Source organism: Hippocampus bargibanti, linkage group LG09 (assembly GCF_051943395.1).
Source record: "Hippocampus bargibanti isolate YZ-2025 linkage group LG09, ASM5194339v1, whole genome shotgun sequence".
Taxonomy (NCBI): domain Eukaryota; kingdom Metazoa; phylum Chordata; class Actinopteri; order Syngnathiformes; family Syngnathidae; genus Hippocampus; species Hippocampus bargibanti.
The window spans coordinates 7,843,633-7,982,500 of NC_142742.1; the positions used below are offsets into that span (position 1 = coordinate 7,843,633).

At 39.7% G+C, this 138,868-nt stretch overlaps 5 protein-coding genes, 1 long non-coding RNA gene and 1 other non-coding gene across 12 annotated transcripts; 5 read left to right on the forward strand and 2 right to left on the reverse strand.

Moving 5' to 3' along the window:
* Positions 1 to 4,465: 4,465 nt before the first annotated feature.
* On the reverse strand, positions 4,466 to 24,583 carry ccdc9b (coiled-coil domain containing 9B). Of its 2 annotated transcripts, none has more exons than XM_089004715.1 (13): positions 24,417 to 24,583; positions 20,183 to 20,290; positions 19,919 to 20,023; positions 19,671 to 19,835; positions 18,354 to 18,512; positions 12,156 to 12,322; positions 9,500 to 9,549; positions 9,376 to 9,426; positions 8,281 to 8,377; positions 7,748 to 7,781; positions 7,112 to 7,670; positions 6,090 to 6,172; positions 4,466 to 5,339 (listed from the first exon to the last, which is right to left on the reverse strand). In XM_089004715.1, the coding sequence occupies exons 1-13, from the start codon at positions 24,426 to 24,428 to the stop codon at positions 5,313 to 5,315; spliced, it is 1,617 nt and encodes a 538-aa protein (XP_088860841.1). In that variant the 5' UTR covers positions 24,429 to 24,583; the 3' UTR covers positions 4,466 to 5,312. The 2 variants fall into 2 exon arrangements, with proteins under 2 accessions (XP_088860841.1, XP_088860842.1); XM_089004716.1 differs by having other exon boundaries at positions 19,919 to 20,050; positions 24,417 to 24,435.
* Positions 24,408 to 30,008, forward strand: cln8 (CLN8 transmembrane ER and ERGIC protein). Of its 2 annotated transcripts, none has more exons than XM_089004718.1 (3): positions 24,408 to 24,546; positions 28,095 to 28,701; positions 29,065 to 30,008. In XM_089004718.1, exons 2-3 carry the CDS (start codon positions 28,153 to 28,155, stop codon positions 29,389 to 29,391), a joined length of 876 nt encoding a protein of 291 aa, XP_088860844.1. In that variant the 5' UTR covers positions 24,408 to 24,546; positions 28,095 to 28,152; the 3' UTR covers positions 29,392 to 30,008. The 2 variants fall into 2 exon arrangements, with proteins under 2 accessions (XP_088860844.1, XP_088860843.1); XM_089004717.1 differs by lacking the exon at positions 24,408 to 24,546 and adding an exon at positions 26,730 to 26,780.
* A 3,965-nt stretch (positions 30,009 to 33,973) lies between these two features.
* Positions 33,974 to 36,713, forward strand: LOC148893528 (protein CLN8-like). 2 transcript variants are annotated; one of them, XM_089004519.1, is made up of 2 exons: positions 33,974 to 34,604; positions 35,962 to 36,713. In XM_089004519.1, the coding sequence occupies exons 1-2, from the start codon at positions 34,068 to 34,070 to the stop codon at positions 36,283 to 36,285; spliced, it is 861 nt and encodes a 286-aa protein (XP_088860645.1). In that variant the 5' UTR covers positions 33,974 to 34,067; the 3' UTR covers positions 36,286 to 36,713. The 2 variants fall into 2 exon arrangements, 1 of the variants encoding a protein (XP_088860645.1); XR_016115999.1 differs by lacking the exon at positions 33,974 to 34,604 and adding an exon at positions 34,621 to 34,906 and having other exon boundaries at positions 35,962 to 36,099.
* Positions 36,714 to 38,920: 2,207 nt separating this feature from the next.
* arhgef10 (Rho guanine nucleotide exchange factor 10) lies at positions 38,921 to 91,985 on the forward strand. Of its 3 annotated transcripts, XM_089004805.1 has the most exons (29): positions 38,921 to 39,063; positions 47,041 to 47,152; positions 50,354 to 50,674; positions 54,094 to 54,390; positions 56,893 to 56,929; positions 57,040 to 57,128; positions 57,340 to 57,396; positions 58,584 to 58,762; positions 59,828 to 59,920; positions 60,784 to 60,895; positions 61,391 to 61,503; positions 61,582 to 61,659; positions 61,739 to 61,918; positions 62,166 to 62,282; positions 62,864 to 62,956; positions 63,190 to 63,360; positions 64,031 to 64,176; positions 64,853 to 65,031; positions 68,662 to 68,777; positions 69,442 to 69,569; positions 70,634 to 70,734; positions 70,845 to 70,966; positions 71,202 to 71,288; positions 72,591 to 72,820; positions 74,188 to 74,345; positions 77,429 to 77,571; positions 79,933 to 80,107; positions 88,934 to 89,056; positions 90,269 to 91,985. In XM_089004805.1, the coding sequence occupies exons 2-29, from the start codon at positions 47,116 to 47,118 to the stop codon at positions 90,775 to 90,777; spliced, it is 4,191 nt and encodes a 1,396-aa protein (XP_088860931.1). In that variant the 5' UTR covers positions 38,921 to 39,063; positions 47,041 to 47,115; the 3' UTR covers positions 90,778 to 91,985. The 3 variants fall into 3 exon arrangements, with proteins under 3 accessions (XP_088860931.1, XP_088860932.1, XP_088860933.1); XM_089004806.1 differs by lacking the exon at positions 59,828 to 59,920; XM_089004807.1 differs by lacking the exon at positions 54,094 to 54,390.
* trnai-aau (transfer RNA isoleucine (anticodon AAU)) lies at positions 47,208 to 47,281 on the forward strand. The gene has a single exon. It is a non-coding gene; the product is annotated as a tRNA-Ile (tRNA).
* A 2,880-nt stretch (positions 91,986 to 94,865) lies between the features above and the next one.
* Positions 94,866 to 100,357, forward strand: kbtbd11 (kelch repeat and BTB (POZ) domain containing 11). The gene is made up of 2 exons (XM_089005012.1): positions 94,866 to 95,408; positions 96,814 to 100,357. The coding sequence occupies exon 2, from the start codon at positions 96,894 to 96,896 to the stop codon at positions 98,670 to 98,672; it is 1,779 nt and encodes a 592-aa protein (XP_088861138.1). The 5' UTR covers positions 94,866 to 95,408; positions 96,814 to 96,893; the 3' UTR covers positions 98,673 to 100,357.
* Positions 100,358 to 108,109: 7,752 nt separating this feature from the next.
* On the reverse strand, positions 108,110 to 133,147 carry LOC148893532 (uncharacterized). The gene is made up of 3 exons (XR_016116093.1): positions 133,025 to 133,147; positions 124,210 to 124,405; positions 108,110 to 108,678 (listed from the first exon to the last, which is right to left on the reverse strand). It is a non-coding gene; the product is annotated as an uncharacterized LOC148893532 (long non-coding RNA).
* Between the last annotated feature and the right edge of the window lie 5,721 nt (positions 133,148 to 138,868).

Sequence of the window (138,868 nt, forward strand, 5' to 3'; positions counted from 1 at the left end):
ACTACAAAAGCCCTGTCAATACTCTGGCTTCTCTACTCACATGCAACAATCGACAGATGTGTTTCTAGTACCTTGTGATTTATGAAAGAATCAATGACCCACCTATTGATTGAAGCGGGTTCATCCGTTATTACTGCAAGTTACGACTTTTGACCTTTTTGACACTTTCCACCCCGGAGGAGAATGATCCTTTTGGATATGAAATTACTCAGGGGTTATACTACTACTACTACTACTAATAATAATAATAATAATAATAATAATAACAACAAAAACTACTACTACTACTACTCCTACTACTGCTACTACTACTACAAATAATGATAATAATAATATATTTTATTTATAAGCGCCTTTCACGACCCTCATGGACACTACAGTCACAGGATTATACTTGAGAAAGTAAAAGCTAAGCAGAGTAATTCCCGTGGCAGTTTTCTGTATTCATGGTGTTAATGCAGCATAATTAATCAGTGTTTATACTATAGACTTTATTTATATGTGATATTTTATAGTTTAAAGGGTATACTACAGAAGTCCAAGATGCCGCCCAAGTAGGCACGACCCTTGCATGTTTTTTTTTTTTTTTTTTTTTTTTTTTGTCCTTGTGTTTTCTTTTTTCACTGTGTGTTATTCTGCGTCATGCATCAAGAAGGCGACTCCTTTTCGACAGCACAAATATGCCAGCACTGTTTTTGATTGGGAGGAATGTCATTGCTGGACAGCGCTGGGGCGATTGTGCTTTTTTTGCGCCTGTAAATGAGAAGAAAGGAGCATCAGCGTAGAGCTCCGATGCGTATGTGGAACTGTCGCAGCTAGGAATTGAAGCGGATTTACATAGGATAAGAGATGTGAGATAGTGTCTTTTCATCAATGGATGCTACAGCTTCGTGTTTGCTTTCAACATTTAGCTTGTAGCAGATGTGCACATTTCACCATGACGTCCTTGATCCACCGGTGAAAAGGATGCTTTGATCCTCTCCTCCATCGAGAATTGCTTCAGATGACAAAGAAGGAGCAGAAAGTGCTCAGGATTGAATGACTGTCTGCATCATTTTGTTTTCATATTATTTTTTATTTTGTTTTTTTGTTCTTTTACTTTAAGATGGCGCCATGAGTGGCTGCCTTTACAGCAGGTCCTGTATTTTGTTTTTCTACTTCTTTTTCTCCCCTCTTTCTTTCATCACTTTGCTGATATGAGATGTAAATTACTCCAGCGTGAGACTAATAAAGGCTAATCTTGTCTAATCAAATATAAAACATGTATAATCAAGACATAAACGCACACCCGTGCACGATACAGCTAATTGCAGGATTGCTGCTCACAATCACACCTAGGGACAATTTTAAGTGTTTAATCAGCCGAACTAGTTGACTGTTGTGGCCCCTAAATTAAGATAATTAATTTAGAAATGCCATGTGACTATGAGTATGTTTGACCATGTTTTACTGTGGCACACTGCCAAAATTATGACTATTATGATTATTATGATTATTATTATTATTATTATTATTATTATTATCCTCGTTTGAATGGACTTTAAGTTAATTTCATGAAATGAGTCCAACGGCAAGCCAAAAACTAGATTTTCGAAAAAGTTAGCTCGCGAGAGTTTGCTTGTGTTAGCTCACGAAGCTAAAGGGCTAACCAGTTAAAGTAGATTTCCCCGCCCCCATTTTAATCCACTTTAAGGAAGCCCAAGCACCCTGAAAAATGTTAATCGTAGTTTGAATTGTACTTAATTTTTGTTTTTTTATAGTGGATCCATTTTTTGTACCATTCGTTTTTATTGTTTACACATGTCTGGCAGTGAATGAGTTAATAGCGCCTAAAGATTTTAACACACTACACTCTCTAATCTAAAAGATGTTAACTGGGATTCAGAGATGAATAAGGAAGATTTGCAAACGGGAATTTCAAGAGTAACAATGTCATTTAAAAAGGCAAAAACAGTTATGTAATAAAAAGCTAAATCAGATCCAAAGAAACGTTTGCGGATGAAGCTGAAATGCTCCAGCAGAGACATTTTCGCAGCAAATGAGAACGGATTTCATTCGATCGATATAGATGACTTCCTCATTCTTGTTTTGAAGCATTAAATGGGATGAAAAATCAATAAATAATAAATCCAAGGGCTAAGCATTAGTCTCAAAAATTTGATTTGAGTGCTGTGTTAGGTGCTTAAGAAATAGACTTGAAATGAGGAGTGTAAATCTATGCAAAACAAATGTGACGTTTACCACATACATTTTTTTTTATTATTACGACGCTCATAGGTTCTTTTCCCAGCTGTGATAAAATGTCTAACAACAGTATTTCAGCATCATTATTGAACCCTAAAGAAGTATAAAACGAAACCAACAGACCAAAACGTGCGCAATTCAGTCGTATGTCAAAAAGGATTTTAAAATTTATTGCGCCACTTCACAATCATTTCGTTTCGCCTCGGGGCTTCACTCAATGACCCAGAGGTCTTGTTGTTAACATCCCGTCGGGGATCAGGAGATGACGCACACGCTCGGTGGGAATCGCCAGGCTGCCTTTGAGATTCTGGCAGGTTCAACACGGTACTTGAATCCTCTTAAGCGGATTGTAATGAAACAACTCGAGAGCCCCCCAAACTGATGTGACCGACGCTTGATATTTTTTGAATAAACAGTCTTGCTGTTTGAATACTATTTTTTTTCTGTGCTGTGGATTGCCACAAACGTAATCCTACACTGCACTCGAGTCCTCAAACAGCCTACGGGACTTATTTCTATGATATTAACAGCCCCACTGCAGTGCATTACGTCATACCATGGGAAATATTGGCTACCTTTGCACAGAAGTGCAATCGGACTATGGCAACCATGCAAATCTGCTTTGTTGTTTGAAGAGAAAGAACACTTGACATTGACAGAAAGTAAACTCGGAACGCGTGTTGTCCCTTAGAGACAGAAAGGCTACTATGGTGACCGCCAATGGAGGAGATAATTAAAATACTGTAGAAGCACATAAGGGAGGGGAGGTCTCACCTGTAAGGCAAACAGGGAGCAGTTTTCAATTTGATACTTCTGCAGAGAGCTTATGAGATGTTAATCAAATGTAACATAAAAGCAAATTCGGCGGGCTATGGTTGATATGCGTGGACAGTCCTTGCATGTGTGTCACATTTTCTGCGAGTCTACTAGTATATTATGATTTTTTTGGTATGTGTGGTAACTCAGCCAAGTAGGAAAGAATGAGAACTTTTGATTTGATCCTATGCAAATTTATGTAAAATCTACACAACTGAAAATAAATGTGCAAGTGCATTAATTTTTAGTTTTAACCCTTGTCTCCTTGAAAACAGCCCTCTTGATATATGTCATATCCATTCGAATAACAAGAGTAAAAAATAAATAAATAAAAAGGGACACAGCTGCGGAGCCACGACCATCTTTTTAGTGTGCCATTTGAGGCGTGACAAGTGACATTGGAATACAAATGACGTGGAACGACTTGCTAAAAATAAATATTGTAAACTTTTAGACTCCCAAAGGGGATTTTAAAATAAGGTCAACGGCACTCTCGAGCAAATTGGAACAAGACAGACTTTTTTTTTTCATAATGGTTTCAAAAGCCTTAATCATGTTCTTCCCCAGTACATTTCTGCCCGTAACCTGACATTTTGAAATGACAGGTTTGAAATGTATTATTATTATTATTATTATTATTATTATTATTATTATTATTAACTCATTCACTGCCATTCCCAAATTTATTCAGGAATTGAAAATATGACGTAGAGTGCCATTCCCAAATTTGTTCTGGTTTTGTTTTTTCATGCTTGGGTGCCGATAAAGCGCTGGCCATGGTCTCTGGCAATGCCTTTTATTTTCCACGAAGGGGCAGCATTTCCCTATTTTCCATGTTAGTGCTTTGTTCCAGCTTCAGCTGTTGTTAAAGCGCTATATAAACAAATACACACGTATATGTATTGTATTGTGGACAGCTGCCCCCATTTTAAGGTCATAACTCCAGACCCATCTAATTTAGGAATTAACTATTTTTTTCTGATGAAAGAAGAGAGTCTAAGGTTTCCTACGCTGCATTTAATGTTTATGTAGTCCTAAAACTCAATATTAGGTGTGTCCTGGAATTTGAGCGACAATGACAAAACCCCTGGCACTGGAGTGAACACATGATCACATATCTAGCAGTGAATGAGTTAATGCAACTACAGTAAAAACCATAAGAAGCTTGTGACGGGTTTAACCACTGCATGTCTGGTTATGTAACATAACTACATTACAAGATCAGATTTGGACAAAAGATAAGGCTGACCGGCGTTTTGTTGACTCAGTTGAATGGAAACACATTTAAAAAAACACTTCGGTGAAGAAGCGTGATAAACAAGTAAACGTGTGCGTTGGTGAATACACAACGTCAATTATATTTGACAAAGCGAAAAAACAAGGCATGACAACATTCGCAGAATGCTTTATCAACCCCTTGATAAAAAAGAAAAAAAAAACAGCGTGAAATGGCAACTGCGGTTGAATTTGTGTTACTCACAAACCGTCATGGCCGTGCTTGATTTATTTCAACATTTCAAGCGATTCCCTCAAGGCCTCGCTGGATACATTTTGTTGTCAATTTAAACGACGTAAAAACAAGTGCATTTTTTTTGTTTTGAAGGCATGACTAGTAGATTTCATATCCCTGCTGTCAAACCGACAAACGTGCAAAACTTCTATTTTTCTCTCAAGTGCATAAAATATTATGGTCAGGTAGTTCTTCCTAGATTTTCACCCCATTCTGTTCTTGACAATTAATTGCCACTTATTGCTTCCATTTGAAACGTAGAAACATTTCAAACATGTAAAGAGGAGCTAGTCGTGTTAAAATCAGGCGTGCGTATCTCTATCGTATGTGCAGATAGACACGGTATGAGACGATCATTTTAAAGATGTATGTCCAAGTACTCCTGGCAAAATGCTTTCTATGTATACTGTCAAAAGAATACAGGTTGAATATCAGTTGTTTAGTTTATAAATCAACTTGTTTGTTTAAAAAATAAAATCTGTACTTAGTCATGAATGTCTATGAAGTTCCAAAAGGCCACCGACTGATGCTGGACAGAGTTGCTAACAAAGTAGCTCTGTATGCTAAACGAACATACCTTACAGCCCGCATACGACAACACGTCAACAGTCAGCTGCATTGCACTCAAATGCAAACACAGGAAATCATGCTCGCATCCTTGGGTACAGGAATACTCTGAAAGGTCAGGAAGCCACACCTCCATTGAGCATCTGCGTCTTTCAGTATTTGCATCCCGGATAAGTTAAACAATCCTGGCGTGCTCCCTTGCCTGAAAAAAAGAGAGTGGAAACTGTGCTTACTTTTCCATTCATTACATAGGTCATATACAGGGATGCATATGGGAAATGAAAAAAGGGGGCCAACTGGCCACTTTATGTCTGAAAAGGGAGTCAGATTCTAAAATTGATGGAGCCCGATTGAACTAACCTGTGAAGTAAAAAACGAAATATATTTTTATACTAATTGAATGTATAAATAAACAATTAAAGCATTTTTGTGTTTTACTTACTTCTAATTTACACTTTTGAAACACTCACATTATTTTAACACGCACCACAGAGTCGCAAAGTATGAAAATCTCCCGATTTCTGAAACTTAACATGTATGAAATGACGCAGGGGCACGGCCCAGATACATAAATACAATACATATTGATTTATATAGCGCTTTAACAACAGCTGAAGCTGCAACAAAGCGCTTAACAAGGACATGTATCATATACAGGAAATAAAGCAGTCACATATACATATTACTCTGCACGCTTGAAGATGGAGATGTATTTCGCTCGTGGATGAAATGAAGGCTATTTCTGCCTTACTATACCTAGTGCCGGATACTGAAACAGAAATTGGATATTACACAGAAGCCGTTAACACATGCAGGTGGTTTCTTCTCTCTGTCTCTCTCTCCCTCTCTCTCTCTCCATCCATTTAACGTCATCACCTATTTGCACTTTCCCTCAATCGATTTACACAGTTATCGATTGGACGCGGCCCTTCTGCTTTTCCTTCACACTGACCTTGTCGGCGCAGCTAAAGTGTTGCGGGTGTGACGTCCCCGATTCCAAGCTGGAGACGCATACATGTGAGTCAGGAGCTTCTTCTGTGGAATAAAAACAAGGTTTAATGTTGCACTGTTGGGTAACTCAGTGGCCACTTTGTTTGTTCAAACTGTATAATGCTTTGTGCCTCGTGTAGGGATGCATATTTTTTATTATTACAGTGATACTTACGAACGTTTTAGCTGTTGCAATGTTTTGCCTTACGAAAATTAAATTTGCGAGAATATAATCTTGACATACGAACTAGTTTTCGGCGGACGAACCAAACCACATGGCGCCACGGTGGCTGGCGGACTAGTTTTCGGCGGGTGAACACCAAACCACGCGGTCGAAAAGCGCCACGGTGGCTGGCTGACTAGTTTTCCACAACCCCCTTTGAGTGCTGACGTTGTTTGCTATCTAGTGGAGTACTTTTGCTATTATCGGACCGAAAGAGACCCCACCACAGGCTAGTGTTAAGCCGAAGAGGACACAAAATAAAATTATGGTCGAGCAGAAGAAGGAGATAATCGAAAAACACGAACGAGGTGTGTGTTTGTGTGACTTAGCGTCCCAGTACCAGGATGCTAAATCGACCATTGCTACGTGTGGCTTAGGGTGTTTCTGTGTTGTCTAAGAAACTGTCACAGGCAATAGAAGAGGTTGAAAAACTTCTGTTGATTTGGATTTAACTCGGATATCATCAAGAGGCAACTACATCAACGACCATCACAGAGGTAAATAAAACGAGATATATATATATATATATATATATATATATATCTATGCAAGACGTATTGGCGTGACGTCACGAAAGGGGGCGGGATGCTATAAGAGATGCTATAAAACGTTTCTCTGGTGTCAGTTAAAAAAACAAAAAAGTGAAGTCGGTTGTCCTTTAAGTGTGAAGCAGGATTTTTACGGCAAAAAACAATGATTGCATTTGGCTTAATATTGTGCCGGTGTCTAATGTTGTAACTCGTGAGTGCAGAGTAGCCCACCCGCGTTTGCGTTGGACTTGCTGAGCTGCATGGGCTGGACGTAGCTTTCCAGTTGAGAAGCGCAGGCCTTGTCAGCGGGGGGGCAGCGAGTCGCTGTGGGGGTACCAATGTCTTTTTTTGAACATTCACTTTGAGAAACCTGCTCCTGGCAATGACTCTCTTCATCCTTGGCACTTTCCAGGTGCTGCTGAGGCTCTTTGTGCCAGATTTTTTTCTGTGAGGAAGCTTTTAAAAAGAATGTTGGACCCGATTCAGAGTTGGAGGAATCCTGAAAGCCTGTGACTTGCTTTGTTTGAGCCCCCTGGATGAACTCCTGTGAGAATCGTACTTTCTTCTCTGAAGCCCGAGGGGGCGAGGCATCTGCTTTCTTCCGCGCAGAGGTGTCTGCTCTCAAGGTAGCCAAAGATCCTTTGGATTCACTCGCTTCCTCACAGGCGTTTAAAATATCTGGACTCTGTGACGATTTTGTTTTTGAGTCCAGCTCTCTTTGCTCTTGTACCTCATCGTCTGTCGGCGTATTAAGCTCCTCCAGGAATTCTTCCAATGGTGAATCTGAAGTCTATGAACGAGGCATTCAGACAGATGTATGAAGCTTTTTTTCTGGGAAGTTGAAATTACCAAAATAATTGACCTCACCTGTAGGTTACAGTCTTCTTCTTGATCTTGCCACCTAAAATAAATAAAGAAAGAGCCAAATAAATAGGGAAAATACATGAATAAATAAACAACCAAATAAATAATAAGGAAAATAAAGAGAAATAAAGAAAAAGCTTCAGCTGTTCTTAAACCACTATATAAACCAATATGTATATGTATTGCATTGTATTTTGGACAGCCGCCCTCATTTTAAGCTCATATGTTTATGTAGTCCTAAAACTCAATATTCTGTGAGTCCCGGAATTCGAGTGACAATGACAAAAACCTTGGCCCTGAGGTGGACACATTTTTTGCACGTCTGGCAGTGAATGAGTTAATCAGCTGCCACAACTTCCAGTTCAACTATCAAGACATCCTTGGGAATTTATGTTTTAGCGCACAGTGCGGAAAATCGAATCTTCCCAGGCGGTGTGAGACATCCCATATCCCAACGGTTGAATTAACTTATTCATCCGAGTGTTGTTTGCGTGCAAGCGGGCTGTAAAAGTAGATGTCAGAGCTGTTGTACTGACCTTCTGGCCCTGCCGGTCAGACGATCTTTGCCTTTTGCGTTGCTGCCCATTACTTGTACGTTTTTAGTTGAATTGTCTTTGCCTCGTTTCTCCTGACCTACAAATGAAAAGTCACGGTCAAGGGCGCAGCTGAGATCCAAACCCCCCAAAAAACACCTCAGAACTGTGAGACAGATGTGCTACCTTCTCAATGACCGCACTGCCAATGAGCTACCATTTAACTCATTCACAGCCATTCCAGAATGTATTCGGGAATTGAAAATATGGAACGCCATCCCCAAATTGGTTTTACTTGCGGGGGTGGGGGGCTTTGCTGATAAAGCGCTGGCCAGACTTCTGGCAATGTTTTTAGCTCCCAAGAGGGGGCAGCATTTGACTTTTGTGCATGTTAGCGCTTTGTTCCAGCTTCACCTGTTGTTAAAGCGCAGTATAAACCAATATGTATGCATTTCATTGTATTTTGAACAGCTGCCCCCATTTGAAGCTCAGATAACTCCAGAACCATATAATTTAGGAATTAACTTTTTTTTACTCTGAATTGAATGTTTATGTATTCCTAAAACTCAATATTCTGCGGGTCCTGGAATTTAAGTTTAAATGACAAAAACCCTGGCACTGGCGTGGGCAAATTTTTGCACGTCTGGCAGTGAATGAGTTAAAAATAAAAACAGGCTCCAAATTTTCCCTACACAACATAGTATTTCAGTGTTCATTTTTTTTTTGTGTCAACGTTAAAGCTTAAATGGCTGTTTCATCTTTAACAACGCCTTAAACTGTTTTTTTCCAGGTTGTTCAAGACCAAGTTGTCATACATAATTCATTGCTCGCCCTCACTTAGATTAAATTGATTATTTATTCATAACAGATCCACCTCCTGCCGGGTAGTACATTTATAAAATCTCCAGAACCTCCTGAACCCCACTATTTAATATTTGATGACTCTCATATTAATCAACAGATTTTAAAACCGGTGCCATATTTCAAGTTTGACTCAATGAGTCACTTCATCCAATGTTTTCTTTGCCTTTAAACAAGCACTGTAGTATATGTTCACATTTAAAAGCAATACTTCGTCAAATATAGGGCAACTGTCACCTCGTCTGTCGGCACCAGACCGATGCTGTCCTCTTCTAGTGCTTCGTCCTCCTGGTAACATAAAACATTGGGATAAATGTAAAAACTATTGCAACACAACATAATTTGGTGGGAACCATCTCACCTCGACTTGCACGCACCCAATCTTTGTCCGGCAGGGGTTTGTCTAAAAACCTAAAGGCAAAAATTATCTTTAGTCTATGAGTTTAAAAGCGACAAGTAATTCTGCTTAGTTCAATATTCAAAAATTACTCTTTATCCATATATGCCACGGGTCTTCAAAACGTCGATCGCGATTGACCAGTCAATCTCCAAGGTACTACAGACGCTCCCCTACTTACGAACATTCGAGTTACGAATGACGGTACATACAAACATTTTTGTAGTAGTAACATGGAGTATTCTCTCCAGTTCTACATGTACATATATTTTATTAAATGTTTATTTTTCAATACAAACTAATACAGGCTGCTTATAAAAGCCTTAGACATACATATATAAACCTAAACATACTTATATAAGCCTTTAACATACATTCCAAACAAGCACTGAAGCAACTTATGAACAAATTCACCTTAAGAACGACCGTATCGCAATCCGGAAGTTGGGGAGCGTCTGTATTGGTGGATCGCATGACAAGGTGATGTGACATTGTCTTGAACTGATGCTATACAAATAAAGTTGAGTTGTTAAAACAATACATGACATCAGCCTATCAGCCATCCCTTCACTTGCTTGATACTCCGGAAAACTAATCAGGTGACATGTTATTTATTAGGTACACTGTGCATGCTCAAACAATGCCCCTTGAGCGTTGCAAAGTTAACTCATTCACGAATTTATTCAGGAATTGAAAATATGATGTAGAGCGCCGTTCCCGAATTTGTTCAGGTTTTGTTTTTTCTTGTTTGGGTGCCGATAAGGCGCTGGCCATGGCCTGTGGCATTTTTTCCTTCTATTTGTGGGAAGCATTTCCCTTTTTTCCATTTTAGCGCTTTGTTTCAGCTTCAGCTGTTGTGAAAGCGCTCTGTAAACCAATTTGTATGTATTGCATTGTATTTTGGACAGCCGCCCTCATTTCAAGCTCATATAACTCAAGACCAATATAATTTAGGAATTAACTCATTTTTTTCTGATGAAAGAAAATAGTCTCAGGTTTCTTATGCTGCATTAAATGTTTATGTTGTTCTATAACTCAATAAATATTGTGTGGGTCCTGGAACTTGAGTGACAAGGACAAAAAACACTGGCACAGGAGTGGACACCTTTTTGCACGTCTGGCAGTGAATTAGTTAACAAGCTAGTTGTTAGTTACATCCTCATTTTTCTTTCTTTTTTCCTCTTAAACGTAAGATATGGTATAAAATTGAGTGGGGGAGCTGGACCAAGTAAGAAGAAAAATGTCTCACTTTTATACGGAATGGGAGTGATTCTTTTTTCACAATGACATTTTCAAAGTGTGTTTGTCTCGTCTGCTAGTTATAAGAGGGAACTCAGGTAATGGCAAAACATGTACAGAATTATGTTGTGTTGTGCAACATAAGTGGTTATACATCAACATAAGAATCATCTACAGTATATATTTCACAATAAATATAATGGGGAGATCATTTTGACTTGGTCATTTCAAATGTAGCTCCCATGCTGAAAAAGTGTGAGCACCCCTGATCTACACCATTGTATCTCTCTCTCATCTCTGAGCAGTCAAGTCAATTGCAATTGTGCTTCTGATGCAAAAAAAAAAAAATAAATAATCAAGAAATGAAGTTATGCTTTGTCAGCTCACAGCTCACGAATACCATCTCAGCAACTGGTGAATCAGACACAAATGTTCTGTTCTTCCCGGTGGTCCTTGTTTATACCCTCACCAAATAAGGCAAGGTATTCCATCAGGGGATGAGTCCCATCTTATAATAGTCGCTCTTCTCTTGTCTTTTTATGTTTTGATGCTTCCCTAAACAGTACATTCATTTACTCTGCCAAGTCTTCTTACAAATGTGTTCTCCTTCATGCCTGAAGTGACATGAATAATGCACAGTCAGATTGCTTGAGTTTAAAAACATTGACTCGTTTTTAAAATCACAACAAATTTCAACTAAAACACATTTTGTAGCAAACACAGTGACATAATTACAAGGCTGCCTGCCATAAATTATCAACATCACAAAAAAAAGGGTTTGGGGACTCTCTGTTTCATTGAGCTTTCAGTGTTTTCATTAAAAATTTGGGAATTTTAAACTACCGTTTTATTCGGTGTATAAGGCGCGCCCCAAAGCCTTAATTTTTTTCAAAAGATGACCCAGCGCCTTATACGCAGGTGCGTCTCACAACGACTGTCAGCAACCACCATCTCCATTTCCACCTGTAGAAGAAGTCATGTGTAACCCCAGCCTCACTTTATAATGTGGTGTGCCTTATATTTGGAAAACCTTTGTCATTCATTGAAGGTGCACCTCATAGTCCAGTGCACCTTATATATGGAAAAGGTTTGAAAACACACCATTCATTGGGGTGTGTGCTTTATACTCCAGTGCGCCTTATACACCGGAAAATTGACCTTTTTATGTTGGAAGTGAAATTAATCAAGTATAGCATACAAACGAATGCTGTACAACTAAATATATATTGAATGCGAGAAGAAGACACAAGAACATTATTTTACTGCTGAAAAAAGAAGATAATGAAAAAAGTGACGCTCAGGCATAATTTAAACCACTGTCACGTACAACAGCAGCAACAAGCGTAAGAAAAAAAAGAGGTAAGAAAAAAAAAAGTCTTACATGTTCTCTGATTTGTCTATGTCCCACGCCCGCCTCCACTGTCCCTTGGCGTTCTTGTGACGCGCCACTCTCTCCTTGTCAATCTTTTCGCGCTCCTTTTTCCACTGCAGGTACTCCTCTTGTTCCTCCTTCGATGTGGGGACGTTGAGATCTGTGATTTTCAGTTCCTTGACGCAGAAAAAAAAAGCCGATTGCATTTGCGAGACTTAAAAAAAAATTACCCTGGTGGTTTTGACTGCAATATTGTGGAAACATTTGCTTCTAAAGTCGTGTTGGATCTGGCATTATCCCTGACGTCATTCAAGATTTTGGCACATCTCATTAGATTGTACAAACGCCAATTATCGGGGTACTCTGTTGAAAATCAATTGCAAATCAAATTTTGTCCATTTTTCTAAAACACAACAAAGGCAAGATTATTGCATGTGTTACTTTCGCGTGAATTCACTGTATAAAAAAAGCACTAAACTGGTCTACCATCAGTCCAGACCCGTCTCCCTTTCAAAATGAAAATGGGGTTGGGCTTCATTGTCCTGTCTGCTCAATTTACTCTTACTAGACCGAGTACAGTAAAAGTTAACTCACTCTTACATTTCAAAAAACGCATTTCCATTTGCGCATTTACAATACAATTCAATACCTATATTGATTTATATAGCGCTTTAACAACAGCCGAAGCCTGAGTCTCCATTTAGTTTTTGGCACATCTGGTCTGGTCCGTAGACCTGAGGCGCCGTGTAGGTGTGTAGAGGTGGATGAGCTTGAAGGGATGAGGGAAGGAGTCACGAGGCAATTGAAAGATTTGAAGACAAATAAGAAGATCTTGAAAAGAACACTAAAATGTATAGGGAGCCAGTGAAGGGATGCCAGAGTAGTTATGTGCTTCCTCTTACGAGTACCAGTCAAGAGGCAAGCAGCAGCATTCTGGACCAGCTGGAAACGCTTCATGGAGGATTGGATGACTCAAAAGTAAAGCGCATACCAGTAATCGAGCCAAGATGTGACAAAGGCAAGGCATTAATTACTGCTTCCAGGAATTACTGCTTTTGTCACCAATACACTGACTATACATTATATATTGCTTGTCAAATAATTAAGTGTTTATGGTAGTGACTTTCTCAATTTCCTACGGCAGAATACATTCTAAATCTGAACACATTTGAAAGAAAATCCTAAAAGGTTCAGATGTACATTGATGTTGATTAAAATCATGGCATTGCTGACTTGCAATACAGCATCAGCTAAAGAGCAGCATAAACACAGATGCCATTTAGCTTTTATTGAGAATACATTTGAAGCATTCCTCCCACTAATACGCACTAAAAAGTGCAGTGGAGTGGAAGAAAACAATCTCATGAAAGATAGGTCGACAAAAACAAGAAGTGAATCTCGTTTCCATTTTCGCTCGTTAATCGTCCAACGCGGCAGCAACAATGATGTAGGGTGGTGTTGAAAAAGAAGTAATAACACCATTTTATTATTATGATGAACTGTATCTATACATCAGTACTGTCTCGCTGTGAGATTAGTTCCTCCCATGGATGCCAATGTCGTCCCTTTTGGGTTGAACGGATGACAAAAAAAGCTGCGTGTTTGTTTGTCATGATTACTGAGAGTCCACACAATAGGATACACTGTCATAATAGACCAGGAAAAGCAGAGTGTACAGTAAATGCAATTATGTCCCTTCCCTTCATTCTGCTCTTAACCTGTTTATTGATTACAGTGATGGGAGCAGAAATGGATTGCGTGCGATACTAAAAGGAGATGCGATGAAGGCTTTTTAACACATCAAAGAGGACTGAGGCTGTGTTTTTTTTTTTTTTTTTACAAAAGCCCTGGAATGAACCGGGACTACTGTGGGAAATCATGTAAAAGGTATCTGGGAGAAAGAGCTCTTTTTTATTTTGAGAAAGTAGGCAGTGAAAAGACTACTTCTGCCGTTTCGAGAACTTTAAAATGTCGCCATGCCGGTCGGGGAAGGAGTAAACTCAACATGCATTAATTCTTATGGCAAAAAAAAAAAAAAAAAAAAAAAAACAATATAAAAGGGAGAAGAGCAGAGTGAGGGTGATGTTTTCCCACTTGTGTTTGTACCAATCACAGCCAAGTAAACATGTTGCCCTCCTGGAACATCAAAATGGCGTGTACTCATCTTAACTGTTTTTCCATTCTCCTCTCCTCCTCCCTTTCTTTCTCTGGACCCCGAAGGAGACCGGGCACCACTAGGGAAGTTACTACATACATGTTCCAACAGGCCTGTTTGCTGCTATCCAACCAGGCCACCCTGCTAAATATTCCTCATCCAAAGGGCTGCCTTCATGAAGGGCAATGTGGTGACAAGTCGAGACACCCAAGAGTTTTGTCATGTATGTCGTTATAGATTGATTTGTTAAAACATAACTTCATCTTGTGATGTTTATGGTTCAAACAACTTATTGTCATTTCATTTTTTCCCCAGATATTTTTTTTTGCTCAATGGTGTTACCAGAATAGATGTAGTTTGGATTGGATTAGTCTCGCAGTGGAGAGATTCACATTTCACAGCAGCAAAGTTATGGAAGGAAGAGGAAAGGAAAGGAAGAAGTAGAAAAACAAAATACAGGAACTGCTGGAAAGCCAGCCAGTCTCGCGGCGCCATGTTGAAATCAAAAGAACAAAATAACAAAATAATCAGACTCAGATAACCTTTATTTGTCCCACAATGGAACAAATACATAAATAAATACATAAATCCATAAATTAATATGACAACAGAGACAGTCATTCAATCTTAAGAACGTTCTGCATCCCCTTTGAAGCAGTTCTAGATGAAAGAGGATCACAGCGTCCTTTTCACTAGTGGATCAGAGACATCATGGTGGAATGTTCACGTCTGCTACAGGCTAAATGTTGAAATACAACACAAAGCTGTAGCATCTATTGACGAAAAGAGATTGTCTCACATCTCCTGCCCAACGTAAATCCACTTCAATTCCAAGCGGTGACATTTGAGAATCAGGACATACCAAAATCATCTATTTATTTATTATCTGAAACGCTTTTATCCTCCTTGGGCTACAACACTGGTGAAAAGCCCATTGCAGGTCACACATAGACAATAAATAAAAAATAAAGTGAATGTTTTTTCCACACTCACAATCACACTAAAGGACAGTTTACACTGTAAGAATCAAGACACGAGCGCGGAAAATCCTCTTAAACCCTCCGCACCCTGCCCACCACCTTTTCCAGCGACTCCCCTCAGCCAGGCGCTACTGTAGTTGCCTCTTTGCAATTTTGTACAACCCTGTGGAATAGCATCCCATTATAATCATTGTAGATCCAGCTCTGCACTCACTTGACCCACAGTCTGCTTGATACTTTGCACATTATCTCACAGTTGTTCCTGAGAGTCTTACATTCAGGAATTGGATTAGATTAGATTAGCTTTAATTAGTGTCTTCCATACTTATTTGTCATGTTTTTATGATACTAGTGCAGCATGTTCTCCCGGAGACAAATTATTTGTGTGTTCTACATATTTGGCCAATAAAGATGATTCTGATTCTGATTTAGCACGTTCAATTAACATAGCACACATGATAACCCTTTCCTCTTACTTTCATAACTTTGCTGCTGTGAAATGGAAATTTCATCACTGTGAGACTATTTAATAAAGGCTAATCCAATCTAATTAGATTTATTTTTTGCGGTACATGGAAACATGTATAAATCAATCTATCTGTCATCATGGTGCCATCTCATCGTGCCCATTGAACATGAATGAAAAGAGTCTCATCAATGCAGCCCATCGACTGCAATCATATCGAGGAGCGTGAAAATTCTGAGCCAACAACGCACCCAAGTGGATCAATAGCGTCATCGCACGGAAGACATGATGGTAAATTTCCACTGCAACTATGTCATCACAACAGACACTTCAGGAAAAGAGGAGGAAATTTGTATTAGGATTATTACACGTTTTGGTGCAAATATGACAGGTGCTCTAATGAAGTCTATGAATAGTGGTCTCACGTGTCCATGCACATTTTCTTCACTTTGCTCTCATCAAATATCAACTGACAGAAATACAAAAAATACCCTTCCACCTTTCTTCTTTGTTATCCATCCTGTCTCACACTCCTTCCTTTCTGACCCTTTCCTGGCACCTTTCCAGGCGTCTCATTTCGATTGCATAATGAGCCTTTTCATGGTGAGAAAGCAGTTGAATGTTAATTAGATTAAATCAGCCTTTTCAAAGCGGGTGATGAAAAATGCAACACAATCATGCTGGAGGAGGAGAGCAGACCACTTCAGGATGGAGAAATAAGAGCCTGGGTGCAGACATACTTTCTAACCTCGATTGTCAGTATTTTGTGTGTGTGAACAGACAGCAGTTGCCTGCATCAAGCAATTACAGACTGCCAGATAGCCACGCCCCTTTCTCGGTCAATGTTCATTTCGAAGTGGGATCAACACTGTCATTAATCATCTTCATGCAGTCTATTCACACAAGAAAGAAGAGTCCTATTATTCCTCACGTGTAACTGCAGCATTTTTCTTTGTGCAGTACATTACTCTGCGAGGAACTGGTTAAGAAACAGGAGATTTGGAGTCACGGATGACTAGTGCGCTGGAGCCAAGGCTATTATTCAAGTGCAGACTCAGTGCAGGAGATACATAAAGGGCCAGAAAAGAGAACAGTGTGTTCAGCACACTGATTTAGTGAGCGTCAATTTGCACTTTACCGATTTTTGTGCGAATTCTCGTCGCTGTCGATGCTAAACGGCAATGAGGATCAGTGCCTGTCATCTTATAGACGATTCGGCGTTTGCAAGCGTACGTGAGACGGAACAGCTGTCTCAATGCTTTTTCCCACCCCACATTCGGGGTGGCATAAGGTCATTGATACTGTGGCATTTCACACCCCAGCTGAAGCGGTACTTGATGCGCATGTGTGCCTGAGCCCATTAATGTTAAACATGTGCTGGAGAGGAAAACAAATAGAATCTGATGTGACATCTCAAAATTTCAACTGATCAATAAAAAGGCCTTGCATGGGATTAATCCCAAGGCTTTGGCTGAATCTCAAAACGTGCTCCAGATTGGATTTCACTGAAATTGTACATTGAGTAGAGTGATACCTTGGCTTACGAACTTAATTGGTTCCCAGACAGTGTGTAAGGCGAAAAGTGTGTCTCCCAAACATTAATTTCCCATAGGAAACCATTAAAATGAGAATAATCCGTTCCCAAGTCTCCATTCCCGATTTTATTCAGGAATGAAAATATGACGTAGACCACCATTTCTGAATTTGCTCATGTTTTGTTTTTTCTTGTTTGAGTGCAGATAAAGCGCTGGCCATGGCCTCTGGCAATGTTTTTCCCTTCCACAAAGGGGCAGCATTTCCCTTTTTTCCATGTTAGTGCTTTGTTCCGGGTTCAGCTGTTGTTAAATTGCCATATAAACCAATATGTATGTATTGCATTGTATTTTGGACAGCCGCCCTCATTTCAAGCTCATATAACTTAAGACCAATATAATTTAGGAATTAACTCATTTTTTTTCCGATGAAAGAAAATAGTCTAAGGTTTCTTACGCTGCATTCAATGTTTATATAGTCCTAAAACTCAATATTATGTGGGTCTTGGAATTTGAGTGACAATGACAAAAACCCTGGCACTGGAGTGGACACATTTTTGCACGTCTGGCAGTGAATGAGTTGAAATTTTACTTCTGTTAAAAATATGAAAGGAAACTCGGTAGTCAAATGGTTCGCAGGTCGACTTCACAGTGTATAGTGGGTTCAATCCCAGCTCATTTCAATTCCAGGAGTTCAAGTATGACTCAAACAGTAACCGTCAAGTGAATTTTTCCAATTTAATGAATTTTCCTTCTGAACTGCTTCACAAAATTTCATGGAAATGCCTATGTATTTTTTGGGCATTTGTAATTATGTCATGTAGAGTACATAGATTAAGATTTAAGAGGACAGCAGCTGTATTAATAGCCACACTGTCATGATCCCATGCCAGTAACAGCCTTGATAAACCCCCTGTCAACCAGCCTTTGTGCGCCATTGCTGCAGGGGTGTGGCCAGTCTGGCATCTATGTAAAACAGCTCGGTGATGCATGAGAGGGGACCCAGATGGGGCATGAGAGTAGGAGATGCCTTTGAAATTGCTATTCAGCAAATAGTTCAAGTCGGCAACAAACCTCTGCTGTAAAGTCCATCTTGGTCATGTGACATGGTTGTTTTCCGATCCCTACCGCTTGCACATTGCCAGCTTGGAGCTCATCAACTGGGCTCTTGACATCTGACAAACACGGGGGGTCTGGTCTCTTTTCAGGCTCCTCACACACCACTCTCTTACCCTGAAAACGGTTTATGTTGGCATAAGTGTGGCAAGATTATGAGGTACACCTGCACTGAGATCCCAATGCTGCCCATTGTCGCAACATTTCTAACTTCATAAATATTAATCAGGTTTGTGTACACATTTGATTGACAATGCCATAAAATGAATGAAAAAAATATGATTTTGCATCAACCGTAAAGTATGACCACGTTTGTTTATGATGTTGTATTTTACATTTATGTTGAACTGCTAGAATCATACTGCTAGGGTTGTGTCAAACCTTGAAATATGTAGCGCTGGCAGGGACCTTTGGCAATATTTTTTTTCTTTCCACAAGGGGGTAGCATTTCCATTTTTTTTTTTCATGTTAGTACTTTGTCCTAGCTTCAGCTGTTGTTAATGCACTATGTAAACCAATGCTGTATGTTTGTGTAGCATTGTATTTTGGACAGCCACCCTCATTTCAAGCTCATATAACTCCCGACCCATGTAATTTAGGAATTAACTCTTTTTTTCTGATGAAATAGGAGAGTCTAAGATTTCTAACGCTGCATTGCATGTTTATGTACTCGTAAAACTCAATACAGTATTCAATGAATGAGTTAATTAATATTAGAAACACTTTTCAGTCTGATGCCATAAGTTCCTTTAATTCATTCACCGCCAGACGTGCAGAAATGTGTCCAGCCAGTGCCAGGGTTTTTATCATTTTGACTCAAATTCCAGGACCCACGGAATATTGACTTTTATGACTACAGAAACAGTCAATGCAGCGTAAGAAACCTTACACTCTCTTCTTTCATCAGAAAAAAAGAGTTAATTCCCAAGTTATATGGGTCTGGAGTTATCAGAGCTTGAAATGGGTGCGGCTGTACAAAAGGCAGATGTTACCCCCTCATAGAAGGGGAAAAAAAACATTGCCAGAGGTGTGACCAGCGCTTTATCGGCACTTCCCGCAAGAAAAACAATACCGAAACAAATTTGGGAATGGCGCTCCACGTCATATTTTCAATTCCCAAATAAATTTGGGAATGTCAGTGAATGAGTTAAACTGGAAATATAGAATTTTTTATCACTTTTTGTACAGGCGCTCAATAGATTCTGCAGGTGTATCTTATGAAGTGTGAGTTACAGTGAAGTGACTCGACACACTCAAAAATAATTCAGAACTCACATTTTTTCCTGCCATGGTGACAATGAGCTGCTTCCTGTGCCCTCTCCCGACATTGCCGGCAGGCTGCACAGAAATGCCCTCCCCTCGGCCTGCTGCTACTTCCTCTCGTCTTTTCCCAGCAGGTGAGTCACTGTTAAAGGACTTGGTCACCACCACACGACTGTCCTGTTTCACGTTATGGAAAACAAGCCAGTAAAATAATTTTGAAGCTTCAATATGGTAATGCTTCAAGTACTGTCAGAACTCACACAAGTCGACTTGTTCACTGTGATCGTGAGATCATCAGCTTTGCCCTTACGGCTCTGCAAAGCCATTCCTTCTTCTTCTGCTCTTTTCTTGTCCTCTTCCACCTCCTAAAGGCAACTCGACCAAATAGATAACTAATCAGGAAGCATATAAGAGAACAAACACTTTCAACAAATTTCAGAGCCTTTCAGTTTAACGCCTTATTACGACAAGTGAACATATTCAATGACATGCAGTTCTCTACACCTGGATGCACTTGTCCTCACCTTGTATCTCTTCATGAGGGCCTCATTCTTTCTTCTGAGAGCCTCAATCTTTTTGTCCAGTTCCAAGTCCCTCTCATGATCCTTTCTAAGTGCCGGGTCACAGCGTGTCTGGAAAGACACACATTTTTCATCAGCAATAACAATCAAATGTAAATCAATATTTAGCATATCCATCCTTATTTGAGCTGCTATGGCTGAAAAAGGCAAAAAACTGCACAGAAGTGCTCATGCTCGACAAGCAAAGTGACATCACCTTAAAACGGAATTTTTATTTCATGACCACCATGACATGCCAGGACTCTTCAAAAAAGAATTCCGTTCATTTAGCCGAGTTGTAAAATGAGGAATCCACTGTTTTTACATGCAAATAAAAGAATAAATGAACATATAAATAAATACAGAAATAATGTAAATTAAAACAGTGAAATTATACACAATTATATAAAATAAATGAATACATACATAAGTAAATAAATACATAAATGGATACATAAATACCAGAAATTAATTAATGGATACATTTTTACATTTTTAGTTTAGAGTTTTATGAATTCATACATTAATACATTTATTTTTAAAAAATGACAATTTGAACAGCTTTTATTCTGCTCTATGAGAATACGGTGACATTTTCCCATCCACTACAGTAGGGGGCAGTCGTGCTCTCACTGGAGGTATTAGCACAAAGGTGTATTATTTATTTAGTTAGTTACAGTGAGACCTCAACTTACAAACACCTCAACTTACAAACTTTTTGTCTTACAAACGTCAAATTTATGAAAATTAAACCTTATAATAAGCACTATTTTCATAATACACACCCACCACGGCTGGCGGAGTGATCTTCGGCGGAAGCACACGACCGAACAGCACCAGAGGTTAAGTTACCAACAGTCCTTATGGAAGGTGACTCTCCTTCCATAAGCCATCAACGACCATCAAAAAGGTAAATAAAACTTTATTTTACAGCACAGTTTATTTCTTTAATTACAGTCCTCATGTAATGCGCCTCTCTTTCCAAACATCAATTCCCTTTGAACTTCGACCTCCAACGCCATTGCATCAAGCCATAAATGACCATCACAAATGTAAATAAAGTGACTTTATGGTACAATGCAGTGTATTTCTTTCATTACAATACAATAGCACATTTATTATACATGGAATAAGGTATGTTGTGTGTAGTTTTAAGGCTTATTTAGTTGAAAAGTATATTTTATGGAAACCCGAGAACGGATTATTCCCATTTTAATGGTTTCCTATGGGAAATCTTTTTTTGAGATACACACTTTTCGCCTTACACACTCTGTCTGGGAACCAATGAAGTTCGTAAGTTGAGGTCTCACTGTATTTAGTAGTGTGTGTGTGTGTGTGTGTGTGTGTGTGTGTGTGTGTGTGTGTGTGTGTGTGTGTGTGTGTGTGTGTGTGTGTGTGTGTGTGTGTGTGTGTGTGTGTGTGTGTGTGTGTGCGTGCGTTACTTTGGGGTTTAGTGAACGCTGGCGCGTCTGGCTGCCTCTGCTCACCTTCAGAAAAACATTTTTGTTTCAAACTGTAAAGTGCCCTTGAGAGTTTTGAAAGGCGCTTATAAATTCAATGTATGATTATTAATATCATCTTGGCAAAACAAGAAAAGGCCTTAAACATCTGATCAATAGAACCTGACATCTATCACATCAGACGGCACCTCAGTCCAGGCTGTTAAAAAAAGCCCCAGAGACGGCAGGGTGTAAGATGCTGGCCGACAAGGCAAAATACCGGAACATCTATACCAAATATGGACAAGAATCTTCAGTATTGAAATGTCAGATTCCTCCAAAAGGTAGTTGACAAAAACCAGGCCAAGATCCTGTGGGTCTGTTGTAACCAGAGTGACACACCGGTGATAGCCAACTGGAGTATGACTTTGTGGAGGTGGATAAACATGAGAAGAATCCAGTCTTAAAAACAGAAAGCTAGAGAAATACCAAAGTTTGAAGGAAGAACAAGAAAAAACGTGGAGAGTAATGGCTGTTCCTACAGGTGACATTGTAAGTATATATATATATATATATATATATCGGTATATACCTCAGCTTACCCAATGTGCATTGCTTGGCTTGCTGTGGTGGCACAAAGTCCCATTCCCAAGAAGCCAGAGTCAGAGTTCATAATGCAGCTCTATTACAGAGCGGGGAGTGTATATGAAGGACATCCCAAACATCTCAATGCGACGAGTAAGGTATGCATTCTTGCTCATTAGCCAAAGATTCCATCAGCAATTACAGCTGATGTTGAGTTAGGCCCAGAAATATTTGCTCAATGGAAGGATAAAATTTGGACAAATTAATACAACCAAATATAATGCTCTTCGAAAACAACTGGCTTCACGCATTCAGCGATTGTTTCAAAAGAATTCATCAATTAGATTAACTCATTCACTGCCAGACGATGTGCACAAATGTGTTCACTCCAGTGCCAGGGTGTTTGTCCTTTTCACTCAAATTCCAGAACGCACAGAATATTGCGTTTTAGAACTACATACACATTCAATGCAGCGTAGGAAACCTTCTACTTTCTCCTTTAATCAAAAAAAAGTTAATAATTTAAAAGATATATGGCTTTGGAGTTATGAGTTTCAAAAGGGGGCGGCTGTACAAAAGGCAAATGCCTCCCCCTCATGGAAGGGAGAAAACATTGCCAGAAGTCGGACCAGCGCTTTATTGTCACCCCAGCCGGAAGAAAAACTAAAATCCAAACAAATTCGGGAATGGCGCTCCACGTCATATGTTCTATTACCGAATAAATTCGGGAATGGCAGTTAATGAGTTAATTCGATGAATTAGATTAATCAACCAATCTGCCGCTTGTAATAGATGTGTTGATGGTATTTGCTGAAAATGGGAGAAGAGTAGGCCTTTTACTTCACAGCGATTTAATTCATTTAATAGTCAATGTCCTTGTTTATTTTTATATTTATTTTAGCTGCTTTGCCTTCTCTTTGAATGGCTTCATCTCCTTCTTCACAAGTCACCCCTCCTCCACTATAAAATAAGTTGAGAACTTGAGTAATGAGTAACTGTATTGGAATGTACCGTATTTATAGGTGTATATGGCACACCGGATTATAAGGCGCACCCCCAATGAATGGTGTATTTACAAACGTTTTTCTATATATTGTATAAGGCGCACTTTCAATGAATGAAAAAAAAATCCAAATATAATATATAAATATATATCAGTTTTCAAAATATAAGGTACACCACATTATAAGGCGCTACAGTAGAAGCTGGGGTTTACCCACGACTTATTCTACAGGTGGAAATGGAGTCGTGGCTACTGGCACTATCGTTTCAAGACCTGTTACGGCTCAATATTACTTCACATATAAAGTGCACCTGTGTATAAGGCGCAGGGTCGTCTTTTGAAGAAAATTAAGGCTTTTGGGTGCACCTTATACACCGGAAAATACGGTACTTTGAAAGTAACCGGAATTAAAAGTTAGTCCACTAGTAGTGCAGCAGTGATGACAGTGTTGAGGTAGCTGCTTCTGGGTAATGTTACACGCAAGCGCAGACACCATCACATTGCAAAGATCCCATGTTTTTCCCATGAGGCCTCTCTTCTATGGAATCAAAAACACAGGGTTATAACCTGAAACCTCTACCTATCAAACTCTCTCCCTTAAGTCCTCGAAAACTCCCTTGAACTGCAAAGATATTACAAGCATGAGAAAAAGTTAGGACTCACTCTGCTTGCCGCAGTGCCATTTCAGCGCACCGCTTTGAGTTGTCAGGGAATCCAAACACAACAGATCAAGAGGACATACCACCAAGAATAGTCGCAAGGGAGAGTGACACACAACCGTGTCTGAATCTCACAAAGTCTCGTGTTAAGCGGTTGTCACTGACACCAGCCGCACACTCTGTAGGGATGCTATGTTTTGGGGTTTCTTCTTTGAAAGGGTGACGTAAATGTCTGAAAACGATAGCAAACCCTGAAATATGCATGGTAGTGACGCGGGTGGACGGCATCTGTGCCCGGAAAGACAGGCCAAGGAACAAGGGTGAAAGAGAAAGTTGTTAAGGTGCCCCCCCCGAATAACCAAGGTCCTCCCATCTATAGGAGCTCCGTGAAGACAGTCGAGATAGTCAAACACAAGTCAAACGCTTGCATGCAGCCACCAGCTGAATCTGCGACAGAGCATACGGCAACACCAGGCAGTGGAAGACAGCGGGGAGGGAGAGAAGGCACTCACAGGTCTTTCCATGTCAGCGCTGATAGCGAAGCTGGGTCCAGACGCACGGCAGCCTCGGCGTCGGCGAGGGCTGCCTGGAGTCCACGATCATGCCTTGATCACAATGAGCCAAGTTGGGCAAGCAGCCAAGGTAGCTAGCAAACACACAGAGCTCCCCTGTTAACAGATTTCACAGCACCCACCCGCTTGTCCTCCCCTCTCCCCTCTTATCCCTTTCTCCAACCCTCCCACCCTGCGTTACATATGCTCTCAGCCTTTTTTAAATCACTCGTTCTTTCCCCTCTTCAGCTACTGTATAATATATTCAATGGCGGATGCAAGCACTTTCTTCACAGGGTTGAAAAAAAATCATAGCTCTATCAAATCATGTAAAATGAAATAGCATTTGTGTTCACTTTGACATTCAATTCTATATTTCAAGTCCTTGTGAAATGAATTTGAGGATTTGTTTCTGAAGACCTCATTTGTTCATCATAATCATGGCCTAGCAATCTGGAGGATAACATGTGAAGGCGGCACTCGAACTGTTGTGAAGCCAACCCCTATTTAGCATATTTGTTATTCATTATTGGGGCCCAAATGTTGGTCCAATAATTGCTGAAAAACAGAGACTATTGACAACATTTATTGAATTGTGGAGCCGTAACGCCAGTAGCGGGCTGTGGATTTCATCGCTAGGCCTTCAGTAGTGCTAGATCTGAATCAATCCAAACTGAAAAAAACAGTGGTGTGATTTACGAGAAGTCCACAAGAGGGTGCCATAAGCCAGGAAATAACTGACGGACCTTTCTTAATTATGTCCATTTTTTTCTTGAAAAGTCTGTCTTGAAAACTGCTGTATCGGTAAATCTCCAACCAAATCCATTACTTCTCATCCTCCACATTTAGGTATCTGGTAAGTTTGTTTCCTTTTGTTATTATGACAATGCTCATTTGTGCCACTGCAGCTAGCTAGCTATGCCGACTACCAGAATGTGTATCGTACCTGTATGGCGTGATATACAGACGAACTTGGCGTTATTTAAATTCCTAATGCCCATCATCGGACGTCAGGTGAGATGTACTCCAGCTCATTATTACCCTAAACAAGACACATGTTTATGTATAGATAGAAAGATGCCACTGGCAAACGCTGACAGCAAGTCGTCAAGCTCAGCAAATTCCACAACGCATTATGTAAACAAACATAACCTTGTAAATTACCCGTCTGAACAGACTACAAGGAATAAGCCCGTTAATAGGAAAGCTATATGAACAAATATGGCTTTTAAAGCGTTTTAATTCCTTGATGATAAAAACAAAATGAGTTTTAATTGAACATAATTTCGAGAGATCTTGTACGTTTAAAACAAAAAAACGCGGATAAAGAAAGTGCAGACATGAGTCAAAAACGTAGGTATTTGGGGACAATACGGTATTTAGATGAAGAATGAAAACTATCATGAGGCAATCGGTTCTAATGATCAACCAAATTAAATTCAGTTTTCCGAAATTAATTAAATTTATTCGGTCGACTCACCAGCATTATGAGCGACGAGTGTCAGTTAGACAAACTTTGTTAAGTTATACAATAGTAGCCCGAGACTTTTCGTCACCGACACAGTTTGATGTAGTAATTTGTAACCTTCTATTGACAAAATGTTCATAAATGATGATGACGCAGAAAGAAACTGCAGTGACACGAATATACCACCAGGTGGGTATGCTTCACGTAATTTGGTTGACAGTGTTGCGTTTTGAACACTGTCAATTGTAATTCTGTCGAGGAAATCGGATTAATAACATTTTATTGAACTTTATTTTGCCACCTACAGAATTGATTGCGCATACTACCATGACTTGAACTAGGAAAAGAAATATTTTACTATATATTTACCCATTCGTGATTGAGGCTCTGGTATGGACTTGAAACAAGGGGATGTACAGCGTTCTCCTCCTTTCAGCTTTTCACTTCCGGGGTCGCCATAGTGCATCGAACCTTCATTAAACTGTTCGTGCATCTCCTTCCTTTGTACCCGCAACTTTTAACACGGATGTTTTTTATTCATATTCACACAGTCAAACATAAACTTGGGGATCGGAGGTGAATGATATGACGTACCGACATTTTGTCCAAAGTCAAATTAATATGCATTATTGTCATTGATGTTGATATTTTTTGGGCTACAACTCTCCAGTCTGCTAGAGGGCGGTAATGCTCCGAAAGTTCAGTTGCCCATCGCCAAATAAAATTCATAAAGCGAATTTATCCAATTGGTTGGCTCCAAAACACCGGAGTAGGCGTGACTTCCGGTGTGTGGGTCACATGACTAAATTGGAGTCGTGTGACCATATGCACCGACCGATGAGAATATCATAGTTCATGTAAGTTGCTGAATATTTTAACTTCAATTTTGGGTTTCGTTTGGTGAAACGAGTTTGTAAAGATGTTGTCTTCTATACATGTTTTCAACGCGACTAGCTAGATGCTCCGTTTAAACTGCCTTGGAGTTTTTTGATTGACTAGTTTATTTTGTTGATCACTTTTCATAACAATTGTTATAATTTGTAGCGAGAAAGAATGTAAACAGGCTACATGCAGCGTTATACAAACGTCTCTTCCCTGCGAAGACGTTTCATAATGGGATTCTCACATCACATTAGACGTTTGATATTTGATTCTGTAGATCAATCTAATTTGCTAATCAAGGGTGTACACTTGGATTAACACGTGCCCAATGAATAGCATAGAATAAGTAGAACAACGAAATCTAGGTGATGTTTTAAAGGCAGTCGCTTTTGCGGCACCATCTTGAAGTCAAAAGAAGTCAAAAGAACAAAAACAAAACAAAATTATATTTCTATACAAAAGACAGTTATTCAACTGGAGGCAGTTTTCTGCACCCTCTTTGTTGTATAAAGCAGTTTAAGATGAAAGAGGAGAGGATCAAACCATCAATTTCACCAGTGGATCAGGGATGTCACTCTGCACTCATCTGTTACAAATTAAATGCTGAAAGCAAACACAAAGCTGTAGCATCCATGATGAAAAGAGATTGATGTGATTGATTCACATCTCCTGTCCCTCGTAATCCGCTTCAATTCCAAACTGCGCCTCGCAGTTCCACATATGCATTGGATTAATCAGAATCAGAATCATCTTTATTGCCAAGTATGTAGAACACACAAGGAATTTGTTTCCGGTAGAACACGCTGCACTAGTATCGTCGGATTTACTTTTATTAGTCTTGCAGTGGAGCATTTCACAGCTTGCGGCGCCATCTTGAAGTCAAAAGAACAAAAAACTAAATAAGAATATGACAACACAAAGACACAGAAAGTCATTCATTCTTAAACACTTTCTGTACCCTCTTTGTTACATTAAGCAGTTATAGATGAAAAAGGAGAGGATCAACGCGTCCTTTTCACCAGTGGATGAGGGACATAATGGTGGAATATGCACGTCTACTACAATACTTCTACATTCCTCCCATTCAAAAACAGTGCTGGGCACATATTCGTGCTGCCGAAAAGGCGCAACCGCTTACTTAGCACATTTTCCTCAATGAATGTCATGGCCAAAAATGATGGAAAAACAATCCACATCCAGTCCATATACAACTGGACAGATAAATACAATACAACAATTAAAACCTTTTGTAGAAAATCAAATTCATTTTGCTTTCTCTTACCTTGTAGGTGTCTGGCGCAGCATGTCTCTTTGAAGCTGCTGAGCTAATAGTTTTTCTCCCCAATCATGGATCATGGACAGCAGCTTCCTCCATCTGATGCAACTGACCAGGTCCTTGCAGAACACTTTCCATGGGCTCTTCGATTCCAACTTGTTGGCCTGGGTTTTGCCTTCTATTCATTAATTTTCCTCTTCGCTCACCTCCTGTCTTCATCACTATGCCACACATACAACTGCCTGCAACCAAAAGAGAAGGTTTTCTGGAACCTTGCAGCTGCTCGCGCAGTATTTGGTATCCAGAGTTCAGTCGCTGGCCTCAGGGCACTTACTATGGACTCAAGTTTGAGTGGCTACATTGTGAGATGGCAAGAAGACTGGTCATGGTTTACTATACTTACAGCCACAGGGTTTTTTATCTTTGAGAATGGAGCATTTCATGTCTACAGTTTGGTGTTTCGGTCATTTGACCCCGCCCTGGCAGCGCACCATTTTTTTGCTCTGACAGGATACGGTGGTGCGGCGATGTCAGATTCCATGGGCCACTTTGTGCCAATGGTGGTGCTGCTGCTAGAAATGAGCACACCTTTCACCTGCATATCCTGGATGCTTCTGAAGGTAACACAATATTGCATTGCTTTAATTGTATTTATTTGTTTGTTTGTTTGTTTATTTGCGCAGAACGGTAGTCGAGTGTTGAGCACGCCGACTGCACCGCGCAGGGGTCGTAAGTTCAAGACCTGGTCCGGCTTCCCTGTATGGAGTTTGCATGTTCTCCCGGGCCCGCGTGGGTTTTCTCCGGGCCTTCCGGTTTCCTCCCACATTCCCACACACAACAGACAGATAGCTAATAGCTAGATAGCTAGCTAGCTTGCTTGCTAGATAGATAGACAGACAGACAGATAGCAAATGGAGAGTTTATGTTTATATAATTATATTATTATTTAGACCTCTCACACTCTCACTCTCTCTCCATGCTAGGCCGGATGGGCCAGAAGTCTGTTTTGGAAAGCCAACCAATGGGTGATGATCCACATGTTCCATTGTCGCATTGTCCTCACCTACTATCTTTGGTGGGTCAGCTTTAACCACTGGGAAGTGATAAACAACAATTTCCCACTGGCCTTGCGCTTCATTTTCTATATCGGCCTGATGCTGCTCACCGTTATCATGAATCCATTTTGGACCTACAAGAAGACCATGCAGTTATTCAACCCTGTCGACTGGAACTTTGACAATAAGCCAGTACCTGGTTACACCCGCGCAAAGGATTCAGCTGATTCTCCCATCAAGCCACATGCAAGCTGAGAGGTGACAAGGAAGTTGGTTACTTGGCAACTTTGTATTTTTAAAATGACTTCTTCTTTCATCCAACTGAAACTACCGGTAACTACTTTCGTCAGACTATGCACTTGACATTGACTTTTCAAAGTATATGTAGTTGTCATTAACTTGTAAGACACGTTTACAGTGTACGTATATTGTAAATCAACACAAATACACAAATGGGCTTGATGCCTCAGGTCCTGATTTTCAGATTAGCCTGGCGGAGGGACAATTTGGTGACGGAAAGTCCACCTTATGTTCCCCCCGTTCTAACCACATCAAAATACAGTGATACCTCGGTTTACGAACCCCTTGACTTACGAACCTTTTGGTTTACGAACGTTACATTTCTGAAAATTTTACCTTGGCATACAAACTATTTTTCGGGATACACACAGAGCTGCCACAATGAGTGATGTGTCGTTCGCGAACGAGACAGTTCACCTAACAACAAAATGGTGGCAGACCCCAGTCTTCGGTTAAAGCCACGTGATTGGTCAAGAACGCAGCAGTGAGGGGGTGGGGGTTACAGACAGAGAGAGAGTGAGGCCGTTCTCCCAAAAACACAATGGCGTCTTTGTAAAAGCCACGTGATTGGTCACGCAGCAGTGGGGGGGGGGGGTAAACATTAAAGAGACAGGCAGATGACAGAGAGAGAGTGAGAAAAAAACACACACACACACACACACACACACACACACACACACACACACACACAAGGGAGACGACAGAGCTTGAAACAAAAACAACAAAAGTGAAAAAAAACAAAAGTGAAATGGTGAAAAAATGCTAAAACCCAGCTAAACAGAAGACAATTGATGAGGAACTAGGTAAAATTATCGCAGAGAAAGCACCTACAAGCGATCATTCCTCAAGATGGTGAAAGAAGAAGGCTACGTTCCTCATCAAGTGTTTAATGCTGATGAAACCGGCCACTCCATTCCATCCAGCCATCAATGACCATCACAAAGGTAAATAAAATGACTTTATTCTACTGTACAGTTTATTTATTTAATTATAATACCATAGCACATTTATTGTACATAAAATTAGCTATATTTTGTGTAGTTTTAATGCTTAGAAAATTAGAAAGTAGAAAATTGTGTTTTATGGGGACCTGGGAACGAATTATTCTCATTTTAATGGTTTCCTATGAGGAATTATTTTTTTGGGATACACCCTTTTCGCTTTACACACTGTGTGAACCAATTAAGTTCGTAAGCCACTGTACTCTTATAAAACACATTGAATGGGTAATGTACCCAATCATGTTTTTAACGGGTGGATATTTTGGGGTATCAATTGATAAAAAAACAGTATTTTCACAGTATTAATGTTAAGTATATACCTAATATATTTATTTTCCGGTTTATAAGGCACACCCAAAAGCCTTAATTTTCTTCAAAAAAATGACCCTTTGGGGTCTCTTGAAAAACAAACAAACAGTATTTTCACAGTATTAATGTCAAGTATATACCTAATATATTTATTTTCCGGTTTATAAGGCACACCCAAAAGCCTTAATTTTCTTCAAAAAATGACCCTTTATGTGAAGTCATATTGAGCCATAACAGGTCTCACAACTACTGTCAGCAGCCACCGACTCAATTTTCCCCTGTAAAAGAACTTGTGCGTAATTCCAACCTCCGCAGTAGCACCTTATAATGTGGTTTACCTTATATATGGAAATCTTTTATATACGGTATATATTAGATTTGGAAAAAAATGGAAATTCATTGAAGGTGCGCCTTATAGTCCGGTGCGCTTTATATATGGGGGAAAAAATGAAAATACACCATTCATTGGGGGTGCGCCTTATACACCTGAAAATATTACATATGACTTGAGTCACTGAGGCACCACTTGGCTGATGCTTTTGTGATCAACTTTAGTGTGTCGATGAAAAGGTTTCTTCAGCCGTCATCTGTACTTTTTTTGAAGGTGTCGGACGTTTCGCCTCCTATCCAAGAGGCTTCGTCAGCGAACTAAAGTCTGACTGGTCGTATCGGCCCTATTTATATATCCCTAATGATCCCTAATATATCCCCAATTAGGGATATATAAATAGGGCCGATACGACCAGTCAGACTTTAGTTTGCTGACGAAGCCTCTTGGATAGGAGGCGAAACGTCCGACACCTTCAAAAAAGTACAGATGACGGCTGAAGAAACCTTCTCATCGATGGACCACTCCTGTACGACTGAGAGCTTACACAGACGAATTGCTGCCAACTTTAGTGTGTTAAAAAAAACGGATCACCACTGATTACTTTGGTTGTTTTACAGTATGAGTGATTGTGGCATGAAATGTTCATAACTGCATGAGATTGTTGTATCGGTGGAGGATTTTTTTTATTGTCAAGCTGTGTAATGCAACAAAGCTGAACTGAACTCATTTCAAAATTACCTAAAAGGTTTTCTTTTGCCAACAAGTTCAATTGTAGGTCAATGCCCATATTTATTATAATGTTTTCATCATTTTCAAAGTATGCCTCAGTGTACAAAATAGATTTATGCGAATGTGTTACTTAATCCCCCACACACTAACAATACTTATGTATCATTTATCTATTTTAATGTTTCCGGTCACCCAGATCTCATAAGATATGCAAACCCCATGTATGGATTTTTTTGGCCTACCATGAGTATTATTCATACAATTCATTATCATCACTGATCTGTGGAACATTGTATACACCACACCAAGCATCATCTCCACTTTGACTTTCAGTAAATGACAGAGTATCTAAATTATATATTAAGAGTATATAAGTATTGACCCCTTACCAAAAAAATATATTTACACCAAATAATGGAAAGAACCTCCTATGTTTTTCATATAACAGAAATCAAAGTTCGGAAATTGTATTATATTCTAGAGTCCGTGCCTCCACCTCCTTACATAGACAAATTGAGAAAAAAAAAGTCATACCTGGTATATTTTCAGATGTGTGTTTGTGTCCTTGAGTGTGATGGGTCCGGGTAACATGAAGCACTTTAGGCTATCTTTCTGTATAAATGTTCTTTTTGAACTACCATTTAAAGGACAACCGACGCCTCCGGACAAGTTGTGTCCATAATTTGTAAAATCACTTCAAACAGTCTCCCAGGACATGAAGTGGGAGGTCAACACCAACTCTATCCTGAAAAAGGCCCAACAATGAATGTACTTCTTGAGGCTGCTAAAGAAGCATGGCCTGCCACAGGAGGTGTTGCAACATTTCTACACGGCTGTCATTGAATCCATCCTGTGTTCTTCCATCACCGTTTGGTTCGGGGCCGCCACAAAAATGGACAAAATCCGACATCAACGGACAGTTCGGACGGCGGAAAAAATCATTGGTACCGTCCTACCCACTCTCGAGGACTTGCACACTGCAAGAATCCAAACTAGGGTGCGGAAAATCATACTGGACCCTCCGCACCCTGCCCACCACTTTTTCCAGCTACTCCCCTCAGGCAGGCGCTACCGATCCATGCGCACCAAATCCAGCAGACATTTAAACAGCTTCTTCCCCCAAGCCATTAACTCTTTGAACAGTAGCCCAAATTGAACTGTATAGTGCCGCTTTGCAATTTTTTGATGATGATACTAGTGCAGCGTGTTCGACCGGAAACAAATTCCTTGTGTGTTCTACATACTTGGCAATAAAGATGATTCTGATTCTGAAATGACTTCTACTGAGCGTATTTTACAAAGATTCCACGGCGATATTTTACGTTTTAAGACTCGCACTGAATATTCAGGAAGTCTTGTTTTCGAGTTGATGACGATGCCTGACGTGACGTCACGTCTGGAACGCCCCTGATCGACAAAGCGACACACAATGCATTATGGGTACTTCATTTGGTCTCAAAACTTCGTGTTGATCCGTTTTGATAGTGAAATTAGAAGGAAAACACAGAAATAGTGACACAAATTCCCAGCAGACAAATCCGCCCATTTCCAACAGAGCTTGGGCGCCATCTTGTACATTTTCTGGGATGCTACATCGAATTGATGCAGAAGGACTTTTTTAATCGATTGCAAACATGTATGCTTTCGTCTTCAAAACTATTTGAATCATAACTGGATGAGTAACAAGAAAGCATCTTCTCCTAATCTGAAGCCATTGTTTTGATTCAAGAGCAAGGCAAATATGTCCTTATGTGACGTCACGAACAAGGGGGTGGGACCTACTCAAACTCGCCATTTCCGGTGTCATTTTGAAGTAGTTTTGGGACACTTTACCTCATTTTTATTGGTATTTTGCATTTGACTAAAAATATCAGCCTGCGAATTTTGGGTATTTTCAATGCTATTAAACGTTTTCCTGATGTCAATTAGGAAACAAAAAAATGGTGCCGGTTGTCCTTTAAAAAAGACTCTTTGATGCAATGTTTTAGTTTGAACCGGAATGATAATAAAATATCTGTTGACAACAGAACTGGTCCCACTGGATTTGATGCCTTTGATGAGATTCTGTGTGCCAGTTCTTCCGTCGGCTATTGACATACACTTCAAAAACAGAAGCCTTTCCCTCACCCTGAGGTGAGGGACCTTGATATGCACTTATCTGTCCAATTCCTTCCATTCTTTTCTCCACAGCTTGCCTCACTCATCACATCTCCTCAAACCTTGTAGGCGACTGGAACCTCATTTCTATCAAGTCTCTGACAATGGATCTTGGGCAGAAGCTGCTTTTGTTGAATTCCACCTCCCAGGCCATGATAGAATTTCGATTCCAACTTATTGGCCTTGGTTTTGGCTTTTATGCATCTGTCTTGCTCTTCTTTCACCTCCTGTCTTCAGCATTGTCACACGTCTACAACTCTTTACAAGCTAAACAGAAATTCTACTGGAGCCATATAGCTACCCGTTCAGTGTTCGGCATCCAGAGTTTAGTCACTGGTTTGACAGCACTCATTTGGGATTCGGAGTTGAGCAGAGACATCATTAGGGGACAGGAGAACTGGTCGTGGTTCACCCTCTTCATCACCACAGGATATTTTCTCTTTGAGAATGTAGCATTTCATACCTATAATTTGGTGTTTCGGTCATTTGACCTTTCCCTGGCAATTCATCATGTATTCGCGTTGGGAGCATCCGGTTGCATGGCATTGATATCGGATTCCAGTGGCCACTTTTTTGCAGTCGTGGCTCTCCTGCTGGAGATCACCACACCATTCGCCTGCATATCCTGGATACTTCCGAAGGTAAAGTAATTGTAAATGCAGCTGATGCATTTGTTTATAACTGCTGTTCCGTAGTTGACCAGCAGATGGCTATCCTTTATTTTCTTGACACGCTGAATATTCCGGAAGTCTCTTTTCGAGTTAATGACGATCCCCCACGTCAGTGTTCCCCAACCTTTTTTTGCGCCACGGACCGGTTTAATGTCAGACATTTCAAACGGACCAGCGGATAAATACATCGAAATAAGATGTTTGTTTTTACTCATTTTGCTAGTTTACAGTGGGCTAATTTTAGCGGTATGTATCACGTGACCTAGACAAGAGTAAGTCAGAGACGAATGCAATCTGGTAATTTTTCATTTTATGTAAATTATTTATTCTTGACATCACGGAAGGTGCGCCCGTGACCGAGAAAGCGAAACACAATGCATATTGGGTACTTTGTTTGGTCTGAAAACATCGTGTTGATCCGTGTTGATGGCGAAATTAAAAGGAAAACGACATAAATAACGCAATAGTGAATAATTGTGTGTCGCAGCCAATTGCGTTAACACGCATAAAGAATGTGTAAGTTTACACAAATTCCCAGCGGACAAACTAGCCATTTCCAACGGAGCTTGTGCGCTATCTTGTGCATTTTCTGGGCGCTACAGTGGAGTCCAGACGGCTCGACTTGATCCGGAAGGACTTTTTTAATCGATTGCAAACATTTATGCTTTCCTCTTCAGAACTATTTGAATCATTCATAACTGGAGTAACAATAAAGCATCTCCGAAACTGAACTCTCTGAAGCCATTGTTTGGATTTTGGAGCAAGGCAGTGTGTGACCAATAGTGACGTCACGAACAAGGGGGCGAGACTTTCTGAATCTGCCCAGTTCCGAGCTCGTTTTGTGACAGTTTTGGGACACATTTTTATTGGTGTTTTGCATTTGACTAAAAATATCAGCCAGCGTGTTTTAGATATTTTAGATGCTATAAAACGTTTTTCTGATGTCAGTTCGGAAAAAAATGGTGTCGATTGTCCTTTAAATAATAATAACCCACGTGATAAGACAGAGGTCGGTGCTGCTCGGGGCTGAGAAGATGCACAGCCAATCCACTCGACTGTTAACCATGAGGTATCAGCTGTCATTGGATGACGTCAGCGCTGGGAACAAATCAAGCTCCAGCCATGTACAAAACCTCTGAATAAAGCACTGGATATCCTTTTTCATTTCTTCCAAACAGTTCAAAAATATCCCAATGGGATAGAAAATATGTTGTCTCTCTTTTCAAGTATGTTTATAACATAAAACGGAAAAATGACCCACAACCTAATCAATGTAATTTCTTCAAAACAATATGAGGATGAAAAAATATGATCTTTTCATGGCTAGGTCGGATGGGGCAAGAGTCAACTTTGGATAGTCAACCAATGGGTGATGATCCACACGTTGCATGTTCGCATGGTCGTCAGCTACTACATGTGGTGCGTATGCTTCAAGCACTGGGCAGTGATCAAAGACAACTTTCCCCTGGCCCTACGCCTCATCTCCTGTATCGGCATGACCATACTCATTGTTATTCTGAATCCATTTTGGACCTACAAGAAGACTATGCAACTGTTCAAACATCTTGCCTTGAACTTTGACTATAAAATGGAACCTATAAACATTGAAGGGGATCAAACCGATGTTGCAGTCAAACCCCATGCAAGTTGAGGAGAAGCAAAGACGTTGCTTGCCTCATTTTATAACTGGTTTCCTTACACTTTAAGTTTACTCCAACTATAAAAAAAGCAATGCTTTTTATTTTGTACAAACTGCTTGTGTTGCGCTCTCCACTCTGGTAATCGGGGGGATGTGGTGTTGTGGGATTCAGAAAAAAAAACACAAGACAAGCGGTGTACGTCATGACTCAACCGTGGTTTACTTCGAGTGCCCAGAGGTAGTAATACAAAACGTATGCGCACAACAACTTCCTGTCTAACAAGGTAAATCGGTCCGACACGAAACACTAAACAAAGCAGGTGTTCCTTGTTTAAATAAACATTTTAGAAAATTTAGATGTAGACCATTTGTAAATTAATGTAACTATGCGATTTGATTTACCTGTAACCAAATACTAAATAAGGTACTTTTTAACCTGTCACACTTGTTGTATTGCCCTGTTTTTTTAATGACATGTCATGCACAAATGCTTCCCCCACTCACATTGCTCAGGAAATACTTCCACAAAAGCCTTGGAAGAAATATCTTGTCAAAATTCTTTTAATTTCAAGTCATAGTTTCATATTATCTGCGCATTCAGTTGAATAGAATAACTGCTGTATTTTCGGGTGTATAAAGCGCAACCATAAGCCTTATTTTTCTTCAAAATATGCCGGTGCACCTTATATGTGAAGTAATATTGCACCGCAACAAGTCTTGCAACTACTGTCAGCAGCCCCGACTCCATTGCCCCCTGTAGAAGAAGTCGAGTGTAACCCCAGCCTCTACTGTAGCACCTTATAATGTGGATGAGAAGGTTTCTTCAGCCGTCATCTGTACAAAAGTGACGGCTGAAGAAACCTTCTCATCGATGGACCACTCCTGTACGACTGAGAGCTTACACAGACCTTATAATGTGGTGTGCCTTATATTTGGAAAACTTTTATATATTTACATATTACATTTGAAAAACTGTTGTCATTCATTGATAGTGCTCCTTATACTCTGATGCGCCTTATATATGGAAAAAGTTTGACAATCCACCATTCATTGGGGGTGTGCCTTATTCTCCGGCGCTGCTTATACACCGGAAAATACAGTACTAATATTTGCGCATGTACACAAATAACAGTAACGATGATCAATTTGCATTAAAAAAAAGGTTACCTCTACCATTTATTGTGGAGAATATAATGTACAATTGCACTTTATTCTGGTATGGCAAAAAAACAATGTTTGGGAAAGACTGGTTTATATGCCAACACATTGTGGATTCCAGACAGTCCTGCTGAACATTTACAAAATGACACCGTTTTAGCCCTTGCTTCATTCAACGTGATTTTTAACAGTATTTGTTTCAGAATGGATTTTTTTTTTAATTACAAATAAAGTTTCCTCTGAAGGACATCCGGATCCCCCCTTGAGAGATACGGTAAGCAATGCGGCCATCTGGAAGGGATTCAGAATAAAGCCACCAAACAAAAATGTCACTAATATTGTTCAATGTGTACCACATGCTGGAAACGGTCTTGTCGAAAATTAAGTCACAAAATTAATTACGTGTGAAACTTGTTCAGTTAAATGCAAAAGTTTTCTATGTTGAATGGTAATAGGTTACATGGACTGCCCTTAACCGGCGCTGGAGGGTGCTGTAGCTTCGTCAAAAAATTATGTAGCTCCGAAAAAGTCCCTCCAGCATTGTCGTTTATAATTCTAAATATTTTATTAATTTGAATCATTTTAATTTGGCAAACATGCTTGTTCTGTGTACCATACTCTTAGTGAGGAGAAAAATAATAATAATAATAATATCAAAAGCTCATGTTGTAATAAACAATTACCCCTGTATTTTATTAAGACCCTCACATACTAGTGACGAGTATGTTTGACAAGTAACCAATTAAATTTCGGTCAATTAATGCCCATTGACGAGAAAAGGCACCGGTCTGACGTCGAATGGAAGTTAAGCTCGTGGTGCTGCCTGTAACTTCAGCTCACTGACTCAACGGCATACTTAAATGAATACACTTTTGGTCGTAAAAACAAATGCATTTAGAATGAATAGAATTTAAATGGACAATTTCACAGCATCCACTTGATGATCACAGTGTTTGAGTGTTTGATACATTCAAAATTGCAGGTCAACACTCCAACGTACTTAATGGCTTGCTTTCAACATGAGTGACAACATATTTCAAAACATCCATTTTATTATGAAGCACCTCAAATGCGTGACCTATAACAACAATAACATATTGTTAAATACTATGTTATTGTTGTTGTAGCGCCATAGTGTAAATGACACGCATTTTTATTGAATCTCATCAGTGTGTGGGCGTGAAATTAAAATTACTTAACTTACTGAAATTAAAATTAATAATTGCTTATTAATCATGAACATTAAAAAATGGAAACAAAGCTATTATAAAGCAAGCGTGCAACTTTAGAAGATTCCAAACCTCTGGACAGCTGTGCAGTAGGTAGCCTCTTCACAAGTCACGTGATCACATTCCATTCCTCCTGGAGAGGAAGACGTTAACAAATTGATTGACGCGTTAATTCCGCCAATAGGCGCCTTCTTAGCTCGGCCATTGACCAATCAAATGGTAGGCCATGTATACGAGGGTTTTCCCAGGATGGAGCCAGTTTGCATCGAAGTGATTCTTGTTTAGGAGGACACCGGGTTAAACTGTTTTGATATCTTTTCGGTAATGCACAATATTCATTTTTAACGGGTACAGGATTAAACCAAATGGATCAACTGTAACACTTGTTGGAAGTCGTGAAATGGTGAGTTGAGAACGTGTTTTGTTTTTTATTTTTATTTTTGTGATAAAGTTGCACACAGTCCGCCCAAAACACAAGAGGTGTTTTGCAAACTTTTAATGTAAGAGCTCCAAAGTGTGCTAAAGTTTGCAGCGCGCAGTTTTGGTGTTCCAAGTCGACGTGTTGGCTCACGCCTTTAACGTGGCGCCAAAGGTTGTCAAGATGCCAGAGCTGACCAAAAACATTACTCAGTGTCAACGTGTCCGACTTTAGACACTTGTGTTTTTTTTTCAACGGCAAGTGTTTCATTAACTACGCTGTCCCAAATATCACAATGGCCGTAGAAAAAAAAATCAAAATAATTCATTAACCACAGTGTCTGGAATAAAACAGTAACAGGAGAAACGAGGAAATGACGTGTTATTATCTGTCATTTTAAATAGTTTTCCTGTTCTAAAAATACAGCATTTTCGTCAAGCTTGACCTCTCAAATGTTGCATTTGAGCACACCCGTATGTAATCCAACTTCAAATTCCAACTGGATTTATAGCATTTTACGTCCACCGTTTAACTTAACAAAACATAGCCAGTTTGGATAGCACATTAATCCCTCGTCTTTCACGGTTAATGCGGACCGGGACCACCCGTGATAGATGAAAAACCGCGATGTAGCGAACCCTACATGGATTGGTAAAATTTCCTGTGTATGATTGAAAAAAAAAATATTTATAACGCGAAATTTAGCTGTAACACACATGCATAAAGAAGCACATTAAATGTTTGTAGTATGGTACAAAACTCTAATGCAATAAACAGTCCACTATCAAAATATATACATCTGTGTAAGCTCTCAGTCGTACAGGAGTGGTCCATCGATGAGAAGGTTTCTTCAGCCGTCATCTGTACAAAAGTGAAGGTTTCGGACGTTTCGCCTCCTATCCAAGAGGCTTCGTCAGCGAACTAAAGTCTGACTGGTCGTATCGGCCCCATTTATATATCCCTAATGTCCAGACCTGGTGGCGCCGGACACAGCTATGATAGGTCCCTACTCTCAGGTTGGGGGGGCGCGGGACCCCCCCCTTTTGTGGCCCCACTGATTGTTCCTACATTCCTGACTAACGATTGGCCTATTACACCCACTCCCCCCGGTATCACCTCATCAGCATAACGACCCTCATCAGCATTGCGAAAGTTGCCTAACCTGTTTTGCCTGAGCAGGCTATTGTAAGAACGATCCAAATTGAACCTCACACCACCAGACCGGTTTAATGAAGGATTTTGTTGTTTTATAAGAATCGCCTCTTTCACCCCCCTTTCAAACCATCTATGTTCTTTCGCTAAGATTTTAACCTCATTGTCGTCAAATGAGTGGTTGCTAGCTTTTAGGTGCAAATGTACTGCCGATTGAGGCCCACTAGTATTATCCCTGCGATGTTGATAAAGTCTTTTTTTGAGAATTTGTTGAGTCTCCCCAATGTACTGCTCTTTACAATTTTCATTCTTACAATGTATGGAATAAACTACATTACTTTGTTTTTCATTTGGTAGCCTATCTTTTGGATGCACTAATTTTTGCCTTAACGTGTTTATCGGTTTGAAATAAGTAGGAATTTTATGTTGCCAAAGGACTCTTTGTAATTTTTCAGAAACTCCTGCAATGTACGGTACTGCTACTCCTCTCCTTTTAGAATCTTGAGAATTATTGGTTTCGTTCGCTATTCTTTCTTTCTGACATTTGTTGAATGACCACTGAGGGTACCCACAGTTAGTGAGTGCTCTCCTGATATGTTTTGACTCCTTTTCTCTACCTTCAGTGCTAGTTGGTATTAGTTTAGCCCTATGCTGGAGGGTTCTGATAACTCCTAGTTTATGTTGTAAAGGGTGGTTAGAGTCAAAAAGTAAGTATTGGTCAGTGTGCGTAGCCTTCCTAAAGACTTCTGTTTTTAGCGCTCTGTCCTCTTTTATAATTACTTTACAATCCAAGAAGGCTAGTTGGTTCTCTTGAATGTCCTCACGAGTAAATTTAATGTTGTTTAATGTTACAATAGCCTGCTCAGGCAAAACAGGTTAGGCAACTTTCGCAATGCTGATGAGGGTCGTTATGCTGATGAGGTGATACCGGGGGGAGTGGGTGTAATAGGCCAATCGTTAGTCAGGAATGTAGGAACAATCAGTGGGGCCACAAAAGGGGGGGGTCCCGCGCCCTCCCAACCTGAGAGTAGGGACCTATCATAGCTGTGTCCGGCGCCACCAGGTCTGGACATTAGGGATATATAAATGGGGCCGATACGACCAGTCAGACTTTAGTTCGCTGACGAAGCCTCTTGGATAGGAGGCGAAACGTCCGAAACCTTCACTTTTGTACAGATGACGGCTGAAGAAACCTTCTCATCGACAAAATATATACAGTATATTATTTACAGATACACTACTCAGCTTTCTTGATATAACACCGTAGGTTCATTGACATTGTAATGCAACAGTGGCATAACTTTTGTCTTCCCTGAGTTTGTCAAGTAATATGACTTTTTCACTCACTGTCATCATTTTCCTCTTCGTTTTGGATTTGCTGGATGATTCTGAAGGCACGGCGTTTAGGAGCCATTTTCGGGGGGGGGGGGGGGGGGGGGGGGGGCGTATTGAGTACGAATGAAAATATGACAATACGTACAGTATGTAACCTGAACTAATGCGATGCGAGAACAGAAAGAGAGATAGGCCCTTAGGTAGATTGAATGCCCATTAGTGTCGTCTCTCGGCCAATCCGCTTCGGCCCGAGTCAGCACGAAAACAAATGAAAAAAGGAAAGCCCGAGTTGACAGCGCGGCTACACATGAATATAAACAAAGTCAAGACGATTTATGTGCAATAAGCAAAGTGATGAAAATGTTTACATTACTCGTCGACTCATTGTCAGGTGTGGCCAAATGCAACTGATGTTTTTGGTTACTGAGCTAATGTTCGGTTTTGTGCATTTACAGCACAGTAAGGCCTCAAAATGGATGAATAAATGAAAAAATAACAACAGTAATTAGAATGAATGCTGTATGCTGCTTTCAGTGACGCGCTGTTGTTTTACAGTACCGTACTGTAGTGACTTTCGCTGCCATTTGCTATCTTTTTGTTTTAGGTTCGAAATCAAGGGCCGCGATAATCGAACCGTGAAATAGCAAGGGATTACTGCTGTTATTGTCGATAGAAATCATGTAAACCGGGTTTTATTGAAGCAAAAATAAATGAAGTTGTCCGAAGTTATTCCTAAATTTAGCGAGGAAGCGTGGTCTGTTCCATTTGAAGTCTTTGGGAGCCGATCTACTCTAGCAACAGCAAATTCAAGTAGTCATGCACAGCATTCCTGAGAGCGCAGTCTGCCTAGCTCCAATCATCTGGAATATATGTGCTTACAAGCAGTCAAAAAAAATATTTTCCCAAGTTTTCATTATATGTCGCCATAAAAATGTAATGTCATCCTCTCAACAATGACATGAATGTCAAAGTCAGCCGTCATTTGTCTTTTGCCATTAATGTCCACACCACACACTCAAGACAGTTGTCAAAGTCGGGCTTGGTGATTGTGTAGTTGAGAAAATGGTATGATTTTAAAGGACAACCGAAACCATTTTTTTGTTTCCTAACTGACATCAGAAAAACGTTTTATACCATCTAAAATACCCAAAACACACAGGCTGATATTTTAGTCAAATGCAAAACACCAATAAAAATAACTTAAAGTGTCCCAAAACTACTTCAAAATGACCTCGGAGATGTCGAGATTCAGAAGGTCCCGCCCCCTTGTTCGTGACGTCTCACCAGGACGTCTTGCCTTGCTCGAGAATCAAAACAATGGCTTCAGAGAAGAAGAGGAGAAGATGCTTTCTTGTTACTCATCCAGTTATGAATGTGATTCAAATAGTTCTGAAAAGAAAAGCATAAATGTTTGCAATCGATTAAAGAAGTCCTGCTGTCTCAATCTGAGTCGTCAGGACTCCAATGTAGCGTCCCAGAAAATGCACAAGATGGCGCCGAAGCTCCGTTGGAAATGGGCTGATTTGTCTGCTGGGAATTTGTGCCAACTAGTATCAAATATTACTCTTGGTGCAACACACAACGATTCACCATCGTGTTTTTCTTCAAATTTTGCCATCAACACGGATCAACACAAAGTTTTCAGAACAAAGTACCCAAAATGCATTGTGTGTCGCTTTCTCGGTCAGGGACGTTCCAGACGTGACGTCACGTCAGGCATCGTCATCAACTCGAAAACAAGACTTCCTGAATATACAGCGTGAGTCTTATAACGTAAAATATGGCTATATGCCGTGGAATCTTTGTAAAATACGCTCATAGTCGAAGTCATTTGAAGTGATTTTACAAATTATGGACACAACTTGTCCGGATGCGTCGGTTGTTCTTTAAACACAGGAGAACAATTTGTTTTTATTTCACCAAGAAACCAGATATTTTCTTGACTGAAGTAGCTCAGCGATCCAAACATGTTGTCACATGCTCAACTGAGTCTGTCATCAATCATGGGGTGGATTGCTCTTTCGCTCATTTCAGTATTTTACTTTTGCCTTTTTATTGTTCCTACAATGGTGATGACACACAGTGAGGGTTCATGTTCAAATGGTGATTTTTTTTTTTTACAAAGAAATAACACAACACAAAAGCAAATAATGTGTATCGTCTTCATATTTCTCGATGAAATACCAAACCTGTAACTTAGCTGCAATATTTAAAATGTTGATGTTGAAAATCTGAATTATTGTGTTCGTAACTTCACCTCTTTGAATTTGATGAATAGCAGACATTGTCATCGCTTCCTTTGCCCACCCTTCCTTCCCTCACACCCCCGTCCCAGGCAACTAATAGAGATATGAGTCACCTCTTGAGATTTTGTGAAGGCTTGACTGCTCATAAAAAATATAGATATAATAATAATAATAATAATAATAATAATCTATTTCATTTCTATGTGCCTTTTAAAACGCTCAAGGTTACTTTACAGTCACAGGAGAAATCTTTCTGTGGGTGAGCAGGGTGGAATAACTCAAAAGATAGAAAGCTAGCTAGCCAATAGATAGTTCGACAGCTAATAGATAGCTAGCTAGATAGCTAATGTTTTTCTGTGGGTGAGCAGCCGCAGCCACACGCGCCAGTGTTCACTCAACCCGGAATAACTCAAAAGATAGAAAGCTAGCTAGCCAATAGATAGTTCGACAGCTAATAGATAGCTAGCTAGATAGCTAATGTTTTTCTGTGGGTGAGCAGCAGCAGCCACACGCGCCAGCATTCACTCAACCCGGAAGTAACTCAAATAGATAGAAAGCTAGCGAGCTAATAGATAATAATAATAATAATAATAATAATAATAATAATAATACATTTTATCTACACACCAAAGTGAGCCATAGCGACGGCAGTATCGTTTCCATTGTGTCGATGTATTGATACTTGCACAAGCTTCAATCAAATATCAAAAAGCCATAATGTATTGGATGGAATACCGTATTTTCCAGTGTATCAGGCGTACCCGAAAGGCTTCATTTTTGTCAAAAAATGGCCCCGCGCCTTATACACAGGTGCGTCTTATATGTGAAGTAATATTGAGCCACAACAGATCTCGCAACTACTATCAGCAGTCACTGACTCCATTTCTCCTTGTAGAAGTTACCCCAGCGTAACCCCATCCTCCACTGCAGCGCGTTATAATGTGGTGTGCCTTATATTTGAAAAACTTTTATACATTTATATATTATACTTAAAAACACACCATTCATTGGGGGTGCGCCTTATACTCCGGTGTGCCATATTTACCGGAAAATTGACCTTTTCATGTTGGAAGTCAAATTCATCAAGCATAGCATTCAAACAAATGCTGTACAACTAAATGTCCATTGCACAATGACACAATGGTGTCTGTGTCCCCACCATCTTGCTTTGTTTTCTACATAACTGGACTTATGTCGTATTGTGCTGCACGGATTCATGAATAAAATGCGCATCATAGATACGTCTACAATGGCGGTTTTGTGTTACAAGCCTGGTGATGTCATTGCCTTCTACTTTATTCTTGAGGGCAACAAGTTTTTTTCCCTGTTGTTGTTAAAGGGCTTCAACTGTAAGAGTTACCCCTGGCTGTGAATCAACAAAGACTTTGTTGGTGTGGAATGCAGGGGCTCTCATGCCCATGCAGGTCTAAATTAACATTGCTGTCGTCTCTAGTGAGCTTGTGTGAACAATTTCCTCTGAGCCCTAAAATTACCACATACATTATTGGTCTATAATTGCTTCTTATTTGATTTTTAACTAATTAATACATTTATTCAGGAATTGAAAATATGACGTAGAGTGCCATTCCCGATTTTGTTCGGGTTTTGTATTTTCTTGTTTAGGTGCCCCATAAAGCGCTGGCCTTGGCCTCCTGCAATGTTTTTTTTTGTTTCGGTGCCGATAAACCTCTGGCAAGGTTTTTTTTTACTTTCCACAAGGGGCAGCATTCCCCTTTTTTCCATATTAGCGCTTTGTTCCAGCTTTGTGAAAGCACTATATAAACCAATATGTATGTATTACATTGTATTTTGGACAGCCGCCCTCATTTCAAGTTCATATAACTCCATATAGATCCATATAGATCCATATAATTTAGAATTAACTATTTTTCTGATGAGAAGAAGAAAGACTAAGGTTCTTAATAATCATAATAATCATACATTTCATTGTGCCTTTTCAAAACTCTCAAGGTCACTTTACAGTCACAGGATACGTTTTTTTTTCTGTGGGTGAGCAGCGGCAGCCATACGCACCGGCGTTCTCTCAACCCGGAAAAAACTCTAATAGATAGAAAGCTAGCCAGCCAGCCAATAGCTAGCTAATAGATAGCTATCTAGCTTTCTATCTATTTATCTATCTAGCTAGCTATTATTTGAGCTATCGAGCTAGCTAATAGATAGCCAGCTAGATATTCAGCCAGACAGCTAATAGACGGCAAATAGCTAGCTAGCTAGCTAGGTAACCAGCCAGATAGCTAGCTAAAAAGCTAGCTAGATAGCCAGATAAATAAAATAAGTGAAGAGAAACTCCTCTCCTCAACATAGTTGCTTGCTATCAGAGTGCGTCGAAGTACTAATTATAATTATATGATTTATATTCCACAAAAAATATGACACTGTGAGTATCGAAATCAACATTGGCGCAAAAAAAAGTGACTTGCGCTGCATTGAATGTTTATGTAGTGCTAAAACTCAATATTCTGTGGGTCCTGGAATTTGAGTGACAATGACAAAAACCCTGGCACTGGAGTGGACACATTTTTGCACGTCTAGTGAATTAGTTAAAAGTTAAATGAAAGAATCTGTCATTTAAAATATGCTTTAACAAACTGCTGGTATGTGGTACAAGATTGGCATTCGACTCAGCATAATTCCAACTTGATTTTGGTTTTACCCCTTTCTACTATCTCTGTCACTGCTTTATTTCCTGTATATGATAGCTGTCCATGTTAAGCGCTTTGTTACAGCTTCAGCTGTTGTTAAAGCGCAATATAAATCAATCTGTATTGTATTGTATTGCAAAATGTTGGTGGAAGACCTGGAGAAACTTTCCTTCATTTGATCTGGTTCCAGCTGAGTAAACGTACACGTAACCGTGACTCGTCTTTCTTTTCATGACGTTTGCTTCGTATGGGGCCCATACTGTTTAATTATCCATTGGAATGGTTGTCAATCATAGACAAGACACGACACTGTTCTGCAATATGCATGAAAATGTGTAAACAACAACTTAATGCTTGTGTCAACTGTACTGCATTATAGTACAAGTGCTTCTTTTGTTTTCCTTCATCCACAGATTTAACTGAATTAGTCCTGGTTGGGATTCTGCCGTTGACAAAACATTTCAGAATGGATCCCAATTTGTACACTTTTTCACTCAATGGAAGTGACTGTATTTTTTTTGCCTCCTTATGACAGACCTCCTTGTCTTTCTTCTCATTTCCTTCAGGAATGTTTGTGCGCATAGTTAGAATCCCCCGCACCCTGTCTGGACTGAGATTGTACAGCAGAAGAGCCTTTAAAGATGGATATGGAAGAATTTCCTCCCCCGCCTGCCGAAAGTAAGTTCATAGGCAATTCCTCAGAAATGCGTATACAGTCAATGCAGCACACCGTGGCCGGTTAGCTCAGTTGGTTAGAGCGTGGTGCTAATAACGCCAAGGTCGCGGGTTCGATCCCCGTACGGGCCAATTTTTTTTGTGGATATATTTTTGTTTTCAAAGTTCACTAAAATGGTCATTAGTTAACACGTTGTTTGAAAATCATCCCCACTTTGCGTAAGATATTTTTGAATAATCAAATGTCCCCAATGTGGGACTATTAAATGCTTTCTGATTCTGATTCAAAACACACAAATTTAGGATTTCATTCCAATCAGTCATGTTTGAGAGAAAAGGCTGCGACTAGTAATTCTAGCTCGACTCACTGAAGAAAATTGACACTATCATTTTTTCCCCTCTGACTTGATAAATGGCTATTTATATGATTAATTGTTTATATTCATTATCATTCCCGTCATCATTCCATTTTTGCACAGTCACAGTATACATCTCAGTTCTCTGACATTTCTATTATGCTTAGAATACTTTTTAAAAATCTTTTCATCCCCCAACCCCTTTCAAATTGCTGCTGTGGACTGCAAATTTCCGCGTTGTGGGACTATTTAAGGCTTTCTGATTCTGATTGTTGGCACTCATCCACTTTACACGGTTTGAATTGCATGGTTCACGTCACTTCATAGGCACATACTGTAAGTATGTTTTCTTAGAAAATGTCATTGGGACAAGTTGATGAGGAGGTTTCTTCAGCCGTCATCTGTACTTTGATTTAAAGTACAGATGACGGCTGAAGAAACCTTCTCATCGATGGACCACTCCTGTACGACTGAGAGCTTACACAGACGTATTGGGACAAGTTTTATGATTACAGCTTCACATAGTTTTATTTGCCCCTTTGTGGCTAACTGTATGTCATCTTTTTGCTCGGCTGATTCCTTGCATTGCAAACCTAGACAATCCCACTCCTCCACTGTGTAATGCAGGCAGACGATCGAGGGAGTTACATGAGTAAAATTTGCTGCGTGTACACTCAACAATGTGCCTCAGTGTTTAACTGAATGCCGCTTCACTGCACACATCAACTAAACATGGCATTCAGGAATAGACACAAGCCAGAGAAATTGCCAGCTGGTCACTCAGTTGCTTTTCAAGACGGTGACATCTGAAGTTTTAGTGTTGTTGACTGTTACTGTCATTTCTCAAGCACAATGTGGACTTTGAATGGGTGGTTCTCAGAAAACACAGTCCTGGAGTGTGATATGAGAACCCCCAAATTAACTTTGACAAAATCAGTTGAAAATGAAAAATGCTTAAAGTCAGAGATTTCTGAATAATAATAATAATAATAATAAATGAATGAATAATAATAAATGAAGATAGTTCATCCAAGATTTTTTTTGCATGCCGTGGTCACCTATATTCTTTCATTTTGGAGCGCTTGATACCTGGCGCCAAAGACTGTGAGCACTGAAGTTAAAATAAACAAATGAATAAATAAATGAAACGAGCTAGCGAGCTGTTTGAGAGTGTATTGCCATATATTTTCACATTTTTAATCCTGTAGTATTCCCCACATCTACTCAAGTTTTAAATGTCACAAACGTTGCCCCCGTTTATTAAACTCAAAATAAATCATCATGTGTTGCACTCTTTTCCCCTCCCAGTTGTGTATTTGGCTGGCCTTATTGCTGTGGTGGAAACTTGGAAAGATATGAGTTGCGGGCTTCCAGTCTGTTGCCATGTGAGCGCTTCGATGCGATTACGATTCTTTGAATCATTAACTCAGTCAGCTACAGACCTAATCTGCTTTTTTTTTTTCCGAACTATGTTATTTTTGGGGTGAGAAAATACCATGTTCTTGTCAACCCCACCCTTAATTATAAGTCTGTGCGTAGCTCTTAAATGGACAGAAATAGAGCGACCAGGCATTCACCCCTTCCCCGACAGAAACAAGTATACACGTTTGCATTGACGGTCCTTTTTCAGTCTTGGATGAGTATACTCGTCTAAGCCCTTACATTCAAAAACGAGCTACATCTGTATATCCACGTAGCGGGCCGTGCAAATTACCCCTGGGCCTTCAGTAGTGCTACGTCTGAATCAATTCAAGCTGCAACTGACTGTGGTTTACTCGAGGGTCCCGTTTGCCAGGGAATAACTGGTGGAGAAAGAAATACTGTCATTAAACTGTTTACTTTTTAACCATGAACGTATGGATTCATGATATGAGGTCAAAAGTCGCTCTTTCACACCGCAGAGAAGATTGTACAACAGGATTGAGGAGTCTACCTTTCTTAATGATGTCCTTTTTTTCTTGAAAAGTCCATCTTGAAAATGGTTTTAACAGTAAATCTGCAACCAAATCCATTTCTTCTCCTTCAGCCATTGTGGGTTGACAAACCCCCGATTAAATCAACACAATAATGTATTTGCTCATGCAGCTCGCTACAGATACAGTAAGCGAGCTCTGTCCAATATGCTACTGTCACTTAGCGGCTGGTGATACTATGATTGACTGGTGACTAGTCAATCAAAGCAGCAACGTTTTTTTAACAACCCGTTTGATTATCTTCACATGTATTTTGCGACAAAGTATTTAGTAATCTTATGTTTAATCTCGGGCGGCCCGGTAGTTGAGTGGTTAGCACACCGGCTTCACAGTGCAGAGGTCGCCGGTTCGCGTCCCGGTCCGGCCTCCCTGTGTGGAGTTTGCATGTTCTCCTCGGGCCCGCGTGGGTTTTCTCCGGGTCCTCCGGTTTCCTCCCACACTCCAAAAACATGCATGGCAGGCAGATTGACCACTCCAAATTGTCCCGAGGTGTGAGTGTGAGAGCGACTGTTGTATGTCTTTGTGTGCCCTGCGATTGGCTGGCAACCAATTCAGGGTGTCCCCCGCCTCGTGACCGAAGACAGCTGAGATAGGCTCCAGCAACCCCCGCGACCCTAATGAGGAATAAGTGGTACGGAAAATGAGATGAGATGAGAGATGTTTAATCTCATATATTTGTTTAATCTCATATATTTGCTTTTCAATAGGCAAAACAGAGACATCGAATGCAAAGCAGTCACTTGCTTTGTTAGCTTTTACTTTGATGTTATGTCTGAATTCACTTGACTTTTGACATTGATCTGCATTTTCTTTTCAAGGGCGGGGTTTCTGGTTTATGACAAGTCCTAAAGTTGCAGTTGTATTTCTATCTGCAGTTTTGGATGAAGATGAAGATGAAGGGGAAGCCTTTGACTTTGATGACAGTGGCGATGACATCCTTGAGGATGATCGGCCACCACCAAAGCCCAGCAACAAAGATCCGGCAGAGGGTGAAAGCCCCAGTCTGTTCCCCAACATAGCTTCCTCCTTACCTGACATGCCTCCCTCAACAAAATCACCCGAATGCCAGTTCTTGACAGCTGTGGAAGCAGCAGCTGATGTCTCGTATGCTACTGAGGGGACTGCGCTAAATGAGCTAGATTTCCCATTGCCTCCTCCACCCGAGGATGTAAAAGCAACCGATGCTAACAGAACAGGTTTGTGTCACACAAATATTTGGCTCCATAATCCAGTACTTTCTTTGACATGCTTCTTTCGTTAAGAGTCACTATCTTATAAGTGTTTGTCGATTGGTCATTGTTGTTCACGTTCACATGTTTTGATTATATTATCTGGTTGGTCCTAAAGTGGGGTGGTGTATTTCTCTCATGACACCTTGTATCACTGACTGGTGCTGGTTTTTGTCACTAACAGTTGACAGCAACCAGCAGCAGCAGTCGGGGTGCCAGTGACTTTGTTGTATTTCCAGTGATGGAATGCAATGCAAGGCTGAGCCTCAACAGACTCGTCATCTCTGACTTGCACAATTTCTTTATTATTAACTCATTCACTGCCAGACAATGTGCAAAATGTGTCAACTCCAGTGCCAGGGTTTTTGTCGTTGTCACTCAAATTCCAGGACCCACAGAATATTGAGTTTTAGGTCCACATAAACATTTAATCAAAGTCAAAGTCAAAGTCGGCTTTATTGTCAAATATGCTAATATGCATGACATACAGCACAGATGAAATTACTGTCCTCTCGGACCCAGCATGCAAGGCACTTATAATGACTTTAACAAACATAATAAACATGAAAACGCCAATTTGTGTGTTCACGCGCCGCCATCTTGGGAAAAACAAAAATAACAAATATGACGACACAAAGACACAATGCAGCGTAAGAAACCTTAGACTCTCTTCTTTCAGCAGAAAAAAAAGTTAATTCCTTAATTATATTGGTCTGGAGTGATATGAGGTTGAAATGAGGGCGGCTGTCCTAAATACAATGCAATACATACACATTGGTTTATGTAGCACAAAGCGTTAACATGGAAAACAGGAAAATGCTGCCCCCTTGTGGAAAATAAAAAAAAATCATTGCAAGCGGGCATGGCCAGCGCTTTATCGGCACCCAAGCAAGAAAAACCAAAACCCGAACAAATTCGGGAATGTTGCTCTACATCAGGGGTCGGGAACCTTTATGACTAAGAGAGCCATAAAAGTAAAATATTTAGAAATGTTTTTCAGCGAGAGCCACACGCGTGCGCGCGCACACACGCGCGCACGCGCGGCCACTTTTCAACAAAATATCAGAATGTATTATTTAAACTAACTTTGTGATAGTACTCACCGTTACATGAATGGTTTTCCGTTCCTCGTGTTTGGTAAAAATCCAGGAAAACGATCGGAATGAAATTCAATTTGCCGGTCCAGAGGCGAAGTTCCTGCTAGCTAGCCTGCACACGGCTCATAAGCTTCCACACTTGCTATCTGCAATCTACTTCTCGCAGAAGTATGTCGATGCTAACGTTAACATGGGGCTTGTTAAAATGTCACTGACATTCGACTGTTTCATCGATGGTATTGTTTCATTGCAAATTAGAATCAGAACATTTTTCTCTCCTCTAATGCTCCAGTGCATTCAGGCTGAAGTGCACAAGTTGGGCTCATTTAAAGGGGCGTTTACCTGTTTCAACATGACGGCCACTATCATCCAATCAACATGGCGCTTTCGGCCATTCTAGGTCAGTGTCATCCAATCAAAACTGCAGCCCCAACGGGAAATGAACGACGAAAAAAACGACAATATGTATTATAATATGTAATATTTTTTGGCGAGCCATATGCAATCATCAAAAGAGCCATATATGACTCTCTTAGTTAAAAAGGTTCCCGACCCCTGCTCTACATCATTCGGGAATGGCAGTGAATGAGTTAATTAATGCCGTCAACCTTATAATAATAACAATAATCCATTTGATTTCTAAGCGCCTTTCAAAACTCTCAAGGTCACTTTACAGTCACATGATCAGCTTTTCTGTGGGTGGGCAGCGGCAGCCACACGCGCCAGCTTTCACTCAACCCGGAAGTAACTCAAATAGATAGAGAGCTAGCTCACTAGCTAATAGATAGCTAATAGATATCATCAAAGCCACAAAACAAGGTTTCATATATAGCATTGCCCAATAAGTCCCCAATTACTTTAACATATTGAGAATGTCTAACACTTATTATTTTGAATACCTGTGAACGACGAGGAAAGACGACACGAGACAACCGTGTTAATCAGCTTCACACAACGGCATTTATGACAACTGCGCATGCGTGAGCTGAGCCTACATCGCCTTCCTCTAGCTTGCAAACAGATGACTAGGTAGATAGCTAATAGATAGCAACACGAGCCAGCGTTGACTCAACCCGGAATAACTCGAATTGACAGAAAGCTAGCTCGCCAATAGATAACTAATAGATAGCTAGCTAGATAGCTAATACATAGCAAATAGTTTGCTAGCTAGGTAGATAGCTAATGGATAGCAACACGAGCCAGCGAGGGTATTCTCGCCTTTTTTGTGGCCTCAGATTTGGAGTTGCTGATTCTCATCACAGGCTCTTCACATTCCGCTGACAAATTGCTCCAGTGAGAGTTGGAAGCATTGGCTGGAAGAAGTCAGCAGTATTACATAAAAAAAAAACAAAGGAAATTCTGAGATCACCAAACTACATACCCTCAACACATCAGTTATGCCTAGAAATTATGTGTATAAAAGTTACGAATGAAATCTGACAAAAGGTCAGCCTTGGCGGAATCCAGCCCTCAGCGGAAACAAATTTTACTTACTGTCGAGGACGTGACCAATCTCTGACACAGGTCATACAGGGTTCAAACGGCCCGTATCGTATAAGAACGACTGATACTCCATATTCATGGGGCACCCTCCACAAGATTCCCCCGGGCTATATGGTTGAACGCTTCAAAAGCACATGTAGATTGGTTGCACAAACTTCCCCCATTCAATCTACGGCACCCTCCAGCCTGGTCCACGGCTCCACCGCCAGGATGAAAACCACACTACTCCTTCTTAATCAGAGATTCAAATGACTGACGAACCCTCCCTCTGCAGCACCCCTAAATAGACTTCACTGTATTAATAGATGCTGCCGAAATGCTGCCTCCATGACAGAGAATAACTTTTATTGATACTGGTAATTCTACAATATGCATATTTGATTACATTAGATTAGATTACAGGAGCCTTTATTTGTCTCACAGTGGAGAAATTTACATTTCACAGCAGCCAAAACAAAATACAGGAGCTGTTGTAAATCCAGCCAATCTTGCGGCGCCATCTTGAAGTAGAAAAATATAAAAAATACATAATGTGACAAAACACAAAAGACACAGACATTCTAACTACATGAAAATTACATGAACATTTTTATGTAATTTTATCGTTTACAAGGGAATGATATACTGTAGTGTCCTTGAGAGTTTTGAAAGGCACTTATAAGTGAAATGTATTATTATTATTATTATTATTATTATTATTATTATTATTATTATTATTATTATTATTATTATTATTATTATGGCCGATGCCGCCATTTTATCTTCGATGTGCTTTCCTCACATCAGAGGTCCAAAGTCTCCCAAAGAGCTCCTCCAAAGTCAATCCCTACTCTGTGATTGACATCCCTCCACTTGAGCCGCCGCACCACGAGCAGCAGGATTGCTCCTCTTCTCTGCCTGAACCAGTCGAGCCCACGGAACAAATTGGAGAATCCCCAGATAACCGCAGCCGCCCCGGTGGTATCACCTCAGGCTATTCCGTACCAGTACCCTGTGGCTATGCAACTCCGTCTGGTGTACCACTCATCACGCCTGCGTACACCACACCTGTCATCATTCGACACCTCTCTGCGGATGAGGATGGTAAAAATCAATTTAAAGCTTGTTAATGTATTTTCCCTCACTTTTGTAAACTCATTCAATGCCATTCCCTAATTTGTCCAGTTTTTGTATTACTTGGGGGCTGCCGATAAAGCGTTGGCCAGACCTCTGGCAATGTTTTTCCCTTCCACAAGGGGGCAGAATTTCCCTTTATTTCATGTTAGCGCTTTGTTCCAGCTTCAGCTGTTGTTGAAGCGCTATACAGACGCTCCCCAATTTACGAACGATATACGTTCCGAACGGTCGTTCATCAGGTGAATTTGTTCGTAAGTTGCTTCAGTGTTATATTTTGTATGTAATGTATGTTTAAGGCTTATATAAGTATGTTTAAGGGTTGTATAAGTAACCTGTACTGGTTTGTGCTGAAAAATAAACATTTCATAAAATATATGCTCTATAAAGATATGTATATGTACAACTGGTGAGAATACTGCATGAGTTAATACAAAAATGTTCATATGTACCGTTGTTTGTAACTCGAATGTTCGTAAGTAGGGGAGTGTCTGGATAAACCAATATGTATGCTTTGCATTGTATTTTGGACAGCCACCCTCATTTCAAGCTCATATAACTCCAGAGTCATATAATTTAGGAATTTACTATTTTTTTCTGATGAAAGAAGAGAGTATAAGGTTTCTTATCCTATATTGAATGTTTATGTAGACCTAAAACTCAATATTCTGTGGGTCCTGCAATTTGAGTGAAAATGACAAAAAACACGGCAGTTAATAGTCTCAAGGGAATGATCCGCACCAGCCAGAATCCAGAATGGTGTACAAATGTTATGAAACTATCCACACTATTGAAGACAATTTTCATGGGAAAACATTATTTTTCTGCTATTTTTAAGTGCCAGTTCGAGTACTATCAAACGTCAGCTCATTTTTATTTTTTTTTACGCTGGAGGTCAAATTCCTCTCATCCCACCCAAAGACCTACATATTATCGCCAAGATCATGGCACACAAGTGCTTTGATTCGGCCCACTTTTCCACCCTCTCACTTGGATTTCCTAAAGCCTTGCCACATGGGAATCTATCCTAAATTCCGCCCCCGCTGTTGAATATGTTCCATTTCCTGAAACACTAGCGTGCTGTACAGCCAGATTACAGTGAAAGTCATTTAAAGTTACTCCGAATCAAAACATTTGACATCATTATTCCAAGACAATCAAACGTGCCTTCTTTACCATATTTATTTGAAGAACATATGGAATATATGATAACATATAATAAAATACATTATGGAGTTGCCCCAATGAAATATTTTGAGAAATGGAAGGACACTCCCTGAGAATACTGGCCATTCTTTCAACCCAAAGCACTAATTTAACTTTTCCGTCTCAAAATGTAATATGATCTCGCTTGTTCTAGTCGTACCCAAGGTTTGTTGGAAATTTCACTTCACTTTTTTTTCTGCAAGGCAAAGTGGAACTTTTAGTGACACCGTGCGATACATTTTACAAGTCCATACTTTCTTTAAAGTCCAATTGCAGCCTGGACTTGGTTTATGTCAGTATCTCCTAATATTTATGCACTGAAGTCTGTGTAAGCTCTCAGTCGTACAGGAGTGGTCCATCGATGAAAAGGTTTCTTCAGCCGTCATCTGTACTTTTTTGAAGGTGTCGGACGTCTCGCTTCTTATCCAAGATGCTTCTTCAGCGAACTAAAGTTTTACTGGTAGTATCGGCCCTATATATGTATCCCTAATGTCCAGACCTGGCGGCGCCGGACACTGCTATGATAGGTCCCTACTCTCAGGTTGCGGGGAGCAGAGGACCACTCCCTGCGGCCCCACCGATTGTTCCTACATTCCTCACTAACGACTGGCCGCCTGATTGCCCCTCTCCCTCCGGCATCACCTCATCAGCATTACTAATGTTGCCTAACCTATGTTGCCTAAGCAGGCTATTGTACGAACGATCCAAATTGAACCTCGCCCCACCATATCGGTTTAATGAAGGATTTAGCTTTTTTATGAAAAAAAGCTAAATGAAATAAGTAGGAATTTTGTGTTGCCAAAGTATTCTGTAGTTTTTCTGAAACTCCTGCAATGTAAGGTACTGCTACTCCTCTCCTTTTTGTATTTTCTGAATTTTTGGTTTCATTCCCTATTCTTTCTTTCTGACATTTGTTAAACGACCACTGAGGGTACCCACAGTTTGTGAGTGCTCTCCTGCTCCCCCCAACCTGAGTGTAGGGACCTATCATAGCAGTGTCCGGCGCCGCCATGTCTGGACATTAGGGATATATATATAGGGCCGATACTACCAGTAAAACTTTAGTTCGCTGAAGAGGCATCTTGGATAGGAAGCGAAACCTCCGACACCTTAAAAAAAGTACAGATGACGGCTGAAGAAACCTTTCCATTTATGCACTGAAGTTTGATAATCTGCATTTTACAAACGCAGCTAGAGTAAAAATCTGTCAAACCAAGAAGTATAGTACATGCTTTTACCACATTTTGCTCCATTCTTTTCCTACAGTCACGGTGATTCGGACCGGGAATATTTCCGCTGACAGGTGAGTGTTTGATACCGTAACTTAGACAAATTGAGGAATGATTCACTTCTTTTTTTACATTCAATAAATTGAAAATACTGACTGATTGATTTGTTTTCAATGTCTTCAAGCGTTTTCAGTGAAGATTTCCCACCCATCAGAGAGGAGGATGCTCTGGCAAAATGGGCATCGGATCCTGCAAATACTTCATGGATGGAAAGTAAGTACTGCAAAAGGACAGTGTCATTTTCTGTCCTTAGACACAGTTGCCTTTCCTTCAAAATGTTTCACTTTTGTTTCAAATTTTGTCAAAGGTCTTGGACCTTCTTCCTTTTTTTAATTGAGGAAGCAAACCACCGCAGGCATCCTCTCATGGTTGTGAATTCAAAGCGTTTACACTGCACCTCATGATTTGTGCGTTATGCTTTTAGACCCTGATGAGGTGATTTACGATGATGTTCCGAGGGAGAACTCAGACTCCAACACAGGTATTTCATGTTATTTATTTATTTATTTAGCAAAGTCTATCAAAACTTTCAATGACATTGCATATCTGTTTTTTATTTTAGTGTCATTTTGTAATCTTAATTTTAGTTTCATTGCCCCATCTTAACTCATTCACTGCCAGATGTGTACAAAAATGTGTCCACTCCAGTGCCAGGGTTTTTGTCATTTTCACTCAAATTGCAGGACCCACAGAATATTGAGTTTTAGGACTACATAAACAGCTTGAAATGGGGGCATGCTGTACAAAAGGCAAATACTGCTCCTTGTGGAAGGGAAAGACATTGCCAGAGGTCTGGCCAGCGCTTTATCGGCACCCCTCGCAAGAAAAACCAAAACCCGAACAAATTCAGGAATAGCGCTCCATGTAATTTTTTCAATTCCCGAATAAATTCAGAAATGGCAGTGAATGAGTTAACAAAACCTGTTTTCTAATTTTAAGCAGATTCTTTACTTACTTACTTACTTACTTACTGTCTGTAAGTAAAGAATCTGCTTAAAATTAGATATCAAGTAGACAGGATGAACTTAGTACAACGAAAACCTGTTTTCGCCTGAAACTGCTTGAACCCATAAGCTGCCAAATAGAAAAAAAAACATACCTGCAAATCTTTTCCATTGATAATTCATATTTAGAGTCCATTTCAATTTAACTATGACCCATTTTGCTGAAGATGTTTCATATCGCTTCATTATTTTAGCAGAGGTGATACTGTCCATATTTTTATGTTCCTGTTGTGTTTATTATTTTGCTTTTTGTTGACTATTATGTGGAGCGCTTTGTTACAGCTGCAGCTGTTGTGTGAACGCTATATAAATTAGGATGTATTGTATTGTATTGTATTTCTACATACACACTCTCATTACTGGCGTGAGTTTGTGTTACTTTCAGTTTGAGTGAACACTGGCGCGAATGGCTGCCGCTGCTCACCCGCAGAAAAAAATGTTCTTATCCCGTGACTGTAAAGTGTCCTTGAGAGTTTTGAAAGGGGCTTGGAAATCAAATGTCTTCTTCTTCTTCTTCTTCTTCTTCTTCTTCTTCTTCTTCTTCTTCTTCTTCTTCTTCTTCTTCTTCTTCTTCTTCTTCTTCGTATTATTATTATTATTATTATTATTTAATTTATTTACTTATTTAGTTTTTTAATGCACAGTTTTTTTCCTGTATACTCAGAACCGGATGAGATGATTTATGATGACGTAGAGCTCGGTGAGGAAAGAGGTGATCTCGACAATGGCTGGAGCTCGAGTGAGTTTGAAAGCTATGACGAGACAAGCGATGGGGAAGGGCGCTCTGAGAATGGCCTGCCCGTTGCGTTCATGAGGGGGAAGCCCGCCCAGAGCAAGACCCACGTGGGTACCACAATTACCTTTTCTTTCCTGTTACTGTTTCAACAGGAAAAACATGTCTCAGACTTTTTTTGAGTGTATGCTTGGATTTGAAATGCACATCTACTGAAACGTGTACCGAATATGAACCCATGAGCCACACATTGTCACATTCAGATTTTTTTTAACCAATAGTACGCTCCTTTTATTACATTGAAATTAAAATGATTAATTAAATAACTAATTGAATTCAAGAAGACAAATATTCAATAATATTTTGTTAAATTCACTACATTTTTTGTTATTCATGTTCATAGTGTACTTGTATTACTAATTGGATTAGCCGTTATTAGTCTCCCAGTGGAAATTTACATTTCACAGCAGCAAAGTAATGAAAGGAAGAGGAAAGGAAAGGAATACGTATAAAAACAAAATACAGGAGCCGCTGTAAAGGCAGCCACTCCCGGCGCAATCTTGAAGTCACAACAAAAATGATACTACAACACAAAGACAGTCCTAAATCTAAAGCACTTTCTGCACCATCTTTGTTGTATGAAGCAGTTCTTAATGAAAGAGGAAGAGGATCAAAGCATCCTTTTCACAATGGATCAGAGACGTCATGGTGGAATGTGCACGTCTGTTATGCACGTCTGTTATGTTGAAAGCAAACATTGACGAAATAGATTGTCTCACGTTAATCCGCTTCAATTCCAAGCCGCGACTTGGTGGGAAAATCGCAGGGAAATCAGAATACAGTAAAGTCTCGTTATATCGATATCGGATATATGGATAGTCCCGGTTATATCGATACTATTTCTATGCACGCACGGAGAAAATTACATGCAAACAGGGTCGGATATATCGATAGTCCCGGTTATATCGATATTTTTTCGTACTCCCTTGAATATCGATATAACGAGACTTTACTGTAATAAAAAATAAGTAAAATAAAATAATTCTCTTTCGTTTTGTTATTCATTATAATTACGTTCAAGTATAAGATGACCAAATATTTGGGTTTTCCGAAGAAATCAGTGCCACGCACAGTTGCCTGGCGTCATCAATAATGCTTGCTTTGCTTTTGTTTAGCTCTCTCAAGATCTGAAAAAGATGAAAGATCTAATGGCAAATACAGTGGGAACTGTCGAGCTGCAGCAGCTCAAACAGAAACACGAGCAGAAGGTAAACGAGCGGCAGCTCGCCTCGCCTGACTTGTGTTCCACTAGTATCAATCTTTTTTTTCTTTTTTTAACTCTCAGTCTGGACAACTTGACTGTGAGCATTTATAACTGACCTTGCGGTACGCCTTTCCTGCATGAATGATGTCATTGCTTTGTGGTGGTGGTGGTGGAGGTGGTGGGTTCGCCTCATTGACTGATGCCGTAGCTGGTCTCATCATTATGAATCCCACTCAAGGTTTCAAAGTTTTACACAATAATGTGCTGCCAAGTTATTTTCGCATTGTTTTACAGGGGCCTCATGTTCATTTAGCCACCAGGATCTTCATTAGATAAGTTTGATTCAACCCTCCTCAATGATAACATATACAAATAAAAGTACAAAACCTGCAGAGGCACTTGATGCCAGATAAGGAACTCTTTCTGACACTTATCAGGTGTCCCATTTCAGAATCAGAATATGAATCATCTTTATTGACATGTAGAACACACAAGGAATGTGTCTCCAGTAGAACACACTGCTCTAGTATCATCATATTTTTTGCAAAGTCACTATACAGTTATATTTGGGTTACTGTTTATAGAGTTAATGGCTTGGGGGAAGAGGCTATTTGAATGTCTGCTGGATTTGGTGCGCATGGATCGGTCACACCTGCCTGAGGGGCGTAGCTGAAAAAGGTGGTGGGCAGGGTGCGGAGGGTCCAGTAGGTCTGTGTCATTCTCTGCTGCGTGTTTATTACTTGCTGTGTTGCGCTCGGTAGCACTTTGGCTACATGTACTAAACTGTCATCAGTTTGGGTAGAAAGTAGACCGTTTGATTTTTTTTTTAAGGCTCATTTTAAGGCTGTTTTTTTCCTGACTTTTAAGATGCAAAAGTTGGTGAAAGCAGCTAAAGAAGGGACCAAAGATGGGCTTGAGAAAACCAAAGCCGCAGTTAAGAAGGGACGTTCTTTCATCAAAACCAAGTCTTTCCATAATGGTAAGTAATGTATTTTCCGGTGTATAAGGCGCACCCAAATGCCTTGACTTTCTTCAAAAGATGACCCCTGTGCCTTATACATAGGTGCGCCTTATATGTGACGTAATATTGAGCCACAATAGGTCTTGCAACTACTATAACCCCAGCATCTACTCAAGCGCCTTATAATGTGGTGTGCCTTATATTTGGAAAACCTTTATATATTTCTGTATTATGTTGGGAAACATTTTTCATTCATAGAAGGTGCGCAATATACAGTATAAGGACATTTTTGGAAAATACACCATTCATTGGTGGTGCGTCTTATACGCCAGTACGCCTTATACACCAGAAAATACGGTAAATCGTAAAAGTGAATATGCCCCAGTTTAATCCTTTATCCAATATCAAAATAATGCGGTGATATAACCCTGTTACAGCTTTTACATGATTTTTTTTTCTCTCTTGATTCTATTAAAATCATATTTCTCTTCTTTTGTTGTCATTACGATTTAGAGAGGAAGTCTACTTGTTTGGAAGATGAAGAGTCTGAACTCTTCATCGAGGTGGATTGTTTCAACGTTGAGACAATTTTGGGTCCAGCCCCAGAGGGACTGTCACAGCAACAAGTAAACAAAATGCAATGTAGTTCTGAGTTTTGTAAAATGACCAATTTAAAATTGATAATAAAAACTGTTCCCTTACAGCTGGTGAGACGATGTATATTGGGCTCGATATTGGAGAGCGAGAAGAACTATCTTGAGGCATTGAAGAGAATATTAGAGGTATACCAGTACAGATGCACCAATTCGTCCGTGTTGCACTTGATTAAATTTACATCTAAAATGATTTTTACTCTGGCAGCACTATGAAAAACCCTTGTCCCAGATTGAGCCGAGGTTACTGAGCGATAGGAAACTGAAGATGACCTTCTATAGAGTGCGAGAGATCCTGCAGTGCCACTTCCTGTTCCAGATTGCTTTGGCAAGTCGAGTGGCAGAATGGGACAGTCTGGCCATGATTGGTGATGTCTTCGTAGCATCGGTAAGCTTGGATTCAAGATAGGCAAAGAACTACAAGCAGCTGATTAATAATAATAATAATTATTATTTTTATTATTATTATTACTACTACTATACTATACTATACTATACTATACTATACTATACTATACTATACTATACTACTCGCTTTTCCCTTCAAGGGGTCGCCACAGAGAATCAGTGTCCTCCATCTTCAGACTATACTAAACTAAAAATATCCTTTTTTGCTATTTTGCTCATTTCTACAGTTCTCAAAGTCTATGGTACTGGATGCTTACAGTGAGTATGTGAACAACTTCAGCACAGCAATGTCAGTGGTGAGAAAAACCTGTGCATCAAAACCAGGCTTCCTGGAATTCCTAAAGGTTAGATATGGAAGTACTTATCATTTTCACATTAACTCTTTCACTGCCATTCTTGAATTTATACGGGAATTGAAAAATATGACGTGGAGCGTCATTCCAAAATTTTTTCGTGTCTTGTTTTTTTCATGCTTGGGTGCCGATAAAGCGCTGGCTATGGCCTCTGGCAATGTTTCTCCCTTCCACAAGGGGGCATAATTTCCCTTTTTTCCTTATTAGCGCTTTTTTCCAACTTCAGCTGTTGTTAAAGTGCTAAATAAACAAATATGTATGTATTGCATTGTATTTTTGATTTTCAAGCGCATATAACTCCAGACTCACATAATTTAGGAATTAACTCCATTTTCTGATGAAAGAAGAGACTCAGGTTTCTTGCGCAGCATTGGATGCTTATGTAGTCCGAACAGTCAATATTCTGTGGGTCCTGGAATTTGAGTTAAAATGACAAAAACCCTGGCACTGCAGGGGACACATTTTTGCACACGTCTGGCAGTAAATGAGTTAAAAACATTATTTACTGGTGAAATGTTTCTTTGCTGAGTTGAAAAGCCATCATTGTATTTGTTTTGTATTATTTATTTCAGCATCGTCAAGAGACAAGCACTGATAGGATGACTTTGTATGGCTTGATGATGAAACCCATCCAGAGATTTCCACAATTCATTCTGCTTCTCCAGGTAACTGTTCATTCAAACTGTTCACGTTCAAAGGCCCATTTAAGGTGTTGCACGTATGAAACTCACCAGCAGATGGAGTGTTTGACTCATTAAAACAACCACTGGGTCTATGCAGTCACACCAAGTTCAGGCAATAAATGCTCAGGGTGCAAAATGGTTCTTAATGAAAAAAAAACAAACACACTTATATATTTACACATCATGGGTTTTAGTCATTTTTTTTCTTTCACCAGGACATGCTCAGAAACACACCAGTGGGCCATGCAGACCGCCTGCCCCTGCAGATGGCTTTAACAGAACTTGAGACCCTGGCTGAGAAGCTCAATGAAAAGAAGAGAGAAGCTGACCAGCGCTGCGAAATTCGTCACATTGCAAAGGCTATGAATGAGCGCTACCTGAACAAGGTATGTACATGTTGTGCACAGTTTGGGTATCGTCTCGGTTTTTTAAGTTAATATCGTTCTGACATATTAACTAATTCACTGCCAGACATATGCAAAAATGTGTCCACTTCAGTGCCAGTGTTTTTGTCATTTTCACTCAAATTCCAGGACCTATAGAACATTGAGTTTTTGGACTACATAAACATTCAATGCAGCGTAAGAAAATTTAGACTATGAAAGAGTTAATTCCTAAGTTATATGGGTCTGGACTTATATGAAGTGCAAGTGGGGGCGGCTATCCAAAATACAATGCAATACATACATATTTGTTTATATAGCGCTTTGACAACAGCTGAAGCTGGAACAAAGCGCTAACATGGGAAAAAAAGGGAAATGCTACCTACCCCGTGGGGAAGGGAAAAACATTGCCAGAGGCCATCGCCAGCGCTTTATCGGCACCCAAACAAGAAAGAATAAATTTGGGAATGGCGCTCCAGGTCATATTTTCAATTCCCGAATACATTTATGAATGGCAATGAATGAGTTAAGATAATTTAAATGGATTCTGCTTTTCATGACCGCAAATGACTTTGCTTTTCTTCGACTTATTCTGAATACAAATTGAGCAAATAAGCAGAAATGATTTTATAAACACCCAAGCACATTTTCTGCTTGACTTTTATCCTGTTAGCTTCTGAGCAACGGTAGTCGCTACCTGATCCGTTCAGATGACATGGTGGAGACGGTTTACAATGAGCGTGGTGAAGTCATCAAAACAAAGGAACGACGCCTTTTCCTTCTCAACGATGTCCTGATGTGTGCCACTCCCAATATGCGGTCAGTGACTACAAATTACTGTAAATTATGCTCCACCTTCAATGACATCTTCTCCTCTGCACGAGTATCAATATACTGTTTTCCGTTTGTTACCGAGAGACGTGTTATTTTCTTTGATTTAGTACTGAGTTTGTGAGTGTTTAAGCTATACTTGAAGTATAACAGAAATGGTCGACACTGTTTGTGCGTGGTGTCCTATTGATTTAGGTTTGGAGGCATTTTGTAGCATTTTTTTTGTCTTTACAAGTTATCCGTGTTGAAGATGATCAAACTTTACACGACTTTATTGTAGCCGTTCTTTTCTGTCGGAATGAGAGTCCTCACCAATGAGGTAACAGTTAAAGGCACTTTGAGTACCCGAGGTAGAAAAACACTTTATGAGTGATTTACCTCCAGTATAGAAGGCCATATTTAGTTGTAGTAAATGTTTTTTACATTTTTTATTTATTTTTAACAAAACTCATGCTTTGTCCTTTCTGTTTCTATGAATAGTGATTTTGTGTGCAAATTATACATCATTATTTCATGTCACATCATGTAACATAAACCTTTATTTTCAAATTCATGTCAACTCATGTAATTCATGTATAAGCCTTTATTTTCAATCATCCATTTATTCTCACACACAGTCATCCTTTTAAATTTTAACAAAATCTCATTTTATTCTTCCAATTAGGTGCCAGGACGGCAGCAGTAGTGGCGGTGCCTCAATCGACCAGCGGTACCTTTTAAAGTGGAGTGTTCCTTTGAGCTTTGTAGAAGCGCTGGAATTTGGGTCCAGTGACGACATTCCAGACACCACCCGCTACCCGACCTCCCATTCTGGGGAGAAAGTGGTCATCAACGCAAAGCCAAGTATGTCTGCTTCTCCATTCAGTAACAGAGTTCATAATGCTAAGGTCATAAATATTAATACCGTTTTGGGCCCTGAATGTTTGGACACTCAGCCAACAACCTTTGTGATGGATTGCTTCATAGAACGCAACCCTAAAAATTGCCTTTTTTTCCAGGCCAGTTGACTCAAGTGTAAGTTTGTGGGCCTTGCCTTATATGTCTGAGATGAAATTATACACTTTATCGCTCATTGTTGTCATTTTTCTGGAATTTACAAATATTTCCAAAAGTCTGTCCAACCAGTTGAGTGCATAATTTCCCTCTTTTACTCCTCAAGATTGTTGGGTGTCCTGTCTAATGATGTCATTGAAAACTCTCGGCTCATTTCTGTCACTGGTGCCCAATCAGCCACTTAAAGGACAACCGACACAATTTTTTTTGTTTCCTAACTGACATCAGAAAAAAACGTTGTATAGCATCTAAAATACCCAAAACACAAAAATGAGTTAAAGTGTTCCAAAACTACTTCAAAATGACCTCGGAGATGCCAAGTTTCAGAAGGTCCCGCCCTCTTGTTTGTGCCGTCACGCCAGGACGTCTTGCCTTGCTCTAGAATCAAAACAATGGCTTCAGATTCAGAGAAGATGCTTTCTTGCTCCATTTTCTTGCGAGAGTGTTAATTTGGTTTCATAAACTACATCATGAATAAACCATGATCAGAAACATAATCATCGACCACCACTTTCAGAGTCGTGAGCCTTCCCGGGTTTTTGCTAATGTCTTTTACAACAAGAACACTCCTCCTCAAATCCACTGCATCTCAGCCATCGGTGTACACGAATGGTTAAATCGATTCGCTCTCAAAACCTGTCAGATGACAATTTATTCGCAATAGGCCAGGTGCAACTGCAGCAGTGACATTTCTTCCGTTCCATAGCTAATGACAATTTCACATAGCGGCTCTCAAATCTGTATGACTTGCTTCATTTAATTCTTATTCTACTTGCACTATACAATACATGGTTGCATATACAATTACCTTTTTCAGCCATCACGCTGTTCTCCCTATTCACTAATGGAATGACTACTAACACACTTAATAAGCCCAACATGTGATTAATGTCATATTAATTCACCCGTCACAGTTTTGTCAATGAGAACTAAGGTCTCAGGCCAGTATCTGAGTTTGTGTAACAGATGGCACAGACAGACCTCCATAACATCTGAAGGGCATTCACAAGCTTCCAACTAACAGAATGGCAGCTTCCTCTTGCTTTGACTCAAGTGTGTTTGCACTTCATGCTAAGAGAAAAGTCGACTTGCTCGCTATCTATTAGCTGCCTGGCTATCTGACTAGCTATCTATAATAATAATAATAATAATAATAATAATAATAATAATAATAATAATAATAATAATAATAATAATATGTCATTTATAAGCGCCTTTCAAAACTCTTGAAAAGCGCTTGTAAATGAAATTTATTAATATTATTATAATAGATAGCTATCTAGATAGCCAGCCAGCTAATAGCCAGCTAGCTAATCGACTTTTCTCTGAGTATGAAGTGCAAACACTTGTTTCAAGGCAAGAGGAAGCTGCCATTCTGTGAGTTGGAAGCTCGTGAATGCCCTTGCGTTCACTCAACCCGGAAGTAACGCACACGTAATACTGGATAATAATAATAATCATTATATGATAATAATACTAATGATATTAGCTACTTATTAGCCAGCTAGTTAGCTTTCTATCTATTTGAGTTATTCCGGGTTGAGTGAATGCTGGCGCGTGTGGCTGTCGCTGCTCACCCATAGAAAAATGTAGCCTAACTGTAAAGTGACCTTGAGAGTTTTGAAAGGCGCTTATAAATGAAATGTATTATCATTATTAAAAATAAAAAGAAAATACTGGATGGATCTGCTCCTTTGATTCTATTGTAAGGTGCCTTGCTGAAATTCTGCAATGTATCATTCCAGTGTCAGAAACTAATTAGTGTAAAAGGACATGCACCTTCACACATGTACAACAACAGACAATAATAAAAAAAAAACTATCCATCCACCGCTTATCGTTATTCGTATTATAAAAACAACACAGTATGTCTAGCATATTGTTTTTAGAGTTTAATTGCTGGGGTGGATCTCGTGTGAGGATGCTATTCTTTGTCTGTTTTGTTTAAAAATGCTGGCGCTCTCACAAAGAGTCATTGACTGGTTGGACACTCATTTCACTGGCAATCACCGCGGTTCAGCAGTGAATGGTCAATTTAATGAGGTCAGTTATTCTAATGAATACAGTTCTACCTCTGTCAGAAGTTCTCTGTGTAATCATTAAAATGTTGGAATGTATTACAATCGGGGAAAAAACGGTTTTGCACGAACAAACTATTTAGAGCAACACAAGAAACGAGGAACGGAAAGTGGTTTTGATCTTGAAACAAAGTCGAACCATATTGTTAAGGCAGGCCCCATGCCTTAACTGAATTCACATGCGCCCTTATAGAACGTGTTTCTGACATGACACGCCAAATATAATTTATGAACAGTTTATTCTTCTTTTCTGCCTGAATTCCTGACCGCAATTCAATCCCATGTTTGTTTATTTTGTCACAGGAGCCATGAAAATCTTCTTACAGCTTCTTGTACCAAAGAATTCAGATGAAGCGACGTGAAGAAAAATAGCATCATACCTCTTATGAATTTTGGCTTTATTCACGCTGTCGCCGGATAGCTGCTTTTCGTTAATCCAAATTAACAGAAGTTTTTCAACTTATTCTATTGAAATCTATTCTATTGTAGTCTATTGAGAGTGTTGCTTTGACAGCACGGAAACACCTTTAGCAACACACACACCTTTAATGGCGTCTTTGTTGCGAAGGACGGTAGCAATGGTGGACATAGCATATTGGTACTGGGCTGTTAAATCAGACCAACGCACACCTCATTCGTGTTTCTCAATGATCTCCTTCTCCTCGACTGTAATTTTGTTTTGTGTCTTCTTCGGCTGAACACGAGCCTGTGGTGGTGTCTTTTTCGGTCCCATAACAGCAAAAGTATCCGTAAAAAATCCTTGAAGACGATCGACGTATGCACTCAGAGAAAGGGGGTGTGGTAAGGTAGGCTGTTGGGGCGCTGTTCGGTCGTGTGGTTTGGTGTTCTTCCGCCGAAGATTACTCCGCCAGCCATGGTGGGGCGGCGCTCCATGTGTATCCCGAAAAGTAGTGTGTATGCCAAGGTTTAATCTTCATAAATGTAACGTTCGTAAACTGAAAAATTCGTAAGGCAAGGCGTTCGTAAACCGAGGCCCCACTGTATCTGTAGTTTATGCACACAAAAATGAAATTGGACCTTGACATTGCAGATGCTCTTTTATATTTTTCACTCTCCATGAATGAGCCCCTTGGGTCTTCTCGGCTAAAAAAATAATGTTACCTGCTCATATTACCTATTCTGATGAGTGCTTGCACCCCAACAAATTGCTTGAAATGTGAAAAAAAGACACATCTTAAACCCACCCAGATGAACGTGTGAAAAAAATATGTGGCCTATGATCAGGAGCCTAGTTTGCTGGCTTCATCCTGTGAATGCTGAACACCATAACGTGTCACCTTTGACGAGTACCTGTTATTTATGCTTCTGTGTCTCTATGTAGACAAACTCTACATGGGCCCAGGTCAGCTGTACCAGGATCTGCAGAACCTAATCCATGATATGAACCTGGTCAACCAGATCTCCGGCATGATCAGCAGCCTCAAAGGCAACTACCAGGTAAATCTATCTAGCTATCTAGCTCGCTAGCTATCTATCTAGCAAGCTATAATTTAGCGAGCTAGTTATTTCGCTAGCTAGCTCGCTATCTATCTACCTCTATGTTTTGTTAGTTAGTTAGTTAGTTAGTTAGTTAGTTAGTTAGTTAGTTGTGTTTTTACTAGCCAGATTGAGTGAGGCGCATGCCCGTTTAATCTCCTACTTGTCTCCGGTGTATCGTTATATGGGACATACCAATTAAAAGAGGCCGTGTCCCTTGATATCAATTTCATATTCTGAATGACACAGATTCTAATTATAATTTTCCAAATAACCCCATGAAAGATGCAGTCATTGGTATCATCAACTGAGACATGATTAAACCGCTACCTCCAATGATAGTTTGTTATTTGACGGAGACGAAAAAACATTTGATTCTTCTTGCGTCAGTTTTGTATGAATGTTTTTAATTCTACTTTTTTTAAGCTTTTGAAAATTTCTTCTCAATATTTTTTTTAATAAGAACAGTCGCAAGCGACCCCACATAATGTGATGAGATTTTAAATTACCACCATCCCACAAGTTTATGAATACATTTTGGTAGTGAACATTTAGTTTTTTTCTCCTAACTTTGATGTTTTCCTCTGTGCTTTTCCCTTTTTCAAAATATATTCTGCCTGTTTAGAATGTGAACCCCACAGTGGCCCAGGATTGGGTTTCGGGTCTCCAGAGGTTGATTCTGAAGAAGGAAGAAGAGATTAGGGCAGCTGACCGCTGCAGGATCCAGCTTCAGCTACCCGGCAAACAAGACAAGTCTGTTTTTGTTATTCTTGTTACAATTTTATGTAACCACACACTATATTCCTCAGCTGTTTTTTCATGCACGAGCATTCCTTCACTTGACCATCACCCTATCCCATCACGTGTCCCTTATCCTAACCCACTCCCATTTTTTACATCTGTAGGAGAGACTGCATTAGACTGGTTTGAGCTTTGGGAATGGTCACAATAATATTCTTATGACAAAACTTATTTGCATGCTCACATTTTTCGATAACAATCACTTGACTGGAGTGAATCAATTATGTTAAAGTTGAATTACATGTTTTAATTTGAGCTCCCCCCACTTCTTATCCCGTGACTATAACGTGTCCTTGAGCGTTTTGAAAGGTGCTTAGAAATAAAATGTATTATTATTATTATTATTACTTCTTGTTTTTGTCACAATTTGCAAGGTTGTGGAGGTGGTGGACCCCAAAAAAAGCATGCAGGAGGGCGGAGCGGGGTGTATTTGACAAATTGTATTAAATGAAGTCAGCAAGAACAAAATCTCAAACAACAAAGTCATCAGAACAGAAAGGTCCAAAGTAGCAAACGAAACCACCAGTAAAATGTTATTTTACATCTGTGTAAGCTCTCAATGGTACAGGAGTGGTCCATCAATGAAAAGGTTTCTTCAGCCATCATGTTGGCTATCTGGCTATCTATTAGCTATTTGTTAGCTATCCATTAGCTATCTGGCTAGCTATAAGCTGTCTAGCTGGCTGGCTGTAAGCTGTCTAGCTGTTGGCTATCTGGCTATCTATTACCTATGTATTAGCTATCCAATAGCTAGCTAGCTTTCTATCTATTTGGGTTGAGTGAACGCTGGCACATGTGTCTGCCACTGCTCACCTACAGAAAAAACATATTCTTTGACTGTAAAGTGACCTTCAGAGGTTTGAAAGGCGCTTAGAAATGAAATGGATTCTTATTATTATTAAAACATCATTACGTATTTATATGACAGTATCTTTAACCTCAAAATACCAAAAGAGTCCCAATTTTTTTTGTTTTTGTTTTTTTGTTGTTTAAATCTCACCTCTTTTTGTTCGCAGGTTGGGCAAAGCCACACACTTTAGTGCAGTGTTCAATACTCTCAACCCAGCCATCAAACAGTCGTGGAACAGTAACTTGCAAATGGCAAAACTGGCTCTAGGTACAGTTCACTACCAGGCTATAAAATACTGAATTGTTTTGCGCTTCACTGTTTTTATCACATGCATATACAGGATAATCAGGTATCCTGTGTGTGTTTTTTTACATTAGAGGAAGACAACCTTCAGGGCTGGTTGTTTGCAGAAGATGATGGAAATCAACTGAAACAGCAGAAACACCCCCTCTTGCTCAAACAGATGCCCGTGGTCATGTCTAAACTTCAAGAGTTCAAGGTAAGACTTTTTTTTGAGTCACTTTCTACATGATGAGCAAGAAAATGCCTTGTTTATTTATAGATTGACCAAGTCTGTGTCCCTGATGTGCTTTTGATGCGCCTCTTCCATTCACCAGCTGAATAAACTCAGCAGAGTGCTGTTTGATGTACTGTGTATTCAATATATGTTATTTTATAGATTTTTCAGATAAATGACGATGTAAATCAATACTTTTCCATTTTCTCTCTGTTAGGTGGAGTGTGCAGTGCACAACCCGGAGCCCTACATCAACACCGAGAGCACGGCAGACACTCCCGCCATGGGCCACGGTTGTGTCTGGGTAAGATGTCTTACTGCCTTCTTTCAGATAACAGTTAGTGTGGTAATGGCTTCTTCAGCACTGAATAAAAGTAGAATTATTAAGTTAAGACATGACAATTTCATGGCTGCTGAAAGGCACTTAAGATGACACCCCTTTGCTGAAAACATCGGACTACTGGGATGTATTTGGGCCCTGCTCATGTGTCATTTACACATTTTGACAGCCACTGGCGCAACTTTGTCACTCCACTGCGCCAGCACAGGTGCAAGTCTATTACGATTGGCGCATATTGCTACATGATCTGGCCTCTTATGACATGCTTCTGTTATATAAATAGCTAAAGAAACAAATTTAGTTAAACAGCAATTGAAAACAGTTCGTTTTTATTCAGAGGTTTTAACTTTTGTCGTCTAATAATCATCTTGTATTTTTTTCAGTGCGTTCCAAAGTAATGGTACAGGATATTTCTGCCTTTTCCGTGATCCGCCGGAAACTGCCGAAAGAGATAACCGAATATTCATTTACCCATGGTGCATTGCAGGATTTACATCGAACATGGCGGATGGTTGCAATATGGAGCATGAGAACAGGAGTAAAACTCTAAAAGACATTAACATTAACGTTTTTTAACATACAATCGAATAAGTCTGCAGAGGTAGTGATAATTGGTTGCAGCAGACTGCTGTTCATGATTTGAATTTTGTGGATAATGGGAATTCTTTCAGATTATTAGGAAATCTTCAAACAAAAACAATTTGTTTAAATTGACACTAGTAAGAAATATTAATAATAATTATAATACATTTCATTTATAATGTGAAAGTCTGTTTTATTTTATTAGGATTGTTTGTGCAGTAACTAAAGTAAATAAAATGTTTATTTTATATATGAATAAATTATTTGACTTGAATTAAAATTGTTTTTTTATATATTAGAAAAATGGATTTTACTCAAATAGTGGTTTTTCCTTTGCAATTTAGAAATATGCTTCATTGGATGTATTTTGGTTTATTTCAATCAGTTGTGTATACTTCTGCAATCTAGTTACATTGGGCCCCCTCAATTTTCAAATTTGGCCCCCATTTTTAATTTCCCCCATGGGATTACAGTTCAATTAAGCACACATGGCAGGTAACTGGACTGCTGCACTTCCCATTCAAAATGTTTTTCATTCTCTTTTATAATAACTTTGCGCTTAGGCATTTCTCACTGCTGTTATGACAAGATACCTCATCGGTCTTGGCTTAGTCTGTCGTTTTCAGAGTCCAGTTTAAAATATCCCTGGTCTTGGGATTTTTTTAAACACATTTCATTCTGTAGGTTGCAAGTTGCACCAACCAGATGGGCCAGATAGCCATTGTTGCCATGCAGAGCTGCAGCCCAAAGGTGACGGAGTGCTTTAATGTGGAGTCCCGTATCCTGTGCATGGCATACATCCCAGCAGAAGAGCCTCAGGAAAATGACGAAAGTCAAGTCCAACAAAGCAATCAGTTTTTGCTTTCAAAAGCCAATGTTACACCCACAGTTTGCCTCGGCATGGAGGAAGGCAGGTAATAGAAGTATAAGATTCGAAAACACTGCGTAGCTTAAATACTCAACTTATTCACTGCCATACGATGTGCAGAAATCCACTACTCCAGTGCTAGGATTTTTGTCATTTTCACTCAAATTCCAGGACCCACAGAATATTTAGTTTTAGGACTAAATCAACATTCAATGCAGCATAAGAAACCCAAGACTCTCTTCTTTCGCCAGAAAACAAGAGTTCATTCTTAAATTACATGAGTCTGGAGTTATATGAGCTTGAAATGAGGGCGGTTGTCCAAAATTCAATGCAAAATAAACATAAGGGTTTATATAGCGCTTTCACAACAGCTGAAGCTGCAACAAAGGAAAAAAACATTGCCAGAGGTCTGAGCAGTGCTTTATTGGCACCCCCCGCAAGAAAAACCAAAACCCGAACAAATTCGGGAATGGCATTTCACGTCATATTTTCAATTCCCGAATAAATTCGAGTACGGTAGTGAATGAGTTGAATGTCACGTCCCCATAACAGGTATAATGTGCAATCGCATGAGCTACTGAGCTTCTTGTTGCATTACTGTTAATTTCACGTCATTCAATTAATTGATAATCACCTTCAATGAAATTGTAAATTATCTATGCATATGTTATTGTAATATTAATTTTAAACACATTCATTAGCTGAAATATTCAGTACATTGCACATTATTTATTTCTGTTTGATACAATTCAATCAATTTCATATTTAAACATAATAATAGTCATTAAGTCATTGGCTGGCAACCAATTCAGGGTGTCCCCCGCCTCGTGCCCGAAGACAGCTGAGATAGGCTCCAGCACCCCCCGCGACCCTAATGAGGAATAAGCGGTACGGAAAATGGATGGATGGATGGAATAGTCATTAATGAATGGTGTTTTTATGCTAAATTATCATTACGGGTAACCATGAATTTAGCATTCTGATTGATACATGCTAACTGTATTCCAGATGGCTCAGGTTTGAATCCCTGCAAGTGCAAGTATTCTGAACAATGGATTTAAAAAAAGTCAAACAAATCAGCACCATGGATCTGGAAGGTCATTTGTCTGAAAAAAACCATTGACCACCTGGTGAACTACAACAATTTAGCTTGATAGGAGGACATGGCATGGCATGACATGGCACATACCTCAAAACAACTCAAAATTAGTCCGGATTTTGATGAATAGCACAGCCCTTGTGAGGAAGGGGGGGGGGGGGGTGAACATATGATTTTTAAAATGTCTAACAGAACAATACAGGTCAATTCTAGTAAAAGCAGTCCATTGAAAAGGTTAAAATGGAAAAAAAACATGAATGTATCTAATAAAATGACCAATAAATATATTTCACTTGACATCTTTTTGTTTTCAGCATTATTGTCTACAAAAGCAGCCAGCGGTCCAAGAAAGTGCGCCTGCAGCAGTTTTTCACCCCAGACAAATCAACTGTTACCAGCTTGGCTTACATGAAACACTGTTTGTATGCTGGCCTGGTCAGCGGCTCTGTGGCCATATACTCCAGATCTCAAGGTATGTCTCTCAGTGGGATAGCCTAAAGCACTTTTTTTTGTTGACCCTCTTAAATTTGTCTAATGCACAGGTGTCAAAGTCAAGGCCCCCGGGCCAAATCCGGCCCGCCACATCATTTTTTTCGGCCCGCGAAAGCAAATCAAACTTGTTAAATTCCATGATGATTGCCAAAATCTGAGCCTAAATTTCATATTTTTGGATGTCAACCACAATAAAAGTCATTATTCTTGACTTCAGATTTGAAAACGACTTATTCATTAATTTGCTGTGTGCTCTATATGTAATATTTGAATGAATTTAAACATTCTAATGGGTTCCCCAAATTCATAACGGCCCTCGAGAGGAAACCATAACTACAATGTGGCGCACGGCAAAAAATGACTTTGACACCCCTGGTCTAATGGGACTAATTATGGTGAAATCACTCTTAATTGTATCAAACAAAAACACATTCACTTAAAATGTGTTTTTCAACCTGCGCACCTTTTGCACAGTAGTTTATTCTAAACCTGACATTAATCAATGCCAGTTTTAACCACAGCTAATTTGAATCAGTGCAGTGTGGTGAAGTTGTTGGCTCTCTTACGGTGGCTGGTGGTCGAGCTGACTGTAAATCGAACGATCAATGGGTCAACTTTTCGTGGGGGTGTATGTGTGCGTGTGTGTGTGTGTGTTGTGGTCCCGTTTCCATTTGCCGAGTTGTCTGGGAGAAGACATTTAGATAGAGGTGACCTATTTAATATACTCGCTTACAGACATGCACACACAGAGAGGAAAGGATCCAGGCTGGACTCTTTTCCCACCGCTTGTGCCATTCCCCCATTTACTTCCATCTGCTACATGACTTTCATACATTCGCATCAATTCACTTGCATTTTTTTTCATAATAAAAACACCTATTTAGTCAAACAAAATGTATCATTAGATTAGATTAGATTAGATTAGATGAGCCTTTATTCATCTCACAATGGAGAAATTAACATTTCACAGCAGCAAAAGTATTAAAGAAAGAGGGAAGGAAAAGAAGAAGTAGAAAAGTTAAATACAGGAGCTGCTGTCAAGGCAGCCGCTCTTGCGGCGCCATCTTTAAGTCAAAAGAAAATAATAACAAATAGTATGACAACACAAAGACATTGACAGTCATTCAATCCTAAACACTTTCTGTACCCTCAAAGCATCCTTTTCACCAATGGATCAGGGACGGGATGGTTTAATGTGCACGTCTGCTCCAAACTAAATGTTGAAAGCAAACACGAAGCTGTAGCATCCATTGATGAAAAGAGAGTCTCACATCTTCTGTCCCACGTAAATCTGCTTCAATTCCAAGCCGTGACAGTTCACACCATGCAATTCATGTTCCGATAGCATCTGTTCTCATTGAGGGGTTGCTATTGAGCTGGACCTTATGGTAGCTGACTTTGGATGAGAGTACAGACACTCCCCAATTTACGTACGAGATACGTTCTGAGTGGTTGTTTGTAAGGTGAATTCATTCGTAAGTTGCTTCAGTGAAGGCTTATATAAGTATGTTTACGGTTTATGTAGTATTTACGTTTAAGGCTTGTATAAGTAACCTGTATTGGTTCGGACTGAAAAATAAACATGTAATAAAATACATTATATGCTCTATCAAGATATGTACATGTACAGAGAATACGACAGATGTTACGACAAAAATGTTCCTATGTACCATTGTTTGTAACTCGCATGTTCGTAAGTAGGGGAGCTTCTGTCAATGTTTAGATGGGATTGGCATCACGACTGTGTACGCCATGTAAATTCGTTTACGCTGAAAGTTATTGAAGTATTGCAGATGGCTGCACAATCATGCTGGGGCACCAATTGGATTTAGTTTAATTTAAAGGACAACCAACGTCTCCGGTGTCCATAATTTGAAAAATGGCTTCAAATGACTTCTACTGAGCGTATTTTAATAAGATTCCACCGCATATAGCTATATTTTACGTTTTAAGACTCGCTCTGAATATTCAGGAAGTCTTGTTTTTGAGTTGGTGACGAGTCTGTACGTGACATCATGAAAGGACCGCCCCCTGACCGAAAAAAGACGCATCCTTCCATCACGTCAATGTATTTTGCTGTACATGTTTCGTCTGAGAACCGTGTTGCACCCAAAAGCCACCAGAAGAGGGCATCCAAGCGCCATATAAGGAATTTATCAGCCTGTGGAAACGGAGGTGGCCAATGGAGGTCGCCATTTTGTGCCTCTTTTTTTGGTGAGAGATTTTCCCCCAATGTTGCCTCAAAATGGCACATATAATTCTTTAATCGATTGCAAACATGTATGCTTTCCTCTTCAGAAATATTTGAATCATTCATAACTGGATGTGTAACAAGAAAGCATATTCTCCGAATCTGAAGCCATTGTTTTGATTCTCCAGCAATGCAAGACGTCTTGGCGTGACGTCACGAACTGGGGGCGGGACTTTCTGAAAATGCCCAATTCGAAGCTCAATTTTTTGCAGATTTTGGACACTTTAAGTCATTTTTATTGGTGTTTTGCATTTGAATAAAAATATCATACTGCGTGTTTTGGGTATTTAAGATGCTATAAAACGTTTTTGTGATGTCAGTTAAAAAACAAAAAAGTGACGTCGGTTGCCCTTTAAGATTTTATTTATTTATTTTACAACCAAATGTCTGCTCCCTTTGCGGACTGCAAGCCGTGTTGCATCTGCGCCGAGAACTCACCGTGGGTGCTAGGCACATGGAAAGCTGAGAGTGTAGGAAGTGCGAGCAGGATGGAGCTTGGCGATGACTAATGCTTCACGACACATCTATGTTCATAGTGGGGGGCTATGAAAACCGGCAATGGCCTCTCCGCCAGTCTTCAAAATGTTCTTGATGCAAATGACCTTTTTAGGTGACATTTATTAAAGCCCACTGTCAATATTTCCTTGATAAAGTTCAAGTAGACTAGACTTTGGCAATGGGCCGTGCAGTAGGTCAAGTGCAAAGGTTGTTATCAATGGTCAATAATGTTGGGGTAATTCGCACGATCACTTTTCACCCATCAAATAACTCATGTTTTGATGTCATATTAATGTGTCACCATCCCATTACAGAGGGGTTATGGATCAGCGATAAGCCCAAAGTGGTGAAGCTGGGAGTCTTGCCCATTAAAGCTATGCTGGCTGTAGAAGAGGACCTCTGGGCTTCATCGGGCGGGCAGGTCTTCATCATTAGCGCAGAGACACACCTTGTAGGGGTAAGTACCGCACACGTTACGTAAACGCCCAGTTAATTTTTGAAAAGGGCGGGGGGGCGAGGGGAGGATCATTGTGGGTAGTAAAGGGGGGATGCTCATTTTCCTCTTATCTGTCCCTGTCTGCTTGTGCAAATCACACAGGAAGTGGAAGACATGATAGCGACCCAAATCATCTCTGATCCAATTTTTAAGTCTATGAGAAGAAGTCTCCCTCAATCTCATAGAGAGAATAAATCACACTACACACACATACATACTCACAAATTTATTCAGGAATTGAAAATATCAGAATCAGAAAGCCTTTATAATAGTCCCGCAATGGGGAAATTTGCAATATGACGTAGAGCGGATAAATATAGAGGGTTTTGTCAGGAAGGGCATCCGACGTAAAAGCTTGGCCAAAACAAACAAATCAAACCTCTGAAGATGGAGGACACTGATTTGCTGTGGCGACCCCTTGAAGGGAAAGTCGAAAGGGAAAGAACAAGATTCTGGAATTGAAAATATGACATCAAGCGCCATTCCCGAATGTGTTTGGGTTTTGTTTTTTTCACGCTTGTGTGCTGATAAGGCACTGGCCATGGCCTCTGGCAATGTTTTTCCCTTCCACAAGGGGGCAGTATATCCTTTTTTCCATGTTAGTGCTTTGTTTCAGCTTCAGCTGCTGTTAAAGCGCTATATAAACAAATATGTATGTATTGCATTGTATTTTGGACCTCATATAAGTCCAGACTCATATAACTTAGGAATTAACTTTCTTTTTGATGAAAGAAGATAGTGTAAATTTGGCTTACGCTGCATTGAATGTTGATGTTGTCCTAAAACTCAATATTCTGTGGGTCCTGGCATTTGAGTGAAAATGACAAAAAGCCTGTCCATATATATAAACCATTGTGTATGGTTTGCATTGTATTTTGGACAGCCACCCTCATTTTAAGCTAGGATAACTCCAGACCCATATAATTTAGGAATGAATCATTTTTCCTGATGAAAGAAGAGAGTCTTAGATTTCTAACGCTGTACTGAATGTGTATGTAGTCCGAAAACACGATATTCTGTGGGTCCTGGAATTCAAGTGACAATGACAAAAACCCTGGCACTGGACTGGACACATTTTTGCATGTCTGGCAGTGAATGAGTTAAAAAAAACATGTGACAGTAACAATAATCATAATAATAGAGGGTGATTTCCCGGGATTGGGCCATCATCTGAAATTTGACCCAAAAAAAATAGACTTCCCTGTTTGTGTTCTGCTCTTGATTCACAAATGGAAGCACCTGCCAGAGGAACACAAATAGTACCGTCCCACTGAAATGGACTCACTCATAATCTGTTTAGCCTCATTAAGCTCATTATGTTGGACCACCTGCCTATCTTGCTCTTATTCCGTTCGCCACTGAGGAATTAGATTTAGGCCAGTAACACAAGGCGAGATGTATTAAAAGTCATTGAGTTATCATATTTACTCCACTTTTGATCAGTGAAATACACATGAAAGACATTTCATGCTTGATTGTGAGCAAATTGTTGATATTACGCTGAGGCGTTTGTGAATGGACACCACTCGACTAAATTTAAACCCACCTCCATGTCGTGCAATGTGTGGTGCTGTTATATAACTTTTGGCTTGGAAAATGTCATTTTCCTCTCATTGTGATTCCAGTTTTACACATTTAACACTTACAAATCTTGGGGACCCACCTTTGGGTGTCATGCTGAGAAGTGTTGGTCTTCATTATTTTTTTCTTTTTTTTTTAACTCATTCACTGCCAGACACGTGCAAAAATGTGTTCACTCCAGTGCCATGGTTTTTGTCATTTTCACTGAAATTGCAGGACCCAAAGAATATTATAATCTGGACTACATTCAATGCTGCGTAAGAAACCTTAGACTCTCCTTTTTCAGTTAAAAAAAAAACTGTTAATTCCTAAGTTATATGGGTCTGGAGTTATCTGAGCTTGAAATGGGGGTGGCTGTACTTAAGGCAAATGCTACCCCTTCGTGAGAGGGAAAAACATTGCCAGAGGTCTGACCTCCCCACACAAAAAAAACTCGCACAAATTCGGGAATGGCGTTCCCGAATAAATTCAATCATCTGTACGTCTTTGAAGGTGTTGGACGTTTCGCTCCTCATCTGAAAAGCTTTGTCAGCAAACTAAAGTTGTGCTGGTAGTTCACTGACAAAGCTTTTTGGATGAAGAGCGAAATGTCCGACACTTTCAAAGAAGTACACATGATGGTTGTAGATGTTTCATCGATGGACCACTCCTGTACGACTGAGAGCTTACACAGACGAGTGAAGATCCACTTTTTCCTGATACCATATTTGCTCTCTCACATGTGCGATTTTCCCCACCCAGAGAAAATTGGAGGCCCATCAGGAGGAAGGTATGGTGGTGTCCCAAATGGTGGTGGCTGGTGTAGGCATCTGGATTGCCTTTAGCTCAGGTTCCACCTTGCGCCTCTTTCACACCGAAACCCTCGAACACCTGCAGGACATCAATATTGCCACTCCTGTCAACAATATCTTACCCGGTAAGAGAACATCATTTCCAGTGAGGACTTTGTTAGGCCTTCAGTAGTGCTATGTCTGAATCAATCTAGACTGAAAAAAATGTGGTGTGATTTACAAGTTCACTCGAGGGTACCATTAGCCAGGAAATAACTGACCAACCTTAATGATGTCAATTTTGTCTTGAAAAGTCAGTCTTGAAAATGGCTTTAACAGTAAATCTGCAACCAAATCCATTTCTTCTCGTCCTTCAGCCATTGTGGGTTGACAAAACTCCTATTAAATCAACACATTATATTTGCTTATGCAGCTCGCTACCGATACAGTGTGCTAGCTCTGGCCAGTATGCTAATGTCACTAGCGGCTTGTGATCAGAGCAGCTTTCACAAAATATGATTGACTCGTCACTAGCCAATCATAGCTTGCGAAAACTCTGATGTTGACAAAGCGCCTTCAAGAAGGCGTTGTTAGCCTTTTTGGGGGGGCAACTCCAAATCTGATTGGTTAAAGCAACAGTTTGATCGACAAATTTGATGCGACAGGCCCCGCAGAACTGATTGTGAAGTCGTCCAGGTGGATTTCTGACCCTGGTAACAAATGATAGCTGAAATGTGATTGTTTAAATGCTTAAATACGAAAACACACATCTGGAAGCAGCACAACAGGGGAAAAGTAACGAAAGGAAGCTGAAAGACAATTTGGAATTATTAAATAAGAATTCATGAACAAAATATAATGAACATCAGTCCGTGATTCAGATATCTTTAGGCCGGCAGAGAAGGGTTTGGGTTCACCGCTTAACTAGCTGTGAATGTCCTAGTTATAAAACGGATGCCGTCGGCTGCGAAGTAATGCAAGAGTCTAGTTAGGGTTAAAATAAAAAGAAAAAAATACAGTAAAGTCTCGTTATATCGATATCGGATATATCGATAGTCCCGGTTATATCGATACTATTTCTATGCGCGCACGGAGAAAATTACATGCAAACAGGGTCGGATATATCGATAGTCCCGGTTATATCGATATTTTTTCGGACTCCCTTGAATATCGATATAACGAGACTTTACTGTAGTTATTTGCCAAAGTCGACAAGCCTTGAAACAGTGACACTTGTTTGATTTGAAAACAAATTCCTCAGCTCTTTTTGTCCTCACAACAAAACAGGACGATCTCTGCCACGACATAAGTTGAAGTCAACGTCTTGCTGACAGCGTTGGGCGCAAATCAAATTAAATGTCAGCGCCGTAAATGTCGCATGCTGAAGTCATCAGAGATGCAGGCTGCTACTTGAGATCTTTTAATCCGCTGTGTTACATCAGCCTTGACCCCCCAAAAAAGCTCCACAGAGAAGAATCGGTTCCAAAGGGGGGGAGATTACCCCTTTTTTTGTCTTGTAATGATAGCAAGTAACATTTCGTCCTATCGTCTGACATTTCACTCGTATGCTTTTTGGGAGCCAGATGTTGGCAAGCATTGCTCCTGTTCTTCATTCTCTCATCAGCATCGGCAACGCCACAGTGCCTAAAATCACTTTCATGCTATTCACTTTTCTTCTACCACAACATGACAGTAATTTTTACAACTATTTGGCTCAAAATATGCAGATTCCTGGGGTTCTTTTTTTTATTTTTATTTTTTATTTTTTTTTGCACATCTGGTATTTCTTTCAGGTCCATAATGTGGAACGTCCAATCATAAATCATGCATTGCCTAGATTTGTGGAAGTGGTAGACAGTACTTGGGCAGAAAGAACAAATTGATCAAAAACTAAACAAACAAAAAAAAGATCTCATGACTTAAAGAACAACCGACACCTCTGAAATAGTTGTTTCCATAATTTGTATCACTTGAAATGACTTCTACTGAGCGTATTTTACAAAGATTCCACCGCATATAGCTATATTTTACGTTTTAAGACTCACGCTGAATATTCAGGAAGTCTTGTTTTCGAGTTGATGACGATGCCTGACGTGACGTCATGTCAGGAACGCCCCTGACCCAGAAAGCGACACACAATGCATTTTGGTTACTTTGTTTTGTCTGAAAACTTTGTGTTGATCCGTGTTGATGGCGAAATTAGAAGGAAAACACATAAATAACGCAATACTGAATTGTTGTATGTTGCGCCAAGACTACTATTTGATACTAGTTGACACAAATTCCCAGAAGACAAATCAGCCCATTTCCAACGGAGCTTGGGCGCCATCTTGTGCATTTTCTGGGCGCTACATTGGAGTCCAGATGCCTCAAAATGAGACAGAGGGACTTCTTTAGTTGATTGCAAACATTTATGCTTTCCTCTTCAGAACTATTTAATCATATTTATAACTAGATGAGTAACAAGAAAGCATCTTCATTTTGAAGTAGTTTTTGGACACTTTAAGTCATTTTTATTGGTGTTTTGCATTTGAATAAAAATATCAGCCTGTGTGTTTTGGGTATTTTAGATGCTATAAAACGTTTTTCTGATTTCAGTTAGGAAACAAAAAAGTGACGTCGGTTGTCGTTTAAGTGGAAAATCATGACAATTTATTTTCTTTAGTTGGAGTCACATTATTTAAATGCTCTCGTGTATACTGTACCACCATTCTTTTCTGGACTTTTCCAGAATGCTCTCCGGTGGAACCGCAAAGTTGTTACTGTAGGCCAGAATTAGAACAGGGGCAACGTGCTGCCTGTGCATCATCTTTGATGAAAATAAAGTACAAGGTTTGTCTGCAAGAGAAACAGTCATGTTTTCTTGACCTGAAACGCATGTTAGTGGACAGACTAATTAAATTAGAACTTCAAATGACCCACAAGGGTGGTACAAAGTGACTCCAATTTACCAAGTATCTAAAGAAAGGACCTAACATTCAAACTCAGGTCTATTATTAAAGAACCCTTTGACAAATGATGGTAATTTAACCGCTGCTTTCTGGTCAGGGTACTCTGAAAGTACAGTAGTCTCGATTTTCTTCTAAAGATGACGCTGCACCTTATACGCCGGTGCGCCTTGACTGTATTGAAGGGTTTTGTTAAAAGAATATGCTTAAAATATGTCTCTTATTTATTACACATTTTGGTTGAGATTTGCTTTTCTTTCGTCAGCTACATAAAATGACGTGGCAGGCCAAATCTGGCCCCCAGGCCTTGACTTTGACACCTGTGACATAATTGGAACCATCGGCCAAACTCCTCCAGGTATCAAGACAGTACTGTTAAGTTTGAGATTCACTGATAGAAAAATGGTTGTTGGATTAAAACAAAAAAAAAAATAGGGTTTGGCGGTAGTGGTCGTAAGTATGGGTGGTTGTATGTCACGCCGGTCGCAAGTCGGATTTTATCTGTATATAAAAGGTGGATTTTGTTGCTTATGTCATCATAACAAATAATCACAAAGCGTAGTCAACTATTACCCTAGAACAGATATTCTTTGTCCTTCAATGTTTCACAGCTAATTTAAAATAATTTCCAAATTAAATAACATTATTAATGTACTTTTATACCAGGAAAATTGCAGCATTGCCTTTTCTGTGATTGCTTCAGTCAGTAGCATTTAAAATGTTGCCTTTCACAGGTTCACACATGTTGGAACACTCTTAGAAAAATGGTCGTTGGATTTAAAAAAAAAATAAAATAGGCTCTGGCGGTCATGGTCGTAAGTACGGGTGGTCGTAAATCACGCCGGTCGTAAGTCAGATGTTACCTTTATATAAAAGATGGATTTTGTTGCTTACGTCATCATAACTACGAATCACAAAGCGTAGTCAACTATGACCCTAGAACAGATATTGCTTATGCTTCAATGGTCCAAAGCTAAATTAAGTTAATTTTGAAATTAAGTACAATTATGAACGTACAGTAAAGTCTCGTTATATCGATATTCAAGGGAGTCCGAAAAAATATTGATATAACCGGGACTATCGATATATCCGACCCTGTTTGCATGTAATTTTCTCCGCGCGTGCATAGAAATAGTATCGATGTAACCAGGACTATCGATATATCCGATATCGATATAACGAGACTTTACTGTACTTTGGTTTGTTTACAGAATATATCAGGAAAATTGGGGCGTTGCCTTTTCTGTGATTGCTTCAGTGAGCTGCATTTGAAATTTTGCCCTTCTCAGGTTCACACATGTTGGAACAATTGCGCCACCAACCTTCATTTCTGTCTGGTGGTTCTTACTTTTAAAACGCCTTGGCCTAATGTGCTATAATCATTTTCATGCTTATGCCTTGCAAAGTGCAGCTCATATTTAAGAGTCATTCTATGGTGGTAGTAGTTTATATCTTTCATTTGGGCTTCCCCCCCCAGATTATTATTATTTTATTGTTGTTATCCAGAATGCTTAAGAAAGTGAGAGGATGACCACCGTCAGGTTGCAGGGTGTGCCCAGGGTGTTGCTTTCGTCTGCTGCTGTGTGACCTAAAAAACCAGCCATGTGTGTTTTAATGAGACAAGCATCAGAGGGGCGGGACAACAAATGATATCTCTGCCTTGTCATTTACAGTTCTATTATTATGGATCTGCCATCGGGTAAAATGTGAGCATTGTGAGAAAAGTCTCAAACAACAAGGTCACCAGAATAATATTATTAATAATAATAATAATAATAATAATGTACAACAAGTCCAGAAGAATGAATGACGCTCTGTGTCTTTGTGTTGTCATATTATTTGTTATTTTTGTTTTTTTTGTTTTTCCCAAGATGGCGGCGCGTGAGCACGCAGCGGCTCCCCTCTCCCGGCAAATTGGCATTTTCATGTTTATTATGTTTGTTAAAGTCATTATAAGTGCCTTGCATGCTGGGTCTGAGAGGACAGTCATTTCATCTGTGCTGTATGCCATGCATATTAGACATATTATATTTGACAATTAAGCTGACTTTGACTTTGAATAATAATAATAATAATAATAATAATAATAATAATAATAATAATAATAATAATAATAATAGATGTCATTTATAAGCACCTTTCAAAACTCTCAAGGACACAACAATGCGGACTGTATATTATGTTGTTCCGTCTTCGCGTCGGCTGTGTCCCGCTCCCTTAAACCCAGAAATTGATTTTTTTTTTGCTCTGGATGTGACTGTAATGGATAAGTGGCATCAGCGCAGAGTGCCGATGCGTATATGGAACTGTAGCGGCTTGGAATTGAAGCGAATTTACGTGGGAGTGGAGTTGTGAGACAATGTCTTTTCGTCAACGGATGCTCGAGCTTCGTGCTTGCTTTCAACACTGAATTGTCATTCCGCTTAATCAAAATGGAGTGACAGTCGCCCCCGCGATTAAAGAGTGAAAATCTGCACATTAACGGTAGACACTGAGTACTTTATCAGTTTAAAAGGCTAAGCCGTCTTCTCCCGCCTTAGGGACACAACCACAATGGCACACATGGTGCTGTGAATCTTTAGTCTGCCTAAATCGCTGGTGATGTTTCATATTGTAGTGTGTGAGATTTACTCTCCCCTCCTGCTGTTACATGTCCGGGGGCTAAGTGCGGATCAAAGTGGCGCTCAGCTCCAGGATCACAATTCGTGTGGATGTTCCCTCTGGATTTATTTGACTTCACCCTTCTGGTTGGAGAACTGCAAATATTATGAACGGGGAAAGTTGACCAAGCTCTTTATCTCCCGTAACCAGCAATGTGTTTTTCTGCCCATTGCGTGCCTACATTAGAAGCACATGTGGTCAAGAGTCCCTGTCCTCAACTGGGCTTTAGAAAAGAGGGATGTACCGGTGTGCCTCGCTCGCGGGATTCCTGGAGCAGTGTAATAGATCACTTCTCATCAGTGGGGGTCCATTGCGGGGACGGGAAACCATTTTTTTCCTCCAGGCATGTGAGAGGGAAATTTTAATGAAGCTGTTGCACCAACAGCGACTTGACTGATTTGTTCAAAAACCGAATCAGCACTTCCCATTATAATCAATGTAAAAAAAAATAATTTGTTCCAAGTCTAGAAAACAACTTTTTAAAAGCACCTTTTAACTATTTTATTATTTATTACATATAATAATAATAATAATAATAATAATAATAATAATAATAATAATAATAATACATTTCATTTATAAGCGCCTTTCAAAACTCATTCATGATTTTATTTCTGGTTTTATTGTCCTGGTGTTTATTGTTCTTTTAATTGTAGGGTGTCCTTGGGTGCTTTGAAAGGCACTTGTAAATTAAATGTATTATTTTTATTTTTATTTTTATTTTTATTGTTTACAGCAGAAACTGTACACACACATAATAAAAGTGACTTGACCGGCACCATATGCAGTGATACCTCGGTTTTCGACCATAATCCGTTCCAGAAACATGTTTGAAAACTGAATCAGCATTTACCATTATAATCTCATCTCATCTCATCTCATTTTCCGTACCGCTTATTCCTCATTAGGGTCGCGGGGGTTGCTGGAGCCTATCTCAGCTGTCTTCGGGCACGAGGCGGGGGACACCCTGAATTGGTTGCCAGCCAATCGCAGGGCACACAAAGACGTACAACAGTCACTCTCACACTCACACCTAGGGACAATTTGGAGTAGTCAATCTGCCTGCCATGCATGTTTTTGGAGTGTGGGAGGAAACCGGAGTACCCGGAGAAAACCCACGCGGGTCCGGGGAGAACATGCAAACTCCACACAGGGAGGCCGGACCGGGACGCGAACCGGCGACCTCTGCACTGTGAAGCCGGTGTGCTAACCACTTGACTACCGGGCCGCCCTACCATTATAATCAATGTAAAAAAATAATTTGTTCCAAGTCTAGAAAACAACCTTTTAAAAGCATTTTAAACTATTTTGCAGCAGAAACTGTACACACACAGTGATACCTCGGTTTTCAACCATAATCTGTTCCAGAAATATGTTTGAAAACCAAATTGTTCGAAAACCGAATCAACACGTCCCATTATAATCAATGTAAAAAAGATGAATTTGTTCAAAGTCTTGAAAACAACTTTTTAAAAGCACATTTTCACTATTTTACTGCAGAAACTGTACACACACACACACACACACAATAAAAGAGTAGGTTATTTGTGAAATACTATAAAGATTCGAGTGGCGTATTCAGCTGCGCTCAGTTTACTTGAGAACTGAATTTTTGTCGTATACCGGGGCATAAAAAACCCCACAAAATTTTTGGTTAAAAACCGAATTGGATGAGAACCAAGACGAAAACTGAGGTTTGACTGTAGCAGTTAAAAAAAACACACCCTGTTGGTTATTTCCTTAGATCGTAGTTATTGATAGCGTTGACAAAGCTCATATCAGTGTTGAGTGTCAAATTTCACTCTCACAATCGATCGTGTCAAAACTTTATTGCCCATGAACAAAGCTGTAAAGAAGACTTTACTGTGCATTGTCTTGATATTTGTGACCAGGAGGCAAACAAACAGGTGAAACTGTTCCGCCATAGCAACCGAGATGCTTTTCCTTGCTTAATTGCCGTATCACGCATGGCTCATTGTGTTATGTAACACTCTTGTGTTTCTTTGTGAAACGGAGGCTTGAAAAGCACTACATTTATTCAGGAGGTTTTTCTTGTTGCCTTGGAGATAAATAAAACCTCAGAGCTGCAGAAATATGCCGACTTACCTTCCCCAAACAATATTTTATAGCCTGCTTTCATTTTCACTGGGATTCACAAGACACGATTGGACAAAAGTGTTGGGACATAGTGAGCGAACGGTGAGCATATCTGTCTCACAGTTCTTAAAGCCTTTCTGTGTGGAGTTTTTATGTTCACCCCCATTTCTCAGGCTACTCAAGCTTTCTCGTATTCTAAAAACAAAGATTCTAAAATTAGCCTAAAGAAGAATTGGATTGGGTTGGATTTGCCTTCATGAGTCTTGCAGTGGAGAAAGGTAGCCACTCTCGCGGCGCCATCTTGAAGTAAAAAATAATAACAAAATAATGTGACACAACACAACAGACACAGACAGTCATTTAATATTAAGCACTTTCTGCACCCTCTTTGTTGTATGAAGCAGTTCTATATGAAAGAGGTGATGATCAAAGCATCCTTTTCACCAGTGGATCAGGGACATCATGGTGAAATGTGCACGTCTGCTACAAGCTAGATGTTGAAAACAAACACGAAGTTCCAGCATCCTTTGACGAAGAGATTGTCTCACATATCCTCTCCCACATAAATTCGCTTCAATTCCAAGCCGCGACAGTTCCATATACGCATCGGCACTCTGCGTTGACGCCAATTATCCATTACTGTCACATCCAGAGCAAAAAAAAAACATTTCTGGGTTTAAGGGAGCGGGACACAGCCGATACGAAGACAGAACTACATAATATATAGTCCGTATTGTGTTTTCCAACAGCCTTTAACCATGTTTACAATTCCATATTTATTTCTTCTTTTCCTTTCGGCCTTTCCTTTCAATTGGTCACCACAGCGAATCAGTGTCCTCCATCTTTAGAGGTTTGATTCGCATGTTTGTTTTGGCCAAGCTTTTACGTCAGATGCCCTTCCTGACACAACCCTCTGTCTTTAGCCGGGCTTGGGACCAGCACAATAACACACTAAATTAATGAATTAATGAAACTTGGAGTAAACATATTAATGAGCCATAGCCTCTTCAGACAGGCTCTGAGTCATCAGCGACAGTAATGAGGGGAAGTGTACCAAAAACTAAGTAGAGTGCTGAACATGAAACAACATAAAATTCAGATAGTAACATTTGAGGTTGGTTATAAGAGCTTGAAGCACTTTTGGAGTGTCTGTGCAGGTTTTTGTCCATTTGGTCACAATCTCCGCTGTAGTTCCATCTTGGAGGTGGTCTTCCTCACCAATAGTGAATATGCCGTACTGAACGTCACACTTTCATTTTTCCACAGGAAACCAGCGAGTGTCGGTGAGCAGTTTGCTGGTTTGCCATGGTATGCTACTGGTCGGAACCAACCTGGGTGTGACTGTCTCTCTCTCCGTCCCCAGACTGCAGGGTATCCCCAAAGTCACAGGTAACACGGTTCCAGCATCTTGATACAGACGCTCCCCACCATACGAACGGGATACGTTCCGAGCGGTCGTTCGTAAGGTGAATTTGTTTGTCAGTTGCTTCAGTGCTATATTTTGTATGGAATGTATGTTTAAGTCAAACACTGAACGGGGAAGTATAAAACAGGGACGTTCTAACAGTCGTCAAATAAATTCACACCGACTGTAGTATGACGAAATACAGGACAGTATATCATTGGGTCTTCAGTAAGCCATTACTGAAGCTGCTGGCACGTCATAACTGAATGACGTGCCAGCAGCCATTACTTTTTGTTATGCACTGCATCCTCCTGGAATTTCAACTGGAAAGAGAGATTTCCTCCTCGCCCACATACTCTACACACCCAATCGTATGCGAGCTCGGCGGATTGGGGCCTGAACTCGTTGGCAACACCTCAACGCTGATTGGGGAGCCTTGGTATCCGTCGCGTAAACATCCACATCTTGAAACCTCTAATGCAGGGGTGTCAAAGTCATTTTTTGCTGCGGGCCACATTGTACTTATGGTTTCCTCTCGAGGGCCGTTATGAATTTGGGGAACCCATTAGAATGTTTAAATCCCTTCAAATATTACATATAGAGCACACAGCAAATTAATGAATAACTCGTTTTCAAATCTGAAGTCAAGAATAATGACTTTTATTGTGGTTGACATCCAAAAATATAAAAATTTTGGCTCAGATTTTAGCAATCATCATGGAATTTAACAAGTTTGATTTGCTTTCGCGGGCCGAAAAAAATGATGTGGCGGGCCGGATTTGGCCCGCGGGCCTTGACTTTGACACCTGTGCTCTAATGTGTCTGAGCTCGGTTGGGAAAAGGCGAACAATACAAAATCTAACTTACAGCATCGATGTCCGAACAGTTTTCCACATACTGTACCCACAAAAATGTTTGTGTGTACCGTTATTCATAACTCGAATGTTCATAAATTGGGTAGCATCTGTACCCGCAAAAATGTTCATATGTACCATCGTTCGTAACTCGAATGTTCGTAAGTTAGGGAGCATCTACCCACAAAAATGTTCGTATATACCGTCGTTCGTAACTCGAATGTTCATAAGTCGGGGAGCGTCTGCATTTGTGTTTGTGGGTACACATACACGGTACATCTACAAATAACTCACATTCTGTTTGAGTATTCCAAACGAACACAGGGTTGTGTGTGTCTTCAGGACGGGGTATGGTATCCTTCCATGCTCACAACGGCCCAGTTAAGTTTCTCACTATGGCAACAGCAGTGTGCAACCGATCTTCAGGCCTCACGTGCTCCACCACCTCCTCTGTGTCAGCCCACCCGGTCGACGCAGAGGACGGAGAAGTCGCTCTGCCACCCTCAGACTCCACATCCACCCAACCTCAAGGCCAAGGAGTATGGCTGGGAGAAGCAGGCTGTACCACCATGGCTCTCCAGGACTCCCATTCTTCCTCATCTTGCGGCTCTTTATTTCACTCTCAAGGTTCCTTGGAGCACGGGCCCGAGGACGGGGCCCTTTACGGCATGCTTCATGATCCAGCTCACCGCCAGAAAGGCAGTCGAAAGAGTCAAGTGGACGTCAGCTCTCTCCTAGTAGTTTCTGGAGGTTTGGGACACCGCAGGGTGAACAAAAAGACCAAACAGTCACGCCATGAGGACAACCCCTCGACCATCCTGATCTGGCAGATCCCCTTGCTTAACATGTGACACCTCACCGGTGCACCAGTGAAAGAGAAAATTATCGTATTTTCTGGAATGTAAGGCGCACCTTCAACAAATGACATATTTAAAAACATTTTCCATACATAAGGTGCACCGCATTATAAGGTGCACCTTCAACAAATGCCATTCTATTTAAAAACCTTTTCCATACATAAGGTGCGTCTGTGTAAGCTCTCAGTCGTACAGGAGTGGTCCATCGATGAGAAGGTTTCTTCAGCCGTCATCTGTACAAATTTGAAGGTTTCGGACATTTCGCCTCCTATCCAAGAGGCTTCGTCAGCGAACTAAAGTCTGACTGGTCGTATCGGCCCTATTTATATATCCCTAATGTCCAGCCATGGCGGCGCCGGACACAGCTATGATAGGTCCCTACTCTCAGGTTGGGGGAGCAGAGGACCCCTCCCGGTGGCCCCACTGATTGTTCCTACTCTTACACAGACCCAAAAAAGATGTAATGGGAAAAAAAAGGAAATGCTTTTATTTTGTATTTTTTAATCAACATCAAGAATGCATTTAGGTGACAAAACATCTGATGACAACTGGCTGTTGACCAAATATCATTCAAATGTTTTTTGACTCATTTCAGGCACACATAAGTGACTTATTTTCTATCAAGTGACGTGCCAATGTTTATAGTTTGTATGAATTGTAAAAGATCACAGTTTGTAAAACAGTATTGAAACTTTTTTCCCCTGTATGTCTCGTAAAGTTAAAATGTGGTTGTGATCTACTTTGTTATAAGGAAATCTGCTATGACTTGTTGAGGTAAATCTAGAGTTCACTCAGGATTGTTCGCAAGTGTTTTTTTTTTTTTTGAGGGAGATCAGATCATTCTTTGAGTCATATCAAATATCATTTCATGAAACTGGCCGCGTATTTCCCCACTAGTGCGTTTACAAAGAAAATGGATAAAAAAGGTTGAAGTAACGTTGACTGATGATCTTTTGGAAAGACTAGGATGTCTGGCTGGCCAGTGTTCTCCACAAATGGAAGATTTTTTTGTTGTTGATGTGATTGACATGGAAAGCCCCCCCAAGCCCACAAAGACTGAATGCTCTTTGTTTTTCCGTTTAAAAATATTTAAAATATTGTAAAAAAAAAAAAAAAAAACATACTTTTGTTGTTGTACAGTATACACGTATATGTATGGTACTGTATTTCTGCTATGTTCTTAATATATAAACATTGACTTATTGAGATACTTATGTAGTAGTCTGTGTTAGCTTTCAGTCGTACAGGAGCGGTCCATCAATGAAAAGGTTTCTTCAGCCGTCATTTGTACTTCTTTGAAGGTGTCGGACATTTTGTTCCTCATCCGAAAAGCTTCTTCAGCGAACTACAGTTGTGCTGGTAGCTCTGGCCCTACAGTATATATATATATATATATATATATATCCCTAATGGACAGAGGTGGTGGGGCCAGACCTCTGCCTCGATAGGTCCATGGTTGGGGGGAGAAGTGGACTTTAGTGAAGGGTTTTACTGTTTTGTATAACAGCAAAACCCTTCACTAAATCGCCACGGTGGTTTTAGGTTCAATTTGATCGTGCTTACAACAGCCTTCTTAGATCATTACCACATAGGCTTAGTCATGCTGATGAGGTGATACCAGAGAAAATGGGGCAATCCGGGCCAGTCATAGAACATAATCAGACAGTAAATAAGTAATCAGATTACCTTCAAGGAATAGTCCTCTGCTCCGCCCAACATTAAAGCAGGGACCTATATAAGCAGAGGTCTGGCATCGCCACCTCTGTCCATTAGGATTATACAGGATATAGGGCCAGAGCTACCAGCACAACTTTAGTTCGCTGACGAAGCCTTTCGGATGAGGTGTGAAACATCCGACTCCTTCAAAAAAGTACAGATGACAGCTGAAGAAACCTTTTCATTAATGAGTTTGTGTTCTTCAATCACACCATTTTCAGCAATCGCTTAACAGTATACTGTTTACCAACCAAGGGAATACACAGTACTACGCACTGTGATTACCGGTAAATGTGAAGGGTTACATTACGGAAAAAAAACAGTCGCAGTTTTCGGAAAGAAGAACACGTCAGGTTCAACGCAGCGGTCGGCTTTCGTACATGTTGGGATGAGCAGTGTGCCTGTAGTAGGTGAGTGAAGCTTGATGTAGCGCTTCTGGGATTTCAATATTCATTTCTCCCACTGCTGAGCAAAGCGGGTCAGGTCATTTTCTCTCTCCAAACGCCCACATCCACTGTTGCGCAACCATTTTCACTATTCACCTACATTCAAAGGGTGAGGTTATGTTCAGAACGTGTACAGGCTAGTTCATTGCTCATGTCGTACACTAAAAACCTTTTCTAATGTTCTAAAATAATTACATCTGTCCACTAGTTCTGGATAAAAACAGTTACTCTTCTGTTGAGGGGGGTAACGTGGCCTGTAAGTAACAAGTGTTAGCTGGTGGCTGGCATAGACATCACGGAGGTATCCATGGAGACGCTCATTTGGTGTGCAACACATCTGTTCCCGGCCTGTTTTTTATGTCTCCCATTAGAACTCCAATCTAAATAAGTCCCAATTTCACAAGCTTGATAGTTATGCGCTGGCCTTTTACCGAGGACGATCTTGTTGCGCTACTGGTTGTACTTTTTTTTCTTCACTTCTTTCAAATGTGTTCATAGCTGTTGTTTAGCAAGTGCACACTGTCACATTTCGCTTTGCGGCCAACGGGTGGCACTGTAGGGCGCCGCCTGCAGCTGCACAGCTGTTGGTCGTTTTAAACCGTGGCAGTTAAAAGGACTCCCGGCACGACCATTCAGTGTCTGGTCGTTTGCATCACCCTGTCAGGTTTGTTTCATTTGGTTGTCTTTTACTCATGGTTTTGTTTGCTACTCTGGACCTTTTTCTTCCGATTACTTTGCTGTTTGATATTTTGTTCCTGCCGGCCGATTTTATTTCATACAATTTGTCAAATACACCCTGCTCCTCCCTCCTGCCTGCTTTTTGGGGTCCACTACCACCTTGCAAATCGTGACATAGACAAAAACAGACATACACAGACCCAGTTGGCCATGAAGTATAAAACTGCACACTTTGATGGTGTTGGAAATCAATCTCAATCCGGTATTATGCTATTCAATGTCTACCGCTATTGTTTATTTGTACCGTACATAAATTATTGTGTAGACCTCTTGAAAAAAAAACTAATCAAACTGGCTGGTGAGTACTTATGTTTTTAATTTTTTACCGAACTGCTTTTTTTTCTCAGGAATTTGTACTTGAATCCCCCACTAAATATATGTGCACCTTTGATTTACGTTGCTGAATATTTTTTAAACTTCTGCAGATGGTGATGCAACATAAACATAGATGTAGGAAACGTGAATTACACGCATGACATTCTGTTTCATCGTCGTTTGAGGAGCGGGAACGACGACGAAGACGATGCAGCAGATTCGTAAAAACAAAATATGGCCTTAATTAAAGTGGTCAGTTTTTTTGTTTTCTGTTCCAGGAACGATTCGTGGCACTTGTCAAAAATGTTCTGTATAGTGTGAAAAACACACACGTATTGTATATTGTTTTCAGTTACAGTACGTAGTCGCATTTGCTGATTCGTCATTTTTTGTTTATACTTTACCTTGTTAACAAATCTATGTTATTAACACAGTTTCGTCCTATTTTTCCTTCTCAGTACGACTATTGTCTATATTCTCGACATTATTATTGTGCATTGTTAACATTGTTAATTATTTTACCCCTTTTCTTTTTGCCCAAGTTACATTTCAAAGCTCGTATTGTTTCGATATTTTGACAGCAGTGCTTGGACATATACCTGAGTGTAACGAGTGCCAATATAGACTATTGTCTATATTCTCGACATTATTATTGTGCATTTTTGACATTGTTAATTATTTTGCCCCTTTTCTTTTTGCCCAAGTTACATTTCAAAGCTCGTATTGTTTCGATATTTTGACAGCAGTGCTTGGACTTATACCTGAGTGTAACGAGTGCCGATTCTGCCGTGACAGGTGTACATTTTATATATTTCGTGATAAAAGTGCACGTAATTCCGTCGATTTTATTTACTTTACGGCACATGGTCCTATCAACCACGCCGTGGGGATACCATGGGAGAGGGTGAAAAAAAAACCGAATGATGCATGGGTGTCGCACGCGTTCAACAGATGAAGCTTTGCCTCGTAGAGTTGAGGGTTAATACTTAGCAAAGAGGCGTGGTTTTGGGGCTATAGTCGACTGACTGAAGGGTGGTGGGGGGCTACCTCGACTTACACTGGCTTGTCATACATGCTGCTACAATTGGACAACCGCCACATTTGTTGGTTGCATGGTCAGGCTTGTGTGGTAGGCGCGCCCACCCGGGTGAGGGGTTGACTGTTGCACGATCGCCGATTCAGCCTCGGTTCTCATCGGACAGTCTTGAGATTCGGGTAGATGAAAACTAACCCATTCATAGGATCGGTTGGCTTAAGAGGTGAACGGGTGGACGGAATCAAGACGAAAATGTGGAGCAAATCAAGTCATCTCGGGTGACTTGCTCGGTCAGCATTGTGGGAGGCTTTACGTAACGCTTTCTTGGAAGGATTGCGGGTTCCGAGCGTTTTATTCACAGCCTGGAATCACAGGTAGGTTGCATTTAACTTTTCAATAAGCGCAGATTTTTTTTTAAATGTTACAATCAGACAACCGACCTTCGTTTTACCGTTTATTTGCTCCGTGGCTTTTTTTTTCTACCCTTCCCTTGTCATTTTAAGGAGTAATTTATCCACGCGCATGCGCACTCAATTTATCTACTTCCAGCTCTCGATGGACTGCTCGGGTGATTATTAGAGCAGGTCACGCAGTTGGACTCTTAAAGAGATCTTGTGTTTGCCCCCATTTTTTTCCTGAACAGGACTACAGTTTTTAAACTGAACACAATCACCGTTCAGGTAAAATATCAGTCGTGATCACTGCATAATTTAGGAGCATACGGGCTTCTATTTATTTCTGTGTACAGCACCAAGTTAGTTTGAATTTAATGTTAATTTTCATGTAACTGCAATTTATGATCCTAATTACAAAACCTCTAAATTAGCATTTAGTACACCCTGGTGGACACAATACGTGTACTGCATATCTATCCATCCAAGAACCAAACCTACAAGGGAAATGTCAGTTATATTTGAGCTGGGAAGTGGGCACGATGCCTTGCTCAAAGGACACGTTGACAATGGCCATAACGCAGGCTAGAATTTCCACCACAAGTACAGTATTTGCCTTTTTTGTGCATTTTTTTTAGAGTTTAACCGTGATGATTTGTGTTGTTTTGCCTCCATCTCATAGTTTTGTGGGCAGCACGGTGGATTAGTGTTCAGCCCGTCTGCCTCTAAATTTTCATTTTGGAGGATCAAATCTTGGCTTCTTCCTTTTTATGTGGAGTGAGCATGTTTGGCGTCTGGGGTCTATCTGAGTAGTTTCCTACTATATTTAAAAAAATATGCATGTTATCTTAACTCATTCACTGCTGTTCACAAATTTATTCGGGAATTGAAAATATGACGTCGGGCGCAATTCCCAAATTTGTTTTTTTATGCCTGGGTGCTGATAAAGTACTGGCCATGGCCTCTGGCCATGGCCTCTGGCCATGGTTATTCTTTTCCACAAGGGGCCAGCATTTTATTTTTTTCAATGTTGGAGCTTTGTTCCAGCTTCAGCTGTTGTTAAAGCGCGATATAAACCAATATTGCATTGTATTATAGACAGCCGCCCCGATTTCAAGCTCATATACATCCAGACCCATATAATTTAGGAATTAACTCTTTTTTTATGAAAGAAGAGAGTCTAATGTTTCTTACGTTGCATTGAATTTTTATGTAGTCCTAAAACTCAATATTCTGTGGGTCCTGGAATTCAAGTGACAATGACAAAAACCCTGGCACTTGAGTGGATACATTTTTGCACACATCTGGCAGTGAATAAGTTAATAAGAGAAAACATGCCCACCAGCTATTTTAATTTAATGAGTTCTATTTCTTCCTTTCCACATAGGTGGCAGAAAGACACAAAATATTGAAGTGTGCCCACCCCCAGGATGGTCAACATCTTCCATTACAAGTGAGTCCATCAGGATGACAGAGAGTCAAGTACCGGGAGGAGGAGTCAATCCAGTTCAAGGGTTCTCGGGGGCCGAACCAGATTTCAACCTCCCGACTGTGCTTGAGAAAGAATATCTGCTGGATGGAAGACCGATCACTGAAAACGATGCTAACAATTGTCAAAAAGGGAACGGCTCATACATGGCGGGTGCGAATAAGCTTCATTTCTCCAACGAAAAGAAGGAAATGGATTTTCCATCACAGATGAACTCTAGTCGAATCCCCAATGGCGCAAGAGCCAAAGTTGCCGATATGAAACCGGCAACGGATCTATCGGACCCATTATGCAATCCAGAAGGCAGTTCAGTTCCGGTCAATTCACTGTCTGGTCAAGCTGCGCCTGATTTAGTCATCGAAGTTGGCGCTCAGACCATCAACGCTCACAAATCAGTCCTGGCAGAAAAGAGTGACTACTTCAAAGCACGCCTGTCTCGAAACATCCTTAAAGTGAAGGGCGTGAGTTATAGGACTTTGTCTACCTTGATTGACTATGTTTACACTTCCCGGATGAACGTTTCGAAGGATAACGTCGTGGATGTCATCACGGGAGCTAAAATCCTCCAAATCCCCTGCGCCGTCCAGGCAGCCACGGACCGCATGACGGAACAAATCACCGCAGGCAATTGCTACGACATTCTTAGCATCGCTAAAAAGCAACGACTTAGTGAATTAAAAGAAACCACCTACGGATTCATGAGCGATAACTTCCTCCAGATCCTCAAAGACCCTTCTGTGTACGGGCGTCTCACCGGGTCTGAACGCGATCTGATCCTGAAGAAGAGACTAGACGGGAGGCAAACCCTCATGGCCGCCGAGATCAACGACGTGTTCGAACGCGTCGGGAGTCGTCCGCCGAGTCGCTGCGGAAGTCGTCCGCAAAGTCCGTTGTCTGTAGGTTCCTTAGAGGAAAGTCATGCCATCTATTCCTTTGTCGCAGACGACTGGAGAGTTTTGACGACCATGCCGGAGGACGTCAATACTAAAGGTTGCGGAATCTGTACCATGTACAACTACCTGTTTGTGGCCGGGGGGATACGAGGCTTCGGGGAGAAGGGGAGGGTTTCAGACAAGGTCTTCTGTTACAACCCTAAAACAAACCACTGGGCGGAGATCCGACCTATGACTCAAGCTCGCGCCCAGTTGAAGCTAGTGTCCATGGATGGGTACTTATACGCGATTGGCGGGGAGTGTTTGTTCACCGTGGAAAAATATGACCCTCGCATGGACCGTTGGACCGCCGTGGCCCCTTTACCGAAGGGAGCTTTCGCCGTCGCTCACGAGGCCACCACCTGTAACGGGGAGCTTTACGTCTCCGGGGGTTCGCTCTTCTATCGCCTCCTCAAGTACGACGCTAAAAGGGATGAGTGGCAGGAGTGCCCGTATAACAACAGCAGGAAGAAATCGACGGATATGGTGGCGCTCAAGAGCTTCATCTACCGTTTCGACGTGACCCGCGAGCAAGGGATCAACGTGTTTAAGTATAACAGCATCGTGAAAATGTGGTACGATTGCACCTCGCAAAGACTCGGCAGCTCGTTGCCGTTTCGCTGCGCCGTGGTCGGCAACTGCATCTACTGTGTGAATAAAAGCCAGACTCTTCAGTTCGTGGTGGATGAGGAGAAGGCCTTCTTTGTGGAGGAGCCGCTCACAGCGCCTGTCGAAGCCAAAGGCGTTCTTTTTCCTTTTGTGCTTACGTTGCCTGAAAAGCCGGAGAAAGTTTCGCCTGGGTGTAAATCGGCATTACAGAACTAGAACGGCGACCGATCGTGTCTGTGTTAGTGTGTCATTGCCCCCGTTTGTAAAAGAATGTGCGCATCGCATGCGGATTTAATGTGTTTTTGCAGACCGGCTGTGCTTCCATTCGAAACAGAGGACCTCGATCCTTTGTACTAATGGTTAATTATTTCATGTGATTTCACTCCACCGACACCACCACCACCGTAGAACACTTTGCCCGCTTTCCGTCCGAAATGGAAGTTTTGTTTTCTGTCCTTTTTATCTTTTCCTTGCTAAACAGTACAACGATAAAGCATGTCCATTCTCGACGTCTTCTCAGTGAAAATGAACTATGAAAGTAGCGCGGAAAGTAAAATGTGTACCGTAAGTGACAACACCCCAACGTAATGTCAAGAAAAATTAAGCATAGCCATCTGCTGGTCAACTATGGGATAGCAGTCATAAATGTATCAGCAGCATTTACACCGGCCTTAAAAAGGGAACATTCAGTGTAGAGGTAAGATCGGGCCAAAAAAATCCAGCCTTACAATTAGCAATTAGCTCGAGCCCGAAGTAAACCCAAAATTTCACGTCATTTGTGAGCACCCGGGAGGATTTAAAATAACAAATAAAAGCCTTTGTCATGAAATACAAGTTAAACAGGACTGTATAAACATCTGTGTAAGCTCTCGGTGGTTCATTGATGAAAATGTTTCTTCAGTTGTCATCTGTACTTCTTTGAAGGTGTCGGACATTTCACTCCTCATCCGAAAAGCTTCATCAATGAACTAAGGTTGTGCTGGTAGCTCTGGCACTGTATATATCCCTAATGGATATCCCTTTTATATTTCTGTGGGGGTTACGTTAACCAACTACAGGTAACATCCGACTTACGACCGGTTCGACTTACGACCACGTCCTCCAGACCCAATTGTTAACATTTTAAGAGTGGGAGTTTGCGAGTAATCTAGCCTCCGAGTCTCTATGGAACATTTTTAATGTATTTCAACTTACGACCATTTTGACTTACGACCGTTTGGTCGGAACGGAACTCGGTCGTAAGTAGGATGTTACCCGTATTTTCTATCATTGCCGGAAAATTTAAGGTTTGTGCTATAAACCACAGCAGCAACAGTACGTCATTAGTGCGGCGCTTTAATAAGAGAGAGAGAGAGAAGCAAGAACACATAAATACTACATAAATACATAACAAAAATAAAGAACCTTTTTTAATGATTTGCATTTCAAACACACAAAAAAAACCTGCTTTAAGAAGCATTAATACAAAATAAATAGGAAATTTTTCAAGAACAAGCTTTTAGAAAAAAAATCACACTGACTTAAAAAGTCAGTGAAAGAGAAGCTCCGCCCAGCCCGAGTCCAACCACGACGCAATGATTGACATGATGAGCCAACCCGAATTTCAGGTCGGGTTGGACTTAATATCTTACCTCTAATTCAATGTTGAGTACATGCTACAATATTACAGTCTTTCCTCGCTACTTTCGGGCTTGATTATAGCGTCCCATGATGCATCACTTTTTTTTTTAGGAAACATTCCTCTGGGAGGTTGGTGTGGGGTGGGTGTTGTGGTCCAAACCCTACTTTGCGAATTTTTGTCTATCACGTGTGATTCTGGTCCCCATTAACAGTGAAAAACGGGGGATTACTGTAATACAATGGAAGTGACTGTAGATGAATACAAAATACTTTTGACTGGTGTCGTTTGGTGCACTTTTGTGTTTAGATTCATATATGAATTACACCATGTGGTCTTATTGACATTTTTGTAGCAAAATGTGCAGATGAATGTGGCAATCTGGTTTATTTTCATAGGAAACAGCTGTAGGGCTTTACTATTGTTGAGTGGAATGTCAGTGAATGGATTTTAAAGCAGTTATTTTACATGAATTGAGGGACAAGTTCACAACGTCAACCCGCAGTTCATTTTCTATACAACATAGAGGTCACATTATTAACATTGGAAGAAGCTGTTATTAAGCACACAGATACAATGTATTTCTAAATGATTGTTAAAATGTAACCTTTTATGCCCATTCAAATTTCCATTCAATTATATTAACTCATTCACTGCCATTCGCAAATGTATTCGGGAATTGAAAAGATGACATGGAGCGCCATTCTCGAATTAATTTTTTTTTGTTTTTTTTTCCTGCTTGGGTGCCGATAAAGCGCTAGGCCAGACCTCTGGCAATGTTTTTTTTCCATTGCACAAGCGAGCGGCATTTCCCTTTTTTCCAACTTTGCATTTTGTTCCAGATTCAGCTGTTGTTAAAGCGCTATATAAACCAAGATGTATGTATTAACAGCACGGTTCAAAACTCTAAAGGACACTTTACAATCACATGATATTTTTACTGCGGGTGATCAGCAGCAGCCACATGCGCCAGCGTTCACTCAACCCATAATTGCATTGTATTTTGGACAGCCGTCCTTATTTCAAGCTCTTATAACTCCAGACCCTTATAATTTAGGAAATAACTATTTTCTTCTGATAAAGAGGAGAGTCTCAGGTTTTTTTACGCTGCATTGAATGTTTATGTATTCCTAAAATTCAATATTCTGTGGGTCCTGGAATTTGAGTGACAATGACAAAAACCCTGGCACTCGAGTGGACACATTTTAGCACATGTCTGGTAGTGAATGAGTCAAAGTATTGAACTCAAACAAACAATCTCACAGGGACACCAAACTTATCCTGTATGTGATTGACACTCCTGAAAACATTTCCTGTATTTTTAAAGGCTTCAGTGAACCGGATATGCATATTTTAGGAATGTGGGAGAAAATGGTGAGAACCTGCAGAATCCAGACTGAAAGGTTGGAGTTGAAATTCGAAACAAGTTGCTGTACTCCCAACTGTGAAACAGACACCTTGATACCAGAAGAGCACATAAATCTTTTTATTTACTTTTTAAATTGTGAAAATAGCGCATACTCCGTAAGAGTATGTTACAGTACCTATATAAATTTGCCAAAGATATTGAAATTGTCAGTTCACAAATGAGAAATGGGTGTGTGATATTGATTTATTATCGCTTTGTATTCTTTTAGCCCCGCCCAGCACCCCCCTCTGTTTTACCACATGGATTATTATTATATAACTACTTCGCGGATTTTCGTCTATCGTGGGTAGTCCTGCTCCGAGTTAACCGCGGAACGAAACGAGGGATTACTGTAGTGTATTCTACATACTTTATATAAATATTTTTATTATTGTCTTGAAAAGTATTTGTTGCTTCTGCTGCTACAAAAGCACAATGTGAGTTTACAATACAATACGTCATTACAGTATTTATAACGGCTGCCGCTGAAGCAAAGCGCTTTACCGAACAGAACAACAATATGACGGAAGATAGATATTGTTGCATTAAAATGACATTATATGCTATATGTGTAAGTAAAGCGAAATTCTGCTAAAATATATGCTTGTATTTCAATGCAGTTGGTGTATCTTGGAAAAAATTGATGTTGGTTTGCTTCGTTAGCTGTGAGGCATTGATATGTTGGTGTTTTTTTCCTCGCTCCGAATGGATATAATTGATTTGCAGTGCTGAATTACCAGGTAAAAACGTCCCGTGTGAAATGCTTTGGAATGGGCTAACTCAATAGATGTTGGATAATGGTCATCAGTCAAAATAAAGTGCTTCAAATAAAATTTATCTCTGAAAACGTTTCAATGTTGTGACTCTCCCCTCCACCCATTCTTATGGCTTATAAAAGTAGGCAGATTCTCCCATCTAGTGGACATTTGCTGGAGTTGCACCAGCTGATAAACACGAACGATTTTCACTAAAACGATCGGGCTGGATTTATAATAATAATAATATATTTTATTTCTTAACGCCTTTCAAAACTCTCATAGACACTTTACAGTCAAACCGAGAGGATATGCGGAATTCCATATGCTAATTAATTCTTAATCTCGTACATAAAGGTTACAATAACGAATACATTAAATTGTAAAAAAATAACATTGGCAGTATTTTTTGTTTCTGGTTTATTAATTATGGGCAAAATATAAAACAGAATATATGTAGAATACATAATCAAGGCTTATTCACTTTATTGCGTAAGTACTTTTTCCTCAAAGAGAAAGTTTATTGAGCAAGAGGAGGTGGATAACAATCCGTCCAAGATTCACCGGAAATGACATCACAAACCGGAAATGTTGCCCTTAAACGAGCAGGCAGCCTGTCAATTAGGATACGTAATTTCCAGATGTGGCCAAATATGTACGTATACATATAGGCTGTGATGGAGCCTATCCCAACTATTTTTGGGCAGTAGACGGGGGACACCCTGAACTGGTTTATAATTTTATCATTTCATACCCCAGTGCAGTGTTCTGGATCCTCCCAGTGTTTATTGTTAGTACGATATCTCATATCCCCTCATCATCATCATCATCATCATCATCATCATCATCGTTATGGTTCGTGATGGTTCGTTATGGTTCGTTATGGTTCGTTATGGTTAGAAGTCCGGCGACTGTCGTGCAAGGTGGGTTGTATTTATTTATTTAGTTATGGTTTTGTAATTGTTTTAATAGGGGGTAAAACTTTACATAAATAAAGAAAAATTGTCGAATTTATGACGGTTTATGTCCAGTACAGTATTTCATATTTTAAGATCGTCTGCCAAAACCGCTCTATTCATTTTTAACACTGGGGGGCAGTCTGAACACGTCGCAGTGTTTATCGTTGTTTTGGCTCGACACATTCAATAAAAATTCTCGGATTCTTTTTTTCTGTTTGATTAAAAAAAAGAGAAAAATAAGGGAAGAGAGAGCCGTTGTGCACTTTGGCCTTGGATTTCTGAATCTTATTTCAGACAAACAAGGTAAAACTAGGTTACATCGTTGATCATGATTGTGTTTGTATTGTGCCCATCTATCTATCTATCTATCTATCTATCTATCTATCTATCTATCTATCTATCTATCTATCTATCTATCTATCTATCTATCTATCTATCTATCTATCTATCTATCTATCTATCTATCTAACTAGACAAATTGCTAAAAATTAATATGTGAACATTGAGCAAAACTATTTGATGAAAATTGACTACAATTTCGTTGTTAGATGATGGCAGCACAGGGATTGACGGGAGTCTTGAAAAATCATCAAAAATGACGTAGGCTTTGATTAAACTGTCCAATATTTCTGCAGCTTTGTTTGGTCATGGGTGGATAGATATGCAAACAACTACAAAGCTGAAATATTGGGGCAATTTAACCAAAAGCCAACGTCACTTCCAATGATTTTTCAACACTCCTGTCAAACTGCAAAGTAATAATTTCCAAGTCTCTTGACTTATCAATGACAACATATCCAGCGTGCCCTAAATTGACTTTGCTTAATTTAGCAATGTCTCACGGCATCTGTTTAGCGGTTAAATGGATTCCGACCTCTTCTTGTACCTAAATAGAAGATCCAAAATTGGAAGCCCTTCTCAAGTTTTTGTTCCTTTATAGCTCTGATGATCTATCAATCGCAACGTTGCTACTATATTCACCACATTTATACTGTTGAAAGTACAAGAACTTGATTTAGGATAAGATCATTATAAAAAAGTAAAAGGTGTGAAATACCTTAATCATAGTTTTTTTGGGGAAAGAGTGTTTCTTGCACACTGCACGAATCCAAACAAGGGCGCGGAAAATCCTACTGCACCCTTCGCACCCTGCACACCACCTTTTCCAGCTACTCCCCTCAGCCAGGCGCTACCGATACATGTGCACCAAATCCAGCAGACACTTAAATAGCTTCTTCCCCCAAGCCATTAACTCTCTAAACAGTAACCCAAATACAACTGTATAGTGCCTCAATGTTTTTTATTTTTCTTATGATGATACTAGTGCAGCGTATTCTATCGGCGACAAATTCTACGTAATTGCCATTACAGATGATTCTAATTCTGAAATTGGTTTAAAAGCGTTTACAATTTTGTTGGCGGCCATTTCAATAAGTATGGTGAGTTTTTAAGTGGCTTTAGTTTTAGGGGTTCTCTTTTTAAATTCATTGCTACAAATTAAAGCCTGCGCTTTCTATTAATGCAAAAGACTCTTGGTACTTAGTGGAGTAACCAAGTGCACCTGGCACAGAAGTTATGTTAGACAATCTCTCAATGATATACAGTGATACCTCAGTTTACGAACGCTTTATTTTACGCACTTTTTGCTTTATGAACATTGAATTCTCGAGAATATAATCTTGGCATACGAACTAGTTTTTTGGAAATACACAGAGCGCCACAATTGGTGGCGGACTAGTTTTCTGCGGAAGATCACCAAACCACACGGTCGAAATGCGCCATGGTGGCTGGCAGACTAGTTTTCATCACCCCTTTCCTTGAGTGCATACATGGTTTGTTATCAAGGATACTTTTGCTATGATGGGACCAAAAAAGACCCCACCACAGGCTCGTGTTCAGCTAAAGAACACACAAAACAAAACTACGGTCGAGCAGAAGAAGTAGATCGAACGAGGTGTGCGTTTGTGTGACTTAGCGTCCTGCTACCAGGATGCTAAGTCGACCATTGCTATGTGTGGCTAAGGGTGTTTCTGTGTTGTCTAAGCAACGGTCTCAGGCAATAGAAGAGGTTGAAAAATTTCTGTTGATTTGGATGAACAAAAAGCAGCTAGCAGGGGACATTGTGTGATAGAGTGTTTATGCACATTAGTAAACATATTACGTTATTTCATGTTTAGATTAGTAAACATATGTTATTTCATGTTTATCTTAGTACACATTATGATTATTGCACGTCTAATTTAGTTAAATAAAATTATCAAGTTTATTAGTTCAATAGTTGTCGCAACAGCAAATACAGTCTAAGACCCTCCCAACACAGAGTTGTTCGTAACCGATTGGACGGGAAGATCGACTTGTCCGCAACTGATTGGACAACAGATCGCCACTGTGTATGTTCAAAAACTTGTCAGAGCGGGAGCTCGTTCTCTTTGTTTTCCTATCTTTGTCGTGTGCTCATGTCTTCGCCCTTACTTAGACGAGAAGTGCCTTTTCTGTCTCATTAGAATAAAGTAGTTTTTTGTTCACCATCTATCGTCGTTACTGATATTTTTATCACTGAACTTCTGACAAAACCGAACCAGGAAAGACGAACAAGAATTTAATTCGAACATTGTGAGTGAGGGTATAATAGCCGAGAAAGCACAGCAACTTCACTCTGATATCCTCAAGAGGCAACCTGGAAGTTCGTCATCCATTGACAACTACCATCACAAAGGTAAATAAAACGACTTTATTATACGGTGCAGTTTATTTCTTTACAAATTACAATCCAAAAGCACCTTTATTATACATAAAATAAGGTATATTTTGTGTAGTTTTAAGGCTTTATTTAGTAGGAAATTATGTTTTATGGGGACCTGGAAACGGATTATTCTCATTTTTAATGGTTTCTTATGGGAAATAAACGTTTGGCAGACAAACTTTTCGCCTTACACACACTTTCTGGGAACCAATTAGTTCGTAAGCGGAGGTATCACTGTATCGCTAACCTTGCAGTTTGAGTTTTTTTTTCCCCCGGTGCTCTCTGAATGTCTTTGTTTACTGCGACATAGCTGTGAAGGAAATTAACTTTCCGTTTTAATTTCCAGTTCATTATCTAGGATTGACTACAAAACCGACAAACATCCAAACCTTTGGAGACCCCCAGTGAAAATGTAAAATGCTGGGAATTAGAATCACAGGAGAAAAGCATGGCCCGAGGAGAAGCATCATGTAATGTGCTTTTGCGTTTCCGCCCCTCACTTTCTCATTTGAGCCATTTAGATATACACAGAATTATTTACACCTTCAAGGCAATTTCACTGAACTGCACATCAGTCAATTAGTAAATCAGAAATGTTCTGTGATTCCATTTGAGCGTGCAGTCCTTGGCTCCCTCTGGTCCCCACCCTTTTAGTCTTCCATTCTGACAGTGACAAATTACTCCTCTGCTTGGCTAGATTGAAAATTAAAAGCATTTAAAGTTGCTCATGCATTTATGCTAATGAGAAATTCAGATATGATTTGCATGCAAAAGAGGCTTGTCTCAGAAGCATCCCCACGCAACCCCCCCACCCGGTTCATTTTGCTCTGTGTTTTTCATTCCTCGTAATATGAGTAAAGAACATGTGACGTGTCAACCAAATGGGACTTTCTTCATCCCCTGTGTTTCATTGCAGACAGGAAAATGTCACCTTGGTTTGTAAGAGGGTCTTTGTCGGTGTATTTATGGTGCAAGCCATTTTGGGTGCAGCCTCTCAGCCAAAGTGGGTCACTGTGTCTGCCTTTTCTTTCTTTTTATTTAATGTCACATCAAAAGAAGCCACTACTTTGGACATTATGACATTGAATCGTTTTTGCTGAGCTGCTTTTCACACTATTTTGGATATACAGTGATACCTTGGCTTACGAAGGCAAAAAGTGTGTATCCCAAAAATGAATTTCGCATGGGAAACCATTAAAATGACAATAATTCGTTCTCAGGTCCCCATAAAACACAATTTTCTAGTTTACTAAGCCTTAAAACTACACAAAATGTACCTTATTTCATGTATAATAAATGTGCTATAGAAATAATAAAGAATAAAGAAATAAACTGTACTGTATAATAAAGTCATTTTATTTACCTTTGTGATGGTAGTTGTCAATGGATGACAAACTTCCAGGTTGCCTCTTGAGGATATCAGTGAAGTTGCTGTGCTTTCTCGGCTATAATACCCTCACTCACAATGTCCCCTGCTAGCTGCTTTTTGTTAATCCAAATCAACAGACGTTTTTCAACCTCTGGCTTGATGGAATGGAGTGGCCGGTTTCATCAGCATTAAACACTTGATGAGGAACGTAGCCTTCTTTCTTTCTAATTTTACCTAGTTCCTCATCAATTGTGTTCTGTTTAGCTGGGTTGATAGCTTTTTGCATCAAGTGTACAGATGGCTCGTGCGGGTTGTTTGTGGAGCCTGATTGATGGGATATTTTAACCTTGCAGACTACACTCTGCCTTTGAACTATCAAAGTTGAAACTCTCTCAGTTGTCTACCTGCCTCTTTTTAGTGTTTAAACCACCTCCCCTCACTCTTGACCAATCACGTGGCTTTAACCGAAGACTGGGGGCGAGGAATAGAGGACAGCCATTTTCTTTTTTGGAGAATGGTTTCACTCTTTGTCTGTCTGTAACCCCCCCCCCCCTCACTGCTCCGTGTGTATCCCGAAAAATAGTTTGTAAGCTAAGGTAAAATGTTCATACATTTTACGTTCGTTAACCGAAAAGTTCGTAAGCCAAGGGGTTTGTAAACCGAGGTATCACTGTGTAGTATAACAAAACAATACTACAATACAATACAATACAATACAATACAATACATATTGATTTACTGTATATAGTGCTTTAACAATAGCTGAAGCTGTAACAAAGTGTTTAATATGGACAACTATCATATACCAGAAATAAAGCAGTCACAAAGATAGTAGAAAGCACCAGGGATTAAAACCAAGATCAAGTTGAAATCATTCTGAGTCAAATGCTAAAGAGTACAAATGAGAGGATAAAGAATAGTAATAGATAATAGAATAGACAGTGAACATTGATTTTAATGTGGATTAGCTCGGAGATGTAAGGAGGGGCAAAGCAATTCAAAGCTTTGAAAACTAATAATACGATCTTGAAAAGAACTGTAAAATGTATAGCGAGCCAGTGAAGGGATGTCAGAGTAGGAGTTATATGCTCCCTCTTACGAGTACCAGTCAAGAGGTGAACAGCAGCATTCTGGACATTTTCCACATCTTTGGGTTCATTGACAGATTTCGTTTGTCTCTGTGTGCCCTGCAATTGGCTGGCAACCAATTCAGGTTAATTCCTAAGTTATATGGGTCTGGAGTTATCTGAGCTTGAAATGAAGGAAGCTGTCCAGAATACACGTGTTCAGCTCCACTTTGTGATGGCTGCACCAGAGCTCCAGCTGCTCCACTTGTTGTCGGTATCAACAGCTGAACCTGGAACAAAGCGCTAACATGGAAAAAAGGGAAATGTTTCTTTTATCAGAAAAAAACAATTCCTTAAATTATATGGGTCTGGAGTTATCTGAGCTTGAAATTAGGGTGGCTGTCCAAAATACAATGCAATACATACACATTGGTTTATAGAGCGCTTTAACAACAGCTGAAGCTGGAACAAATCGCTAACATGGAAAAAGGGGAATGCTGCCCTCTTGTGGAATGGAAAAACATTACCAGAGGTGTGGCCAGTGCTTTGTCGGCCCCCAAGCAAGAAAAAACAAAACCAAACTGATTTGGGAATGGCGCTCTATGTCATATTTTCAATTCTTGAATAAATTTGTGAATGGCAGTGAATGAGTTAGTGTTCATTGAGATTAGAAGAAAATATGTTTTCACATTTGTACCAGAGCATTAAAAAGGTGCTGGTTTGTATCCTTTGTAATCAGCAACCATTCCGTTGCTGCCGTGAAAATATCAAAAAGCCCAAATTGTTTGCACCCGTCGCGAAATGATGGTCACCTTGGAAACGAGACGTTTTAATGAAGGAGGAAAATGAAATGGGGCTTTAATTTGTTGACTGCTCAACGACGAGGTGAAATGGATTAGCTTTGATTGAGGTGCGCGATGAAGACGGAAAGCGCTGACATGACACTTGTATTTGTCATTGTGCCATTTCAAGGAGGATGCGGCGGCGATAATGGATACGAGGTGCACGGCAATTAAAAGCAGACGGATTCATTAATAATTTTTGCATTAATTTTTCAGTGGACGCTGAAATGATTGCCACCTCACAGAGGCTTTCCAATTATGCCGCTTAATTAGAAATGTCAATATAAAGGAATGATTAAATGTGGGAATACATTATGGCTGTCGGATATATTTAAAAAGTTATGAGCGTCACTCAAACTGTGTTTGCTCTAATGTGGTTTGCGTGGGTTTTGGAAATGAAAGACTGGAGAGGGGGGGGGGGCAAACTCGCTAATGAGATGCGGGACAAATTCTGCATTCTCAAAGATAATAATTTTCGGATTTGAATGACGCTGTCAGTAAATTTAAAACAATACGTACGTCACGTTTTTATTTGATCTGATTTAATGAAATGTGCTTTGTTATTTTTGTTTTTATTCAGGGACCGTTGTGCTTTGTCCATTTCTTGCAGCGAGAGCTGTTCCAGTCCATTTCGCCTTGTCTTTCTGAACGGTGGTTGAATTGGAATGGATCAGCCTTTATTAGTCTTACAGTGGAGAAATGTACATTACAAAGAAGCAAAATTATGGAAGGAAGAGAAAAGGAAAGGAAGATGTAAAAAAAAATACAGGAGCTGCTGTAAAGGCAGCCACTCTCATGGCATGGCGCCATCTTAAAGTCAAAAGAACAAAACACAAACTAATATGACAACACAAAGACAGTCTTTCCAGCAGCTCCTGTATTTTGTTTTTCTACTTCTTTTTTTCCTTTCATCTTCCTTTCATATCTTTGCTGCTGTGAAATGTAAATGTCTCCACTGCGAGACTAATAAAAGTGAATCCAATCCAATGCATTCAGTCTGAAGCACTTTCTGCACACTTTTTGTTGTATGAAGCAGTTCTAGATGAAAGGAGAGAGGATCAAAGTGTCCTTTTCGCCAGTGTATACAGGGACGTCATGGTGGAATGTGCAGGTCTGCTTCAAGCTAAGTTTTGAAATCAAACACGAAGCTGTAGCATCCATTGACAAAAAGTGATTGTCTCACGTAAATCCGGTTCAATTCCAAGCTGCGACAAAAACCCTGGCACTGGAGTGGACATATTTTTGCATGTCTGGCAATGAATAAGTGAATGTGTCACTGCCGCAGTGTCTTAGAGTGCAAAATTATATCTTACTTACTAGAACGCTTGCCAGTCTTTGCAAAAATGTTAACCGCATCAAGCCTACAACGACAACAGCGTTTTTGTCGTCTTTTCCGTGAGCCTCAATTCCCCCCCTGGTCAGTGAAAGTTAAAAAAAAAAAAACCCTCGCGAACTAGCACTGATCTCGGTTCAATGCCAAACACGTGTGCGCATCCTGTAATAGCCAGTGGCTACAAATTACTTGCGAGAGCTTGAGGAACGCTATCGTTCTCTGACAAATGGGAAAAGCCTCCGTGGCCATGGCCAAAGTGACAGGCCAAATGGAAGCAATTCTTCCCAAGGCGGGTGAGAGCAGCTGTGACCAAGGCCTGCGGGGCGACGATAGATTGCGTTGCTGCGGGTGCACCTTAGTCTTTAGAATGGTTACTATGTTTTAACCGAGGAAACTCTTAGGATTGGTATTTGGATTAACGCTGAAGAAAGTCATCAGACAGCTGGTGACCACGGATGGATTTTAAGATAGCAACCACTCATTTGATGACAATGAGGTTAAAATCTTCACCGCGAAAGAAAATAGATGGTTTGATAGGGGAGTAAAAGAAGCTATTTTCATCAAACAGCAAAACCCTTCATTAAATCGTCATGGTGGAGTGAGGTTCAATTTGGATTGTTCATACAACCGACTTCTTAGGCAACATAGGCTTAGTTATGCTGATGAGGTGATACCAGATCAAATGGGGCAATCAGGCCAGAGTATGGGGTCTATGACCCCATACTCAGGCAGGACAATAGAAGTAACCAGTGTAGCCGCTTCTTATCCAAGAGGCTTCGTCAGTGAACTAAAACCTTTTGCAGGTAGTTTTGGCCCTATATATATATATATATATATATATATATATATATATATATATATATATATATATATATATATATATATATATATATATATATATATATATATATATATATATATATATATCCCTACTGTCCAGACGTGACGGTGCTATTATTGGTCCCTGCTCTCAGGTTGAGGGGAGCAGAGGACTACTCCCTGCGGCTCCAATGCATGTTCTCCCCGCACCTGCGTCGGTTTTCTGCAGGTACTAGGATTGACACGCTATTCGCGGCGTGCTGACAAATCCATCATAACATTTGTAGCTTGACTTAAAATGCAAAAAAGGCCTTTTTTCTGGACATCATTGAATGTATCGAAATATTCTTCAAGTGTTTTGTATTTCTAAAGTTGGTGATGGATGGGAACGATACTGCCACGTTTGAGTTTGATAGGGAGTTTATTCAAGGAAAAAGCCCTCTGGCCTCCGAGCACTCTTTGAACAGCGTTTGATTTAATTAGTTACCCTGATTGACGTGATTCAGAATTCGGCAATCACCAAGTATGTTTTTTCATATGTCTGTATCAATCCCCTGCTGGGCGCTAACTGTTTGAGAGTGAAATTATCAACCAACTCATCAGTCATGCTACTTGAGTTTTCAAGTAGGAAATTATGTCATTAAACAGACACTGAAAAAAATAAAATAAAAGACCTGCAGTGAGTCTTTCACTCAAAATAATATTTCAAAAGTAATGAAAAAAAAATCCACAATTGCCATTGGGTGTCAAAATTGAGTACAGTAAAGTCTCGTTATATCGATATCGGATATATCGATAGTCCCGGTTATATCGATACTATTTCTATGCACGCACGGAGAAAATTACATGCAAACAGGGTCGGATATATCGATAGTCCCGGTTATATCGATATTTTTTCGGACTCCCTTGAATATCGATATAACGAGACTTTACTGTATTTGTATGGAGTGAAAAAATGATCTGGGTCATTTCAAATGATAATGTTAAATACAGCAAATGTCACTGACTTCATGCCCGGGGGTACCACATTGGTGCATATATTCTCAAATTAGCTGGCAAAAAAATAATTAATCAATCAATTAATTAATATTTATTTATTTATTTATTTATTTATTTATTTATTTGATTGTTGATTGTTTGTTCATTTATTTAATCTGTTTACATTTTTTTATTTATGTAAGCATTTATTTAACCATTTATGTACTCATGTATTTATTTATTTATTTATTCATGTAATTATATTTATTTCTTTATCGATTTGGTCTATTTACTTTATTTATTTACATATATATTTATTTAAGAATGTATTTCATCAGTTATTTATGGATTTATTTAGTTATTTATTTACCATGTATGTATGTATTATTTATTTAATCTGTTTAAATTTGCATTTATTTAAGAATTTATTAAAGCAGTTATTTACTCATTTTTTATTTATTTATTTTTGCCATGTATGTATGTATTATTTATTTATTTAATATGTTTACATATGTATTTATTTAAGCATTTGTTTACTCCGTTATTTATTTATTTATTTATTCATTTATTTAAGTATTTATTTACTTTGCATTTATTTAGTCTATTTAATTAATCTAGTAATTAATTAATTTTTCGAATCATTTATTTAAGCATTTATTTAATCAGTTATTTATTCAGTTATTTATTCATTTATGTACCATGAAGTATTATTTGTTTATTTAATTTGTTTACATTTTTACTTATTTATTTAACCGTTTATTTATATATTTAAGCATTTATTTAAGCCTTTATTTACTCAGTTATTTATTAACGGCATATGACGTCATTAAGTTCTTCTCACGTATAAGCAATCAGTGAAGCAAGAGTGGCAAGCCTGCCACTTGTAATTACACAAACAATTGACACACAATTTAGTCTTTTGTTTTAGTCGATTGTCCCGTCAATCAGCAAAAGAGATGGTGCAGTGTCGCTAACGCGCAAGCTAACGGCCGTCACATTTTGCCTTTCCGTGTCAAAGGCACGGTTGCGAAGTCTGCTCGCAATTAAACACTCTAATATGCTGAGTTGAGCCCAGTCGCAAAATAGGCAGCAATTTCGACGTCTCTTGATGAAATTATGCTTATCGGGTACCTTGCCGCAGCAAAGGTGAAAGGTCGGCCCGAGCAGGCGGACTGCATTGCTCCACATAATTGAGAGAAGTTTGGATTTAATTGTATAATTAATCTTGTCAAATGAAGTTACATAGAAGTCGGACCACGAAAATTAGGAGATCTGGAATATTTTAAATTGCCTTAATGTGAAATCAGGCTTCAGGATGCACTTTGTTCCTTCCTGATGGAAGCAAGCTTTTAGCCGGGTCCAACGTGGCATGTTGTAATAACCTGTTAACAGTTCTTATCACGTTGTTCCTTTTCGCATGATTAATTTCCTCACAAGGTAATTGCAATTTCGAAAGGAGTCTCGTTTTATTGAACAGCTTTTTTTGTGGGCCGACGTAGTGACGCTATCAAGATAGAATTCACGGTGCTCAACAAGCAGAACTTTTCACACATGGCAGTTATTGATCTTTTTAAAAGTTGAGGCTTACTTTTTGTTAGAGGCTTATTTTGAATTGAGTTCTGCCGAGCAGGTTATGTTTTCTTTGGTAGGACGATGCATTGTTTTCCTATTTTGTGTATCGTATTTTCCGGTGAATAAGGCGCACCCAAAAGCCTTGATTTCCTTCAAAAGATGACTCTGCGCCTTATACGCAGGTGTGCCTTATATGTGAAATAATGTTGAGCCACAACAGGTCTCGCAACTACTGTCAGCAAGCACCAACTCCATTTCACCCTGTAGAAAAAGTACTACGTAGCCTTAGCCTCTCCTGTAGCGCCTTATAATGTGGTGTGCCTTATACAGCGATACCTCGGTTTACGAACCCCTTGGCTTAGGAACTTTTCGGACTTTACGAACGTTAAATTTATGAAAATTTTACCTTGGCATACAAACTTTTTTCGGGATACACACGGAGCTGCCTCAATGAGTGATGTGTCATTCGCGAGCGAGCCCGTTCTCCTAACAACAAAATGGCAGCTGACTGTTTTTGTCCTCTATTCCCCGCCCCCAGTTTTCGGTTAAAGCCACGCGATTGGTCAAGAACGTAGCAGTAATGGGAGGTGGTTTAAACATTAAGGAGACAGGCAGACAACAGTGAGAGAGTTTCAACTTTGATAGTTTAAAGGCAAGGTTAAAATATCCCATCAATCAGGCTCCACAAATAACTCGCACAAGCCATCTGTACACTTTGGATTTTTTTGTGACCTTCTTTGATTTGAAATGGAAGATGAATGCATTTTTTGGCATTTCACATCACATCCATGACCGTTTGAGCTTCAAAGTTGTGTTGATTGGAGTTAGAAGCTTATTTTTCCAGACCATTTTAGCTGAACCGCAAATGGTCCAACTTTGAAGGTTACTGTGTCATGTTTTAGAGTTTAATCATCCATCTATCGTATCCTCTCGAGGGTCGCGGGGCATTATTGAGCCAAACCTTGCTCTATTTGGGGTCCACCCTGAACTGATCGCCAGCCAATACCAGATCACATGAAGACAAACAGTCATCCGTGGTCACACTCACACCGAGGGTCAATTTGGAGCTCCAGACTTGAATCATGTTTTTAAAAAAGACTTTAGCTTTACTTCATTTCAATCTTGCCGTTGGTCTGCATTTAATTGTTCCGCAAACTCACAATGGGACGAAACAGAATGGAATTCCCGCTGTGTGATGATTACGATGGAGAACTAATGATGTCCTAACACCGAGGTCAGTTAGGGTTTAATTACTGGAGGCCCTATCAAGTGTCATTCCTGTTCTTGCTGCCTTCCTGGTTTAATGCCAGTATGCCCTCCAAGTGAATTAAGAATATGGGCTGTTAATTCAAGAAGCGAGACGGGGTCAGAAATGAACGCGGTGGGGTTCTTTTGTGTGCAAGTGGGTTTCATCTTTGTTCAGAAGAAGCTCGATTTGTATATTGAGCTCCGCAAAAAAATACTATCTTACCTTTCAGTCTCTTGCCGAGGAAGTATTTTGATGTTTCAAAGCATTGAAAACGAAGAAACCCGAGGTGTGAATATACCAGGCAGTTGACAACAGACGATCGAAATAAGGAGGCCAGATTGGATTGATGAACAAGCTTATCCAAGGAGACTAATTGTATGCAACATTCCTGATTATCCAATCAGTTCTCCAAAAACATCAATTCCATCTGGTCAAATAGATAATTAAGAGGGATAATTGGCTGGATGTTTTCTCTGGGCAGTCCAGTGCCGCGACGAGAGTCTCATCTTCTGCATGTCACACATACATCCACACACTGTCTCTTTGTGCCCTATGATTGGCTGTGAACTGGTCCAGGGTGTCCCTCGACCATTGCCTGAAGACAGCAGGGATGTTTCCGGCACCCCCACAAGCCCTGTGAGGATGAAGCGGATTGGAAAATGGATGGATCGATGGGCATGGAACAGAACAGTCAACTGTACAACATGAGAATATTGTCATTTTACTGTCTGTAAAACAAGGTCGGTGTCACGCCAAGGATAGTTTTTATTGCTCCCACCCCCACCCGACCCCCAAAAAGCCAAATTTCGACCTCACCCTTTCAACAATGTTTATTTATTTTCCCTCATGATGTGAACTACAGGCCAGAAGATCAAAATGGACAGGGACAAGGCTATAAAACATTGACCAGCCTCTGTCTCAGAAACTGTACGCAAGCCCAATCCATTGCTGTGATTCATTCCCTAGAGGTTGAATAGCAAAGTCCTTAATGTGTGAGATCAAGGGGAAAATGAGACTCTCCAAATGGAATCAAATCACACAGAGGGGCTAGAAGGCGTCCGCAGCATTTGAGACCACAATAAGATTGAGCAATTGGATCGTAATTCCTCTCTTTGCTATTAGCCGCTCACAGCTTGTTGTTTCCTCGGTCCACATCTCATCTATCGCCACCTGCCGCAATCCCATCCCATTTTGATCCATTCATTAATTCACAGAGAAAAACGGAATCACAAAATGTGTTTAGTCAAACTAAATGTGGGGCATAATAATCAATCCCTGCCATCTCGTAACTCCTTTATACATTTATATAATTACAGACTAAATCGATTGCTGGCTGTCAAGTTACCTCGGCCACTTGTGAAAATTAGAAGCTTACCTCCTCCCGTGTAGATATTGCTTTTTCAGACTGTTAAAACACGAACGTAGACTCAAACAAAAGTTTGTATAAAAGTATTTACAGTGATACCTCGGTTTACGAACCCCTTGGCTTACAAACTTTTCGGTTTACGAACGTTAAATTTATGAAAATTTTACATTGGCATCCGGACTATTTTTTGGGATACACACGGAGCTGCCTCAATGAGTGATGTGTCGTTCGCGAATGAGCAAGTTCTCCTAAAAGAAAATGGCAGCCGGCTTGTTTTGGTCCTCTATCCCCCGCCCCCAATCGTCGGTTAAAGGCACGCTTGGTCAAGAACGCAGCAGTGAGGGGAGCTGGTTTAAACATTAAAGAGACAGGCAGAAAATAGATAATAGAAAATAGATAGAGAACAGTGAAATTTGGACTGGTTTCAACTTTGATAGTTCAAAGGCAGAGTGTAGACTGCAAGGTTAAAATTCCCATCAATCAGGCTCCACAAATAACCCGCACGAGCCATCAGTTCAATTTGAAATGAAAAGACAAGCAAGGGAACCAGCTATGAATGATCGAGTGTTTCTGCTTGCATCTGTTGCTGTTGCAATATCACAACTTCCAAGATGTACAACCCAGAGCTCCTTGAAACACTTTATGCAAAAAGCTATCCATTCCATCAAGCCATCAATGACCATCGCATAGGTAAATAAAACGACTTTATTGTACAGTACCGTTTATTTCTTTAATTATAATACCATAGCACATTTATTGTACATAAAATAAGGTATATTTTGTGTAGTATTCAGGCTTAGAAAATTATAAAGTAGAACATTATGTTTTATGGGTACCTTAGAACAGATTATTCTCATTTTCATGGTTTCCGAAAGGAAATTAATTTTTAGGATACACACTTTTCGCCTTACACACTCTGTCTGGGAAGTTTGCAAGTTCCCAAGCTGTATTTAACACTAACAAAGCATGAACAGAAATCACTGGTCAAAGGCATTAACAAAAAGCAATTGCAAACCCAAAGAAAAATAAACTCTGAGATATAAATGAAATGTTAAAGGTCCAGTTTCTCATAAACATGAAAAAAGGTCAAGCAGCATCAAGGTCAATAATCTGACAGTCCTCAATTATACTGTATAGCTTTATGTTAATGATCAAATTGGCCGCAAGTGTTGACTAATTTTGTTCCAAATTTAGCTATGCCAAAGACGCGTCGTTTCTCTTGCTGGATGCACGGAGCATAAAATCTTACCTCAATAAATAAAATTGTATATTGGTTAGATAGTAAATAGAAACTGCTGACAAATAATTGGTATACCACCTTGACAACGTTTAGGTTGGAGACTTTGAACATCACTTTGTTTTAGATCTGGCTCTGGGTATTACTAAAAGATCGTTATCGAGGAACCAAGGATCTGCGACAGTTGTTGTGGTCAAAGACCTGCTCGTTAAGAGGGCCTAACACCATCAAGTGATTTCCAAATTAATTAAAGAACCTTAAAAATCAATCATGAAACACGAAAAGGAGCCGATGCCAGGGCCTCTAAAACCGATGTAATGTGCGTTCGCTTTGTGGTCCTCGTCAGCAGATGGGCTGCTGAATTTTGCTGTCGTTGTAAGTTGCAAAGAGATCTTTGACAGCATTGCAGTAATCAATGCGGCTGAAGATAAAAGCGTGCATTAGCACCTCTGTGCTATCTTGAGAGTGAAACAGGCATGCATTCAATATTTATATGATATTTGTTCGTGTAGACAATATTTAGGGGTTTGGGGTTTTCGCCAACCTGCGTGTAAACACTTGGATCGTGTTCCGACTCGACCTTGAGTTTTCTGACACGTAAATCGCTCTGAAAACCTGCTGACAGACTCCACGTATGCACCTTCTTTGTTTAATTCTTCAGAGTCCCCCCCCCCCCCCCTCTGCCCATCGCCTGCTTGTCTGTCAGCGTTGGTTTGGCGATTTTAACATGCGAAGCAAGTACCACTGTGTGTACATATTGATCTTTGGAGAGCTTTCGGACTAGCTTTTTCCTTTCTTTGCTTGGTAGCGGACGCCATTCATCACCCAGGTCATGCGTGGGGAGCTCAAACAGTCGTCGCTGTTTCAAAATAGGCTACAACATCAAACTTGTTTCTCATCAGGACGGATGAAGCCATGGCATAGTGGGATAATCTTCTCTGCTTTCCTCTCCAAAGTCATCCATATCTTGCTGGTCAATGCACAGTCATGTCTAAGCTTAATCTTACCTGAATTGCTCTATTGGATTGCAATGTTCAATTGGAAATACATATTTTTTTGTGATTTCTATGAGAATAAAACAATCTTTGCTAACATGCAGAATACAAAAATGTCTTGACGAACAAGTGTTGAAATGATCTGTCTGTCGGTGGGTCGGTCGCTCGGTCTGTCCGTCGTTCGGTCCGTCCGTCCGTCCGCCCGTCCGTCCATCTGTCCGTCGGTGCCACCGTTACGACATACTTTTAGTCATTTATTGCATGGTACAAACCCATTAAAACACATTAATACTATAATGACAATTAAATGAATTGCCCATCTCTGGTGTTTAATACTTGCCAAACTCTTGCTTCTTACGATAGATAGGATTGTTCCCACCATACGGTGCTGCATCTCTAGCTTACGCTCGCAGTTGCCCACACGTATTAAAAAAAAACCAAATTGGGTCACATGTATCTCATGGCCTCATATCACTTAGCCTGCACCAGGATCCTTGAAACCCTTTTGAAAGAAATGCATTGCATTTCAAGAGCTAACCATTTTCCGCAACCTTGAAAACGACTGCGGCACCGGTTGTACAACGCTTCCAACGGTGATGCCTTTCAGCGGTAAAATTTATAAAAAGCCACAACCAAAGGTAAATTATGGTAGCATGTGCCTCTTTCACAGTGGTCGGTAACAAGTATATGAGGTGAACACGAGGCCACGAGGTGAGGATGAAGAAAGACCTCACTGTGTTATTGTGGCAACGTTGTTGAGTCAGAAGCCAGCCTTGATGTCTGAGAATATTAGCCTAACTATTTTTGTTGTTGTTTTGAGAGCATTGGCCTTTGTGCAGCGTGTCGGCTGGAAATACGAGTGAGGTCGTGTTTTGACTAGACTGTGAGAGAATGCATCCATCCACGAAGATGTACGAGGGGGGCAGAGGGAGGCTGGGTCCAGAGGTTGTTTGAAGGAGGGGTGCAGGGAAGTGAAGGGGGGCGGGGGTGCGATGGTGCAGGAAATAACATGAGCAATTTCATAAATGGAAGGGAGAGGCTGTGACTTCCTAAATCGCTGTGAAAGACAGAGGGCGGTAGTGGCGGTGGAGCGGGATGGTGAGTGCAGGGGTTGACAAGGAGAAATATGGAGGGAACTGAGAGGCTCCTTGATACAAAGTGTGAAAGATAAAGAAGAGAGAGAGAAGAGGGGCGCTGTGGCTCGGTGGCAAATGGATAGAACTGGCTGGGGAAGGCAGCAGGAAAGTGAGAAAGACTGCAGAGATGAAAAGATGAAGAGGGAGGCTTTCTCGCCAGCTGTGTGAACCTATCTCTCTTTATTTTCCTCTCTCTTTCTTTCTTTCCTTTTATGCCTCTCAGCCTTCCTCTATCTGTGTGTCCCATCAGCCTCAGTGTGGCATCCTCTCACATCAGATTAACACCAGCCCAGTGAGACTGTTGAAATTCCTCTGTCAAAGTCATTTAAAATACATCATATGCAGAGGCCGCACTAGCCGCTACACCCACCCGCAATCTTTATTGTTTTTTCTTCCTATTTGTCCTTGTCATGCCTCAAACTTGGACAAAGGCTGCAGCTCGTGCCGTAGCAACTCAGCCAGGATTCAAATCTCCAAATGGCATCTAAAGTCGGTATCAATCAAATATGAAGTTGGTTGGGAGGGTCAGAGTGTGGCAGGAGGCAGGCGGGCGGGCAGAATGGGAGGCTACAAACACTGGGACAATGTCAAAAACAAAAGCAAAGTTGATACTCAGATACAAAGTTAAAGTTGAAAACTCAAGGTTGAACATACACTGGAAATATTGGTGTCAATTTCATTTCATCAAGTGGTTGTGCTCTATCACTGAGCCTGCTTGCTGGCTATCTAGCTCGCAAGCTATCTGGCTCGGTAGCGATCTGGCTCCCTCGCGGCCTGGCTCATTAGCGATCTGGCTCACTGGGTAGCTATCCGGCTCACTACCTAGCTATCTGGCTTGCTAGCTATTTGGCTTGCTCGCTGTCTGACTCGCTAGCTATATGGCTCGCTAACTACCTGGCTCGCTAGCTAGCTCTCTGGCTTGCTAGCTATCTGGCTTGCTAGCGATCTGACTCGCTAGCTATCTGGCTTGCTAACTACCTGGCTCGCTATCTAGCTTTCTGGCTTGTTAGCTAGCTATCTGGCTTACTAGCTATCTGGCTCTCTGGCTAGCTATATGGCTCTCTAGTTAGTTATCTGGCTTGCCATCTAGCTAGCTACTTGGCTCGCCGTCTAGCTAGGTACCTGGCTCGCCGTGTAGCTAGCTACCTGGCTCGCCATCTAGCTCATTACCTGGCTCGCTATCTAGCTAGCCACCTGGCTCGCTATCTAGCATCTAGCTACTACCTGGCTCGCTATCTAGCATCTAGTTCGCTACCCGGCTCCTGGCTCGCTATATAGCTCGCTATCTTGCTAGCTTGTTATGTAAAATAGCTAGGTAGCTATGTTATACATAAGTGTGTCTCATGCTTACACAGCCACACTTAAAATTCCAATGACCAAAAGTTGCAGATGATTGAAAACTTCAGGCTGTCATTGTAAAGGAAATCCATCATGACAAAGCAAATGTCGATAGCGCCCTACTTCCAACATTCCTGAACATGCGTCGTAGTAGGCTCATTGAACGCATACAGGAGTGTGAATGCGAGTGCTAGTGAATTTATATGTGACTTTCTGGCAACCTATGAAGATCGAAGCTATGGATGGATGTTTTTGGTCACCTTCTCTCAGAGATTTATTTTTATCAGTGTTTGTTTGCAGGATTATGCAAAAAAAATGGAGATTGGGGGCCTGTGCCAAACCAGAACTCATTACACTTTGGTGCAAAGCCAGGATTTCTTTTTCAGCTTTGTTCACACCGCAAGACGGAATATTTTTAGTCATAAATCAAGAGTAACTATTTATTAATTTGTGCATTTTGATACTGATTAGATAGGGATGTTAATCTTGAGTTTACAACAATTAAACACTACTAAAACGTGTATTTTTTTAATTTTGAGGAAAGGGCCAGGATTTGAATGTTCAATACAGTGATTCAGCAATTCACATTTTCATTTGAATTCCAGTGGTCCTGAAAAAAGCGCCCCTTGCCAACTGCCCGAGGTCAACTGGCTTAGGCGACCTATCACATTCCGGTTGGCGACCAATGAGTGGCACGGGAGGCCCCTGCCTGCAGCTGCACAAGCGAAAGCGGGCAAAGTGTTTTACGGTGGTGTCGGTGGTGTGAAATCACATGAAAGAATTAACCATCAGTACAAAGAACAGGAGTCCTCTACATGTTTGGAATGGGACCACAGTAGAACACTTTATCCGCTTTCCGTCCGAAATGGAAGTTTTGATCTTCGTCCTTTTTATCTTTGCCTTGCTAAACAGTACAGCGATAAAGCATGTCCATTCTCGCCGTCTTCTTAATGAAAATGAAACTTAAAGAAGCGCGGAAAGCAAAACCTGTACTGCCAGTAACAACAACCCAATGTAATGTCAAGGAAAATAAAGCACAGCCATCTGCTGGTCAACTTTGGGATAGCAGTTATAAACAAATATATCAGCAGCATGTACACTCCCACCAATCACACAGTGATTCTTGAACCCTTTACAACACAGGTGTCAAAGTCAAGGCCCGCGGGCCAAATCCGGCCCGCCACATCATTTTTTTCGGCCCGCGATAGCAAATCAAACTTGTTAAATTCCATGATGATTGCTAAAATCTGAGCCAAAATTTCATATTTTTGGATGTCAACCACAATAAAAGTCATTATTCTTGACTTGAGATTTGAAAACGAGTTATTCATTAATTTGCTGTGTGCTCTATATGTAATATTTGAAGGGATTTAAACATTCTAATGGGTTCCCCAAATTCATAACGGCCCTCGAGAGGAAACCATAACTACAATGTGGCCCGCGGCAAAAAAAATGACTTTGACACCAATGTATTGTTTTCAAACAATGTCTGAACTTTGGAATAGTAGTATGGACAGTATCGATACCTGGATGTGTTTTGTGGTGGCAATGGTTTGACCACAGAAGAAATCAAGGGTCACCCATACAAGGTGTGTATTTTGCAAAACTGGATGTATTTTCAGCTGGTGTTCAAATAAATATCCAGAGGCAGGGATGGAGGAAGGAGTGCCATATTGTAAGAGATGAGAATGTCCGGTGAAACCTTGAAGGAGTTTGCTGTGAGTAGGTGAGAACAGAGAGATTGAATGAAGGGTGCACATGAGGCGGACAGAATGTGGCAGCCTGTCCTTGTGCCTCCTTTTCGGCTTTTCAGCCTTCTCCGCTGTGCTCTCGTCCCCTTTCTGCCTCATTACCCCCTTCGCAAGACTTCTCCCTGGGCGAGACTGAAGCGAACTGTCCTCTCGCTGGCTTGCTCCCACTTTCCTCCCCGACAGGCGTTGCCTCGCCCTCTCGATATTAATCAACGCACACATAGTCACGAGCTTCAAGCGTGTGCTTCCCACTCTGCGAGATGAGCCTTGCCTGATGGACAGGCTGGTGGGCAGCCATCTCCTCTCGCCCTCTCTCGCTTGCAAATGAAGAAGCCGACCTCTGGGAGGAACAGGCAAGAGCCAGGATATTAGAAAACACGTATGGCAAGGAAACATTGCTCATTCTATGCGGCGGTTATAATGCTATAACACAAATGGTGCAGCAATATATGGAGACAGACATTAAAATCAATGTTCACTGTCATATATTCTTTATCCTCTCACTTGTTTATGTGGAACAGGAGATGTGAGACAGTCTCTTTTCTGCAATGCATGCTACAGCTTTATGTTTGCTTTCAATACTTAGCTTGTAGCAGATGTGCACATTCCACCATCTGATCCACTGGTGAAAAGGAAGCTTTCATCCTCTCCTCTTTTATCTAGAAGTGTTTGTCTTGTACTCAAATATTATAGAGTACATGGGGAAAGTCATTAAGATTGCACAACTGTCCATGTTTTTATGTTCCTGTTGTGTTTATTATTTTGCTTTGTGTTGACGATTATGTGAAGTGCTTTGTTATAATAGCTGCAGCTGTTGTGAAAGCGCTATAATAATAATAATAATAATAATAATAATAATAATAATAATAATAATAATAATAATAATACATTTAATTTCTAAGTAGGATGTATTGTACTGTACTCTTTGGCATTGGACTCAGCAGGATTCAGACTTGATTTTAGTTTTACTCCCTGGTGCTTTCTACTATCTTTGTGACTGCTTTATTGCCTGTATATGATAGTTGTCCACGTTAAGCGCTTTTTTACAGCTTCAGCTGTTGTTAAAGGGCTATAAAAATCAATATGTATTGTATTGCGAGTGAGCCAGTGTATATCCATTTTTTTAATATTGTTACAATAATGTTGAAGGCAGTCTCGAATGGAAATATTGGAGGTCATTGCGTGTCATCATTTTTCATTTGTGTTTACTTTCATCACCTGTCCCCTTCCCCCACTTGAACAGAGGCAAGACGCCAGCGTAGATCTTCAGGTGATGACGCAGGTGATCCTTGATGCTGCTGCGCGTGACATGAGCTGGCTGCCTTCCTTCCCGTCTGGACGAAGCTATCGGCAACGCGGCCCTCGCCTTCACATGCTGAGTGGGTATGTGACCTGGTGTCATATGACATATTCCCTGGCACAAAGTCAGAATATGAAATGAGAGCATTTTCACGTCCTACCTTTGACATTGTCTGAAGGCTTTGTACTGAGAAACATGCAAAAAAAAATTGCAATCTGCCCTCATTGCCCAGGCAAAATAGCAACAAAATACAGAATACAGAAAATGGCTTTAGCATTGTTTCACTCATTCACTGCCATTCATCAATTTATTTGGGAATTGAAAATAAGATGGAGAGCGGCATTCCCGAATTTGTTCGGGTTTTGGTTTTTCATGCTTGGCTGGCTATCTATGAGCTATCTATTATCTATCTAGCTGGCTATCCATTAGCTACCTATCCAGCTAGCTGGCTATCTATTAGCTATCTATTAGCTAGCTAGCCAGCTTTCTATCTATTTGAGTTACTTCCAAGTTGAGTGAACGCTGGCGCATGTGGCTGCCGCTGCTCACCCGCAGAAAAACTTAAATCCTGTGACTGTAAAGTGACCTTGAGAGTTTTGAAAGGAGTTTATAAATGAAATTTATTATTATTATTATTATTATTATTATTATTATTATTATTATTATTATTATTATTATTATAAGGTGCTGGTTATGGCCTTAGTATGGCAATGTTTTTCCCTTCCACAAGGGGGCAGCATTTCCCTTTTTCAATGTTAGTATATAAACCATTATGTATGTATTGCGTGTATTTTGGACAGTCACCCTCATTTCTTGCTCATATAACTCCAGACCCATATAATTTAGGATATATATTTTTTGCTTAATTCATTCACTGCCATTCACAAATTTATTCAGGAATTGAAAATGTGACATACATATTCGTGAATTTGTTAGGGTTTTGGTTTTGCCTTGCTCGGGTGCCGATAAAGCGCTGGCCAAATTTTCCTTTCCACAAGGGGGCGGCATTTCCCTTCTTCCAATGTCAACACTTTGTTCCAGCTTCAGCTGTTGTTCAAGTGCTATATAAACCATTATGTATGTATTGCATTGTATTTTGGACAGCCACCCTCATTTCAAGCTCATACAACTCTAGACCCATATAATTTAGGAAATATTTTTTTTTCTGAACAAAGAAGAGAGTATAAAGTTTCTTACACTGCATTGAAGGTTGATTTAGTCCTAAAACTCAATATTCTGTGGATCCTGAAATTCGAATGACAATGACAAAAACCCTGGCACAAGAGTGGACAAATTTTTGCACGTCTGGCAGTGAATGAGTGCGTGTGTCTGTGTGTGTGTGTGTGCGTGTGTGTTCAGGTGCGTTTTTTTTTTCTCCTGGATTGGTTGCTATACTACTAACTTGCTTCGACTGTTATGCATCTGTCTCATGAGTGTCCCTTGACTCATCCTGATCTGATGAGAGCAGATGGACACTGGGGAGGCTTCGTCTTCGTCTTCTTTTTTTGTTTTGTTTCCAAGCAGACTATGCAATTTAAATCTGCCTCGGGCATGTAGATATTACTCCCCGGTGAGATGGCTGAAAATTAATGGAAATTGTTTTAGAGGAATCATTATTAACATTCTCCTTTGGATGCCCTTTTTGCGCCTCAGCCACGTCGCCTCGCCTGCTTTATTCTCACGCTAATTTATGCGGCCATTGACATTCCTGGCGGTGTGTGTGTGTGTGTGTGCATATGTGTGAATCAGAATAATTGGTAATTGCCGCGATACTTCACTGAACTTACATTTACAATTAAATTAAACAAATTCCTATCACTAATGTTTGTATTCTGTCATTGAGCTGTTTTTTTTATTTTCCATTTCCACCGTTTGTTTGTTTTTTTTTGAGCATCCAATGCGCAATTTTTAGTTTAGACACTAATGTGCTGGTTTTATGACCTTCCCTTGGTGATCCTTGCTTGTTTACAGTGTAATATCGGATGGAAGACTCAGTCATTAATGAAATCACGGGAAAATGCATTCCCTCACTCGCAAACCCACACCCCAAAGCTCTCTAGGTCCAGAAGAGGGGGAGTGGGAGGCGGGGGGGGGGGGGGGGGGGCATTTCACACTGGTTACTGGTGCGGGAAAAGCCGCTCTTTAAATGGGGTGTAATATCACTGACATTTTCCAGTTCATTATGCAGCCTCTGACCTTCACAATGCACGATTTGGAGACTTCCCTGGCTGGCAAAAAGCGAGGCTTGGTTCTGTCTAATGGGAGCTCTTTGACCTTGTCAGGAACTAAGGGGAGGTCAGGGATAAAAGTGGCTGTAATCAGCCAAGACAGATGGGATGCTGCCGAGAAACCATCTTCAGAATTGTATGTGAAGAAGCAGTCTGATTTCCTCTTGTTTTTTTTGGTTAATTTTTGAATTCATTTTACAGTAAATATGCACCGTGATTTTTTTTGGAACAACAATCTTGGTGCTATAGCCCTTCTTGTGGATTTTTTTCAAAACAGAACGCACTAATGCAGTACTGTGCAGTTATAATTAGGGTAACAATAATAGATACATGGTGTCACCTACTTTGAAAATGCCCGCTTCCAAATTTGACACTAAAATTTGAGAGAGTGAAAGCACACTTCTAAATGAAATATTTTTAGATGAGAATAGATTCGATGAGCCTTTACAGTGCTGCCGTTTTGGACTTATTTTTCTAGTTTATTTTTTATTTTTTTGCAGTTGATTTTAAGTTTGACTGGAAGCCAGTGGAGCTATCGAATGACGGGGGGGTGGGGGGGGGGTAATCTGGGCTGAAAATGTCTGCACCCGTTGACGTTTATGAAAGAATTTGTGATCTGAAAATGTAAAACCGATGTAAGCGTTTAGATATCAAAAGTTTATTTCCTGGGGATTTCGTTGTGCTTTGCTTCTAAAACGCATTTACTTATCTCAGTCATCTTCAACCGGCTATTTATAACCTTCATGTCCAGCTATATTTGAAAGACTCTTCAGGATTCAAGATAAATCCATCACACTCACTCCCAAAATGTAAAAGAAAGTAATCATATCACGAGTCTTTCATGGATTAGGCTGCTATGAATGTGATTTATAATCTTTCTCATTTATGTGAATGACAATGATGTGCACAGGCTAGATAATCTTATTAACTAGTTAGCTTTTGTTTTCTCCCGCCTTGCTTTTATTCCATGTTCAAACATTTTGCTACTAATTTCTGCCCGAGCATAATTGGAGTCTTAAAAAAACGTAGCCCCTGTTTGGCAGAAGATTAGGAATTTCATTTTTGGGATTATGTACAGAGCACAGTGAAAGACCCCGTCTCAAATTGTCTTGCTTTCTTTTATGTTTAAAGCCACTCAAGCTTATTACTGTGAAAAGGAAGTGAAAATAATTTGTAAAAAGGACCATTGTCGCATCACAAAAGGGGGTCAGATGGCAGCGGCTCCAATAAAAAAGGGATTGTGTCCAATCAGAATTGCTGATGACATCACGCATCATAAAAACAATCATGCAGACAAAAAAACTGACATTTCTGAATTGTTAGATGTTCAAGATTTACTGTCACTACCACCGCAGGAAATTTGTTTTAATAATAATAATACATTTCGTTTATAAGATGAAAATGGTTCTGTACTTCTTTGAAGGTGTCGGACGTTTAGCTTGTTATCCAAGATGCTTCTTCAGCGAACTAAAGTCTTACTGGTAGTTTCGGCCCGATATATATATATATATATATATATCCCTACTGTCCAGATGTGGCGGTGCCGGACTCTGCTATGATAGGTCCCTGCTCTCAGGTTGGGGGGAGCAGAGGACTACTCCCTGTGGCTCCACTGATCGTTGCTATTGTCCTGACTAATGACTGGCTTGATTGCCCTATTTTCTCTGGTATCACGTTCATCAGCATTACTAATCCTATGTTGCCTAAGCAGGCTATTGTACAAACGATCCAAATTGAACCTTACCCCACCATATCGGTTTCGTGAAGGATTTAGCTGTTTCATGAAAATCGCTTCTTATACTCCCCTTTCAAACCATCTATGTTCTTTCGCTAAGATTTTAACCTCATTGTCGTCAAATGAGTGGTTGCTAGCTTTTAGGTGCACATGTACTGCCGATTGAGGCCCACTAGTATTATCCCTGCGATGTTGATAAAGTCTTTTTTAGAGAATTTGTTTGGTCTCCCCAATGTATTGCTCTTTACAATTTTAATTCTTACAATGAATTCATTCTTACAATTGAATAAACTACATTACTTTGTTTTTCATTTGGCAGCCTATCTTTTGGATGCACTAATTTTTGCCTTAAAGTGTTTATCGGTTTGAAATAAGTAGGAATTTTGTGTTGCCAAAGGACTCTTTGTAGTTTTTCAGAAACCCCTGCAATGTAAGGTCTTGCTACTCCTCTCCTTTTTGTATCTTCAGAATTTTTGCTTTCGTTCCCAATTTTTTCCCTCTGATATTTGTTAAAAGACCACTGAGGGTACCCACAGTTCATTTCTAAGCGCCTTTCAAAACTCTCAAGGTCACTTTACAGTCACAGGATATGTTTTTCTGTGAGTGAGCAGCGGCAGCCACACACGCCAGCGTTCACTCAACCCGGAAATCACTCAAATAGACAGAAGCGCTAGCTAGATAGCTAATAGATAGCTAATATATGCAAGATTTGGGGAAGAAAAAAAAAAACATTTATCTCACTCTTACTAACATTTCAATAAATGTGTTTTTAAATAACTGACAACCTTAGCTAATAGCTGCCCAATATAAATGATTACAATTCCCGTATAAAAGCTGTAGTATGCCGTACATTATTTGAAATGATAAAAAAAAAAAATGCGAACGCAAGCGTAAATGCAGATAGTTTAATGGGCAGGTGCATCATGCTTTTATCAATCCGACCGTACGCAGCGCAAAAAAAAAAAATACACATATGATTGAATATTACATTTGCTGGTTTGCCGTGACGATAGTAGCGATCTGCGGTAGCATTGTCGTTGGCTACCAGCGGTTGAGACGAACTGGATTTGAGTCAAAATGGTATTTGGAAGATTTGGTTCACAATATAAAAAAACTAATTCTCCATATAAAAGTTGTAGTACGCCGTACATTATTTAAAGTTATTTTAAAAAAATGTATAAAATACTATGAAACTGTACAAGTTGATAGGTATGTTTTTTTTGCCACAGCCTAACTAATAGCTTTTGTACTCAAAGCATCTGAATCGGAATAGCAGCAAAACACCCGGTTTTATACTGGGAGGCACAATGACAGGCAGGCAAAAGAACTCAAACAACCACCTAGAAATCCTTCTCATTGATCGTCGGGAGCTTTTCATGAGCCTCAGATGTTGCTTTCATCCCCCCACGATGTAATAACATTTCACAATGTAAAATTATTCCCATATCTGTTCAAAATGTCAAAGAAAAAGATGCCAGGAGAATATTATGTCAGTATTTCTAGCTATTTCACCTATGGGGTCTCATAAGTGATCACACAGGATAGAGGTTTTTTTTCTCCATCGCAATAGTGAACAACTTTTGATTTGGTGTCAAAATAATATTGAACATTTAAGCAGTGCCATTCATTGTTCCATTGGTTGTCTCTACGGGGCTTGTCACAGGAGACATCAAGGCATGCCACTCCAATAGAACAGTTCCGTTTCATTTTTTATTTATTTATAATTTTTTTGGGGGGTCTGACATGTTAAGTGTGATGGTACAAAGGGTTTCCTTTTTAATTGTTTGGACAGATCCCTGGTGGCAGAATGGCTTTGATATTTGGTGATGACAGAATAGGCACAAGCTTGCTGACTTGCTTTGGTGTCTATAACGCAAGAGTTTTGGCTTTTGACGTCGGATTGTATTGCAGATAATCTTTAGATTGTTGTCGAATACAGTGATACCTCAGCTCAGCTTACGAACTTAATTGGGTCCCAGAAAGTGTGTGTAAGGTGAAAGGTTCATCTGCCAAACATTTATTTCCCATAAGAAATCATTAAAAGAGAATAATCTGTTCCCAGGTCCCCATAAAACATAATTTTCTACTGAATAAGCCTAAAAACTACACAAAACATACCTTATTTTATGTATAATAAACGTGCTATTGACTTATAATTAAAGGAATAAACTGTACTGTATAATAAAGTCGTTTTATTTACATTTGTGATGGTCGTTGATGGCTTGATGGAATGGCGTGGGAGGAGGTGGGAGGGAGGGAGTTACTGTTTGGAAGGAGCGTCACATTCCATAAGGACTGTAGGAAGGAGGGTTAGCCTATCTTTCATAGGCTTATGCCCAGGGACAAACTTATCTTCCTGTGTAATGAAAGTCCGGTGAGGCATCTTTTTCCAAAAAAGGCCGGTTACATCAGCATTAAACACTTGATGAGGAACGTAGCCTTTCCGGGAACCAATTAAATTCGTAAGCTGAGGTATCACTGTACATGCAAATTTAAGTATTTTTTTTTTTCACCAACTGTGCTTTCTGTTTTTCAGTGTTCTTACCTGTCTGACTTTCCTGTCTGCTATGCTCCTCATATTGTCCAATTCACACTTCCCCTGCTTGCATTTTCGTCACCATTCTTTTTTTCCGTCAATATCATACCATCCAGTTACTTCAGTTTTCTTTGGTTCATCAATTTAGGTTTAAAAGGTCTGTTTGGTCTGCTTCAAGTACCGCATTTTTCGGTGTATAAGGTACACCTGAGTATTAGGCAGACCCCCAACGAATGGTGTATTTTCAAACTTTTTCTATCTATAAGGCGCACCTTCAATGAATGAAAAAAGGTTTTCCAAATATAATATCTTCTTTTAAAAATCAAAAACAGAAGAAAACAAACTGAGATTGGACTTTGCATTTGTAGATGAGTTTGACATGGTAACATCAAACCCCATTTAGATTTTCCAAACACATTTTCCCTCAAATCACTCACTGCCATTCCCAAATTTATTCGGGAATTGAAAATATGATGTGGAGCGCCATTCCCGAATTTGTTCGGGGTTTGTTGTTCTTGCAGGGGCTGCCGATAAAGCGCTGGGTAGACCTCTGTCAATGTTTTTTCCCTTCCACAAGGGGGCAGCATTTACCTTTTGACGCAAGCCGCCGAAACGGAAATGATACATAGCAAATAGCTAGCCAGGTAGCATATGAGCAAAATTGATAACAACGGCAGCTTAAGGCAAGAAAAATAAAACACTATAGATAGCAACTGGATAGCAGATATATAGCTGGCTCGGTTGCTAGATGGCTAATAGATGGCTAGCTGGGTAGACGGCTAGATCGCTAGCTAGATAGCCAGATAGCCAGCTAGATAGCTCAAGTGAACAACATAATGTAAAAAGACAAGGAAGGACCCATTGTACACTTTCTAATCAGCATTATTGATATCTGATTGTACCCATGTCCATTGGGGTTTTGATTATGTATTTTATTGTAGTTGGGTAAATCCGGCTGGCTGTCTGGCTGGCTATCTATTGACTATCAAGCTACCTGTCTAGATGGCTTAGCTATTTGGCTGGTTGGCTAGCTATCTATCAGGCTATCTATTAGCAATATAGCTGGGTGTCTAGCTGGTTAACTATTTGCTATCTATTGACTATCTACTAGCTAGCTAGCTTTATATCTAGTTGAGTTACTTCTGGGTTGAGTGAACACGGGTGCGTGTGGCTGCCACTGCTCACCCACAGAAAAACTGATCCTGTGACTGTAAAGTGACCTTGAGAGTTTTGGAAGGCGCTTAGAAATGAAATGGATTATTTTGTACAGCCGCCCCCACTTGCACCTCCGATAACTCCAGATCCATATAATTTAGGAATTAACTCTTTTTTTTCTGATAAAAGAAGACAGTCAAAGGTTTCTTATGCTGCATTGAATGTTTATGTAATCCTAAAACCCAATATTCTATGGGATCCTGCAATTTGAGTGAAAATGACAAAACCCTGGCACTAGAGTGGACACATTTATGAACGGGGCTTTTGTACTTCTATGCTTTAAATAAAAAGGGCACTTGAGCGGCGACTATCAAATAGGAGCATACCTCATGAGAAATCACCTGTTGATGGCCCATAATATAATCAAATATTCCATTTCAATGGCTGACGACCATAAATTCACACAGTGTCTTAATATTGCCCCCACCGTTTGGCTTGCTGGTCTTTGGCGGACAAGGCGCTGACACAAGAAAACAACCCCCTCCACCGCACCTCCCCTCATTTCCCTGTTACCCCCCCCGTCTGCTTTTCATGCCACCCCCCCCCCACCCTTCAACAGGCCTGCCACAAATTACCCACTTTGCCCGCAATATTATCAGGGCTTATTGCTGACCTCCATAATTAGAGTCTTAGTGTCGTTAGCCCCCATTAGGCTAACAATAGATCCTTGGAGCAAGGACACTTTGGGAAATAACGTGTCTGAGAACACTTGACGTTTGTGAAGAGATAGCGAGGATGTGGGGAGGGAGGGAGGGAGGGAGTTAGCTAACATTTGAGGCCATTACTGATCCAAACAGCCAGAATGATTTCATGTCGGGCTGACTTGATGAAAAGGCGTGTCATCTCCGTGGTAAAAAAATAATAATACACACACATTCGGGGCAAATATGCAGTGGATGAAATGAAATAGCAAAGGGAAACACAGTCACGCTCATCTTTCTGCTCAAACGGCGACTGTGTTTTCCATCTTTGCGCTCATTTCCCTTTGACAGAGACACCAAATAAAAATATCATCTCACCCCGGCCGCTTCGGCGTAGTCATGCTTGCATTTCAATCAGACGGCAGTTTTAGATGGAGCAGCTTGCCGCTGCGATCCTTCTTAGGCTCCGCGAAGCACTGAATTCTGTGCCCAAGCTCCGTTTGATCTCTGTCGTCGTCCCTCTAAGACATTATTGTGTAACACTGTACAAGTCGTCGGCTTTGCGGAGCCCAGGAAATATCAAGGAAGTTATTCATAAATATTAGATGAGATCAAAACAGCCCAGTTGCTCCCAGGCTCTGAGCTCCTGGGTCAATCCATCCATATCCCTTTGATTTTTTTTCTGTTTCCACTCAGACAGAGCAAAGGGAGAAATGGCTGCACACTGAAATTGAAGCCAGGAGCTGAGAAATAATCTGAATCATAATGATTAAAAAAGACAGTACAGTGATACCTTGGCTTACGAACTTAATTGGTTCTCAGACAGTGTGTAAGGCAAAAAGCGTGTATCCAAAAATTAATTTCCCATAGGAAACCATTAAAATCAGAATAATCCATTCCCAGGTCCCCATAAAACATAATTTTCTACTTTCAAAATTTCTATGCCTTAAAACTACATAAAATATGCCTTATTTTATGTATAATAAATATGCTATATCATTATAATTAAAGAAATAAACTGTACTGTATAATAAAGTCGTTTTATTTGTGATGGTCGTCGATGGCTTGATGGAATGTATAGCTTTTTGCATAGAGTGTCTCAAGGAGCTCTGGGTTGTACATCTTGGAAGTTGTGATATTGGAACAGCAACAGATGCAAGCAGACACACTAGAAACATCATTAATAGTTTGTTCCCTTGCTTGTCTTTTCATTTCAAATTGAACTGATGGCTAGTGCGGGTAATTTGTGGAGCCTGATTGATGGGAATTTTAACCTTGCAGTCTACACTCTGCCTGTGAACTATCAAAGTTGAAACGAGTCCAAATTTCACTCTTGTCTATCCATTTTGTCATTCTCTCTCTCTGTCGTCTGCCTGCCTCTTTAATGTTTAAATCACCTCCCTTCACTGCTGCGTTCTTGACCAATCACGTGGCTTTAAACAACGACAGGGGGCGGGGAATAGAGGACAAAAAATTGTCGGTAGCCATTTTCTTTTTTGGAGAATGGCTTCATTCTCTCTGTCTGTAAACCTGCTGCGTTCTTGACCAATCACGTGGCTTTAAACAACGACTGGGGGCGGGGAATAGAGGACCAAAGGAAGCCGGATACCATTTTCTTTTAGGAGAACGGGCTCGTTCACGAACGACACATCACCCATTGTGGCAGCTCCATGTGTATCCCAAAAAATAGTTTGTATGCCAAGGTAAAATCTTCATAAATTTAACGTTCGTAAACCGAAAAGGGCATAAGCCAGGGGGTTCGTAAACCGAGGTATTACTGGATAACAAACTTTCGCATTGCTATTTATGCTTTTAAAAATAGTGCACATGTAGAGATTTGTTTAACTTCTGATCAACACATTGATTCATTCTTAATTGTCTTGTTTTGATGAGCATCCAGCACATGCAACACTGCAAACCTGCAGAGATTAATAGGCAGCTTTTCCTCCGAACTCTTCCTTTCTTTCTTCCCCGGTACTGACACAAATTGGTGAAATATCTCTTTGATCGCGGCTCCTGAACAACAAACAGCAAACACGGTGCCAATTAGCCTAATTCAAAATGGTTCCAAATGCCTCCATTAGTTCTGAAAGGCTTCATTGTTTGTGCTTACGCTGAAGGTAGAACTTTTTTTTGTCTTTTCAACAATTTTGTTGTTGTGTGGAGGACGGGTGAGATTGAGAACAAGCCAACCGGAAATGGAAAATATTTGGACAATCGGCCATTTTACCAAGTAGAAAATGCGGCTGTGCGGTCATCATTGAAATACCGCACACCCCTTATCAAATACCTGATTTTTCGATACGATAAGATTAGATTATATGCAACTTTATTTGTCTCACAGTGGATAAATTTCAATTTCACAGCAATAAAAACAAAATACAGGAGCTGCTGTAAAGGCAGCCACTCTTGTGGCGCCAACTTGAAGTAAAAAACAAAACAAAACAAAAAAACAAAATCACAAAAAATGTGACACAACACAAAATACATAGACAGTCACTCAATCTTAAGCACTTTCTGCGCCCTAGTTGTTGTATGAAGCCATTCTAAATGAAAGAGAAGAGATTCAAAGCATCATTTTCACCAGTGGATCACAGACATCATGGTGAAATGTGCACATCTGCTACAAGCTAAGTTGAAGCTCTAGCATCTATTGACAAAAAGAGAGTGTCTCACATTTCCTGTCCCACGTAAATCCGCTTAAATTCCAAGCCGCGACAGTACCACATACGCATGGGCGCTCTGCGCTGACGCTCATTTCTTCTTATTGCGGGCTCCTCAAGCGGTGCATGCATCGAACCGCAGACTGTCCAACAGCACCAACCTTTCCGCTGAAAAAAGCGAGGTTGTGAAAAGGCTGCTCGTTACAGGCGCAAAAAAAGCACAATGGCACCAGAGCTATCTAGCAATGACATTCAAATGGCACCGACATTCTTCCCAATCAAAAACAGTGCTGGCATATTCGTGCTCCCGAAAAGGCGCAACCAGTTCGGAATATACCCCCGCAGACTACCTAAAGTCAGGATAATGGATGGATGGCTGGAATTCAGCTGTTCTAGTAGGCTTTTCTTGATAGTTGGCAGACACGTCTTGCAGCATTATCTGTCGTTTTGAATCTCACTCCTTAACCTTTTCAATCACGATAACCCGTGACGGGATAACATGATAGCTGTCCGTTGTCGTAACCGCTGTCCCCACAAGGGTAAAAATATGTCACTAAGAACATATGTGCAAAATAATTTCCAGAATATAAAATACACCAGAATAATGACGGTTACCATCAAGCAGACAAAAAACATAGCACAACACTGACAAAAATAAGAACGAAATGTTTTTCCAAAACTGGTGAAATATGAGAAGAAAACTGATCAGGGAGGCTGCCAAGTGACACTGCAACATTGAAGGCGCTGCTGAAATTTCTGCCAAGTACTGGATATGTCGTACATGTGATATCAATCATGTGTTTTCTCCATATGTCTGGGCTTCGGGGTGGGTTGGAAAGATAGAAGCCGTTTCTTCAAAAGACAAACATCCGAGACCGGCTATATTTTATCAAGACACTCTTGAAATCTCTGTAATTAATTTAGGAAAATGCCTTGTGGTGTGTGAAAAGAACACCCAACAAAAAAAAAACAACAACAACAAAACAAAAAAATAGCTACAGTAAAGCAAAGCTTCAATTGTATTTTACCTTGGAGGTTTTCTTTATCCATCTGGAATCGAGGCATCGTTCATCATCGAGTGAATCATGCACGGTTCTGAAGATCAGTTGCAGCACAAAAGTTCATTTTTATTTCCCCTTTATGAAAGATTATTTTTAACTAATTCACTGCCAAACGTGCAAAAATGTGTCCACTTCAGTGCCAGGGTTTTTGTCATTTTCACTCAAATTCCAGTACTCACAGAATATTCAGGTTAGGACTACATAAACATTATAATCAGCATAAGAAACCTTATAATTAATTCTTTCATCAGAAAAAATAGTTAATTCCTAAATTATATGGGTCTGGAGTTATATGAGCTTGAAATGAGGGTGGATGTCCAAAATACAAAGCAATACATACATATTGGTTTCTATAGCGCTTTAACAACAGCTGAAGCTGGAACAAAGCGCTAACATAGAAAAAAAAATCATTGCTCCCCCTTGTGGAAAACAAATAAACATTGCCAGAGGCCATGGCCAGCGCTTTATCGGCACCCATGCACGAAAAAAAAATCCCCGAGCAAAATTGGGAATAGCGCCCAACGTCATATTTTCAATGTCTGAAAAAAATCATGAATGCCAGTGAATGAGTTAACAGTGGAGCTATTCAGGTGAAAAAAAAGGTTGTGGGTGCAGAATGAACTCCGAAGCAGGTGAAAATTTCAGCGCACAGCAGGCAGCTCCAAGCCAAACTTCCAATGCTAGTGGATTAGCTCGCTTCGGCACGCTAACATATGCAACCACTGCCGCCGCGCTCTTCCCCATTAGGTTGGCACATCAAAGGCAGTGGAAGAAGTTCTTCACAGGCACTTAAAAGTGGGCTCGCTGCGGATCTTGTAAATACCGTCTTTTGAGAAGAAGCCTCTCGGGGGACACTTCACACATTCCTCCAGTTGGGTGAAAGGAGGGATGGAAAAAGGAGCAGTGACAGGCATCAGAAAGAGAGGAGGGGGTGGAGATCTTTTTTTTTTTTTTTTTTTTTTTTTTTTTTTTTTTTTTTTTTTTTTTTTTTTTTTTTTTTTTTTTTTTTTTTTTTTTTTTTTTTTTTTTTTTTTTTTTTTTTTTTTTTTTTTTTTTTTTTTTTTTTTTTTTTTTTTTTTTTTTTTTTTTTTTTTTTTTTTTTTTTTTTTTTTTTTTTTTTTTTTTTTTTTTTTTTTTTTTTTTTTTTTTTTTTTTTTTTTTTTTTTTTTTTTTTTTTTTTTTTTTTTTTTTTTTTTTTTTTTTTTTTTTTTTTTTTTTTTTTTTTTTTTTTTTTTTTTTTTTTTTTTTTTTTTTTTTTTTTTTTTTTTTTTTTTTTTTTTTTTTTTTTTTTTTTTTTTTTTTTTTTTTTTTTTTTTTTTTTTTTTTTTTTTTTTTTTTTTTTTTTTTTTTTTTTTTTTTTTTTTTTTTTTTTTTTTTTTTTTTTTTTTTTTTTTTTTTTTTTTTTTTTTTTTTTTTTTTTTTTTTTTTTTTTTTTTTTTTTTTTTTTTTTTTTTTTTTTTTTTTTTTTTTTTTTTTTTTTTTTTTTTTTTTTTTTTTTTTTTTTTTTTTTTTTTTTTTTTTTTTTTTTTTTTTTTTTTTTTTTTTTTTTTTTTTTTTTTTTTTTTTTTTTTTTTTTTTTTTTTTTTTTTTTTTTTTTTTTTTTTTTTTTTTTTTTTTTTTTTTTTTTTTTTTTTTTTTTTTTTTTTTTTTTTTTTTTTTTTTTTTTTTTTTTTTTTTTTTTTTTTTTTTTTTTTTTTTTTTTTTTTTTTTTTTTTTTTTTTTTTTTTTTTTTTTTTTTTTTTTTTTTTTTTTTTTTTTTTTTTTTTTTTTTTTTTTTTTTTTTTTTTTTTTTTTTTTTTTTTTTTTTTTTTTTTTTTTTTTTTTTTTTTTTTTTTTTTTTTTTTTTTTTTTTTTTTTTTTTTTTTTTTTTTTTTTTTTTTTTTTTTTTTTTTTTTTTTTTTTTTTTTTTTTTTTTTTTTTTTTTTTTTTTTTTTTTTTTTTTTTTTTTTTTTTTTTTTTTTTTTTTTTTTTTTTTTTTTTTTTTTTTTTTTTTTTTTTTTTTTTTTTTTTTTTTTTTTTTTTTTTTTTTTTTTTTTTTTTTTTTTTTTTTTTTTTTTTTTTTTTTTTTTTTTTTTTTTTTTTTTTTTTTTTTTTTTTTTTTTTTTTTTTTTTTTTTTTTTTTTTTTTTTTTTTTTTTTTTTTTTTTTTTTTTTTTTTTTTTTTTTTTTTTTTTTTTTTTTTTTTTTTTTTTTTTTTTTTTTTTTTTTTTTTTTTTTTTTTTTTTTTTTTTTTTTTTTTTTTTTTTTTTTTTTTTTTTTTTTTTTTTTTTTTTTTTTTTTTTTTTTTTTTTTTTTTTTTTTTTTTTTTTTTTTTTTTTTTTTTTTTTTTTTTTTTTTTTTTTTTTTTTTTTTTTTTTTTTTTTTTTTTTTTTTTTTTTTTTTTTTTTTTTTTTTTTTTTTTTTTTTTTTTTTTTTTTTTTTTTTTTTTTTTTTTTTTTTTTTTTTTTTTTTTTTTTTTTTTTTTTTTTTTTTTTTTTTTTTTTTTTTTTTTTTTTTTTT

What these genes read in the sequence shown, in the direction of transcription:
- ccdc9b (XM_089004715.1), bottom strand. An exon ending in CAGTGAACAAGTCGACTTGT is followed by an intron (nt 19,836 to 19,918) that starts GTGAGTTCTGAC and finishes AACGTGAAACAG; the next exon opens with GACAGTCGTGTGGTGGTGAC. An exon ending in TTGGGTGCGTGCAAGTCGAG is followed by an intron (nt 9,427 to 9,499) that starts GTGAGATGGTTC and finishes TTATGTTACCAG; the next exon opens with GAGGACGAAGCACTAGAAGA.
- cln8 (XM_089004718.1), top strand. Translation starts at nt 28,153, where the DNA reads ATGGATCATGGACAGCAGCTTCCTCCATCTGATGCAACTGACCAGGTC. An exon ending in TATCCTGGATGCTTCTGAAG is followed by an intron (nt 28,702 to 29,064) that starts GTAACACAATAT and finishes TCTCCATGCTAG; the next exon opens with GCCGGATGGGCCAGAAGTCT.
- LOC148893528 (XM_089004519.1), top strand. Translation starts at nt 34,068, where the DNA reads ATGGATCTTGGGCAGAAGCTGCTTTTGTTGAATTCCACCTCCCAGGCC. An exon ending in TATCCTGGATACTTCCGAAG is followed by an intron (nt 34,605 to 35,961) that starts GTAAAGTAATTG and finishes TTTCATGGCTAG; the next exon opens with GTCGGATGGGGCAAGAGTCA.
- arhgef10 (XM_089004805.1), top strand. Translation starts at nt 47,116, where the DNA reads ATGGATATGGAAGAATTTCCTCCCCCGCCTGCCGAAA. An exon ending in AACCAAGTCTTTCCATAATG is followed by an intron (nt 60,896 to 61,390) that starts GTAAGTAATGTA and finishes ATTACGATTTAG; the next exon opens with AGAGGAAGTCTACTTGTTTG. An exon ending in GCCTCAAAGGCAACTACCAG is followed by an intron (nt 68,778 to 69,441) that starts GTAAATCTATCT and finishes CTGCCTGTTTAG; the next exon opens with AATGTGAACCCCACAGTGGC.
- kbtbd11 (XM_089005012.1), top strand. Translation starts at nt 96,894, where the DNA reads ATGACAGAGAGTCAAGTACCGGGAGGAGGAGTCAATCCAGTTCAAGGG.